General features: G+C 38.5%; 5 protein-coding genes across 15 annotated transcripts in view; 3 read left to right on the top strand and 2 right to left on the bottom strand.

Annotated features, from left to right (window-relative positions):
• npy2r (neuropeptide Y receptor Y2) overlaps positions 1 to 4,195 on the top strand; it is a 5,342-nt gene extending 1,147 nt beyond the window's left edge. For all 3 annotated transcript variants that reach the window (XM_044115291.1, XM_044115293.1, XM_044115294.1), the window contains 2 exons: positions 716 to 964; positions 2,528 to 4,195. In XM_044115291.1, coding sequence (XP_043971226.1) covers positions 2,542 to 3,627 — 1,086 coding nt within the window. In that variant the 5' untranslated portion in view covers positions 716 to 964; positions 2,528 to 2,541 and the 3' untranslated portion in view covers positions 3,628 to 4,195. The remainder of the gene's footprint in view (positions 1 to 715; positions 965 to 2,527) is intronic.
• A 5,951-nt stretch (positions 4,196 to 10,146) lies between these two features.
• Positions 10,147 to 21,956, bottom strand: LOC122829083 (PDZ and LIM domain protein 3-like). The gene is made up of 7 exons (XM_044113326.1): positions 21,441 to 21,956; positions 16,056 to 16,207; positions 14,719 to 14,803; positions 14,461 to 14,648; positions 12,507 to 12,634; positions 11,625 to 11,736; positions 10,147 to 10,699 (listed from the first exon to the last, which is right to left on the bottom strand). The coding sequence occupies exons 1-7, from the start codon at positions 21,531 to 21,533 to the stop codon at positions 10,510 to 10,512; spliced, it is 948 nt and encodes a 315-aa protein (XP_043969261.1). The 5' UTR covers positions 21,534 to 21,956; the 3' UTR covers positions 10,147 to 10,509.
• Positions 21,957 to 25,113: 3,157 nt separating this feature from the next.
• sorbs2a (sorbin and SH3 domain containing 2a) lies at positions 25,114 to 81,188 on the bottom strand. 9 transcript variants are annotated; one of them, XM_044113315.1, is made up of 29 exons: positions 80,572 to 81,188; positions 74,615 to 74,764; positions 63,771 to 63,826; positions 62,685 to 62,774; positions 60,871 to 60,897; positions 59,501 to 59,625; positions 58,581 to 59,234; positions 56,853 to 57,281; positions 53,824 to 53,959; positions 52,445 to 52,620; positions 50,284 to 50,350; positions 49,309 to 49,359; positions 48,970 to 49,174; positions 48,152 to 48,266; positions 44,254 to 44,325; positions 41,967 to 42,023; positions 40,596 to 40,645; positions 38,974 to 39,149; positions 35,019 to 35,098; positions 33,887 to 33,933; positions 33,385 to 33,499; positions 33,158 to 33,286; positions 32,860 to 33,048; positions 30,727 to 31,731; positions 29,806 to 30,270; positions 28,712 to 28,792; positions 28,423 to 28,460; positions 28,026 to 28,132; positions 25,114 to 26,521 (listed from the first exon to the last, which is right to left on the bottom strand). In XM_044113315.1, exons 3-29 carry the CDS (start codon positions 63,778 to 63,780, stop codon positions 26,460 to 26,462), a joined length of 4,758 nt encoding a protein of 1,585 aa, XP_043969250.1. In that variant the 5' UTR covers positions 63,781 to 63,826; positions 74,615 to 74,764; positions 80,572 to 81,188; the 3' UTR covers positions 25,114 to 26,459. The 9 variants fall into 9 exon arrangements, with proteins under 9 accessions (XP_043969250.1, XP_043969251.1, XP_043969254.1 ...); XM_044113316.1 differs by lacking the exon at positions 62,685 to 62,774 and having other exon boundaries at positions 33,887 to 33,984; XM_044113319.1 differs by lacking the exons at positions 56,853 to 57,281; positions 62,685 to 62,774 and having other exon boundaries at positions 33,887 to 33,984.
• A 15,665-nt stretch (positions 81,189 to 96,853) lies between these two features.
• On the top strand, positions 96,854 to 103,635 carry tlr3 (toll-like receptor 3). Its single transcript, XM_044115065.1, has 5 exons — positions 96,854 to 97,181; positions 98,336 to 98,806; positions 99,275 to 99,469; positions 99,632 to 101,487; positions 102,518 to 103,635. The coding sequence occupies exons 2-5, from the start codon at positions 98,348 to 98,350 to the stop codon at positions 102,747 to 102,749; spliced, it is 2,742 nt and encodes a 913-aa protein (XP_043971000.1). The 5' UTR covers positions 96,854 to 97,181; positions 98,336 to 98,347; the 3' UTR covers positions 102,750 to 103,635.
• Positions 103,636 to 105,523: 1,888 nt separating this feature from the next.
• On the top strand, positions 105,524 to 113,349 carry LOC122829941 (cytochrome P450 4V2). Its single transcript, XM_044114871.1, has 11 exons — positions 105,524 to 105,985; positions 106,066 to 106,178; positions 107,539 to 107,624; positions 107,900 to 108,090; positions 110,149 to 110,218; positions 110,313 to 110,439; positions 110,513 to 110,686; positions 110,782 to 110,884; positions 111,702 to 111,836; positions 112,790 to 112,969; positions 113,068 to 113,349. The coding sequence occupies exons 1-11, from the start codon at positions 105,793 to 105,795 to the stop codon at positions 113,238 to 113,240; spliced, it is 1,545 nt and encodes a 514-aa protein (XP_043970806.1). The 5' UTR covers positions 105,524 to 105,792; the 3' UTR covers positions 113,241 to 113,349.
• The last annotated feature ends 542 nt before the right edge of the window (positions 113,350 to 113,891 follow it).

Raw genomic sequence — 113,891 nt, 5'->3', positions numbered from 1 at the left:
CTTTTGAAACTTCCTGGGAAACAACAGGAGGTTTTTCAGCAGGTGTGGCCTGGTAATAAACCAGTTTCTTGTTCTGAGGAACTTGTAAATATCATATTTCCATTATATGATATTTTCAAGTTATTATATGCTACAACACTCCGATAATATAAAATAATTTTTAATACAGTTTTGGAGGTTTGTGAGGAACAATAACTTTGCCCTCTCTGAAATGGAACTAAACATTAGACAGATATTAAACCTTTGGGTTCAGGGGAATGATGGACAGCAAATGAAGAATAAATAGTTTTTTTTTAACCAAGTCTCCATTCGAGACACTCTTGAAACTTTTCAGTCTTAAACTGGGATTCAATATTTCTCATTCAATTTAAAAAATGGCACAATCAAGCATTTTGTTTCAAACGTTGGGATCTTCAAATCTTGAATAAAACATCATTGCTTTTTAAAATAAACTTTACCACCACACAGCCAGGCTGACATATTTTCAATTATATCTCGCTGCAGCATTAAAATGTCATATTCTGCATTCATTGTCATGTTCTCAACCTAGTGAGGTTTTACAGCACTTTGCATCAGTTTTCCCTTCAGAGTTTTTATATTGCAACCTTGCACGAAGGGGAGCGCATAGAAAACGACCCTTTGTGATGCAAAGAACTATCATTTCTCCATTCGTTCCCACTTTGTAATTCAGACATCCTCATCTTTTTCCTCTCAGCGACAAAAGGCAGGCAAGGCATTGTCAATGCCAACCGGACCGCAGTGCGCACAGGGGAGACGCTGCGCGCCGCGTCGCTGCGCCGCTGCGCGCACCATGACCACCCTTGGAAGACGGATGCGGCTCGGTTGCTGTTCAATCAGGCTTATAATGTTTTCTTCGCGTCTTTATCAGCTGTGGAATTAAGACAAAAGTTTACAAGAAGCGCAAACAATGGCCCGAATCTAAATAGACCTCCGCTTCTCTGAGGTAAGTTCATTTATTTATTCATTGTAACAAATGACCACATGACTCATGTACTAGTTTACGGCGAAAACCTTTTGTTATGCTGGTAAGTTCCAGTATTTAAACTTGGGTTTACTGTAACTTTATTGGGCAAAATGATATTTTCTTTGCAAATTCTGTGCGACTGTGAAGCTGAATCAATTGTCTCGATTCAGGATATAAACTGCCCTGACTTAATTGTTGACGGGCTAATCATAATATGACCATATCATTAAAGATTATATCATTTATTAAAGGACTCGGTGTGAGAACTTAATTGATTTTAAAGTATATTCTCCTATCAGCCTGTGATTTAGACCTAATTGAGTTTAAATCACAACCTAGAAACTGTCGTTGCTGTCCAGTACGATGTTGAACAGGCAATTCTGGGTTTTTAAATCGTTTTAACGATTCTTAATTTTGTGCAAGAATTTTTCTTCCTATGAAATGTGAGATCATTAATAGACAATTATACCCAATCACGCTTAAAGATCCCTAACAGCTCATTTTTGCTCTTTTAACAAAAAAAAGATCATCATGATAACAGTTCTCTATCTGATAGAATTTAGAGTAAATCACTGTTGAGTGGTTTTCACACTAAATGCTGCCTTAATGTCAGCAGCTTTATGTGATAATATACCTTAAAATGGGTTTATATTTTACCATTCATCCCCCACAAGTAAAAACAAAACAAAACAAAAAAAACACCCAATTAGTAATTTTGAAAAAAATACTCTGCTGTTTTTTGGCTAAAGCGCAGCAAGATATACTTGATTGTCATTGCTCAGTTATATGAGCTAAAACAAAAATGTTTGTACTAAATGCCCTTTGGTGCCCAACCGAACTGTAACATGTACTGCAGTCATAATGTAGATCAGTTCATACTAGAGATGCTCAGATCCAGGATTTTTCAAGTTCTGATCCAATCCTGATATCAGGTCACCAATATTTTCTCAAGAAAATCACTTTCACCAAAGTATTTGGTGTTGTTTTTAACATCGAGCTGTAAGTGAACATATAAGAATACAAAATGTCACATGCAAATTCTGTCTGACTAATAAGCAGTGAAAAAAACATATGTTGGTAACATCATTAAGCTGTTTTTAACAACCACTATTAAAACAGATAGCATACAGATAGCTAATCACAGCAGTCTACGTATAACTTATTGTGTATAAATATTTATACATTTTTATTAAAGTCTGCCATAAGGTGGCCAAGAGGTTACCAGAAAAAATTTCCACTGATCCAAATGTTTTACAATAAATGTTTATCTTGTATTTTTCCCATTTGGCCAAAAAATGTCCGATCATCATGTCAGGACATAGTGACAGATTTAAAAAATATGTAAAAACTGATTTTTGAAAAATTGCATACTGTAGCTTTATTATCTTTTATTTAGGCATGAATACATCTGGTGAGTTACTGTTATACTAACTTCCAAATTTTCAGGTTTGCAGTGAATTTGACTTTTGCCTCTATGTTCTTTAAAAACAAAGGATTGAAATCTTTACTGGTCCGACTAATGATCCAATATTTATTCTGCAGGCTGGCTGTTAGCCATGAACGAGGATGAGCTAAACATGACTCAAAAGGAGCATTTTCCATTTGAAGATGAACATTTCGACTGCTGTATTGAGGAGAACCTCTGGACACTGAATGACAGCACAAAGCTGGTTGGAGTTCAAGTTGTCCTCATCCTCTCTTACAGCACAATCATCTTATTTGGAGTCACTGGAAACTCCTTGGTGATTTATGTCGTCTATAAATTCAAAAACCTACGCACGGTGACCAACTTCTTCATAGTGAACTTAGCTGTGGCTGACCTGCTGGTGAACACGCTGTGTTTGCCTTTCACTCTTGTCTACCTGCTCTATGATGATTGGATGTTCGGCCAGGTGTTATGCTTCTTGCTGCCTTTCGCTCAAGGCATGGCTGTACACGTCTCCACCATCACTCTGAACATCATCGCTCTGGACCGCCACAGGAGCATCGTCCACCACATGGAGACCAAGATGTCCAGAGACATGTGTGCCGTGGTCATCGTCCTCACGTGGGCGCTCAGCGCCTTACTGGCTAGCCCGCTTGCCATTTTCAGGGAGTTTGGGTCCTTTAACATTTCCACAGAAGAGACCCTGCAGGTGTGCACAGAGAAGTGGCCGGACAGCAGCATGAATGGAAAAATCTACAGCTTCTCCATGCTGGTGGTCCAGGTCGTCATACCGCTGCTCATCAATTCTGTTGCGTACATCCGCATATGGAACAAACTCAAGAAGCACATGATATGCGGCCGCAATGACAACCAGCGAAGGAAGAAGACCACCAAGATGATGCTGACCATGGTGGTGGTCTTTGCTGTGAGCTGGCTGCCCTTCCACGCTTTCCAACTGGCTATAGACATTGACAACAGTGTGCTGAATATGAAAGACTTTAAGCTGGTTTTCACCGTGTTCCACATCATGGCCATGTGCTCGACCTGCGTCAATCCCATCCTGTACGGGTGGATGAACAACAACTACAGGACGGCCTTCTTGTCTGTGGTCAAATGTTACCGGGCCCTCGGTGTCAGATATAGATCCTCCAAAAACAGAGAGCAAGAGAAAGATGACGACAGGGACTGCACTGACTTCAGGTCAACAAACCTCTGAGAACAGGGGGAGTATTTATTTGCTGACTCAAAACGTAATAGTCCCTCATAACGTTTTTTTTCCCCCCAACTTTTACACATTTGTCATGCTACAGTCAGAAGCTTCTGTGTTTTTATTTGGGATAGATCAAGGCAAAGAGATGCCCAATAAGGAAGGAAAAAGTCACATTTCTTACAAATCACAATCTGTAAAGTGTGCTTTTGTACTGAGCCTCCAAAATTCTGAGGCCTCTAAAAAAAATCCAGTGGAGCCAAAGGGTAACAGGAGTGGTGGTGTTGGTTTATTTCAGCGTAAATAGAGCTGCATCTCACAGAGCACTATTCATCCTATAATGAGCAAAAATATGGCACAGCTGCACACTTTCCAAAACATCATAATCCACCTAATCAGAGGCTGGGCAAGGAAACAAGGATTCAGAGACGCAGCAAAGAGGTCCATGGTATCTCTGGAGGAGCTGCAGAGATCCACGTCTCACTTTGGAGTATATGTTGCTAAGGCAACAATTAGTTGCGCATTTCAAAGATGTGGCTGTAGTGGACCTGTGGCAAGAAAATAGTGTCAAAAGAAAGACAAGGTGGAAAAAGCTGCTGTGGTCAAAATAAGAGCAAACTGTGAATTTTGTGGCCAACAAACTGTATAACCGATACTGAACATCATCTTAAATACATAGTGATACATGATGGTGGCACCGTCATCCTGTCCGGAGAGGGGATAGAACTGATTCAACTGGAAAACTAATGAACAGCGTGAAAATTCTGTATCACTTTCCTTCCGTAAAATTATGATATTTGACGTGACATGAAATTCTGTAAGTTTGTGGTTGTAACATGACAAACTGTGGAGACGTTCAAAGGGTGTGAAAACATTCAGGGCACTGTAAGTGTGTCATATATGTAACAATGAAAACTGGTTTAAAATGCTTTTAATGTTTAAGATGAAACTTTGCATGAATTTCTCACAACTATTATTGATAGGACAAAATGAGTCTTTTGTTTTTAGGTAAAACTCTATTTATGTGGAGCGTCTGCAGTTATGTGTGGATGCAAATTGTAGGATTGTTGATGCTGTTTGAGGTTTTCTTGTAGGTATTAGGCAGAGTTCACACATCTGGAAAATGCAGCCAAAATCTACCTTTCTTCCTGCAGTCTGAATTTGGATCTTTTCACCCAAAAAATAAAAATCCCATTGGTGCCTCTTCCATATGTGGCACGAAAATTTACACGGATCCAACTGTTTTCAAAGCGTCTGCAGTCTGAATGGTCATGCTGCATTTTAACCCACTTTCATGCCATTGATGTGAAACATGTCCCATATACAGTAATGGCTGAACATGATAATTATGAAATTATTAAGGAAGTCTGGAAGTGAAGCACATCGTCCCAATCCCACCACTCCTGGTTCTGACAGTGAATCAGACTCCTCTACAGAAAACTCTCCTCTGAAGGCCGTTCTTACCGGTTCTGCTTTCTTTTTATCATCTTCCTTTGTCTTGAGTGATCTGACGGTGATACTGCTGCCTCTCCTTGCTCTCATAGTGGTAGCATTCAGTTGAAAAGAAAAAACAAAATCAGATTTCAGCAGAAAAATTAGAATTGAATATCGAGACCGACTGTGTGAACATAACCTTATTGTGAAAATATTATATTTGTGTTTTTCTTTTAAGAAGGATTTTGAGTTTGTAATTTTTCAAAGTGATGTGGACTGCAGGCGTTTTAAGCTGCAGTTTAAAATGACTCCAGTTTTAAACAGAAGAATATCTTTTTGGAGAACTCTGTAAAGAAGATGAGTAAAAACTGCCTTTTTACTCATCAGACCCCTTGATCATGTAAGGAGAACGTTTAGAATTCATAAGTCATTCAGGCTTGCTGTGTTATCAGCACTTTGTCATAAAGACAGAATTTGTGACTAAATTCTTCAGTATAGTGGATGGGCTCCTGAAGGACGATCTTTCAGTCTGTACCGATGCTATTTTTTAAAGATTTGACCTCCTGTTCATGTGCTGTTGATAGATTGTCGAGCCTGACATGTTCCTTCGAGTACAAATTGCAGAGCATAATTTCATCAGGTTCAAGCATTCGACAGAAAAGAAAAGCTGCAAGGTAAAAAAAAACTGGAAAAAGTTGTTGGACAATGACCCTTTGGCTCCTTTATGGGCAAAGCTTTCTCATACAAAGAGCTTGTGACTCAAGTTTTCTCAGTTAGAAACTTTTCTTATTTGGTCTGGATTTTTTAAGAATTGCTTTTCATTAAATTAAAATGTTAAATATGTCACAAACTAAGGAGAAAGAAGCTTAAATGTTAGCCTTTTGCAACTTCCACTGCCAAAAGATACTACACAAAACAACAACACAAAAACAAATGCACTATGAAACTGTTCATCATAGGCTGATCTTGCACATAAGTTATCAGCAAATTATCATATTTCCCTTGTAAGATCACAGACATTTCCAGGCTTTATCTTGAGTTAGCAAAAATAAAAGTTTGCTTTGAATCCCATAATTTCATGCACATTGATAATGCAGTTTGCTTTGAGTGGTCTGTAATAAATGTAGCTTTTTAACAATTGGGTGTCCTATTTGGATTTCCTTTGAATGCATGTTGTTGCTCCACGTCACCTTCCTTAAATAATAAGTCATTATTTTAGGAGTCGCCATCTGTTTTTTTTTCCCCAAATGATGTTTTAAGTAAAAAAAAAAAAAAAAAAAAACGGTAAAAAATTACTAATGAAGGTGGTGCTTCTTGTTCTGTTTGATTGCAAATTGGGGAAAAAAAGTCATTTTTTGTTTGTTTTTTTAAATAATGCATCTATAAACTGCATACTGCTCAGACAATTAGAGGACATAATCAGTAGCCCTTTTATTTAGGAACACCTGTAGAACTGCTTGTTAGATCCAAAAGCAACTCAACAAACCGTATTGCGTCAACTGGATGGATTAAGGTGTCTAGAGTTAGAACTGAGCGTTAGAATCACTCCGTTCTAAAGAACGAGTGGCTTGTAATGTTTGACTGGAAAAAGGTGGAGAGAGAAAGGAAAGACAGGAATCGAACTCAGGACTTGAACTTAAAATACCTTTTGATGTCGCAGTCAGAAGAAAATGTGCAGACTGGTTAGAGATGACAGAAAAGCATCAGTAGCTCAAATAATGACTTGTTACAGTTAAGGTATGTTAAATATTATAACAGCATCTCTGCTGTCTCGGTCATCTGAAGGGTATTTGAAGCAGCTGAATGGTTGCTCCAATCAACACTCAATGTTTATTCCAGTTAAACTAGCAGTAGGAATCACAGTGTGTGTTTCATTTACTACTTTAGAAATGCAACTATGTTAAATTCATTTTTCTGAAGATTGCGAAACGTTTTCTACATGTCCCTTAAACTTGCTTTGTTGTTTCATCCTAGTACCTGATTTCTGGATTCAGAGATTTACAAATGTGGAAGGTTTGAAGTTGTTGTTGTTTTTTTGTTTTTTTAAATTGTATTCCTGTCATTGTAGCCGAATTTGCTTATTTATAATGAATGTGCTTCGGGGTCTACACTGTGTAACAATTAATGTGAATAAAAATAATAAAACTTCAGTCTTTTGATATCTAAAGCCATGAGTAATAATATTTCCGGTTCATCTTGTCGATCATTTTAACTGAGCTTGTACAAAATTTAATTGCATGTTTTTTTTCAATGCTTGAGGAGTAAATTATTTATATGCTTGTATTATTTTGCATATAATCCAGTGAAGTATGGATTTTAATCTGAAAATTCACATTGTAATTTTTATCATGGCTTCTTTTGTTCCATTAGATTAACACAAAAGCTCAAATGAAAGAAGATTTATCTGACAAAGAACCAATTTAGCATAAAAATGTGTAAACACTTCTCCCATTTATTTCATGATTGTGGATAAATTACCCAATACCAATCATTTACTAAGCAACTTAATGCAACAATATGAAGCTCATCAATAGTTTCAGATGATAAAAATGTCAATAAGCAATATTTAGAGGTATTGTAAAAAAATCTCTTTATTTTTTCTAAAACGTGGTAGAAGAAAGGAACAATAACAAGGTGCTGGGCAGCCGTGGTTCCCTGAGGGAGTGAAGAATAACTGGTGGAGTTTAATCCGACAGATGATCTACTGAACCTCAACCTGCTGTAGAAGATTAATTTCAGTTCTGATAGACATCCTGTTGTCCATCTGCAGGATGTGAGGGACTAACAAAGGGAAGTCCAATCCTTCCCAGAATTCTGCTAGAGTTAAAGGATTTGCTGCTGTGTTTGCTGTTGACGCCACAGAACATTTTCAGGGTTTGGCTCGTTTGGCTTAATGGGTCAGACAGTTTTGGGGGCAGGTGGGTGGGCCTAATGCCAGGTTAGACAACTTTTCACTTAAATACCTCACAGTAACACCACGTACCTGAGGCCAGGTGTGTGAACGGAGTGAAGTCCTCCACTATGCAACGACATGACATCCAGATCCACATAGGCTCAATAAATGTATTTGCATTGATGAAACTCTTCAACGTTGTCAGGTCTGTCTTTCACTGCCCTTACTGTGTACACAGTAAGGGCAGTGTCCGTCTTATGTTTCAGCCAATCAGTATCTGCCTGTTCATTGGGCCCAGTGATGCGGTGCAGGATTGGAAGGTCATGTTAAGTAGAGAACTTGTAAGAGGCTTTCTAGGAAAACCGAGGAACGCAGCCCCTCCTCTATCCTGCCCTCTTTGTTTGAGCGTTGTAATGGCTTTTACAGTGATTACTCCGGTCTTCAGGTTTTGTAGAGCTCTTCCTGTTGACCACGTCCTCACTGATTAACTTTGCATGTACGTGAGGACCTGAGGGATTGAGACATTAGATGCCCAGGTCTCCATTTTTAGAACGCTATTGATAGTGCATTCAGCGTCAAGTCAATAATTGTTTCTTTAGCTGTCCGACATTATTGAACAGCTGCCACTGACACCAAGCTAACCCTCAGGATGGGAGCAGTCCACTCACTGCTCGAGTAAAATCAACAAAAGGTTAGAAAGTAAAGTAAATTTACCCTTCTTTACTAATTGTCTTGTCTGTTGGCTTTTAAAGATCGATTGAAGTCGTCCTCCAAAAACTCCCCTGACTTTCAGCCCCATAAGTGGCAGCATCTAATTCACCTCCTTTTGACAGTAATTAGATGGAGTCAGATGCAGAATAGAGGCATATTGATTTGAGATAGAGAAGCAGCAGAAGGATAGGAGGAAGAAGACAGAGACTGATGAACTCCTAATATGCAATAATGAAGTCCATATTGATTTGTAGGGATTTAGAATATTTAGACTTTTCTTCCATCCATCCTTCCATCCATCCATCTTCTTCCGCTTATCCGGGGTCGGGTCGCGGGGGTAGCAGCTTCAGGAGGGAGGCCCAGACTTCCATCTTCCCAGCCACTTCTTCCAGCTCCTCCGGGGGAATCCCAAGGCGTTCCCAGGCTAGACTTTTCTTAGTTCAGTGAACATCATGTAGAGTACCACCCTGTTCCTCTACAACATCCTTTGCTGCAGAAATAATGGAGCTCATTGAGATTGGTTTGTTGGCTGCATGAACCTGGAACAGTCCACACATCCACATCCTCGGTTCTGCTGACGTCCAGCTGGAATGTGTTTGGGATCCATTTTCCAGCAATGTCCACGTTTCAGCTAGCTACCTTCTAATTTTAGTTGCAGTCAAATTTAGCTGTCGTCCCTCTTCTTCGTGCAACGGTCCGGAAGTGCTGCCGTTTACAGAGCCCCCCAGCATGACGCTGCCACCATCGTGCTTTACAGCTGGTGCAGTGCTCTTAGCTTTGAAAGCTAAATGTTTCATCCTATCATGTGATTGTGGCCAAATAGATCAAACTTTCGCTCATCCCTCCATATAATGTGGCGTTAGATGATGTTTGGGCTCTCCATGCAATTAGTTGCAAATTTAAATTGAAAGTGTTGATTTTCAAGCAGGGGATGCTTTCTCTTTAAGCACACACACACACTGTCCATGTTGGTGTTATATTTGCTTCATTAAGGAGTCACTACGTCTCTCTCAGTCGAGCATGTCCCTTTAAGATACATGCAAAGTCAGTTTGTTGTTTCATTAAGGAAGTGAAAGCTTCAGGGATGAGGACACACTCCATTGTTTTCCCTTCTGCTCAACGAGTTTTGAGTTGTGTGGGCAGCAAGAACACTTGAGTTGAATCAATCAATGAGGGGAATCCAATCAGCAACAACAACAACAGAATTCACCTGTGGGCCGAGAAAACATTTTGAGACCTCACAGGTATGAGGAGGAGGTGATTTATATATTTCATATACCTTCATGAAGACTCTTTTATGCATAAGAGGTGTTATGTCATGTTTATGATAGTGTCATGTCACACTTATGCACACCCCTTCAGATAAAGTGTTACCGTTCATTTTTGCATTTAGTTCCTTACTTTAATTGTTCTCTGTGCCTTTGGATTTATTTCCTGCATTTAGTCTTCTCACTGTAAAAATGTGTAAAAATGCACAATCACTTTAAATATAATTTTAAATGTTTTTATTGTTTCTTTTTTAGTTTACAGTTTAGTTTGGCAGCTTTAAAACCTGGCTGAATTGCATTATTCTTTGCTTTGTTTCTAAATGTGTCAACATGGACACTATGAGACACAGATTCCCTCCATAGAACAAACAAAACTCTTTACCAGAAGATTGAAAAAAAGGGTTTATAGTGGGATTTACAGTGATGATCACCACACAGTGTTCAGTTGTCAGCTGAGAAATCTGATTTACTGATCAAAAGGTTTCACAACAGCTCCGGTTGTTTTTTGCACAAACATAAACAAAGTGCAGAAGAAAACTGAAACCGATGTAGGACCTGAGAGGAGACGTTTGTGAGAGGAGGGATCTAGGAAGAGGGGAATGTGGTGACCAGATCGTGGCCCTCTGGTGGTCTCATTCTGGCCCGAGCGTGAATCTCACAGTACAGCTGGCTCTCAACGAAGAAATAGCCCTTCTGTTTCAGGTTGACGTCACAGTCAGCACACACGAAGCAGCCAGGGTGGCGATACTTGTCTCTGGCTTTGACCACTGTCCCCCTGCAGCATCAAAAACAGAGAAGAAAAAGTTATGAAAATATATAACAGCTTCACAGAAGTTTGAATTTTGATGCTTGCACTTTAAAACCCTTCAACTGACTAATTCATTAATTACATTTACTTAGCAATAAGAGAATACAAACCACGTAAAATAACATTTCACATTACACAGATGAGATTTCAAGAGGATGAAAAGGTTTTATTAAACCAAAATAAGAGCTTGTCTCTTCTGCTGTGCAAACATCATTCAAGAATTATTCTGCTCCTGATATTCCTCTCTCTGGGCAAGAGAGCTGATGTACTTAAGTGGTCAAAGAAATGAAAATATTTTATTATTTTACTTGTTTAAAATATTCAGAATAACTGAGACAGATGAGGCACCCAATAAAGGAAAAAAAAAGAAGAAAAGAAGAATTTGCAGCAAATTTTTCAGAAAGCCAGCAGTGAAGGAAATCCTCCCACCCCCCAGCCCATCCTTTTGTTTTTCATTTCATGTGCCAACAATAAATTCAGCTTTCAGCAGATGCTATTTTTTCCAGACGACTGGCTGGAGGTGCACAAATATGGGCAGATTTCCCTGGAAATACATTCCTGATTCCTCGCTACTGAAACTGGTAGAACATCCATTTCGTTTTCTCATTGTTAATGTTTAATGTTCATGTTTATTTAGATGCTTATTTCTCCATGGGTCTTTCTGTGTACGTCCTGAACAAGTAGCATATTTTGACAATAAACTTGACTTTGTTGATCAAATACGTGTTAAATTTAAAACAATTCCTCAAAGTGCAGCAATAACCCCATTAAAAGTGTGTGTAAGCTCCTCTCTGTCCCAGCAGGGTGGACGTTCAGCCGATTCTTTTTGCTCTTGTTGTTGTCATTCGGATCTTAATGAGAACCACAGATGATCTGCTCTCTTTGTACTCACACAATGCCATTCCCACACTTGTCACAGACAGGCAGCTTCTGCAGGTTTCCTGAAGGCGCAGCGGGTTTAGTCATGGGGGCTTTCACTGTGCGAGTCACAATGGGTCGAGTGCCTGGATGCATGACACAGAATCCTCTCAATAAAACAAGCTCTCGTGATCCAATCACATGAATTAAAACAGAAACACTTAAAGCACACACTGCGGGACTCACAACGACACCCAGCCAAGGAAACGTGCAGGAAAGTGCTTTTGTATTGACGAAATATCCAAGTTTAAGAGCAAAGCACTTGATTAATAACAGGAGCACATTAGAGTGTGTCTTGGTGACGGATTGTTGGGCTGTTCTGGGGTGGATGTGGTTCAGACGGTTGTTGTTCTGGGTAGCAAAGCCCAGAGCTACTGCTTCCAAAAGTTGTTAATGAAGCTGTTTATCACATGTACATTGGTTTCCACAGACATCCAACAAATTGATCAAAAGTCAAAAATAGGTCTGGCATATTTTAAAGCTCTCACAGTGTTTATAATACGAATCAGTCCACTTCCTCTCAGCTGTGGTGTCTGACAGCATGGTGGTGTGGCGGTCACACATAATTATCACAAAAAATGACTTCTTAATTTGCCTCTTGTATATATTTACTGTATATATAAATGTTTGTATTGGGAGTGAAGTGGAGCTGAAGTCATAATCTTTGTCTGTGTGCACCAAGTTGGTGAATAAAGCTGATCCTGGTTCTGATCTTGTAAAGCAAACTAATAAATAATAAGCAATAAATTGAATAAAACACATTGAAGAAACCTATTGCATGCCACAATGAGAGGCAGTAAAGCTTCCAAATGAAAAAGAAATGTTGCTGATGTCTGAAGGAAATGCATCGTCTCACCGTCGCTGTCAATGAACTCCTGCAGGGCTTTAAATGATCCGGACTGCCGAGGCTCCGCGGGGTCGTCCTGGTCTCTCTGCAGCATCCGGTACACATCAGATTCCTCGATGTTGGTCAGAGTCCTGGGACTGAGCAGGACATTCAGGGACATTAGAGACATTCAGGGACATCAGAGACGTTCAGGGACAGAGATTTAGGCACCAACATAAAGTCTTCAATCAAATACGGAGGATGTGTTAAAGTGGACACATAGAACATTATTTAGTCAGTTAATACATGTTTGATTGGCTGTATCTGACAGAGCAGATTTAAAATATTATATTACATCTTTGATTGTTTTTCTTTCTGATCAATTCCTCTAATAAGCTTCTAGTACAAAGGAATGCACTGCTATCCATACTTAGTGCTAGAGGTAGAGGGGATGGATGGATGGATGGATGGATGGATGGATGGATGGATGGATGGATGGATGGCTGGCTGGATGGATGGATTATGAAACAAAACAACAAACTATAAACTGGGTTTAAAAATTATTTTTCTTTGTTTTATTCAAGTTATGGGAATGCAAAGTTTGTCCTCTAGGTGGCACCAAAGCAAAGAAGTTTTAACGCTGAAACAAAAGACAATAACTCAGTTCTACACAGCTTTTAATAACCTGTGGCTTAACTTCAAAGAATTCATTTTATGAGTTTCTAAAGATATAGTCTAAACTGAAGCCCAGCCTGCAGTTATGTCTACATTTTTACAAATGAGCTATTTTCACGCTGGCTCATTTGTTTGCTTATTAATTATTATTAAAATGAGAAAGCAAAAGTTCTTCTCTTTTAAAACTCTAAAATGTAGAGTTTTAAAGGGTGATGGAGGATGAACTCAGCACTGGACTTTGAGGTCTGAAACAGGAATGAACTTTGGATTCTTTTCAACAGCAACACTGTTTCCAAAATCTTACAAGTTGAGGTTGAAACAGTTTCGGTAACCTCAGACATGCAATTAAAAATATAATGTGATAACATGCTAATGTAATTTCTTCTTAGAGTATCATGAATCTAAGCTCCCAGGATGTGAAAAAAAAGAGGATTCAGTTGCAGCTAAACTCCATGGTGAAGGTTTGTCTCTTTTTTAATGTATTACCTTCAAACATCTTCAACCATAGGACCCAGACCTGCTACTGATAGAGAAAAACAAACTGGAATTTAACAAAATGTATACTGACACACTCCAAAGTTCCTGGAACAATGTCATGTAAGTCGATGAGACAAAACCACAGCATTTTGGTCTCTCACGTCAGCTCCATTTTTTTCCCTTTGCAGAAGAGAGGACAAGTTTTTGTTTTGATTTGAAGTTTTTGTTTTGGTTCTGCTTTGCTGCATCTGGGATGGAAAAACGTGGATCTGTTCGAGGCTGACTGATGTCCAAAGACTACAAACATATCCTGGACTAAAAAATACTTCCCACTGTCAGAAAGCTCAGCCTCAGTGGCAGGTCAAGGGTCAACCAAAAAAATAATGACCAGAAATGTGGAGCTAAAAACACCCAAGAATGAAGAATGTTTTAAGTGATCCTGGATGACAAGAGCATCATGCAGACGCTTCACTTCTAACCTGAGACAGATTGAGATGAGAGGATCAGACTCCCACATGGCACGTTAGAATCCTAAATGTTCTGCCACAACATCTTGAACTGTGGGCTCCATCTTTACTGTTATGAAACTTTATTTTGTTGTTGGTTAATTAAATAATATGTTCACCTAAATCAACAATTTAAAGTAGTTTTTAGTCTGTGGAAAATGAATGAAATAAATATAATAGATTTTGGTGGAACTACTCCAGCTTTTTAAAAAAATTATTATTATTATTATTATTATTATTATTATTATTATTATTATTATTATTATTATTATTATTATTATTGTTTTTACTGTCTTCAATGGCTGTTGAAAATGATTTGTGAGAACCTCTCAGGCTTGGGAAGCACCAGGCCTCGGATCTGGCCCTGCATGGCGTCCTGGATGTTGCCGGAGGAGTACAGGCCGATTGGAGTGTTGTAGGACGTGCTGACCACCTGCCGCTTGTCGTCGATGTTTGCTGCTGCCACAAACGGCTGAGCTTTCCGGTTATGAGCAGTTCCGATCGGCTTGTATTCCTGCAGGAAGGAAAACTGTTTAAATCCGGACTTTTCCTTTTGTTGCACTGAAATAATGTTACTCACACACCTGCTGTTCTGATTCCAGGTTGAGTTTAAACGGATGAGCTCTTCCATCCTCCACCACCCGCGGGGACCACAGCTTTGATTCATTCCTGGTAACACACACAGATCTCTTTAGAGTACACACATTTTAAAAGGGCAGTTGTCTGTTTTCCAGGCACATATACCATTTTATAGCATAATTAAGTAACTATGCTACATTCCATTGTTTTAAAAATACATTATATATCTAATATGACTTAAAAGAAATTTGACTTTGTAATTTCCATCCATCCATCCATTTTCTAACATCCTTGTCCCTACTGGGACTGCCGGTGTCTATCTCAAGCGAACGTTTTGGACGAGCGGTTGTCCCCCTGGACAGGTCATCAGTATGTCGCAGGGCAGTGACTTTGTAATTTAACACCTTGAAATTGTGCCTCTGTCTCTTTAAGAACTCCTGCTCTTTCTGAAACTCCGCCTTCAGGAAGTCATCACAACATGGCTCCTCTGTTAACCCTTTAGCAACATTTTTACCTGTGTTGATGTGAGAAGTAGCTCCTATAGTAGCAGATGTTTGAGGTCATTATACAAACTAGACTGAAGGAGCTGAGTGGGGGCAGGGGGAGGAGCTGTGTCTCAAAGGCGGAGCTTGTTCCACCCAGGAGTTTTACACAGCTGAATGGTTGCCATGGAGATTAAAAGATTTCTCAAACATGCATGAAAGAATTAAAGCAACTCCCCAGGCATGTTTTTGTCAAGTTTTAATAAACTGTCAGAGCCCAACGTCTTTGGACCTTTAAAACTCAGTTTAAACATGTTCTGTTGGCAGCTGAACATTTTTACACTTTAATGAAGAATTGTAGAAGACATTACCACAAACTATAAATAAATTCTTATGGAACATGGAACTTTTGCTGCAGCAACAGCTGATAAATCCATTACATCAAATTCAACTTAGAGAGTTTCAGTATAACTACTGGATGTAGTTAACATCCTGGACAGATTCCTAGTAAACAACAATATGAATATTGTTGTTCCTAGTAAACAACTAGGAACAGTTGTTTACTAGTTGTTTACTAGTAAACAACTAGTAAACAACTAGTTTACTAGTTGTTTACTAGTAAACTTTTTACTAGTAAACAACTAGTAAACAGGCCATAAACTTTTTATGAGGCCATAAAAAGTTTATGGCCTCATAAACTTTTTATGAGGCCATAAAAAGTTTATTTTTATGGCCTCAACAACAAAAGTCATTTTTGGGGCTCATGCAAAGTCAGTAAAGACAAACTGTTAGTGTGTGTGTGTCTGAGTGTGGGTAGGTGTGTGTGTGTGTGTGTGTGTGTGTGTGCTCATGTCCCTCACCTTTCCACAGTGAGGCAGAGCTGGTTGAAACACTCCTTAATCTTGCTCTGGGCCTCACAGTGCAGCATGTCTGCAGCCGGGGCCCCCTCGATGGCCAGGATGATGTCCCCAGCACATAACTTGGCCCCGGAAGCTTTACTGCCAGGAGTGATCTGGATGTGAAGAAGAAAAAGAAGAAAAAAAAAAACAGGAAGAATTTATATTTCACCTTATTTTTCATTCATTGTGTAATGCAGATGTACGGTTATGGCTTTATCATTAGTGGCCCTGTCAGAATTTGATTTAAATGAATGAATTCAAACAGGAAGATTGTTTCTGACAGGAAATCAGATTAAAAAACAATGTAAAAGAAGTTTCCATTAGGACAATAAATCTGCTGTTGTTAATGTTTTACATAAAAAATGTCAGGTCAAAGGTTATAACTCTTCTAAATAATCAGTTGAAAAATTATTCATTAACATTACAGAATCAAACCCTTATAATCATGGGACAACTTTTTGTATGTTAGTTTGACCATTTTGTGGATTTATCTTTAGTGATTACCTCATTACCATCATGCTAACCTTTAGCTCCTTCTAGAAGATAGAAGTCAGGTTTCTGAAAAATTAATATTGCTTCTAGTCTGAAGAAACATGTTTATAAGATTCAAATATTACTTTAAGTCTTAGACTCCTAAGAGAGAGAACACAGCGTACACACACTCATACACTATGAGTATGTGTGTGTGTGGGCGTGTGTGTGTGGGCGTGTGTGTGTGGTTTGGCTTATTTATTTATTTCTATTATTTATAAGAATCGGACAAAATAAAAATAATCAAGGATCACTTCAGCATATAGAGCAGATATTCTGGGTGTAGGGTTACATTTTTTAAAAGCTACATAACCTTCTCATGCTTTACAAAATATGACCAATGCAGATTTTATGAAAATTTGCTTCATTTCTGCACTTTATTTCAGATTTTTCTAATGTATTAGAGACACAGAAAGTCAGTGTAGACATTGTATGTTAAACGTGACTGTATGTACCTCTACCTGTCTGTGTTAAAGTGGAATATAAATGAGTCAGAAAACACTTTGCTGAGCTGAACTAAACTCTGAATCCTGGATCTTTACTGGTTAGATCAGCAGAATTAACATTTTATAAATAAACATTTCTTTCAAACTATTCTGCAGAACAAATCATTCAAGTCACTCAGGAAATGCAGATTTAACAATAAATATAGTTATTTATTGTAAATTATTAAGTCAGTGAGTTTGATTTCGTCTCCATATTGCAGCAGCTCAGATCTGAATGTCCAACCTCCTGATTATGTTGTTCTTCACATATATTGTTCTTTATAAATTCCTTCAAGATGGAGGAGATCTTTTGTCTGTTCTTCATCAGTTTCCTATCATCTCTTTTTCCTGTTGTTGATGGCTGGGGCTCCTCGTTCCCTTCTGGGAGAACGAGTTTCACCTGGCCTAAATATGTCTCTAAAATACAAAAACCAGACTCCACCACAAAGCCAAACTATTCAGACGAATAACAGCAAAGACAATTTATTCATGACCTCAATCTGCAGTTCAGTTCAGTCAGCAAGGCGGAGGCGTCTCACCAGGATGCTGCAGAGGGAGCGGCCCCGTTTCTGAACTCCACTGCCCTGCTGGGGTTTCACGTGTGGAACCAGAGGAACTCGTCACGGCAACAACAAACGCATTCGCTGTGACAGCACTCAGATGGAACATGTAATCTGATAACCAGGAAGTGATGAAGATGAGAAACTATTTCCAGAGCAGCATCAAAGAAGATCTCAGCCAAGCGTTCCCACGGGGACGACCCGGAGCATGACCCCGCTCTCTGTCGTAATGCGTTACTGAACGTAGCAAGTTGAGCTACACTCAACTAAGACTTGGTCATCTGACTATAAATAACCGTGGATGAAAGTGCAGAGAGGCTCTGTTGAAGGCCTGCTGTCAGACCCCTTCACTGATTTATTACCTGCAAACTTTATTTCTGTTCAGATATGATTTTTTTTACAACTTAGTTCTGTGAAACATCTTTTTAATAAAAAATACAACCCAGCTGGCGTGTCTTCATTTTGTGGTAGTAACGTTTTCCCTCGGTTTTCTTGGTTCAGCCGTCCAGATTTAGGTTTTCACTGTTATAAAGTTAGAAACTTAAATAAAAAAACAAATCCATCAGAAAACTAGCAATGAAAAACATCATGTGCTTTACAGATTGTATTCAATGAGAGGAAGGCTGATCATGACATCATCAGATCTACACTACTGGGTGTGGGCGTGTGTGTGTGTGCGTGTTGGGGTGTGTGGGCGTGTGTATGTGTGTGTTACAGGGATGGAGTGAGTTATAACATCCTCAGGTGTTTTTTAAACACTGCTAAAATACTGGATATGAATCCAGACTATAGACACACACTGCTTGTGGCTGTTCATTCATAACTCCAAACATCCCCAATACACACACACACACACACACAGCTTCTTTTTCACCATCATGGGTTAAAAACACACAGATGGACAGTCACTACAATGACCTGTTGACTGGTTATAATCAGTTTGTGTTCACATCTCAATAATTCCAATTTTAAACTTCAAACATGAACATGTTTTTTTTTTTTTTATTAAACCTGTTAATTTATTTTTAGTCATAGTTCCTAATGTAGATTAGTCTACTAGTTTAACTCAACTTATTGTTAACTTATTGATTTATCTGTTCTGATTAAAATGAATCATTTCCTTCTTCATGTCATTATTTCATTGTTATACAGATAATATCCAGAGTAGATACCATAATGAGTCTGTGTACAAATCAAGAGCTGCAATGCATTAAAATGTAGAACAGGTCAAAAAATCAGACCAGCAGAAAGAAGAATTTAATGTCATCAGGTTTTAATAATCCACTGGCACACTGTCCCCATATAATTTCCTTTAGATTAATTGTTTTAATATCAATGTTCATTTACATTAAAATAGTTGTAATTTTTTTTTTACCTTTTAAATTTATTGTTTTCTTCCTGGTATTGTTCCCAGGAAGGAGCTTTAGAGTTCCTGCGGTAAAGTTAAAAGTGCTGTTTTACAAATAACAACTTCATTATTACTAATTGAGTTATTGATGTGTGACATCAGCCTGCTAGAACTCCCAGCAACCTTTTCTCTGAGACACATTTCAAATGTTCCTGTACCCATCCTCTGTCGACCCTCTTATCCTCGCCGTGTCTCCTAGTTGGGAAAAGCTATCCAGCGTTTGTAGTGAATGAGATCTGTGTGTGTGGGGGGGGGGGGGCGTGTGTGTATGTGTGTGTTCTGATGTTGCAGTTAGCTGGGAAAAAAAAAGAAGATCCTTATCGCCTTGTGTTTACTTTCCACCAGCAACTGGGAGGCCCTCAGAGCAGGATGTTCCTGACCAAACATGGCAGCGAGGGAAGACGTTGCATTCAGTCCTGTTTGACTGAATGCAGTTCGCTGCAGGAAGAATCCCTTCACTTCACGATTTTAAATCAGCCGCTTTCAGATTCTACGAGATGTTTCAGTTCTAACGTGTCGTCTGACCTCTGTGCTTTCCTCTCTGTCATTTGTTAACCTCTCATTCCTCCCTCATCACTGAGCTCTGAGTGTCCACTGACACAACAGGTGTGAGGTCACTGGGTCCAGCCAGCCATAGAACTACACTTTTATTTAGTTCCTGAGGTCTTTCCCTAAATATAGAAGAACACTAACCCTGACAGAGCCTGGGATTACTCATCTCTTCTTATGTTAGCCTCCATAACTCTGGGGAATTAGCCTCGCAAATTAATCCAAACACAAGAGGAGATGGTGCTGTTCTGCCTGTGTGATCCGCAGATGTGGAAAAATGTTGAATATGCCGGTGAAGATTGTCCCGTAACCATGCTCAAGGTTCGCTCTAGAAGATGAAGCATTTCTTAGATTTTTCTAAAATGTTTTTGGAACTTGTCAGAAGGTCTGCATCTTGTTTCCTCTGTTGTAAAATTAACAGCATTTCAGAGAAATGATCATAGAGACATTCAAACACGGTCATTAAAAAGTTTTTGTGCTAAGATGAGGAGATTTTAAAGCTGTATTCAAATTAGTATATTTCTCTAAACTGCAGTGGAAACACTTTTTTCACTTCACACAAAGCACATGATCAACAACTGGATGTTGTCATTTGTGAAAAAGACAACAGGAAGAAGGAGGAGAAGGTTTTTGAAAGACTTATCGGGTGAACAAACTTATCAACACGTGACTTTAATTACGTTTCTTATTTAATGAATATGTGTTTCCAACACTGAAGTTGCAAAATCAACAAAGTCTTGTGCAAGTTTGTAATGGAAGCTCAGCGACTGCATTTGATTAAATTCTGTTGTCCACCAAATAAATCCTAAAGGAGAAAACTTAAACATTTCTTTGTAACCTTAAGCAAACCTCAAGTCCACCTCTCTTGGATGGGTCTAGTCAAAGTCTGGATTTAAATGCAGTTGAGATAATTCCATCAGGACTTTATGACAGCCATGGATGTGACTGAATGGATCTGAAGAGCCAACGTTCCTCGGCAGTGATGTAAACGACTTGTGTCCCGTTGCTGCGGATGCGTGACGGCAGCTGCCGCCGCCAGACATCAGCAGTTAACAGGTGTTAGACGGCAATTATTTTTTAACACAGGATTGTTTTTTTTATTTTTTATTAATAAATAGTTACACAACTTAAAAACTGCTTTTTCCCATTTACTTTGGTTTTATTTCTCTTATTTGAAAATCTGTTTGGTGAGTTGAAACATTAAAAAAAGCAAAACCGTGTAAATCTTTTTCAAAGTTACAGTTTTCTGTAAAGAATTGATTTTCTAATTTGTCAGTGAATTTTCATCTAAGATGACAGTAAGCTGCTCAATAGTGTTGGTATAACTAACATAACAAAACACTTTGCTGTCATTCCATCTAACTATTAACCTTAATATTTCTGTCCTTCCTCAGTTCCCAGTATGGCCAGGAACGCTGCGTGTTGAGAATTCAACATTTTTCTGTTTTCCATCAGGCTGTCACTGTTTTTGAAGACCAGAGTTTATTTCCACAAATATCTTCCACACTTTTAAAGAGACCCTGACATGCGGACGGGCCAGGCGGTGACGTCGGCTGCTATTTGTATCTAAACCACATGCAGCCACTGTGGCACAGGTGCAAGCTGCAAGCCACTCAGGAATGTTTCTGGAATGAACCGTCCCAGAAAGAGAATGCTGACAGTAAACCAACCTGGGATCCCTCTGGAACGACCCCCACCTCATGTCCCGCCCCCCAAAGAGGAAACACAGGTTTAGATGGACAACTTCTCCGATCACACACCATCTGATGTTTACCTCCTAACATGAACATTCTGATCACATCCCATCACTCACCCTGGAGATGGTCAGTGGCTGGTTGAAGTCCTTTCCTCCTGTCAGCCGAAACCCCCAGGGAGGGGGTCCATCCAGGACGACGTTGAGTGGCATGGCCCTTTAAAATCTGCCAGCTGTTGGGACAGCAGCACGCTGCTGCGGTCACGCTTCCACAGTGAAGATGTTTCAAAGTGATGGAGATTATGAACCCTGCTGAGGGGAGACTCAGAGGGAGGGGAGTGGACAGAGCCCACCCCCACAGTGAGGTCATCGGTCAGATTTTAGGAACACAGTCTTAGTCTGCAACAAGTCAGGCTCGCCTACAGACTTTTAATTCTCCTTTAGTTTTAGCAGCCTCTTCACTCCCAACAGAAGCCAGAGTTTTACCTGACTAAAGACAGTTTTACCTCACTAAAGACAGTTTTACCTCACTAAAGACAGTTGTCTGATTATTTATGGTTCTGAACCGAGTCTCTTCCCCTCCAGGATGACTTGTAAACACAGTGCAGACGTATCCCAGGCTCGATCAGAAGCTCGGCAGCTGCCAGCGTTTACATCCACAGATGCAGGAGGTCTGGCAGGACGGCTGCTGCTCTGAAGGCTCCAGCTCCTCCAGTCCTTATTTGGTTTTGAAGGCAAAGCTCTCTGAGGTCCTGGAGGGCTCTCAGGAACATTCCACTCACTTTGGATCTGGATGGGACTGAAGACTCTCAGCCTGCGTCATTAATAACAAACCACTTTTATGTGGGTTTTTCCCTGACAGTTATTTTCATTGCTTTCTTTTTTCCTCTGTTATCAGATCATGTTGTTTTATGTTGACTCAAGTTTTCAAAAAATGCCTCCTGGAGTATTCAATAACCCGTTCTAGAACCATCTTACATGAATTTGTTTATGTTTTTATCATTAATGAAATCCCTAATGCTTTTGTGCATAAAGTTTTCCTGTAAACAAACAATAATCCATCTCAGGAGGGTGCTGGATTTGGAAACATTGCCAGCAATTTGGAAATGTCAGAGTTAAAATAAGGATCTGCATTCTACAGGGAATAAACATGGATATTAATGTTTAAACACCAATATGAACAGGATGAAAATGTCCATCTATCATGTTCAGTGACATAATGGGTCAGCTTCTGTGTCCAACAGACAAAACTAAAATATTATTGTTCAACTGCTCTTCTGTACTACTTCCCAGTAAAACGCTCGTAAGAAAGGTTAATGGAGATACGTTGTTGTCATGACTACTGAAGGGGGCGTGTCGGACAGAGCGGGAGACTGAGGCCCAATTTCAAGGTGTTAATATGCAGTCAATTTTTTTTAGGTCACATTTGATACATTTTTCTAACAACTGAAGGTAACATAGTTACCCGATCGTGCTATAGAATGGCACTACGTTTCTTGAAAATAGATAGTACTGCCTCTTTAAAGCATGTGCACAGATAAAAAATGACTGTAAAGAGATCAGATCAATACTTTGCATTACTGAACGTTTGTACCTGAAAATAACTCAATTCAACTCAAATTAGGCCTTGAAAAATGTCGTTTTATTCATTCGGGGATAAATATCACTAGCCAGCTTAATCTCCACGTCTAATAGACCAAGATACAGCACACTACTGTGTGAAGATAACACCAGTTTTAGATGCAAAGTAACAAAACAAAGGTAATTTCCACCATAAAAATGCAACACATCACCTAGCAACGGCACTAGGCTTTTAAAACTTGCTTACCAAAAAAGCTTCCTCTTTCGTTTACTGGTAAACACAACCTTTAGATATGCAAAACTGTATTAAATTGAGCAAGTGTTTATCAGATCATGTTTTGTGTCTATAAGGGTCAGCTTTTATAAATCAGTACTCATTAAATACTCTGCTTTCTTTTCAGTCAGTCAGTCATAAAGCTTATCTTTCAAGCTAACCGCTGAAAATTGTGTCATTTATTATCTGGACTTTACCAGCAATACAGCTCAAAAGATTATCCAGATGTGCTACAATATTGTAGAAATACTTAAATTAAGCATAATTTACAATTTAATATTTTATTACATCTGAAAACACCAGAAATTAATGTGTTTGGAGCGGAAAGTTGTCCTGCTCTTATGAAAGGTAAACAGGAGGCCTAAACACTGAAGACTGTATCTTCTCAGCACGCTATCATATTTCTACGTTTTCTACACTACATACGCATAAATAATTTTTTGCATCACAGAAGAGGTTTACATGTACATGGCTATTAAAGTAGTGAGTCATAAATAAGGCAGCAATCCCCACCTTAACGTAACCTACAGGAACTTGATCAAAACCCCCTTGACTCTATTTAAATACATCTGTTTAAAACTGTTTTGGATTTGCCTCAGAAGTCAGGTCTGTGAACGATGACATACTGGAGTCGAACACATCCTCCTCAGAAAACACTTCTTTGCTTATTCTTATGGTGCTAGCTACTAGCAACACAAGCTAATGATTTTCTTGCAGCTGTATGGACTCAAACATTAAAGGAACAGGCTAACAAATGCCAATGGTGCGTGTTGACTCAGTTTGAGTTTGTCCACCCTCGAGTGCTGATCAGTCGGACATCATGCAATATAGATAACTGTTAACAGGTTGCAGGAATAAAAGTCTTGCAGTTGTTACAGCTGAATGAACACCAAAAACTAGGCATTCTTAGTCTCAGAGACATGTTTGAACATCCTAAACATTAAACTGTAACGTCTAAGATAGCCAGGTATGCTTCAGTTTATTCAAAAAGCTTTACATTGTCTGCTGACAACAAAAAGGCTGAACTAGTTACAACCAATTGGATTCAGAATTATTGGGATATATTGAAAATCTCAGAATTACGGTTCAGGTGTGTATTCTATCAATGTTTGTAGCTAGAAGAATTGCTAACTACAGCTTAAAATACAGTCACCAAATTATGTTGTCACGGTTTCCGATGTCTGTGACAGCAAGCGCTCCGTCACAGGCAATTTATATTATGAATACATATTCATAATGAACTATGATATTCATTCGTTCATGACAAAGATTTTACAGTACTTTGGTGCTTCTGGTTTAATGCAAGACTTCTAATCTAAAACCAATCAAATTTAGAGCCACAGATCCACTTCAAATCCCTGATCTACAACCAGAAATGTCTCTGAACTAAAAACAGCAATCAGTCTGCTTTTGTTTTATTTGATTGTGTGTGTATTATTCTATGGGTTGAATCACTAAGTCATATACCCAAAAGATGAACAAGTCAGTCTAAAAAATAGGCTGTGATGTTGGGAATCAAAGATAAAAGACATTGTCCACTAATAAGTTAATGTCACGAGCCCTTAATGGTTTAGAAATTTTTATATTGTTCAGATGCTGGAATAAGGAACAAAATCTGGAAAAGCAAAAATATTTTTCCATATTTAATATGCATAGTTTTGTTTCCAGATTTATGGAGATTTGAAAAATTCTTAAACCCCTTTAATGAGGCACAAACTATTGCAAGTGAACTTTTTATTCCTACAACTCTGATTATGTTTTATAAACCTGTCCTGAAAATCATGAGAATTTTGACCACAGTAGAAAATCTGTTCAATTTTTCCGACTACGACTTTAGGGAAATTCTGACTTCTGAGTACAAATCGAACAAACCATACGCATCACACCTACAGGTGAAAGACAAAAAAATGAGAAAAAAAGAGAAGGAACCAAACGTGATGGTGGGTGAAAAACAGCTGAGTTTATAAAGCATGTGGATGCTGGCTGGAGTGCAGCTCTCATACAAAAGGCTTACAAAAAACACAACACACAAACACAAAGCGTTCTCACACTGGCTGGAGAAGTGAATTGGAAGGAGTGACGTGAAGGACGATGATGAAGAACACATCTTAAGGTGCTTTAACAATGGTTTTTGTTGTCAGTGTCCATCTTTGTGAAATGATAAATGAGGAATAAGAAAAAAGACAAAAACAAACAAGCGGTGTTCACTTCGTGTGACAGCTTAGCTAAGATGAAAAATAGCAAATATTCCATATAATATGCACACATGAACAGGGATACTACTACTCACTCTGACAGCAACACATACGTGATCTCATCCTGCATCTTCAAATAAAATCCATGTTAGAAATGTGATAATTCATTATATTCCATCAAGCATCAACAATCCAACAGCACAATGGTTCTTGAAAATGAAAGAACCAGGCTTTAAACATCCGATGTTATAAAATGTCTTCTACAAAAAAAAAGAAAACAATATCACGTTCATCACCTCCTGACACAATTTGATCAACAGTTCATCTTCTAATAAATACCTAAAAAGGTAAACAACCTTCCTGCCAACATTTTCCAGACGACTGCCTCCTGAAGTGCTGCAGTCTGAGGAACCGCTGTCATAAATCTGAAGGGGGAAATGAAAGGAAGCACACAAGCTTGTGTGGAGATAAAGTTAAAGTGCATCAACGCTAAAGTGGAAAATGTTTAAAACAAAAACCAACAACTTGAAAATGTTTTATGATTTATGCTGGGAGTCTCGGCAATAAACTAAACCCCTACATACCTGATAGTGTGGTATTTGCACAGCCTATGTTTGTTAAAATCCCCAAAAATACAAGTCTAACACAATACTGCTTTCTTAACACTTTCTGCACTTCATTTTCTCAGGGATTCCTGTGAGTGAACACTGAAATAAACTACCGAAGAGTTGAACATTTCAGTAACTGCGGAGCTGATCCTAGTACTCTGACTGCCCTGAAAACAGCTCAAATAGAAAGGAACGTGTTGCTGCGGTCCTTTGACATCCTTCCTCCCGTCGTCAAACATTAAAGGAGCACAAATTTCGAGGGTCCATAATAGAAAAATAAGCGTAAAAAGAGAAGATTAAAAAAACAGCATTATCTTGTAGAAGTCTTTCATTAAAGATGGCTAGTTGAAGCTAAGATTCTGTCTGCAAAGTGTGCTGCAGCCTCAGGTATCTGCTGACATCCTGTGGCGGGGCTGTGCTGCTGACGGCCATGAACGTGTCACAGAAGTGGGCGGGGCTACAGTGGAGTCTGGAATCATCATTATAGCAGCTTCACGTAGTTTCCCGGGAAGGTTCCGAACAGCTTGCTCCTTCGAGACGTCCCTTTATAAAGAAAGCAATAAAAGGAGGCGTTCAGATTGAAACCGGTGGCTGCAGCAGGAACAGAGGGGACATCATAAAATATCTCCTCATGTGACACTTTCCTATCAGCTAAGCATAAGTGGCGAACATTAGACGCAGCAGCATCCGTTTGGAGAAGCAGGGAGGATTTCTGACAAAAAGCAGTTTATCAAAAAGAAGGAACTAAAGGAACTCAGTGTTCAAAAGTGTCACAGAGGTGATATACAGTAAATCCTACTGTATTACCCAAACCCATCACTTTCTTTTTTAAGTAGAAAATGTAACTGGAAGTCTTTCCCCACATTCAGTGCCATAAATATTTTGCATAATTGATTTACAATTATATATAATTATAATGTAGAAAAATATCTTAGTTGTATAAGTGTGCATGACCTTAAATATTTTGTTAAACAAATTTTGATTCATTTTTACTCGAGTTTTCAGAGATGCACATTTTTTACTTGCGATCCTCAGATCTATATCTGAGGTTTCCAATACGGAGAAACAGTGCTGAACTGACTTAAACATGCTTCTTTTTTTCAGAAATGTACTGAATTACAAATTTATATAATTTTGCACCAGTACAGTTCATTTAAATAAACCAATATCTTTGAAACATGGTCAAACATGTTAAAACGGTGTTACAACTTTTAATTGTTCTGTCAGTCCAATTAGGAGTAGAACAGCCAATGTAAAATAAATAATAAAGAAACGGACAAAAACAACAGGTTGACTACGTTGGTCAAACAAGTAAAAATAAACTGCAACAAACCGTCTTTCATATTGTTCAGGAAGTGTGATTAGGAATTCAAATTATAAAGTAAAATAAGTAATAAAGCAGTCATGTCCTTGTAGTGTGAAGCAGCTGGACAGAGCCCACACAACCACAGGGACATACATGTACACTGCATGTAGAGACAGTCTGGAATGGGATTTGAATCCAGGACCTTCATTTTACAAAGCAACAGTGCCACCAACTGGCCAATCCATCCATACAAAACTCTAAGATGACTTGGGGAATATTAGCAAATAATGAAGGTCACGCATGCAAATGAGTTCTGGTGTTGTATATTACAATAAGTTAAAGTATACATCTGGACAAAACAGACAAGGTCCTAACCTCCTTCTTCCACTTTCGTAATTAAATGTATAAAGTTATTTCATATCCTCTGACAGATTTTGTACATAAAAAGAAGACTCTGTTGCATTGAAAAAAAAATCTCCACATATCTGTCTAATAATTCAGCTATCTTTCTTTTATGAATTTTCCTAATGATCAGCTTGTCTTTCACCTCTCAGATGTTCTGAGAGACTCACTGTGTATTTATCTCCAGGACAAAAGACGAAAGGGACACATTAGTGGCCATATTAAGAAACTACACCTTTTGTTACCGCCTTTGATTTATTTTATTGTTTTTTACAAACTGATGAAACTCCTAAGAACATAGGTGCAGCTGCAGTTTTGATAGACGATACTGAAACCTACCAACAAACCAGCCGTCGTCACATTTCTCCATGACGTCCACGACGTCTCCCTCCTTCAGCTCCAGCTCGTCCTCGTTGCGAGGCGTGTAGTTGTACAGAGCCTGGTACCTGTGTTTAAGCACATCAGAAACACAGTACATGACGCATCGTGAAGCTCACTGCTATAGATGTGTGTTAAGACAGCTTCATTCTTTGGCACATATTATTATGATTCTCTATCTCTATCTTTGGCAATACTCGGTGTTTGTCTATCACATAAAATCCTAATAAAATAAATTCAAGTCTGTTTCTGTTAAATACCTTTCCAATGCAACAAGAGTTTTAACGGATGGCAGAAATGATTAATTTAAAAATGGGATAATTTATTTACAGTAGTGATAACACCAAGTAGTACTTACGGGTCTCCTCCACCGTGGAGTGCATCCTGTACCAACCGCTGTGTTAGAGGGAGAAAGAAAGGAAGACATAATTAAATTCAAATATGGTTTCATGTGCATCCTTTGAGTTTTCAGCCATGAAACAAGCATTTTATACACAGGCACTAAAAGCTGGAGTCTTAACATAGAACATGACGCTGAATTTAACTAAACAGCAACAAACTCAGTCTTAATCAGCCATAAATAAGGAGGTGATTATGTTGCTTTCCTGCACAGAAACAAGAGTGCAGTGGGTTTACAGTCCCCCTACCCTTCGACCTCTAACTGGTGACAGATAGGACCTCCTGGACAAGATGGGGCTACGAGGGGGTTTACCGCCAACAACTGGATCCTGCTTAATGGGCAGAAAGACCAGAGGCAACACACCTATAAACTCCAACACAGAGAAGGTCAGCAACCTTGACGATGAGCTGAGCAAGCAGGGTGAAAATCTTAACGACATGCTGATGTCCACAAAAACCGGTCTAATCAAAGCCACTTTCAAAGACCCACGCAGGAACATTATAGCATTCTGTCTTCTATTTTGGGTTAATGCATCAGGCAAGTTAGTATTTACAGCTCAATTGAGGAAAATCGAAAAATTGTAGAGAATCTCGTAATTAAAACCAACAGCCCAAAACTAACACACTCAATTCAAAGCTGCAGTGTGTAACTTTTATGAGAAATATATATTTTTAACACATTTGTTGAAACTGTCACTATGTCATGACAGCTTGGTATGAGAATCTGTGAACAAAATTGAGTTCTTACGTCTTCTCCCACTAGAAGTAACCAATCAGAGCCAGGAGGCAGGTCTTAACGCTGTCAATCACAAACGTGTGTGCTGTCTGTTACGCAGCTAGCAGAGCCCGTTGTGAGTGCTAAGGCTAGCTAGCATGGCGACCGATGACAGTGGTTAAACAGTTTCTCAGCCATTAGCACATTTAGCAGCGAGTACATGAGTGTGATTGACAGCACCAAGACCCTCCTCCTGGCACTGACTGATTGCTTTCTGTTGAGAGCGGTGCATTTCCTCAGACAGTGATTGTACGTCAGAGAGGAGATCAATGTTTTCATAGATGTCTTATACTGTCACAACATGGTGACAGTTTCAACAAATATGCAAAAAAAAAATATATATATATCTTTTATAAAAGTTACATGTTACAGCTTTAAGTAATAAATTACACAACAACAAACAAAATGTAATATTTTTGAACATTTTTCCCAAAACTGTTGGAGTCCATATCCAACCAGAGAGAAAAATGTGCTTTACTCAAACCAAAAAACTACAGCTAAGCAAAGATTCAGTTAGATGAGGGATGAGGTTGCTTCATAATCTTCATCTCCACATTCCAGCGTTACCTTCACTTTGGGGGACCTACGGCCTGCGTGCGATACAACGGGGGCAGTGTTGGGGGAGTGGGGACTAGAGAGAGGAGGAGAGGCAGTTTTAGGGGGAGACGGGGTTGGGGGAGGGAAAACTGACTCTGAGACAGGGCAGGACGTAACTGGGCTGGGTGGACAGGGAGAAGTGGAGGGCTGGGAGACAGGAACAACTGCAGAGGGATCCGAAAGGTGAGAGGGAGGGGGGGATATAGACGGGCAGTGAGAGACTGCAGGAAGTTCACAGGTTGTCAGGTGAGGGAGGCATGGGGGGGAGTGAGGAAGGACAGGGGAAAAGGAGGAGTCATGTTGTTGGGATTGGGAAGACGTGGAGGAGGAAGAAATTACAGAAGGAGGGAGAGTGGATGCTGGGGGGGACGGGATGATGAAGGGAAGGCGGTCAGAGTGAGGTAACTGTGATGAGGAGGAGGAAGAGACTTCAGCCTATGGGAACAAAAACACAGGTAAAGATACTAGAGCCACCAGAAATCAGCCTTTCAGATACTTTAATAAACCCCAGAAAGAACATGGAAGGAAGGAAGATGAGCACATGAATGTCCCAAATCTGACCAATTAAATGTTAAATGTTGAATTTCTTTTCAAACCTTTTGGTTTTTCTGGCAGCAGCTGTTCATTACAGGGATCCAATCTGGATTCAATCATGTCTGATGTTTGAAAAATGGAATTAAAACAAAATTTGGGCCTCTGTTTCTTTAAGAAACTCTAGCTCTTTCTGAAACTCTGCTTTCAGGAAGTCATTACAACATGGCTCCTCTACTAACACTTTAACAACATTGTCCTATCCTCATTTGGAAGTTTCTGTGGAGGTAGAATTTTTTTCACTTCAATGTTTCTTCTGGGAGCCTAGCGAACCTGCAGACTGCTCACACCATGCTCTACCTGTGGACTTATTCGCCCATTTGACTCTCTAATATTCTCCTCTTTGTCTGTCATGTCTTCGTCTTCTTCCTCTATGAATAACTCCGTGTATATGTGTCCTTGTTCTGACGGTGGCCTGTGAGGATCAACCAGCTCCTCATTTACTGATACTGGCTGCTCTTCAATGAAAACAGAAAGCGGCTTCAAGCTTAACGGTTCATGAAACTGCAGTTTTAGATGAACCCTGCCAGGTGAGTCACTAGCTGCTGCCAGAGGACTGAGTTGTTTGACATTGTTCTGAAACCATCTGCTCTGAGATTCACCATTCAGCTTGGCACATATGAACTCTACTGAAGGCTTTTTTGAAATGTCAGTATCATCTACACTGAACTCATCTGGAGCCGCTGACAGCTGCTCATCATAAGGGTCTCTAACATGCAGCTCGATGTCGGGCAGTGTGCCGCTTTCGTGTGCAAGAGGAGACAGTTGCTGCTCTGGGAGATGCAAGGGAAATTTTCCTGTCACTGACTTGGTGCAGGTCAAAGGTTGAGGCCTAGTAAAGCTTAAAGCGTTGTCTGCCTCAGAAATCTGTAGCCGATTCCCAATGTGCGTCAATAAACTATCCGGCAGCGTGGAGGTGAATGAGGAAGAGACAGGAGGAGGAAGAGGAGGAGGCAGTGGCGGGGAGGGCTGGGAGAGAGGAAGGGCAGCTGGGGTGTGACCTGAACCCGCTCTCCTGTCAGAGGAAACAGGACTTCTGGAAGATGGCCGGTGTGAAAAGGAGAAACCTTTATGTGATGCAGCAGGTGAGGCTGAGGTCGGCTCCTGTGCCGTCAGGAGGGGGGCGAGGTCGGCGGGGAGAGGGGGTGGTGTAGGAGGTAAAGGAGTGGCTGTGAATGAAGGGGTGGAGGTGGGGGCTGATGGGTCCAGCGTGAGCGAGAGCCACTCGCTGGTGATGGCCTGCAGGTCGAGTGTTCTCTCAGAGGGTTGAGGGGAAGGAAGAGATGGAGGGAGGAGATAGAAGGACTCCATGAAGGTAAAAGTGAGAAAGAAAAGGATAGAGGTGAATATTACTAGTAGAAAACATGGCGTCAACTGTTCAGGGAAAAAAAAGGACTTAATGGGAGGAAAGAAGCCAGATGTAAACTAGCACACAGTGCCTTGCTAAAATGTTCATACTCTGAGGTTTTCCCTCATTTTGCATCAACATGAACACAAATTTAAATGTATTTTCTTGAGATTGCCCATGTCCAGACAAACACAAAGTAGTCAATAACTCTTAAATTTAAGAACTATTACACATTTCCACTTTTTAACAAGTAAAAGTCTAATCGGCTTTTCATTTATAACAAGGTGGAGAGCGGTCTATATCTTTTAGACCTTTACACATTCCAAAACCAACATTTCTAACAATTAACCTTTGACCTTTGAAGTAACGTTTCTGGTGTTACTGTCTCTAGAAGGTCATAAGGGAAGGTTTCTCCTCCAACAGGTTTTCTTCAAAGATGCCCTTCATTTTAGTTCTATCCCTATTTCCACCAACATTAGCCAGTGTCTCCATCACCTGGCAAGGATGGAACCTTATGGAGGGCAGTTTTAGCCTCCTTTGTGTGATTTCTAATGTCCTCTAACCCAGTGGTCCCCAACCACTGGGCCGCGGACCGGTACCGGTCCATGGACCAATTGGTACCGGGCCACGCAAGAAATAATTAAATATGTCCGTTCTATGTATTGAGTCTGGAGGAACTTCTATTTTGAAAATCCTAAACCGGATGCTGTCGGTTACGTCTTGCGCGCCAACATGCAGCAGAATGAGTAAGAATCAACGGCATTGGTCTCGATCCATATAATGCGCGCACCTCAACAACTCTATTTACTGACTAGATAACTTGTCTAGTTAAGATTTTCCTTCAGGATACAAAGAAGAACGATAAAAAAATTACTTTAAATAAGGAAAAAGTGTGAAAACTATGTATCATTTTCCTGTGCCATTTTATGTCAGTCTATCACATAAATCTGAAAGTAATACATTCAAATTTGTGTTTAAAATAAAATATGAAAATGTTCAAGGGGTATGAATACTTTTGCAATGCATTGTTTTATGAAAGAACTCAAAATGTTTCAGAAGGCATGGTGCATCCCTCACGTTCTTACCTTGATGGGGGTGGAGCTTGGTGTCCTGCTGTAAGCATGTGGATCTACATGATGGGCGGAGCTCTTGGATGGAGAGTGCTTGACAATTTCAACATAGGAAACCGGAAAGATGCCTTGCTTGGTTGTTCCTGGAATCTTCCCCTCATACCAGTTCTGGTCCACCTGCCTGACGACTATAACTCTCTCCCCCTGCACAAACGCAACACATTCAAAACATGACCGTTAATATATAACATATCAAAACATGAGTTGTGAAATTTTGCAAATCTCTAATCTGATCATATCACAGCAGAACAACCTTTCTTAGTGACAGCTCCACGTTAGTGTCAGCGTTGAAGTTATAGCGTGCCACAGCCTCGCCGATCTCCCTGACCTGAGCTGGAGGAGGAGGACGGATTGGCTGGTGCTTCTCTGACGACGGCGTCTTCTACACGAGTGGAAAAATTTGTGCAAACAAGGAAGAGAAGCATGACTGAAGTAATCGTGACAACATGAGAGAGGTACACACAACAGATGCAGATTTACCTCAACGTATGCGATGGGGAAGATGCCCACACGGCCTCTGTGCTCGCCTTCGTACCAGTTGTTATCTATTTGCCTGATGATGTTGACCGAGTCGCCCTTTTTAAATGTCAACTCCCTGTAACACAGATGTCTCAGTGAAGTGTTGCTGCATGCACATCGAATCAAGCGGAAAGAGATGAATGCAAAAGGAAATTTAAAAAAATGTAGGACTTTTTTTGCATAGTCAGAAATGCACAATGAAGTAAAAGTGAGACGTGAACACATCAGGTTTATTCGCACATGCATTTAAAACATGTAGAATATTAATCTAAAGCCATCCAGATGTGGTTAGTTGTGATGACAGTAATTAAACTGGAAATCAGCAGATAATGTAAGCAAGAATCGAGCGAATAAAAAAAAAAAATGTACTGGAGGAGTTTTGTAGGTGGCAGGAAATGGGGATGCAGCTGAAAACAAATGAGTCGGCCTCTTTACGCCCACATGCTAAATGTATGATACTTACTTTGCTGTTTGTGCCTTAAAATCATAAATTGCTCTTGCAGGCTGTTTCTGATGGAGGAGAGAGAACAGAATAAGTTGTGTCATCTGTTTATGGGAGACCTGGAAGAGCAGTGAGAGAAAGAGAGGCAACAGCCATCACCAGGTTTAACATGACACCCGTCTTACATTTACAGTGCGAAAAAGCGTGAATACTCATTGAGCTTCTTCACGTGTTTTGTCACATCACAGCAAGGAACCTCAATGTTTTCAAATCTGAAAAGTGTGGGGCACATTTTCACTGTGGAATATTTATGAACCAATATTTATAAACACCAAGGAATATTGACAGGTTAGGCATTAAAGTTTTAAACCGTACACCAAACTTTGAATCCCTCACAGAGAACGGTTCACTCCATCATGTTAAAAGGCAAAGAATATTTAGCAACTGCAAACATATTTAAATGTAATTGTCTATCTAAATTAAGAGCGTATCAGAAAAGCCAAATGATAAATGGAGGAGCTGCAAAGATCTACAACAAGACTATACTACTGTTAGTCCTGCACTCTGAACACCAGATCTTTCTGGAAGAGTTGATAGGAAATGGATGATAAATTTTCATTTCCAGTTTGTGAAAAGCCAGTAAGGAGACACAAAAAACATGGGAAAAAAGCTTCACACCTCTGCAGCAGAGGTAAGAAAGCCTATGGTAAATGAATTGAAACACAGGCCAATTCTAGGAGAAAACCTGTCAGGAGCTGCTAAAGACATGAGATTCAGACAGAGGTTTACCTTACTACTGGTCAACAATGACAAACAAACAGTAAGAGATCCATGAAACAAGTGAGATCAAAACTCACCAAAACTGACTGAGGTTTTTCAAAAATAAATGGACAATCTCTTTTTTTTTTCTGAATGTGTAAAATGTGACAAAATGTAGAGAAGTTCAAGTGTATGAAAACTTTTCCACAAGACTGTATATTGCATATCTATTCTATACTGACATCTAAACACAGGGTTTTATTTAGCTTTTCAGTCAGTGACTCTACCCTGGAATATAAAATACACAACTAGTTTTAATGTATTCCCCTCCTAACTGAATACAGCTTCGTCATTTGTGTAATAATTATACAAAAAACTGGTTTCAATGTTGTACCTCTTTGTCAGGAGTTGCTCTTCCTCTCTGCGGCGTGTGTCGATCATCCATGGTGGAATAACTCCTCGATACATCCTGGTCTGTGATGAAAAGAAACATCAATGTTCGAGAATTACAGCAGCAATCACTTCCATGTAACCTGAGTTTATTTCTAGTGGGATCTGGAAAAAACATTGAACAACACAGAATGATGCCATTCCGATGGGCAACACAGGGATTGACAGCTTTGGTCAATAACAGGTGTATTTTATTTCCATCACACACAGGGAAGAAAACAAAGTGAGAGAAATTAAACACAACATGGCACAAATGAGACACATGCAATCCTACAAACACAAGATGAAACCAGGGGAAATACAGGCCAGCAGAAACATGAGCAAATCAAAAATAAACATACAAGCAAATGGCTTAAAGAAAGACAATGATTTGCAATAAAATCATAAAATAATTATGAATAACAACATGGCTACCAAATAAGAATCTGTCCAAAAAACAAATAAAGAAAATGTTTGTTTACATTAATACACAAACCTATTTACCAAAAACTGACACAGCAGACATGAAAACCTGCTAAAAATTGATCTTGCCATTCAGAAAATGTCAATTTATTGTAAAAACAAATCTGGAGTGATCTAACAATATATTAAGACAAATTTTGAATTATTAATATTGTTAAATAAAAGTTGGTCATAAAGACTTTGGGATTTTGGGAAACAGAGTTGCATTGAGACTGATATACAGTAAATTCTCAAATATTTGCTGTTCAGCATTGTAAATAAGATAATAAAGTCAATTTTCTGCAGTGGAACCACCTTTTGGATTCTAACAACATTCTGTTCTCACTTTAACTACATACCAAGCAGAGTTTTACAACTCTCAAACTTGTTCTTTAACTTTACCAGCATAACTTCAATTTGAAACGTTTGCAAAAATATTTAGGTTTTTGAACAACTGAAATGTACCAAGAGTGAATAAGAAATATGTATCTTGATAATTCACAGCAAAAATGTATACATCTGAAGTATACAGAAAATTTAAGTATTGGACATGGCTGTGGACCAACGAGGTGACAAAATCTTCAAGTTGAAGCACAACTGAATGAGACATGGCTGGGAGAATAGACATGGGCTGGTTTCAGGACGAAAGTACAGCAAGGTTTTAAAAGTCCTGGTTTCAAAATTTACAAAAATCTTTCTTCACAGTGAGAGTTCACAATTTAAAGTTCCATTAATGGGATAGTAGGGAAAATACTGGAGCAACTTTTCTCTAGCTGTTTGATTCCGAGATGAGCATATCTATTACAGCACAGCTGGCTGAAATAACTGCATGTCCTCAGTGCATACAAGAAAGAGAAATATTATTATTGATGTAAAAACATTGTAAGGAAGCTAAACCAGTGGTACCCATCATTATCATTAGAATACTGCTGTTTTCAAGCTACAGTTGGGCAGCTGTAGCAGCAGGACTGTTATCAGCTACAGGCTGACCATCAGAGAAGATACCCCTAATAACTAGCAAGCCAATATAAAACTCTTCTAGTTGTGTTGGAGTATAAAGGAAAAACAACCATAACATTTTGCAGATTACACCTCAAAAGCACAACTAAACTCAGCTATAGGTTTTATTTTTATTTTATGATGTTTTGCTTTAGTGTATTTACCAAATAGTCAAACTGACAATAGATAAATGGTATAACTAACATTTATATTTCTCATGCCATCTTTGTAGATAGTGCTTATATCTAATGACGGTATACAGTGCTGAACACTACATATTTGAAGTAGTATGGATTTGATCTCCACCTGAATAACAAAGACCATTTCCGTTGCCTTGCTCTTCCCCATATACATTATTGTTTGAGGTCTCCAAATGTCGTCCATAGCAGGCACTGATTGGCGACTGTAACCTCGGTGACTGTAGGCTTGGTGTGGATGGTTCTCCTCTGTGTGAAGCATACCCAGTTGGGCTTCCATCTGGGTAAACAGATGTAGAGGAGTGACCCCCATGCCAGCAACCCCTTCGCCCTCGCAAAGAGGAGCTTCTTTCAGGCACACTTGGCAACAGTTCAGCCAGAATTCTTCTCAAAATACTGTCATCAGGTGGCCTAGAGCTTCTGTGGCCTCTCTCTGCTTGAATGTGCTCATAAATGTCTCTCAAGGCTGCATCAAGTGCTTCATAAATGGCCTGTTTGGACTTGGGTCTGCTACCTCGTCCTCCTCCACCACCGCTTCTTCTAGCGGCAGGTGGTGAGCCCTTTTTTCTGCGGAAAGGCACTGGGCTGACCAAGAAGGCCAGCTTGGACATTGCTTGCTGAGACTGCGAGCCCTGAATTTGGAAATGGCTGTTGCGGCTCTGCTGTCTCTGGTTCTCTTGTCGTGCTCTCTCTCTCTCATGCCGAAGCATGGTTGTAAAACGAGTGTATGAAGCTGGGCAGCGGCCCTTGCAAGTGCTGATGAGGTGGCGGTGTTGGTAGCCCTGGCTCTGGCCTAGACTTTGGTGACCTTGATGATGATGGTGGTGATGGTGGTGGTGACGAAGGTGGTGGTGGTGGTGGAGGGTGGACGATCCATACAAGCTTTCAGAGGAAGTTAGAGAACAATGGTCAAAATCACTCTCACTGCAAAATGAGGAACCCTCCACCTGGATGAAGTCACTGAGGTCAGATGCAATAGCATCTTGTTCACTATCAGAATAATCAGGATTTGCTTGCGGGCTTTGAGGAACAGGAGGAGCCAAAAATGTTTGCCCACGTCCGGGCTCGGGTCCAACACGAGGTTGCCCCTCCGGTGGGCTACGAGGTATGTGATCCATGTTGTGACGTACAGTCCTATTGTTGCTATTGGGATCTTCCTCTAGTAATGACTCAATGGAAAAACGGCGTTTTGGAAAACTGGGAGTCATGCCACCCCCGCTGCTAGCACGAGATGATGAACCACCCGGTGTTGTTGTGCCCGAAGGGACCTCACCGTCACCCAAGTTAGGCATGGATTTGGACTTCTGAATTAGACGCTCGTATTCAGAAATGCGGTTTGGCACCATGTCCCTTGGCACTTCCACACCCCAGGAGGGTGTCCAAGGAGAAAGCCGATGGCGATGCAGATGAGGCTGGCGTTCTAGTTCCAGAATGCGAGCACGGACAGAACGGATTACTTCAGATGGGATGAGCTGAGCTCGGTCAATCTGGTGCATTTTACGATAGAGCTGGAGGAAACCTGGAGAATCGTGCGCACGTCGCCGATGGAGAGGGGGCAGTGAATGAGTAGAGGATGATACCGTAGGAATGTTCCCATCACACACCAGTGACCCAGCGCTTTCTGAGCGAGTGGCATTTTGGCCACCAGAACCAGAATGTCCGTCGTTAAGCAAGTCATCGCAACTGCGGGATTTGAGCTTGCCAGAGGAGGGTGGTGCTTCCCCTGAACTGCTCCATGTTTTATCGTCCTGGCTGTTTGGCTGCCAGTTGTTTGTGCAGAAGACAGACTGTTTTGAGGAAGAGCTGCCTTCCTGGCTGGCATCCTCATGGGAATGATCAGAGTCAGAAAGGAGAGGAGGGAGAGAGGTACTCTCATAAGGACCTGGGGTGCTTATACTGTTTGAAAACATGTTGCATGCGTCCCCACCTTTTAGATGTCCCATCAGAGCAGCATGGTAAAAGAGAAGAATGAGGAAAGACGGTTAAGCAGGAATAGCCAGAAACAGGGAGAAAGCTCAGGCGAAAACGGAATAAATAAGGAAGAAAAGGTGGAAAAGATTTTTTTAGATTCATTTTTCTTATTCAGCTTTCCAGCAGATAAACTCACAATAGTACCAGAAAAAACTCATTGGGAAAACACAAGAAAATGTTTCTGTAATTTGAAATATTAATCATGTGTACATGAAAGAAAAAATAAGAAAGACACCAAGAGAGAAAACAAAATTGTAAGGCAAAACATGATGCTTCAGTGAAAAGGAATACCTTTGGCTCTGGAGGGTGAGGAAGGTGAGGAACGAATGACAGGTTTCTTTAGGCTGCTGCTGGATCTGTAGGCATCCACTGGTCTAGGGGAAGTTGCAGCTCTGCTCTGGGACTGGGCATTCACTTGTGAACTTGATGGTTCAGACTTCCTTCTTTTCCTGTAGTCGCTGGCAGCACTGCAACACAAACATCGACGGCTACTTTCAGAACACTGCATCTCCAGGAATGCCGGGTGGAAGTGGAGACGGAATTTTTCATCTATGAAGATCCTGTTTTTTATCAATATCAGCAGCTACAATCGTTAAACACTTACAGTCAAAACACAAATAAAAATACAATTTAAATTAAATTCAAATATTATGTAAATATTAATTAGCAGGGTTTGCGCACTTAAATAAATCAGGTGTCAGTGACCGGTTTGGTCCATTATTAAAATAAAAATACAAAGGTTCAAATTCATTGGTAGATTCCATTTCTTACTAGCTTCTAAACATATTGCATTAGTTGTGCTATCCCTTGTCCACTTCTGATTGGTTGATCAACACCTAGTGAAATCTCTTTCTCCAGAAGCCAACAGTCTGTGTTTTGACTCAGTTAAAAGAAGTAGAGCCAACAAGAAGTCTCGCCAACCCAGTAATCTAGAATTGATTGTAATAAACGGCTTTGTTTCCATCACATGTTTTGTTCTGTTTGTCTAATTTTGTATAAATACAGTTGATTCAGTTTTTTCTCCACACCTCTGATTAATGCTATGTAACATACATGTGTATCTATTACATTTATGTTATTATTTATTTATTTCATTATCTTTAATTGAAAAAAATCTTAATCTCAGAACTATACAGAATCTGCTTGTTCTTTAAATTTCAAATAAAGATTGTTCACAGGTAAGTAAAATAAGTAATCCTTTATAATACATTATGCATGATAAATTTAGACAGTTTTCTTTTTCTTTCCATAGTCATACATTCTTTTACAATATATAGTATACTGATGCTAATAAAGTACTATTTTGTTCCAACTTTAGGTGATATCCTTCTATATCCTCCACTGAAAGTCTATTGCATTTTGTAGATTCAGAGAGTTTGTTATTGGTGTGAATATAGTTAAAGTTTATCACAGCAAAAATACCCACTTCAGACAGATTTTGTTTAGCAACTTCTTATGTCAAACTGGCTTAGAAAAGAAAGAAACCCAAGGCTCTTTCTTTCTTTTGAGAGAGAACACACTTAATGTCACTGACATGAATAGACTATTCATTACATCCCTAGTCTGCCCTTTCTGTTCAGCCTGCAGAATGCGACTGAATAACCAGGCTGGTGTTGAAAGGAAGCAGGAGAAGAGGGGGGTGAAGGAGGGACAGAAGGTGAATAGCAAAATCAATAGGTTTGCAGAGTTAATTTATTCAGTCTCAGTTGAAGCATCCTAAAACATCATTAACTAAATCACATTAAGAATGCTGCTAATCTGAGCAGATGATCATTAAAGAAAGACACCACATATTACCGGCAGAGTCAGAGTTTTCACACTGCGCTGAATCACAACAAGGGGGGCTGCTGGTGAGAGGATGGGGGAGGGGGCCATGGGGGTGATGCGGAGGAAAAGAAAGAAACAGCGTTTACCTTGCAGGTCTCTCTGAAGCCTTGTCAGCCGGGGCGATGTGGAGGGTCGTCTGAAATAGGCGCAGGACAAAAGAGAAAAGTCAGCTCTGCACAAACAAAGACTTCAGGCAGGGCAGCTTACAAAGCACAGCCTCCATGCAGCTGAAGCTGTGCCACAGTCAAAACAGTCCCCTAACCAAAGGTGCGACAGATGCTGGTTCCACATGGCACCCCTGGCCAAGAGAAGCCTGTCAGGTGCACCAAGTCAAAGATGAATTTCTGATCCCTTTTCTCCACTGCTCTGAAGAATGATGGCAAAGGTGATATTGCAAAGGATGTTATGAGCTCAGCTCAGGGCTGTGGGGGGCAAATGATTTACTGCAAAATCTGGTATGGATCAACTGGAATGGATCTTCAAGGTAGTCTTTAGAATGATGCCAGTAAAAGCACCCATTCTGAGCAACAAAAAATTGGAATATTTACAGTTTGAACAGAAAAAACAATATATATCCCTTCAACCAAACGCAAACAAACAGCATTTTAGTAGGCCTGTAGCAATAAGAAATAAATCAATTAATAAATCAATTAAAATGAGCTCAGTAATTTCAGCTTACATGTTTTAGAATATTTCTTTTTCTCTCTCTCTTTCTACAAAAAACTGGATGAGAAAATTCTTCAGTCTGGTGCTATCTGGTGCAGTCTGGCCCTTTTTTGAAGGATGGAGACGTCATGACTCATTTTACCTGTTATTTCTGTTATATTGTCCATTTTTGTTAGACATTTAAAATGTCTTCCAGTTCCAGTGTAAAAAGGTTCATTTAAAGTTTATTGATCAGTGAGAATGTGTTTTTGTGTTGTTATACCATTACCATTGTATTACTTAATGATAGTCTCAAAACAAGATCATCATTTATCACAATAACGGGTGGGACAATTTATCATCCAGCAGAATTTGTTAGTGTGACAGGCCTACAATTCAGGTGACAAAATGTTTCTCATTTGTCAGAAAATGGCTGCAGTGATATTATGTAGGAGAAAGGCTGTAACTCTTCGATAAATCCAGCCAAGCAGCAGTATTTCTAAAAGTGATCCAGTCACACGCTGTCCTACAAAAATTCCATGTTACAACTGCAAATTTGTATATTCTTTTATATCCTGTTTAAATGAAAACCGTGTTTGTTTCGACTTCCATCTTATATTTATCAATACTCCATGTTGCTCTGTCACCTGATATCTCAAAACACACTGAAATGGATCTTTGCTTGGATGCATTTCACATCCAAGCATTCAAACAATGCATGTAACACAGAAATGGTAAAAATAAATAAATAAATAGAAAATAAAAAGAAAAAAAAGAAACAACTCTTGGACAAATGATGAATTGGAGATTACCTCAATGCGCTGGCGGGTGGAGATGTCTGGATTATAATCCAGCCGTTTTTTAGGAGGCTTCAGCCCCAAACAGCAGCAGCAGTAAGCAGGTAGGGGAAGACAGCAGGAGGAGGAAGAGTAGGAGGTGAAGATGAGGTGAAGGAAGAGAAGCGGCGGTGACATCATGGGGAGAAATCAAAAACACAGGAGACATGTGAAGAGGGTAAAACCTGTTAGAGAGTCTGAGGAACCAGAGACAAGCCAGTTAAAACTGGAGCAAATGACCGACTGGGCGCCAATGCACACACACTAACACACACCTACTGTACACACAGTCAAACACTAACACATCTACACGCAGGAAGCCCTATGCAAGTTCTCCCATTGCACCAGCAAAACTTACTGGCACCGCTGCTAAAGACGTGTAAGAACCCTAAAATAAATCCATCTTTAACTGCAGCAGCATCACCTAAAACTGAAATACTTTGAATTTCTGAATTAAATTTACTACAGCAGAGACTGTTATTAGGTGTACAAGAACTAGAAATCTCTTTAAAATATATTTAACTGAAAATAAGAATCACTAATAAAGAACTGCAACTTAACCATAGCAACCTGTCTATTTGCCAACATGTTATTTGAGAATTATGTCATATAAAAATACATAAATACAAAAGAATTTTTGCTTCAGTGCTGCAGGTCTAAGCCTTTCAGCACCTAAAACTGCAGGTAGAATTAGCAGGAAACCATGGAAACATTTGCTGAAATGCGTTTCATGCCCACTGCTAGCAGTGCATGCAGTGGAGGATCTATGATGCTGTGGGCCTACTTCTGCTCTAAGACCCTGGTGTCACAAAAAATTACTTTTGTCAGAAAAACTGATGTAGTGTGATATTGTGTTAAATAAAAATCTACAACCAAGCAAACACTTCACCAGACAGAATCTGATCGTGTCTGAGTCCATGCTTTGACAACTGACTTGGTTAAGTTAAGGTTATGTTGACTTTTTACTGTATGCCAGAATTCACAAAAAATACCTAACTACAAACAAAAATGAATATTACAAATGTTAAAACAATTTTTTAGGTAGATGAGTCCATTTCTGTAGTCTCTCTCTATTTATATATATGTCCCTGCATCCTAAAATATTAAGCAAACAGGATGAACACTGCTCTATTGGCAGCAGTTAACAGCAGACATGGCCACAGCTCACATTAATATGTGGATTGCCCACAACTACATTTTTGTAGTGGAATTACAGCTTGGATTTTTGGAGATGATGCTACTGGTATAAAATAAATTTATGTTCAGGCTTTTTACACATCTTTACCAGAAATACCAAAAAGTTCTGTATTTGTGCCATTTTTCTGCACCTAACAAAAGCACAAATGCAAGCCTGTCTATCATTATTTTTCACAAACACACAGAAGTGTCACACACATGCAGAGTGAAGATTGTGTGCAGTAAGCAAATAAAAACACAAGCCGCAGTGTTTATCTCAGAAGGCAGTGGACTGTGCAATCAAACGTGATTTTAGTGTATCTTAGCAAGCGTCCAGCTGGCGCGATCAGAAACCTTCCATTCTGACGACTTATTAGATCACAAAGAAACTTTCAAAATTACAGAAAGAAATCTCAATATACAGATGAAATTACCGCCTGAACATTAAAAAAACGAAAGACCCTGAAAGTGGACAACTGATGTCATGCGCTGAAATCGTATCAGATAGAGGCATGTCCTCATCAAATAATAAAAATCAGTGAGCTAACAATAATGTGATCTCAGATAAACATCAGTCATGTAAACACCACGGACGTACAGCAGGGGCCACTAAAGAGCTTAGCTCATAGACAACCAGAGCGTTTGCAGCTACTGCTAAATAAAACAAAACTACAAGCAGGTAGGAATAAATACATTCTTGAATAAGCTAAAGTAACATTTATGGCAAGAAATATATGCATGTTACCTCACATCAGGTGTTTATAACAAGGAATGTTTCTTTCTTTAAGCTAACAAAGTGAATCAAAAGAAGTATTTTCCAAACCTGCTCATAGCCAGAAAAACTCATGAATAAACTACTACATGGATTTAAAACAGGATAACAGACATATCACTGTCACATTTTCGTGTTTGTGTGTGTGTGAAGGGAGGGGTCACTGCACCAAACAAATACCACATGCCCATACAACTCGCCCCACCCAGGCAGATGGTGGAACCAGAACAACAGTGTCCTGGGAGAGGGAGGAGATGGAGGGTGTACGTCTATCAGTAGAGTTGTGGTTGCGGGAGCCATCAAGCTCCAACTTACCGGCCGCCCAAACTCCAGCTCGGAAAAGAACTTATACCAAGGCTCGTTCTCTAAATCTATGTCATCATAGGTCTGAGAGAGCATGACAGGGAGGAGAAATAGAAGAGAGACAGAAGGAAAGAGGCGTGGAGGGGAATCACACATAAAGAGAGACATGGACCCCATGGTTAGGAGGATGCAAGCAAAAATGATCACAGGATGAAGATGTGGAATAGAAGTGGTGATGGAGAAAACCATCTCTGGCTTTTTTTTTCCAAAACTATAGTGAAAGCATGGTTTCAGAGTCCAACTGCTAAGTTTATCCTGTTTAAATCTGAAGTCAACATTTAGAAGACAGTTCTATAGCGCCTTGTAAAAATGTTCCTACCCCTGGTACCGTTCAACATTTTGCACACTCCAACCCCACGCTTCAACCTATTCTCATGATAAACCAGGGATGGCTGGAGTCCTTCATGGTGTATTGTCCTTGCTCCAACAACATAGCTGAATTAATGGCTGAATTAACTCCTAAACAAGGCCAGGTTATCAACCATTCATTTACTCTGTGTTGGGTCAGAGGAACACCTAAAACATGCAGGACAACAGCTGTAGAGGACTGGAGTGGCTCACACAAAGAACAGCTAAAATATACGTGAAATTAATTCATTTCCAGGTCTTACCATAGCTTCTCTTTTGGATTTAGGTGTGGGCTTTGACTTGGCCACTCTAACACGTGGTTACTTTAACCATTTCATCACAGTTTTGGTTGTATGTTTAGAGTTGTTGTAAAACTGTAAGGTAAACTTTGGCTTCCCTGTTAAAGCTAAAGGTTCTCCCACAGCATGCTGCTCCTAGCACCAGAGTAGCTTCATTTACATGTTTGATGTGCCTCCATCATCAGGTAGTGGCTAACTGACAACAGCCCTCCCCCCCCAATATTTTTCTCTGCAAAGAAATACACAGATATCTGGAATATTGAATAATGAATAGTTTTGCATTGTTTCTGTTCCCATATATCTGGTTAGGAGAAATGTTCTAAACAAAGTAAACAATAGTAAATTATCTATAATGCAAAAGTGGACTCAGATACTGGAAGTAAAAATTTGAAGGGTATTTTTTTTATGTTCAATCATACTGTACAAATAAAAAAAACCTGGCTGTCCAACAGCTCTGTCTGCTCTTTCTAACCTTACTCCCACATAACAACAGGAGTTTTGCTGCCAAATGAAACATGGCCAAGAGACGCTTCAAAGCTGCTGTAGTTGGAGTTACAGCTCTCTTTCTCAATACAGTTGTTTTTTTTTTTCAGAAATATGACTAATCTATTAAAAAAAGCCTTTTGTACAGAATGTCAGGGCACACTCACACAACCATTAACAACAAAAATCTTAACGAGTACTGTTTTGTCTTTGGCCCATTGCCTAGAAATATCTTTCATGTCTGTTTTTCCCTTGTATAATGGAGAGCAGAGGCAGTGAACAGACAGCAGATCCAGTCAGTGTGGGCAGCGTCTGCAGCTTTCGCCTTTTATTGCTGCTATCAGGAGCTGACTCATACATCATTGCCCCAGGAGTGCTTTCTGCAGACATCACATTAAATGTCAGACCCTTTCTAAAACCTCTTTTCTTCTACCATATTTCTTTGAAAAGCCTCTGTGCATCTATTACATTTCTCATTATGGTGTTCAAATCTCAAACACCGTTATAATTATTTTTAACTCAGCTGTATCTACAATTATCATTTCTGTCTGCCCTGACATTCACAACAGAACACCTGACAGCATGCTGAGTGTTGCTAGGAGAAAATTGAATAGAAACCTTGAATTTAGATGCCCATATTCGCTCTTACTGACCAGGTGAAATACAACACAGCGTAAACAGCCCTAAGTTAAACTCATCTATTTATTACTGTAACTTAATCTTAATGACCAAAATTGATAAGTTTTAAGCATTGAAATGAATTTAAAAACAATCACAGAGAAGAATAAATTTCAAATTAATTATTTCCTTTACAAACATCAGTGGTACCCCTGTTGCACCCCTACTAAAGATTTGTTCAGCTAAGACATTTTACATTCTGAAGAGTGCCTACAAACTTTTCTTTTGAAACAATGAACTTCTGTCAAGATAGCAAGGAGTCAAATACAATCCAACAGGTTGTTTGGGAGGCTAAAAGTTATTTCTGTCCATTCTTCACAAACAAATGCATTCAAAGTTTCCTTCAAAGAACAAGGACTTTCACTGGAACAGTGTACTTTGGTAAAGCCTGATAAACATTGTGTGATTTCAAAAATAGATCAGAGCTGGTATGTGCCCAGCTGTGTAAGCTTGTGATGATAAACTTGTAACTGAGCGAATCCTGTTACACAATTGGCACGGCAATACAATCACTTAAAATAGTCAAAACTAAGGTTAATTAAACTTAGAAATAAAGATAAAAAATGTTTTAAATCCCTTTGACTTTGTTTTAATATGTAGACAGTACTAAACATAAGTTACAAAGCCACTGTACTGCCTGGTGTGTGGTCACATGTCTGCTGCTGATATTTTAGGATGAGCTCTAGGCAGCTGGGTTTTCTCTTCAGCCTAGTTTTCTTCATCTAGTCACGTTTACATCTGCCTTCATGTTGTTTCAGGTAAGTAAAATTACCTATTAATCTGGTTAATGTAAAAAAATTAACCATAGATCTTTGGTTTGGTCCACCTTTCTTTCTCCATTGTCACTTTAGCTAAAAGAGGATCTATGGTGTTGCTTAATGGCACATAGTGATAACACCTAGAGTTCCTGTTGTGGATTTTTTGGTACAGCTTTAAGTCTGGACACAAACATTCTTCAGTCAAATACAGAACATCATTGTGTAAAATAATACTGTAAAGGTTTAAATTACAGTACTCAGATTAGGCCTGAAGTAAAAGATTCAGGTCTCTTACTGTACCACACTGAAAGGATTGAACAGAACTCTTTGGTACAAACACATACTATTACCTTTGATAAATTAGGTTTAAAGTAATGTTTCAATTTTACCAACACATTTCTTCTGACTAGAAGTAATATTAACATTTTGTTGCAGTCAAAAGTGCTGATAATCTAAAGGTTTGTGCCAAAAAACTTTTTTTAATTAGTTTATTTGGTAGGGACAGACATACAGTGACATAGACAAACTGAAAGAAAACAGCAGTCCCATGTTTACGTCACAGTGCAATAGCAAAAGCTAATTTGCAGCACTTGTTCCTAGACGAGCTTTTAAAAAATACCTCTAAAAGTAATAATCAAACAAACAGAACATAAAATGCATCATCACTTTTGAGAAGATAATAATCCAAAATATATGGCCACGTCAAGACAGAAATTATTCACCCAACAAAATCAACCTCCATCTCAGTCTCCAAAGCTGAACCCAAAAGAAACAATGTGGTCTAAGGTGAACAACAGAGACGGAAGAGAGTTTGTGCAAATAGGAATGATCAAATATTTAAACCTCACATGTCACAGAAACAAAAGAGCTGTGCTGTTGACAAAATATACAGTAGAACTGCAGATTTTTTCAATAATTTGGAATGATTTATTTAAAAAATTCTGTTATTGCTTAAAGTGAGATTTATCACATAAGGTATAAATGTGTTTCAATTTAATGGTGGATATTTTGGTGTCAAATTATTGAATGTTTTTACCAGGAGTGTCAACATGTGTGGAGGGAGAAAAATGACATAATCATGTCTATTAAACCATTGAGAAAGAAATAAACAATTGTTGTTGATGAGTTTGTTGGAATGTTGGTTGTACTGCATTTGTAGCTTAAGTTGCTTCCTGTGATCAACTCAATCTTCTACATACCAAGATCACAGTACATGTCATATTTCTGGAATGCTGGCAAAAGATATTTTAGAGAAATATTTGAGACATTAGAAAAATGACTCACTGGTCTTTCATGCTCCAGAATTGATGACTTGCCAGGCTCATACTCAAAAATACTCTTGGGCTCTGCGCGGTACTTTCGTGTGTCCACTTTCCTGTCTGGAGGACCCCATTCATTCCTGGTGTAAAGAAAAGAGAAATATGTCTCTCAGGAAACAGCCTTAGACTTCACTAAAGACAAAGATCAAAAGAAAATGGGTTTGGGGTTGATGCCATACATCAGAAGTATAAAAGACATTCTCGTTTTGGGCCACATCAAGATAATGAATGTTCTTAAAGTGCCTGTTATTCCAGAATTTATTGATAAAACCCATTAATAAACTGTTAAAATATTAATAAAAAGTTGTGTCTTCATTCGATAAGTATTTCTTAAGATTAAATGATGTTGAATACTTTTTTACACTCTTCAGTCACTCCAGGTTTTCATGATTGTTTTTGTGAATTTTTCCACTAAATATCACTGATTTGATGAAGCTAATTTAGATTGAAATGAGATGAAACTACGCTAGTCCATCAAATTTACTGCAGAGCAAGCAATGCAGGTGTGCACTCATCAGATTATGAAAAAGTGACCACTGCTTCTAGCTGGTTTCTCCACATAGAACCAGGACTCAGATACCAACCATACATATTGTAGTGGATTTGCAATGCCATGGCAGGAGATAATGCACTGCATGTCAAAGTCTAGCATGCAGTAACAGAAAGGATATTTTGCAACAATAAGCTTAAGACTGTGACTCAGACAATTTCACACTGCTGCAATAAATCCAACCCAGTTTCTCAGTAACACCCAGGTGTTTAGTAAGAGGACTTTTCTCTTACATGTCTGTTGAATCTTTGTCCCGGTCGCTGTCTCTGGCCCTAAGCTGCAGGAGGGAGGGCATTGGTGGAGGTGGTGGGGGTACTGGGGAAGGTGAGGGCTCCCGAGGAACCCGCTGCCCACCGTTGTCTGAGGGGCTTTTGGACAGAGGTCTATATGTGTGTGTCCGAGGAGGTGGGTGGGCCATGGTGGTGCTGTAGTCATCGGCTAAGGACAGAATGGAGGAGACAGTGGAGGGAGAGGTAAGGAGGGCGGTAAGGCATAAAGGAGGAGACATGCAGGTTGGGAAGAAACGATAAGAGTATGAAACAGTTTTTTGTTCCTTGGAGAACAAGTCTCACCATTGTTTATGAAAGCATATGTTGCATTGTATGTGCCACAGTAGTCATCATCTGGAGCAGAAAAGGTAAAAAGACAGATTGAGATACATGCAAACACATATTATAAAGCATAAACTCTAAGAGTAACTAGCAGGCTTCACAATGACAGTAACACAATGAGGTCTAGTATTTGTGTTTTGCAGAACAAGAGTGAACACTGGTGTACCAATTTAAACATGATTTACACCATGTCTGTCCATGGGGAGGATGAACAGACATCCTCATCATATTCATCTTTATGAATATGCCTGCCTTCCCCAATCACTCAATATTTTACTGGTTGACACATGAGTTCCAGTAAAATATATGTTCTAACTAGGGATTTGCATAAATGTATTTAAAAGAATGACTGGGATTTTCTATAATTTTCTGTGAGATGATGCTACTGCGACAGAAGAGTGAATTCATTATTTTCCTGTCTTCTAAGTTGCATCTTTTCCAGGGGTGGCAGGAACTGTGAAGTGGCAGAGATCTTTCAAGTGGCAGAAGAAATGTATTATGAAACTGTAGAGGATACTTAGAAGTGAATGGCATGGCTTCACTGGAATACAGTGGGAATGTGTGCGTTTTCTATGTGCTGTGATAAAAGAAGCCTGAGCAGCTCAGAACAATTGAGCCTTGTGCTGACTGTCTTTCTGCCAGACCCAAAAAATTAGAGCAGATTTCCCAGGACAGCTCTGAGTCTATTAGAGGGCTCTCGCTATCCCATCTCCGTTCAAGAGTTTCCTGCTCATATCTAATGAGTTCTGGCTCTGAGATTGTTTAGGTCTTTGGTTTTAACATGAACTGACAGACAAAGATGCACAAAGATGCACAAGCCCACACACACATCTACAAACTAAATGCATACATGATCAACTCCTGTTCAAGTAGGCAAATCATCTGATCAAGGCACATAATGGGGACATCTTTCAGGCTGCTCTGGTTTGGACATACCTGCTTTGTGAACTTTGTGAATCTGTTTGAACATAGTTTTGTACCAATCTTTTGGCCTGTCAACTGTCTGTGGAGAAAAACATCAAAAAACATTGTAAACAACTTGCTATTAAATGAAAAAAACAAAAAAACAAAAAAAAAACAAACAACAAATGTTAACTTTAAGTAAGCAACACACAAAGTTATTCCCAACAGAGTTGAAACACTTATTATGAGGTCAGTCTGCAGGCTGATTATTTTCAGGCAGTTGAATCCCAGGAAAAAACTTAAATTATAAATTATTCAGAAAAGCTAAATTATGCCAATGTGGGGCTTATGAAAATGCTGCACTTGCTTGGTGGAATATCTAATGACTTTAAAAATAAAGCATTTGAGGACTACAACTGACATTTTCCACAATTTAAAAAATGTTTCCTTTTCATTCCAATTCATTTTTTTTTTTACTTTATCCTTGCAGAACCATGTTGTGTCATCTTATGGATTAAAAAAACATCAAGATAAATTAACATTTCTCCTTCTCTTGAATTATATATACAAATCTGACTATTGACATGGATGTCAATGATATTATGGTATTTAAGTATATAAACCCTTATCTTTGTCTTTCTATAAATTGATACTGTGGCATGTAGAATAGGAACCTCTCAGGAACCAGAATGTAACCATTATTTTAGAAATGCTGAAAAATACTATGACGTGAGAATCAGAACTTTTTCCTTCTGTTCAAACTTTTAAGCAATATTAAACAGTTTTTTATTATCTGACCAAAAACATCAGAGTAGTTACCAAACGTGGTTTTCAAAGAGTCATTAATTTATAAAAGGTTGAAATATATCCAAACCAATCTGGAACAATGTAGAAATTTAATTGCCCCTTATTAAATCATGAATTAGCAGTGAAGAAATTACTTAAATAGACAAAGTCTGACAAAGGAAGTGGGCAAAAGATCACAAAAGCAACACAATATTCTCTGATCTAAAAAAAATGTATAACAGACAATAAACAAAGTGACGTCAATCAATCTGGTAAAGGACTCCAGTGGACCACAACACTGGTATTAGCCACAAGTCAAGAACACAAAGAATAGTTTCAAACTTTAAATGACTGGTTTGGCCACACAAATTGCTTCAAGACACAAAACGATGCAGAACAACGTCTATAGGAAAACTTAAAACAAAAAGAACAACTGCTGATAAATAAAATCAGCAGTTGAAAATCTGAAACATTTAACTAAAAAAAGATAAACTGTTTTTTTATTTCTCAAATATTCAAGTCAGTTAATAAGAGTAATTTGATAAAAGCTGATAAACTGTACAAATAAATACAGATGAGATATAAACAATGCCTCTTGACACTTGCAGGATGGCCAATAGTTTTCTAGAAATGCAATAAATCTGAGTGAGCAGGTTTAGTTTTACACAACAGAGTAAAACCTCAGAAGGTGTTGATACAAAAGCAAAGAATGGGCTCCCGGTGCTGTGTGGGGACTCAGCAGGAGAAATGCTTGTCTTTGTGTAAACACTATAGATCCAACAGCCTCTTCAAATAAGAGCTATCAAATGGCAGAAGGGCTTAATCCTTTCGTTATTCAGTAGCACTGAGCCCTGGTTCTGGATTCTGGAGGCGGCACATGTAGCATTGGCAAGGATAAGAAACAGACCAATTATGGCTTCATTCTCCACGGTTACCGAACAGAGTGGCCACAAAAATGTCTGCTTGCTCACAAGGAGCATCTGTTTTTTTTTTTTTTCCTTTTTCTGGCCAACTTCTTTTCCTCATCTCTGTTCCACTCTCCATTCTGTACCTCTGTGGTGCAGCATGTCAGCGGTCAATGCTTCTTCTCAAGAAGCTGACAACTGACGTGAAGTGTTAATACATGAAAACCCGAATGGAGAGGACACTCTTTCACAAGTAAAGAGCAACAGAGTAAGTTCATCTTCATAACTAGCACACAGAGAAAGAGTAAGAGATACTTCAACAGAGATAGCTGGACTCAGATGAGGCCTTTGATAAAGGGTCAGCAGTTCCAGACAGCTGAGAGTAATCCTCTCTGTTTTAGATGATCACATGAAGACAGCCCAAAATGGGTCAGAAGAAACTAAGGTTATGTCTCTGGACCTGATTAAAATAGTCTTTAGGCTCTTTGGTCATTTGACCTCACCGTGCGAATGGCAATAGGGATGCCAGACTCATCCACAGGTCCAATGCCTTCGTAATGCGGGGCTTTAACGATGGACACCTTCTTTTCTTCTTCTGAGAAGCGAGCGAGGGGCACTGTGCTGCTGATGCTGGTGTGACCTGAAACCACAGACTCCCTGGTGACCGACTCGCTGCCCTCTGGTTACAAAAATGGAAAGGAGACAGACACGTAAATTAGTCTTTGTTATTGTGAAGAAAAGTTTTGCGTTTTGGTTAGGGGTGCACCAATAGCAGTTTTTTGGCTGATCTCCGATTACCGATCTTCAAAAAGCCTGACCTGCCAATACCATCTATTTTGTCTGAAATGTTGCAAAGAATAGCAAGAAAGTCGCTGGATGGGTAACAGTGGGGTAACTATTGTTAACTGCAACTGCGCAGACACGACCTGGTGGGCCGGTCTATCAAACCTCTCTCACGGGAAAGATTGGTGGATACGATTGGCTTCATATATATGTATCGGCCAACCACCGATCTCCCAAAATTGAGGAAATCGGCACCAATAAATCAACTGGCCAATAAATTGGTGCACCCGTAGGTTTAATCTTCTGCTACCAAATATATTTACTTTCCATGCGCTCATCAGGAACATAATGTGGTTATCCTCTAACCAACCCAGGTACAAACAGAGGCTTACTTTCAATAAATGTGGCAAAATGTTATACAATGTCTTCAATTGACAGAATCAAAACCTGGTTCCTTTTCCTGAGTGATAGACTGTAGCTGCCAGTTTCTCTCTGCTGGCTTAAAAAGGACTCAATAGACTGATGAACCAAAAAGGGGAGACTTCTCCAAAACATACTCATTTTAGATCCAAATGCTTTCAAGAGAAAGATTTAATGGTCAACTTAGACTGAGCTATCTGGCCTCAACAATAACAGGTACGTTTTGAGGAGTAAATATCAGTATCTCAAGTCAATCTTATGTTTTAAGTATAGTAGCAGCAACATCAGGCAGTGGGACTGCTTTGCTAACGGTGGTACTGGTGGATAAAACAACAGCAGACGATCTCCACATTCATCAATTTCACTTCCAACCACTCGGTAGACAGCAGAATAAATAAAGAATTGGGGCCAAGAAACCAAACACAGCCTAAAGATGGTACCAGGTCAACATAAAGCTTATGGAATGGGCTTCCTGATGTCCTAGTCAAAAATAAATTCAAATGATTAATTATTTATTTAGATCCAGATCATTATTTAGGCCTAATTGCAACTCCGCTGATGGAAGTGTTAAGCTGCAGTCACTGATTTAGGCCTGACAGAAGGAATTTAGGTGAATCAATTTACATTTAAGAGAACTGACTAAACATAAAAAGAAGCTGACCAAAGAACAGTGACTCACCTGAGCTCCTGCTGTGTCTCTGGAGGCCTGTGTGGAGTGATGGAGGAGGAGGTGGAGGAGGAGGATATGACGGTGGAGACATGGGCCTCTGTGAATAGCTGGTACTTCCATTCACTGCATGAGAAAGAACTTGACCCTACGAGTGACCCACAAGCCAGAAAAAGAAGCAACAACATATTAAAAAACATTCTCAGCAATGTAAAACATCTGATTAAATGTGTAAACACATAGAATAAGAGTAAAACACACAAAGATAACCTCTAAAGGAAAAAATCATGTTACACAAGTACAGTTGGACAAGTAACAACAGAAGAAATTAGAACTAAAGTTATTTACACAAATAACTAATTCAGTAAATCTCCATTGTTAGACAGGGAAGTCATATTTATTGGAATTTTATGACAAGAAATATAAAAACACCAACAGTAAACAAAGACAACTCATTCACAAACATCTCTATTATAAATGAGTTAATGAAAGCAGGACAGCAGACATAAATAAAAGTGCTACCCCACTGAAATAAAATATTTAATCTGGCAAAGATAGAGCAGTTAAAGTTACAGCGATGGGGTTTCAAACCAACCGAGCCTTGTTCAGTTCTATGTCTTTTGTTCATCCAGATCTTTGTGGAAGGCAATCTAAATGTGTTAGCACTGTGGATATTTCTCACTTCATTAACCTGATGGATGCTGCAAGTAGGAGACTCAGAATTACAAGTGATAGCACAATGCAACTGTGACCTCACACAATAGATGCAAACCTAATAGTTCGGGAAATGTCAGATGAAGTAATGAAGCTAAATTCAAAATGACTGTTGAGTTTCGATAACTGCCTTTTGCCTTTTGTTGTAGGACTGTAAAATAAACGGACTGTTTTATGTTACGTACAGAGCTCTGCACATTTATTGGCACCTCTAATTAAAGTCAACGGAATTAAATTTATCTGTTTTTGGAAGTAGCTTTATGTCACACTGAAGGACTCATGCAATGGCAGTACTACACTGCTCCACTGCTGCCTCGGCTTTACTTGATGTTATAGCCTGAGATCCAGAGGTGGTCCGCTCATTGTGTGAGGTGAGACGCCCCCCCACAAGTTGCCGCGCTTGTCAGCATCAAAAACCATCCCAGCTCTGATTGATATAAAATCGAGCTATTTTGGGTTCTTTAATTACTACAATTTTTTTTATCAGTTTGCGTGTATTTTCTCTTATTTCCTCAATATGTAGATTTTGGAAGGGATTAAAGGAAGAAAAACATAGCAAAATATTGCAAATTTATGACCAGAATACTGAAGCCAATAAATGTGAGAATATTGGCTAGAATGTTTTAATGTGAGGAAAGTGAGTTGAGTTTGTGACTAACTCTGTGCATGTGACATTGAAATAAAAATCCTATCAACAATCTGCTGGTAACAGCTTAAAATAAAGTGCTTTAATCTGCTTGACTGGAAAGGTCAATGTAGCACATTCATAACAAGAGGCTCTTAAATTAACATTCTTGTTGAGATTTATTAAACAATCTTTTAGGAAACAAACTATGAGGACAGAAAATGACTTCTGCTATTTGAATAATAGTGTGACAAAATGTTTCATCTTCAGTTTCAACAGCTGTAATGTGATCCTGTAGTGGAGTTTTTATTTATTGCATTTAACACAATGTAATACAATGCTCTTTTGTTTGGCTTAGTCTTTTGCTGGATTCAAAACATTATGTTTCCCCAGACAAACAGTAATTACTAACTAAGGGTAACTGTTTTGCTTGGTGAATTATCACCATGTTGGGCAACTTGCCAGCTGACATCACCACAGAGATAATTGTCACATCAGTCATCTGCTGTGTTTACAAGCTGGGACGAACTCTGGAGAAAAGCAGTTGTTAAATACCACTGTGGCTCATCTAGGTCATTATGAGGAATATAATAGTTCATGACAGTATCGTGGTAGGCCATACATAAGTCAAGGTTCGTCAAAGTTCATCAGGAAACTCCTTGTATTCCTTACTGATAATTTTTTTCATCCTCACTCTTGCAGAGTGAAACCCTTTTAACTAGTTTGCCATTGGATGATCAATAGAATCATGCAATAAATGGCAAATAAAGAACATTATTTCAGTAATCAGGACAGATGGCATGAGAGGACAGAAATCTCTGCTAAGTTTAGGAAAGTGACTCAGCCACCCAGGAAGACAATACATCCGTTGTATGCTAGGTCTCCGTCTTGATGTTTTACAAGTCACAGGATCTAAAACACAAGTTAGAAAATAACACCTGAAATATATATTATCTGCGATAGACTGGCAACCTGTCCAGGGTGAACCCCGCCTCTTGCCCGGGACGCAGCTGGAGATAGGCACCAGCAACCCTCCCGACCCCATTAGGGATGAAGGGTGTATAGAAAATGGATGGATGGATGGATGGATGAAATATGTTATTATTTTTTCCTCTGTCAGTGGGGGACGTCCATTTGATCCATCATCTAACTTTTTTTGAAGCTGCTTGGCAAGGGATATGTTGTACTTCATACGCACGTTTTACAATTTCAGCTTTGAATATTCACATTAATAGCACTGATGTCCATGTCATATTTTTCCCTGTAAAAACATATTTAAATTTTAACCCCACTTGGATATTTTTTGTCATAAAGCTTGCTGTGGCAGTGCTCTTGCACACCAAATGTGCATGCAAGTTTGGTGTGCATACGCTTTGGCAAATAAAATGTAATCGAAAAAATAGAGCTAAATTTATTCTGATGTACGACGAAAGAAAAAAGGAAAAGGAAGCAGAAGCTGACATTAACCTAAAGCTGACATGAATACATTCACAAAAGCATAAAGAAACAACACTGAATTGAATTTTGACATCTGATAGGTAAGGAGCAGTTAATGGTTAGTGGAAGTAAAATAAAAATGAAAAAAGAAATGTAGCAATCACACACATTTTTCTGTCTAGTCATTCAAATGATTAGGTGGGAGAGATGGGACACTTTTTTAATGTAATGAAATGTTACAGAGGTGGCTTGTTCAGATAATTACATTAGTGACAGTAGCTGCTGCAGCAGTAGAGCCCACAGAGGTTGTTAGCACATCATCAGGCCCAGCAGTGGATATGTAGGTAGAGACATGGCTGAGCGTGGGCGAAGGTGTGGGTGAGGCGCCAGGTGAGTCCAGGCTACAGATCTGAAGCTCATCAAGCAGACCCGTCGTGGATGACGAGTAGTGGCTGAGTGCCGAGACTGTCACGGGGGAAGTCGCCGGTGACACACAGCTACCAATGCTCATGTTGCTGAAGGCGGCAACACTCTGCCCACTGATTGCTCCAGTTTTCATAACAGCTCTACTAGGAACATACGGGGTGGGTGACGATAAGGCCTTGGGCATTAAGCTGGATGGGTAGTCGAGTGATTCGGAGCTCTGGCAGCGACCGGGGTAGTGCCGTGCTGAAGGGTCAGGGGAAGGAGGCCCCTGGTGTTGGAGTAAGAACAAATTGGTGGGGAAAGGAGGAAAGGAGGCAGGTGCTTAGTTACATCACTTATTAGCCAGCGAGTCAAAAGGCTTAGGGTGGTGTGACAAAACAATTCACGGTAGGCTGATGGTAAATTCAAGCTGCAGCAACGTCTTTCAAAACATAAAAAAAACGATGTAAATTAAAGACGCATCATTAGTACAAGTTTAGTGATGAACAGCAAGTGATTCTTCCTGTCAATGAGATAAATATCTACTGAAAGAAACATTTGGTTTATGTCACACATACAGTAAATATGATTACATATCATAGTTTTGTTGGCCAAATGGAAGCATCAAGACTAGACAACTAAAGCACAGCAGACAAGTTGTATACAAAACCCATCAAAGTACATTCCACTTATTTATAAAGAATGTCAAAAGAAAGAAGGTGACTTTTTACCTAGTGATCGGAGCTCAAGTACTGGATCAGGATCCCAATCTAGGCATGTTCAACTGACTGGTATTGAGAGTCCTTGACAGAGTTAAACTGTCAAGGACAGGTAACCTTGTTACATGTTGCTACAATCTCTTTGAAGGTATGTCTGCTTTTATGATGTTCAAAGGGCTAATTTTTTTCAACTTTGTTTAAAGGCAAAATACTAACAAGTCAAATTAAAACAGAGCTATATGTTAAGATTAGCTCAGTGATTCAACAAACGGGTCTATATGAAAATGTCCTCAGCAGGAAAAATTGGTGTACTTCTTGAGTCTTTAGAAAAATAACGGTAACACGTTTCTTGTCATGTTTTGTCAGATCTCGATCAGCTTACTTAGCCATGCTAACCCGTGTTGGAGAAGCACATTAAGGCTGTTAAATGTAGAATCTAAAAGGATATGGTGTTGTTCAGAATATCACATCACTGATGAGTCAATGGGTATAATACTGATAAAATATCAGTATTGATATATTACTGATAAATAATTTAACGCAATTTTGACATTGACTGTATTATTTTTTAATGGGGTATTTGGGGCTCTGGTTTTGGCAAAAGGCAAATCGTAAATGACTTGGACCACGATAAGTGACAATAATACTTGATCAGGATATCTCTACTTTTATCACATAGGCTCAAAATTTGGCATTTGACAAATGATACCTTGACCACATGTTTTGTGTAAAATCATCTAACACAAACAAATGTGTAGCCATTTAGTCACTCTTGATGCTACCAACGTCCAAACACTCGTGTTTGACTGCAAAGACTAAGTAGTCATTGAGGATCTTGCTGTAATTACACTGCATAGTCAGGTATGTACCAACAGTTGTGCAGGCGAAGGTCTTGGTGGAATAGTAGGAGGAGGCATTGTCATCTTCACTTGCGTTGGGGCTGGTGTTGAGGTCTGATCTGGATCTTGATCTGGGACCTTCACCTCCATTCTTGGATTTGAAGCCAAAGCTGCTGGATTTTTTAGATTTTCTGCATTTAAGTGGACATACACTGAAGCTGTCTGTGATGGGGTTTGGGGTGTGTTTGAAACCATTTGTGGAGGTGGAGAAGATGGTAAGAGTGAGCCTGAGGTCAAGATCTTGGAATGGGTTTCAAATTGAGGAGTAACGTGATCAGGGGGGTCAGGGATAGTGACAGGGGTTAGCTTAAGTGAAGAAACTTTACGTTTCTGTGTGCTGGTAGTGGCAGAGGCACTGAGGTTGCTCATATTATTTGCAGCTGTGGACTGATTAACCTGCTGGACTGAATTTCCACTGGTCTCAGAGTAAGAGTAAGAGGATGTGCTGCTAACCGTGCAGGATTCTTTTAATACAGCTCTGTCGTTCTTTGTGAATGTTAGTCTTCTAGAACTTAAGTCATTAGCCAGATCAGTGATTGAGTTGAATTCCGGTGGATTGGTGCCAATGGACAAGAGGTTAAAGCTCTCTCTCCTGGGGGGTGGCTGTGGCAAGGGACTGACATCCTTGTTAGCCAATCAGAAGCAGAAGCCGGCGTAAGTTCAAACAACAAGAATAGGAAAAATAATCAGCACAATTAAATCCATTATGACGTTGTTTCAAGAATGTGCTTACAAATCCAAAAATGATTTTGCAGGATTTACTATTTTCAACTGTAATGGATTTTTACCATCCAAGAACATTAAGAGTCCAAGACAATACAAAACATTTTCCTACAAACCGTAGTAAGCTAAAATAATTCTAAAGCCAACCTAGAGTATGAGCAGATTACCTGTGTGGGAGACTTTTTGTCCTGTAGGTTGGGTCTGACACTCCGAAATCCTTTGGCAGCAAGAGATGAACTGCTGGCATCTCCATTTTTCAAACCATCAGTAACGCTGCGGGACCGCCAAGAATCTGCAGATTATAATAACATGGTCTGGGGGGTGCTTTACTTTATATCTGTTTAGTTAGATTAGAGATATTTAATAGTTTCTTTGATCATGTTTAGATCTGCACAATATATTAGGAATATGTTATCATCGTAATAGTAGTGTGTGCGATATTCAGGACTGTTTGAAGCCAACTGGACAGAGTCTAACAGCAGCAGAAGTTCACCCTGGACACTAACAATTTTGCCTAAAATGCTAAAGGTCACAGACTCATGGAAGCATAGATGCGAACAAGAGGAAAGAAGAAAGCAGGCGTTATGGCCAAGTTAGTGGCTAGATATGGGTCTGTATGAAATTATGACAATATGATGATAATCTTAGGTAAAAATGTCATGGTTTTGCAGTATCATGCTTTTATGATTACAGCTCTAAAATATATTATTTTGCTTTTTTTTTATAGCTTGCTTTGATGTAAATGCATAGATGATTTGATTCTTAAATATCTGCTCAATTGTGGGCTGATCTTCAGCTTCTGACATAACGTGTTGTTGCCAGAACTACCAATGTTCTAAAAGAACAATAGAACAGACGTGAATTTAACTGTAATTTCATATTAGCCTATTACACAACTAAGCTATATCGAGCTAACTTCTACTAGGATAACAGCGTTTTCATTGCTTTGACAGATAAGACAAATTAAGTTACACTGCTCAACAACAGTTGTCTTTATATTGGCGTAATGTATCAGGTTGTGAGTTCTGTGGGAAACACTCATGAATTGTCTGAATGAAGAAATTTGTCACTGTAAATGTAGGGAATTGCTACACTTGACAATAAAATTTCAACCATTTGTGGACAATCACAGAATGCACACTGTACCCCTGAGTATGTTGGAGCAGGTTTTTGTTTTGCCACCCACCCTCATAAATGCCTCATAAATGCCTAAATAAAAAAAGAACAGGGTAGATTGAAAGGAGAAAATGAATGCAACAGCAAAAGAAGAAATTGTGAATAAGAGAAGAAAAATCACATCAGTTTGGTAGTATTTTGATAATTAAAACAAAAAATAATCAATATTAAGCAATATTGACTATGAAATGCTTATAAGTTTTTCAACCTATCAGCCAGCCCTAATTCAAGTTATCTCTTGAAAATTTCTGCATATATTCCAGAGGGAAAGAAAAAAACTACAAAATTTTTTTCCAGTATTGTGCAGCCCTACTCATGTTTGTTGATTAGATTGTTTTTACCAGACAGTCCAGTCACTTACCAAACTCTGTTGAGTGAGAATCATTAGCTGGGAAACAGAGAAGAGTAAACATAATAAGTAATGTCTCTATGAGTGACTGGGTTGTATTACGTCCCTAAAACAGTGGATGAATGAAATATAATGACATGTAAAGAAGCAATCAGCTCACAAACTACAAGAATGTTGAGTGCTTCATAGACACACACTGTGGTGAACAAAGACATGTAATATCAGAACATACCACAGACAACAGAAAATCAATTCATTTTATATTACACTAATTTTACTATTGTGATACAGTTGACTATATGACAGTATTGGAAATAAAATCCATATTAAAATTTGGAAAACATACTTAATAATAATGTTATTGTCCACATGTGAAAATCAGCCTTTGGTTTTTTATGCTGGTTAAAAACACAATATATGATAAATAAAATGTCAAAAAAATTGACACCAAATACTTTATTTAATAATTGCTCTTTGCTTTAAATCTCTGTGGAACAAGAAACCACAGAACCCAAACTCAATGTTTTGGACTCAATCACAAAGTTGCAATAACTTGAGAAGATTAGTTCATGTGAATATCATTTAAGCAAAACCTCATCTGCTACAGACAACCACCAAGAAAAAACTTGGTTAAATCCTTTTTCTGTTTTTTAAATTCATAAATTACAAAAGATACAATGCAATGACATTTCCACAGAGTCTTTTCACATGAGGATGAAGACCACAACACGATACAAGAAATAAAGTAGAATGTGGATGGTCTTTAGAGCAGCCTATATCCAGCCCTTTAATGTTAGCAACCAAACCGCAAAAAAATGGTTAAACTAACACAAATTAAGTGTTAATTGTGGATGCAAATCCATCCACAATACTGTTATTGCTAATATTACTTCATTTATTATGGAGAAAATATAATTAATTTCCTGATTTCAGTAAACAGTCTCATTGTTCTACAGCTGTGCAGCCCTGTTAGACTCTACCGCAAAGTTTAAAAAAAAATTATTCAGAAAGAATTTTCTGAAGTCAAAGTTAAGATGATGTACTATGTTTATGGAAAACAAATGGACTTGTCAGGAAGCACAGTTATTATTTACAGTTTTAGACTAAACATACAGTAAAATAATAAAGACCTTACTCATATTTGATAAGTGTTTTTCAATTATTTAATTTCATGGTTAAGGAGCAATATATACCAGTACCAGAAAAAGCTAACAGTTATATTTAGTGTTTATTATTACATTTAGGATTAGATCTCATCATGTGGCTGCAATAAACAATCCAGACTCTCCAACCCAGTACTAAGCTCAAACAACAAAAGAAGTAGGTCTATAATAATAATGGTGTTTCTGATTCAAAAAAAGGCACAAACTGATTGTGGAAGTGCAGAAACTGTGATTTTTAAAATGTATTATTATTTTCTATGATTCAACCATGTCTGAAAAGCTATGGTGAGGTTGTAAAGTGCTTCAAATATTAGAACTCCCACCGGCCACAACTATTAGAAGTCTAGCATATAATTACATTTAGCTCATTTCTGTTTAAACTGCACAATGTGTTTTATAAATAGATGGAACACGGCACTAGCAAGACATGTAGATCCAGGTGACCATTTTGGTCAACTTTAAAAAATGTGTTATAAAAGTTTGAATTACAGTTTATTTAGAAAGCCAAGCATGCCAATAAAAAACATAAAGGCAAACTACCATGCAATATCTTAGACATAATTTTGCTGACAACAACCCCTTGAATAAGCTATAGTTTTATAGTGCAGAAAAAACGTATCTCACTCAAAATTTAAACAACTGTGTGTTTGCGAGTGTTGGTACCTGTGGCCAAATTTGGTGAGCTCTGGACCCTCTTCATTGGAGAGAGTATGAGTGACAAGGCCACGCTTTTTCGCATAATTCCTCCGCTATCTGAGAATTCCCAGCCAGGCCCGTGATCAATGAGCCAGAAGCAGAAGCACACATGCACATGCACGGTCACAAAAACAACACACCAAAACACAAATATGCACACACACAAAAAAAAATTGCAGTTAGAGCAAAGCACATGCATTTGAAGTGCTTATTTTATTACAATGCATGCCAGCTATTTGGTTCTGCTGTAAGTATTTCTTGCAAGAATTAACATCCGTCAGTTTGTTTTGAGTTATTAGGTTTTGCTTACTTGCCAGGACATAAATTCAAGAACATGATTGGTTTATATGCAGGGATCCCAGATCCTTCTAAATTAGGTCAGCAATATTCAATGAGTGCTGAGAAAAAAAAATCTTGATCTTAATAATACTAATACAGTTCTCAAACAGTTACTGTATGTAAACAGAAATATATTAATCTTTACATGCTAAAACATACAAGGTTACTTTTTAATCTTTTGCTAATTGCATTTCTGTTAAACAGCCTCACGTCCTAAACATAAAGATGGATATTGTAAATTTTTCTCAGCAAAATCTTTATGTGCAAAGCTATTTTACTGTTACCCTTTACAGTACTGACAGCGGTCCATTAATAAACAGAGTCAGGGGCCCCAGGTAGACAGACACAGGTACATATTGTGTTGAGATGTGTAGTCAATAGATCACCGATTAGTGGCTGACAGAGCGTTGAACAACTATTATACAATGAAAACATAACTTTTCACTAGTGTCAGACTGCCTTTACAAAAGCTGCACAAAATGTAATGCACAAAAAAGTACACTTTTTTATATTCATACATATATATATATATATATATATATTACATATATATATATATATATATATATAGACAACAATATTTATGCTTGTAAATTAAACCAAAAAACATCTCACAATAAAAACAAATATTGATCCAACTTTGTCAAGCAGCAGTAGGTTGATTCCACAGCCTTTAAAACTATTTGCATGTCATGTCTGTTTTTGTGTTCATACCTGTATTCATACTGAAGAGCACTTCTTACTGATCTACTGCAGGGGGACACACTGTCCTGCAAAACAAACAAGACTGTTAAGGGAAAAAGTCCCAAGACAAATAATTTTGTAGCATTAAAACGTTGGTCTGATCAACTCCATCATATTATAATTTAATAATTTGGTAAGCCAAAGAATTTTATGGTTATATACTTTACCAAGAAAAAGAAAACATGCTTCAACCCCTAAACACTGATAAATATTCTCCAAGGTACAGCCTTCTGGGTTCTTCTTTTTACAGCTGGATTTTGGCAAGACACAATCAACCAGAAATACTGTGCATTACTCCTGTCATAACATTGTTTTAATAAGAGTTACATACTACTGCTTTCAATGTATGGATTTATTTAGGAAATAAGTGGTAGATCTACAACATTTACTACAACCCGTTAGGGTTTCAAAGTTACAAATTCCTGAAAATATGAATGATGAGGGCTGTTTTTTACAGAGTGGCGTATTCACAGCCAAATGCCGATTTGTATGTAAAAAGTGGAAACAATGTTGCATGATTTACATGATTTAAACAATTTTCTGTACTTTCTAAATCTCAATCAAGACAGACATAATTCACATACAACATTAACGTCTGCCCTAAATACAGGTGTGAATGCTCTGCTAATGCACCAATGACTGTTTCCCTCTGGCCACCTTCAGAGATGGCCATGGACATTAGTTTGTATTTTTGTTTCATAGTTTGAATTCAATAAATTCAATAAATCCTAAAACAAGCAGCAGAGTCATTACAGAGAAAAATAAAAAATAAAAACTTTTGCTACCAGCATTGAGCTGGTCTCAGATAGTCTAAAACAATTAAACAGACATCTGTAATCCTCAAAAGATAAGGTTTATTTTTCAGTTACCTTTTTCTTTTACTTGCTGAATCACCCCATTAATCTATTTATTTTTAAACCAGATACTGTTTGGGTGAGCAATTTTTCTATGTACTATGCAACATATTATTTATAAAAGAAAAAATATGTGGAAAAGCCCAAAACATTTATTCATTGTGTAGGATATTTGCCATCAGAAGGATTAGGAGTTAAAATCTTTCATCTTTAGTCAAGTCAAGATTTTTTGAATAACACATTTCAAAATATGATACATACATAATACAGTAATCAATTATGAAACAGTCAAACATTATATTTTAGTGACTAAGTGCTCAAACTAGGATGTTTAAAGTCCCTATCTTTCATACTCTTTCTCATACTGCATTTGTTTACCCATACAACTAAGCTTATCATGTTTTGCTGGTAAAATAACTCCACAAAAATACCACATCTGAATTAGTCAGAACATTTGCCAGTGTCTGACCTGAACCGGGTTAAAGAGAGAAATAATCCTAATTCAAGGTCTTGAATACTGAATGGTAAATCAGAGGTGAACCAGCAACCCACCAGTTGCAGGATGAATCCAAACCTCCTGAGCCACAACCACCACTTAGTGTGAAAATCACTGCAAAGCGTTTAAAGAACAACCAATACACATATAACCTAACTGGGAGTAGTATTGATATAGATTACTAGGTTGGGTCTCGCTTCACAAAGCTATTTTCTTTGAACTGTACCTGAAAGGCACATGATTAATGTATGCAGGGTATACTTCAAAAGCTAAAGGCCAGAACACACATTGCATTGCTGACTGAGTACATAATACATAATGTCATCATGGGACTCTGGGTTTGGGGCACAAACAAGCAGCATCAACTCTATCAGCTGCCAAGAGGCATGTATTTCTGTATATAACATGGAGTGATTATTAACATTGCATTACCCTGACACAATAACACAATTGTTGATGTAATGTTTGTGCATGATCATATGAAGGAATTTCTAGTGTTAACATGTATAACTTCCGGTTCTCCAAAACATTATTTGCCGCTGTAATGTTGGACCTTTAAAAAAATACATTGTGGAGCAGAGAGGTTTTTTTTTATGTTGTGCTTGAGCTTGCACACTTTAAAGAACAACTGATACACGATTGTTTAAACTGTCATCACGTATTTTCTTTCCATTAGTCAATACGGAGACATGATGTGCATGAAAATAATAGTGATGTTACACTACAAATTACCTCCATGCCAATAAATAGAAGCAGCAGGGATTTTCTGTAATGATGACAGAATGTACTCAGCACACACTCTATGACAAAGAATGACAAGTATTTCCAGACATTTGCTCCAACACTATGACACCCTGGGGCCTAATTTCACTTTGACAAGTAAAGTGCTAATAACCATGCTTGTCATTGGTGTTTATTTTGGAGCAGGTATGTAAACGTATCATGACATGAATGTATTGACCCCCAGTATTAGGCTGCAGCAATGAGTGGCACTGGATGGATAGCAAACCATTCTCATTTATTTGATCAGCATGACAACTTTCCAGACTGTCATCAATTAGACACAGGGGACATTTCTGAGATACAACTTCTATTCTTCTAGCTCAGAAGGATTTTAGTTTAAATTGTACATTTCCTTACTTTACATTACTTCATATACTTTTCATACTTTCACACAGGGAGTGTTTGCAAGCTTCACTCTCATATCTGGTTTCAAAAAGTGCCAGTGTAAGACACACTGATCATTGGAAACGTGCAAACGAGCAGCTGGATCACAAGCATGTGGGCACTAAATGGTTCAGTTGGTAGAACATCCACAGCATGAGCAGAGAAGAGGTGAAACATTACCAAAACTCACATTATGAGACATGATACTAACGTCACGTGAATAAGACAGGATGACATTTTAATATTACTTTGTCAAATCAATATAAACTCAAAAAAGTGAGGTCTTTCTTTTTTACTTTTGTCCCCCTTTCTTGAGACCTTAGGTCAATGATTCAACTATGCCTGATTTGCAGTGTAACATTTACTGCTTCCCAGTTGCTGTTGATGGAATGTGCTGTTATAGTGATGTAGCTCAATGTAGTCCTAAGATGGTCAGTAATGCTTCTACATCTCTCACCATCTGAACAACGTGCAGTGCTAACATGTTATTTGTGTCTTTCACTCTCTTGCTATTTATCGTTCCTCCTGGAAGCCCAAAATGCAGCCAAACTGAAGATTTAAGAGTAATTCTGTTACAACTTCACCAGGCAAAGTCATGCCGATCATAACTGGCGGGTGCTCGCAACATCAAAGTCACCTCAACAAGAAACCCTGAGAAGTTCCAATATTGTAAGCTGTTGCATGACAAGTTCTTGTTAGACTAGAGGCTGTAGTCTTTGAATCCATTATTATCCTGGTCCAATTTCTGGCCTGTGGCAGTTTGCTGCATGAATCATTTTCTCTTTCCTCCTTTTTACCTGTGCAGTTGCTGCTAAATGAAGGCCACATGTGTCTAAAAAATCTTCCGGAAAAAACCAAGTTGCCTTTAGAGTACAATTACTATTTTCCTCACCATGTGACAGCTTCAAGATGCAATCAACGCCCAAGTGAATGATGCTACTTCCTGAAAAATTTTAGATCTATCTATCTATCTATCTATCTATCTATCTATCTATCTATCTATCTATCTATCTATCTATCTATCTATCTATCTATCTATCTATCTATCTATCAGAAACAACAGAATATTCTCAGCCCAGTCAACCCCACAATAATAATAAAAAAACAATATGGAAGAAACAAACTGCATATATGTGCATGCACATAAACACAACCCCAACCATTACTAGAACATGCCAAACCCTATAACTGACCTGAATTCAATTCACACCTTCATCCTAAAACTTACTAATGCTAAAACAGCACTTCTTTTTTCAGGGCCTGGACTTTGGGATTCATAAGGAACAGCATAATGTAGTATTTGCTGGAAAAAGTGGGTTTACAAGTTCACAAATGCTAAAACATTCAAACACACATATAGTCTATTTACTTTAAGCGATATTATACTACCTTTTATTCATCACCTCAACAAGTACTCTAAGCTTAGCCACTTGTCAAACCCAATCCCTCACACTAATCTTACCTTCAAAACTTGAACGATTTACATTTTACTTCTGACCAAAAAATTGGAGATATGTCTCCGTAACATGGCTGTAACTGATTTAGGTCCCCACATGAGCAACCCTCAGCCACACACACCCACATACACTCACACGGTCACGCACACAAGAGTAAATCATGGCTCTGGCGTCGCAGGCTGTCTGCATCCAAATGATGGTCAGATTATGAGCAGCATCATGTTTCTTTGAGACAGATCTACGGCGACACAGCAGCTGCGACCATGGTGTAACGTTCGGGCAGCACACTTGAAGGAACCGGTCCAGCTTTAGAGAGCTTCTCTTTTGTCCATACAGACTTTTTGAAAGTCTTTCAAGAAAATCTGCGCAACCCTTTAGAGTCGGTGGAACATGTTTTTTGTAGTGCAAAACAATTTATTTTGCTTATCAGTGAGTGGGATAAATGTTTCATTATTATGCAGCTGACAAATTGCCAACATGTTCATGGTATAATTTATAAGAAAAAAAGGAGGCACGAGTGTTGAGAGCAAAATTAAACTCTACCACTTTCAGTTTAAGACACATAAAATGTACTTTCTAATGAGAAACTCATTCCTTCTAGTTTGCTGCTTCAAATCCATTTGGAATTGCAAAGGTCAAAGCATTTGGTAGGTCCACTTCCATGTCTGAAAGTTATTTTTTATTTTCTTACTTGGTTTATCCAATGTCTATAATTTAGACATTGGTGGGCCACTCTGGAGACTTGCGTGGATATAATTACTGACTGTAATAGCAGAGGGGTTTGCAGATACACAAGTAGGAGCTTTAAGCCAAAGAAATCTGTTAAGTGTAACCTCAAACCATCAAGATCCATTAATCTGCTGAGACCTGACTGTGTATGTCTGTACTAAAAAGCTTAACTTCCAGTATCAGACCTCTTAGTAACTACACAGGAGAAAAAAAACATATTTTAGTGCCTAGTCACCACAATCTAATACCTGAGGTTTTCCTGCTACAGAGATGTGGTTATTTTTTTAAAAAACCATTGGAGTTTTTGTTTTTGATTTCAACTAATCTCACGATGCACATTACATGATCTGTAGCATTAGAGATGGTATAAGCATATCTAATAATAGAACAAATTTCTGTATTTAGCCATCTCACAAAACTAGACGAGATGCTAAAACAAATGATGAATCACAATAAACGAGGTTCAAAACATTCATGATGGGTAACCTCTCAGATTGAATCACAAACTCTTTTTGTCAGGATGTTAGAAAGTGTTCAGACTAAAGATGGTATCAGTTTTCTGACCCTTTCGTCTAAGAATGATGGTATCTGTCCTTGTGTTCTTAGTTTTTTGGGTTTTTTTAGTGATCATGAAATGATCAGTAGTAAAAGGGATCATGTAATGATCAGTAGTAAAAGTGATCATTTCCACTAGTGATCATCAGGATGATCATGATCCTCATCATCATCAGGATGATGATCGCTAGTGGAAATAATTTATGGTGATATGCATCTTTTATCTTGGATCTTCCTGTTTTGAATAGTGCATGAGAACTGGGCTCAAGGGTGTGGAATTTATACTATTCAGCTATGTCACAATAATAAAGATGTCATGCTAGCGCTGAGAAAATAATGCATGTTATGTTAGTTGTCACGCTGTGTCACGATATTAGCAAATATCAGCTGACTAATTAGCCAGGCTAATTAGGGTAATTTGATCAAGCTCCATCTTGTACTTGGTTCCCTAACAGTTATGCTGCTTATACATTATTAAAAAAGCAATCTCTTTATAATGTATATATTGTTGCAAAAACATGATTTGTGCGCCTCTCTTCAGTCAACTTGTGGACTGTTAAAAGCCAAAAGTAGGAGAGGAAAGTGGCATTTGATGTGCACCTGGTTAGTGGGAATTCAAAAAACTAATCAACTTAAAATTAATTGTCAATTAATGGTTTGTCAAGATTAAACAGTTGGTACAGAAATAGGTGGCAAAGATATCCCAGAACAGGAAAAACGAAGTTCAGTGTGGGGTTCAAAATTCATTCTATATGGTTCTGCTTTAAAACATAAAAACTCAACAAGCTCGCTAACTTTCGCCTTCACGGTGCTCATTCAGCAAAGCTGCATGACGGAGCGGAGTCAACTTCTCAACTAGAAATTATTGATGTGCTAGGAAGGCGAAGAAGTGATGACAGAAACAACTCAAACTCAAAAAAACTGTTAAATATAACATCATACTTCATTTTTTAAAGTTAGCATGTTATAGAAAAGGTTGCCATTCAAGCTGTGGAAGGGCAACATTTGATACAAAACAAAACGTAAGCAGTTTTGAAACTGTAATAAAACCTTACCTGAAACAGCATAAAGATGTGAAATAAAGTTGTTGGACTCATCACATGATATTATGTTTACTTTTGTGAATAAATAGATCAATCATGTATACTGATACAGAATTCTGAATTTCTTCAAGATGGGAGCTGTGAATTACAGGTTTCCCTAACTGACCGTCTAACTATAAAAATTAATTCGTAGAAATTTTACAAGAAAATTAATAAAAGAAAATAAATTGTGGCAGCTCCTTGAAAGACAAAAAATAAGTTGATTCAATCATAAAATGAAGAGATTGCAACATAATCTCTGTATCTGCATCACAGCATAAATGGGATTAATCCTCAGAGAACGCAGATAATTTTGTGAAAAATGTTTTCAAAATATCCATCAGAGCCAATCAAGGAAAAAATAGACAACTTATTGATGCATCAATACTTTCAGAATTGCACCAATAAGCTTAGTTTACATAAAACAATGTTCGCTTTAAATGCTGTATTTAAAAAATGTTCTAACTTCTAATAGTGTTTTAGTAAATATTTAACTACTTTTCAAAACATCCCTTTTTGGTGAGTATTTCTAACACAACAGAAGATAGGAAGTGCTTATTAGAGATAGCAGTCAAGGACCCTGGCCCTGAGTGGTCACTATGGCAATGACAGATACTTACACCATGTCAGCAGATTAAGCTCCTTAGAAAATCTATTTTAAGACCTAAAAGACTTTAAAGTCATCACACAGACATGTTCTCATCATCCCTTCCTGTACAGAACAAGAAGAGCCTCAAAACAAATCGACAGGCATTAATGAACATATTTTCTGTTGTGATGGCACAGCAGAAAACATGCACAGATTCAGGAACTCCATTCCAGGGAGCAAAGTAACACCATTTATAATCTCTAACTGCTGAGATGTGGGAAGAAATTTCCCTTTAACAGAAAAAAGCTTCCCAGGAGATCCTACATAAATCTCAGTCCAGACATTTAGTTTGAAATGGACGGATGGATAGAAGCAAGCCCAAAAGAAGGCAGAATGTAGAACTGCTGCATTCTTTATTCGCTGAACTGGAGCCAAGTTATTTTAGTGGTACATTTTTGTGGTAAAATGAGGAGGGTAAAGGGTTGCTGTGGGAATAAAACCCCAGAGGGAATGAGAAAAGGTCTGTCTAGATGAATTTACTGTATTTAATCTGAAAAGCTAGATTTATTTCAACAACAAAGGTACAGATGCAGATAAACTGCCTGGTGACCAAACTGATTAGAACCTAACAAATGAAAAGTCTGACGTTCAATAAATGCACCACACCTAAACATTCCCAGCTTGGGAAAAAACACTCTTTGGTGGATGAAGTCAAGAATACTTAAATTTAGCTATTTTCAGTAACAGTGAGATGTTCAAAAAAGCACAGAAATTACAGAAACTGTTAAAAAGGAACTGTCCACTTTCTACAGTATGTATAGGAGGATTCCTGTTTTTAAAATACTAAGTGTTCAAAGCAGTAAGAGAAGCTAAAGTCACATTACAAAGTCAATTATGTTATTACTCCATCTTTGTTTTGAAATAATAATAATAAAGTGACTCTTCATCCTCAGCTTGAGATCACCTCTACTCCCAGTACAATAACAAATGATCATTCATGGTAGAAAGGCTAAATAAACATATTTTCATTCCTTGTCCTTCACTTCTTTTATATTATATATCAAAGCTTTACAAAAACAGATATTGCTACATATTAATGTGTTACCTGTATTTCTGTCAAACATGTTTTTTCTAGGTTTGCTTAGTGCTCTGGAAAAATCTGTTACATTATGAGTCACTAAGTGTTTAAACATAAAATAAAAGCTTATTTTGGGAAGGCAATATCAATATCTAATCCACATAATTCTATACACAAGAATGTAGATGCAAGAATCTTTTGAGCATTGAACTGAATCTGAAACCTAGTCACATTTCATGATTATTTTAGAGATTTTCTACCAAGTTTAACAAGTAAATGTTTGGCTTCAAAAGGGTCACTAACTATCTCTGTTACATAACGCTATAAACTCCTGGCCTGGAATTAAATTTTAAGCTGTTTCACACTTGAATAAGTACAAAATATGTTAAGAATTCAGTTGAATCAAAGTAAAAGCTGTAATTACTTTAATGCACCAACAGACACAAACATATCACAAGAGTTTATCCCAAACATTCATGCTCTCTCTCTCTCTCTCTCTGACACACACAAGCACAAAGCTGCTTGTTGTGGGGATGCAGGACGCTTTACAAGGAATGCTTTATGAGAGCATTGTAACTGTTCAACCAGCGCATTACTGCCACTAGTTGAACAACAGCCACCTCCAACCACGTCTCCGTTATCAGCCTTGTTTGTTCAACCTTGCCACTCATTAGCGGACCCCCCTCTGGCTGTATGAATGGACACGGGGGGTCAAACGCTGACCCTGCATGCCCACTCACTCCCCATACTGCAAATAACAGAGGGCCGTGTGTTCTGCAGATTGCATCACAACTGCACTAACGAGCAGAGCCATCAGCCTGAGAGCACTAATGTAATTATATAACACAATTCCTCTTGCTCGAAGTCAGGGCAGCGGGTAGGGTGAATGAATAGGATGTGACAATTTGAGGGTTTATCATGTTACCATTCCAATATAGGACCAAGAATGTTGTTAGTTTATGTGATTTTGATGTTAATGGAGAGGTAGACAAAAGAAAGCGTGTAAAAGAAATAGAAAAATTAAGTGAAAATACAAAACATGAGGTAGAAAACAATGGGAGAGCAATCAAAGATGGAGAAACTCTTATCCACTTGTTTTCTTATAATCTATCTGGAGTACACAGCATCACAAGCAGACTCCTCGTAGACTACGCACTGTGTCATGTCAAACATGGGCAAACACAGTCCTGTAAAATAACTCAAAGTGAATAAAATATAATTACAAGGTTTTTAAGACAACAAACTTTTATAGAGACAACCATAAGGAGGCAGTACTTAATTCTGAAATGTGAAGATGCAACACAGAGCTGAACATCTAAACTGCAAAGGTAAACTAAAGTGAGGTTTTTATTGACATGATGATCCTGAGCTCCTGGTTTACCTTTATTCTAATTGTAGAGAGAAAAAAAGCAGCTGCTCCTCAACAAGAAATGTTAAAAAAAATACTTAGCTGCAGTGAAGTTCAACCGTATTTCTATACATCTTGTTATAAACAATGACATGCATACATTTTATTCCATTTAAGTGGAGAGTGGAGCTCCAGGTGACGTTTCCAGAGCAGAAAGGGTTTATCAAACTGAGGCACACAGGTGAGTTCATGCTCTGAAGCGAGGCTGAGAACCACCCCTCACTGTGTTCCCTGGGGTCAAGGTGACATTCCACAACACCTCTGAGACTGGTCTAATGGAGGGATCGCTGCATGGCTTTTGTTAAATAAAAAATAAGAGAGTATGAAAAAAAGAAGATGTGCAAAAAATAGACTGAAGTATGTCAAAGTGGCAGGATTAAAATGAGACGACATGGAACAACTATGAGCAGGTAGGAAGACAGGAAACATGCTGAAATATGCTTGCTTTTTATCATCTTTACAAATTCATTACTTTTCAGATTTATTTTTGACAAACAACCATGTGCAGATATACACAGGTGATGTACAATATTTACTGAAATACAGTCCTTAATATGTAAAGGTATTTATTTTCCTTGCTGATGTCCACACCTACCTAAGCTAATATTAAAGCTTTGGTCTTTAATATGATTGCTCTTTTCCTTCCTGTTGTCATATTTTATTTCTTGTGAAAGTCTATTCTTGTTGCCCTCTATAGTAGTGTGGACTGCTTTACAACAAATCCATGCTTATTCTTAAATTTAACGCTAAATTGTGCCGGCTCACCAAACCTTTGATTGTTTGCCGCTTTCCAAAGTAAAGTTATTGTCCGATGCTATTCCTGAGGTGGCTGTGGAAGGAAGAACTATTTTTATTCAGCACTGTTTTTCCTCGTCAACTGTCAGAAACAACAAAAACTCTAAGGCATGCTATGTAATTGTGGCTTTGAAATGAGGAGATAAATACAATTCCCTTCTGGTTTATAGATTGTAAAATCTATTCAGATCGCCTAATTTGTATTCTGTTACAGACTTCATATGATTTTCAACAAGTAAATATAAAAGCTGGTAAGGAGAATTGTTATTATGAGAATATATATATATATATATATATATATATATATATATATATATATATATATATATATATATATATATATATATATATAATGTGTGTGTGTGTGTATGGGGGTGGGGGGCGTGCCGTGTACATGTGTTTTTTAAGAGGGAAATTGAAGCAGATATAATTAAAAATGTTTATATGAATTAAGTATGTTAACTTACTTGCAAAAGTAGAAAAAATTTTGGGGTTTTCTGGCATGAAAATATACAATAGTGCAAAAAAAAAATAAGTAGACATTTTTTATATCAGCAGAGCTCAGGTGTAAACATCCACCAAGCAAAGAAAATGTCACTCTTACCGTCATAAAACCAGGAGACTGGGAACTATCACAAGTCAGATAAGGATGACTGGTGAGATGTAATTCCTTCCTCCACTGTTTTTCCCCTCTCAGGCTAAGTGTCTCCTTCTGGTGTCCGTCTTTATTCCCTGACTGTATCCCGTTTAATGCCTGGGAAGCACATAGACAACAGAGAAGGAGAAAGTTGGAGGGAGACAGCCAAAGAGAAGGAGGGAGTGACAGAGTAAAAAAGAAAAAAAAAAAAAAGAGTTCCCCATTCGGGCGAAGCAGTGATCAGATACGGCTATTTTCAGACTTAGGCATGCTTGTCTACGAGGCTGGAAAATCACCCCCAATGCTCCCCCTCAGTGTATACAGATGCAGGGGGATGGCTAAGTGACAGGGCTGACTATCTCTATTTTACCACTGACATATATATTATTGTGAACATCTCACCGTATGTACATATGTGTTCACATACAGTCCGATCAGACTCAAACACATAACCGGGTTATTCATTGGTACAGACCCAATCAGGTCCGGGTGCCTCTGAAAAGTTAAAATCGAACCAGCAGGAATCACGGGATGTGTCCTGGAGTGCTTTCACATTTGAGTCCTCTTGTGGGATTTTAAATGGGATTTTAAGTGCCTGGCTATAAGGTGGCCTTTTCCACTCAAAATCCCTGCTGGGAATGTCAAACTGTTCCCACACGGCTCCTTCTCTCAGGTCTTTGCTAGCAGATTTACTGCCAGTGACTGAAGAATTTACCTGGACAAATATATACATGATCTTAGATCACATGTAGTACATGTCACACTAGAAACATGTGTGATATGCATTTTTTCCTCTTTCTAATCAAAACAACAAGGCAAAATAAATAAATAATTACAAAGCAGTAAACATTATTACGTGTCAACTAAAGCGAGTCAGTTCTAATCCTCCCGCTGTGTAATCCATACAGGTATGTATATTTGGAAATGACCACACACAGGCTCAATATACACAGGAGAGAGGTCAGCCAGAAGCACCTCTAGACCACAGACTCCCTGCTATTCCCAGAATGATGATGTAACTACTGCTATTAGCATCTCATACTGAGTTCGAGCCTGGATACCTAAAACCAGTGAGACAGCTACTGTGCAACATGCTATTTTGCCCCTTCAAAGTAGGCATGGGTTAATACGAGATTCTCACGACTGGATATCAGCGAGTCAAAGTAACATATTTTCATGGCATCATGTAATTCACACAAAAAATATAAAAGAAAACTGTGAACTGACTGTTTTCATTTAAACAGAAAAATTATCCATATTTCTATTAAAATAACATGTTTGCAATTTTCTAATTTAATTTGATCTATTATGTTACTGAATATAGCTTGATTTGTTGTGAGGATAAAGTCTGACCGACAGTAATTGTAATACGGAAAATTTTGCTGATCCTAAATTTATTGCCAAGATTTATTTTTGAATAAACCATGAAAAATGTTTTAAAATCCCTCAGCAGTCACCCTGAAAACACTTGCATGTTATCCAACGAGTCCATGAGGACACTGGTGTCATCATGACAGTTAATGGGTGAAGATAGAAAAAAAATTAAAAATACAAAACTATGAGTCAGTCTTGATTTTTGTGATTCTGGTTTTTAATTCATGACTGATGATTGACCAGAAAACTGCAGCCAGTGCAGTTTTCTCTAAAACAAAGATAAATTGTTTTGGAGGTTATTCCAAAAAATTATTTTGTTGTTTTGGGGCTATCTTCAAGTAATGTTTTCATAATAATGCAGCTTCAGCCTTCCAAAGATCAATAAACTTTCATTTTAAAATAAATAATTAATACTTGAACTGTTATATATTTAAATATCCAAAATAAAACACAACATCCAAAAACAGCAAATGAAACAGAAATTAAAAAAAAAACGCTCAACTGAAACTGTGTACAAAATGGATTATGATGTTTTTGTAAACAACACTGCCTTTCAAAACATATTAATCAGAATGGAAATTATCCAGCTCACTTTAATTGATCATGCAATTAATTGATTAGTTTCTCATTGTCACAGGCTTACATTTGAGTTCTAACTGTTCCTTGAAGGCCCACCTTATTGTATTTATATAATGAGTTTGGACAGGAACTAACTGCAGCCATACGCTGATTTGAGCAGTGACAGAAATCTTAAAATCAAACTGCAGAATGTTGTCAGAAAACTTTTCAGTTACTGTACGACATCAGGAACAATAATCACAACACTACTGCTGATAACTGAGATGACTCAGTATGATTAATCCACATTTCCATGACTCTCTTCTGTCTTTACAAATTCATGATACATTGTGACTGTTCACTGTGAGCTTTAGTATCTGACCCACTAAAAACATACATCAGGTGTGGACGTTAACAGCAGTCTATTCAACTTGCCCAAAATGCTAAACATATACAGGATATTCGTGAATCATGCTTGCAGTGGGGATGCACAGTGGCGCAGTTGGTAGCACTGTTGCCTTGCAGCAAGAAGGTCCTGGGTTTGATTCCCGGCCCAGGGTCTTTCTGCATGGAGTTTGCAGGTTCTCCCTGTGGATGTGTGGGTTCTCTCTGGGTGCTTTTGGCTTCCTTCCACGGTCCAAAACCATGACTGTTTGGTTAATTGGTCCCTAAGTTCTCCCTAGGTGTGAGTGTGTTAGAAAATGGATGGATGCTTGCTATGCTCTTTTTAATATTAACTCTAATTATTCCTTTTCCAATTGTGATTTTGCACACAGTGATACTGTGATGGTGATAGAGAGCTAATATATTGTACAGCTCTGCCTCCCTCATTCGCAGGTGACCTTTCCTTTGTGGTATATAGTAGTATAAGTAAGAAAAAAATTAATTGATATAAATACACAGGAATCTGGCTAGAGTAAGCTTCATAGCTTAGCTTCTTCCATACAGTCAGAGAAACCGCCTGTTACTCTGGCAGTTTAAAACTACTAATCCTTAGAATCCCTTCATGCATTTAAACTCAGATTCAATCAAGAAACTAAAGACAGAAATCAGAGAGCCATAAATATGTTCAGGGAGAACACAAAACCTTCAGAAACCATTAAACAAATATCAAATGTATATCTACTTTCCACATCAAAAGTAGGAGGAAAAAATAACTTGCACTGTGACTTACCAAACAAAAGCAAATTATTAATTATATTTTCTGACTTGAGATGTTTCTGTTTTAATGAATTCTGGATCAACTCTGTCTGGGTCTGCTTTCTCTTTGCCCCTGAGGGCGTGATAATGTTAAAATCACTTTGACATGTTCATGAATGAGACTTAAGCAACACTTAACACCAAAGCTTAAGACATACTTAGCTAGCTTGCATCTGACAAACCAGCATATGACTCCATCAAACTTCCGGTCATGTGCCGTGGATCACTGAGGTATGGTGAAAAGCTGAAAACTGACAGGTGCTAATGACTGAACCCTGGAGCCGAACAGATCAGCGCTGCGTCAGGGGACCAATAAAGTCCCGTGCTGAAGTCTTGACCTAAAACCCCATCAACAACCCCGCTCTTTATCATCTCACATCAGTGTTGCTTTACAACTACCAATAAGTGAGGCTCTACATACATTTCTCTATCACATCTACATTAACGTTGCAAATTTAGCCTTAGAGAAGAATACCTGCTTTTGCTTGTAGACTGACTATTGACGATAAATAAACAAATTTAAGAATCTGAAAACATTCCAGAGCAGATTATTTTTGCAGTGACTGACACAAACTTAAAAGCAGTGACACTTTGACCTATGAGCCACTCCAGAGTACAGTATCTGCGTCGACGTGGTCTCACCAAACAGTTTCAACACCCAATTCATTATCAGCTTCTCCAAGGCCTTGCCATTCCAGCTAAGTAAGTGGCAGGATATAAAAAGCAGACAAAATATGCGTCACTCAAAAATACTTAGACCTTGGAGAAAATCAAAATAGGGAACTGGATCTGTCAAATAAAGACGATGCAATGGATTGTGAACCAAGATGATAAATAAGTAATTTCAAAGCAAAATGGATATATTTTTTTTATTCCAAGTTAGCCTACACTGATCAGCTTTCTTCCCATCACTCTCTCCCTCTCCCACATGAACAATACACTTTCTCTCTTTATGTAACCCTAAACTGACAGATGTGAGTTAAAGCTGACGGACACTTCCCCTCGCTGACCATTAATCACGTCAAAGTGCTATGATCCCACAGTGGGAGTGTGTATTTAGGCCTCTGAGAGGTTTATTGGTTCTGCAGCCCTTTCTGAGACAGACAACTGCCAACTGTTGCTCATGCTGCATCTTGCTGTGTTGCTTCTTCTCTGCCAGACCATGTGGTCACAAACGGGTATAAACTACGACTTTGAAAACAGTACAGAGCAAAGAGAAAAGCATGCAGTCACACAGGTAGGCCTCACCGGGAGCAGTGAGGTTCCCGGAGTGATAGTGTTACACATTGTGCACCCTGGGCACCTCCCCACTCTACCTAGTAACACAGCATTCAAATGGATCCTGCAGATACCAGCTTCTACCGCTGGCCTTTCCAATCTTTTCCTCATGACATCATCCGTTCATACCAGGTAAAAGAAGGAAACTGGAACATTTTTTTTTTTACATCTGTTTGACTCAAGAGACAAAGGACAAAAGGGGAAAGTTAAAGTATTTTGAAGTCTTTGCATTTTTTCAAGATTTATTTTAAGTTGTTTTAATGCTTTATAAAATCCTCAACAGTCTTAGTCCTACATAATTATGACATTTTGCTTTCATCGTCGTATGATTACCTCCAGCGTGTCTTATACTAATGCATTCTATAAGGTTTATTTTTTAATTTTCATTTTCGTACTCTAGAAAAAAACATAGAATAAAACTCCTTGCTAAATTTTGCAGTTTTGAAGTGCTAAATGTGCAGAAAGTATCTTTAAGAGTATAAGCTTGAAAACTGTAGTTGCCACACCATGACTTTTCATATTTTTTTAAGATCAAACATATTTCCACACAACTAGCAAGGAGAAAATGTGGCTGCCTTCTTTCAGCCATGTGGAATTTTATTAAAATGACTTTAAACACTGACAGTTTTTCCTTATTTTTTGCAAATTTGAAAACACTAACTTTATTTTTAAAAATGGCCTACTTTTATACACATTGGTATGGTTTAAAATACTTGTGTTGCCCTCATTTTATATGAAAGATGTTCATTTCTTTATGATAAATTGATGCTGCTTCTATAAAGACCTAACATTCTCTTGTAAGGTTTGAGCAAAAATATACTGAAATTAGGCCTAATTTGTGGAAAAACTGCATTGTTGGTTTTAGAATTGTAACGTGTTTATCTTCCTTATTTACCTTCCAAAATAATATTAGTTTTGTTTTCGGTCTTTCCTTTTCAGTTAAGAAAAAGCACAAGACAACCTTGCACAAAACTGCATACTTGCAATGTACATGTAAGAAAGTGAGATTAGAGTCCAGCTCTGCTGTCCATGCCACACTAATAGCCTGCACCATTGTGTGAATCCAAGCTAACATTAAAGATTCCCCTCAGGTCTCTGGGGTGTGGGTAAAAGGGGAATATTTCAGTTCATGTTTACAATCACCGGACTTGTTCAGTTCACGCCCGTCTCTCATTCTTTTACATTTTAAACTCAGTAATTATCTGCCCACATGCCTAGAAGCCTGTGCTTGCAGCTTTCACCATCTTCCTGACCGCATCTTCCCTTGATGAACAGGCAGCAGCAGCAATCCACCGGAATGCACGTTTATGGAAACAGCCAACCAACCGCATCCCGACTGAGCTGAGTCCCTCGGATCGGGTCTATAATAGGGCAGTATTGTACTCAGTAACGCCTTTAAGGACCCAAAGTGTCCCGTTTAAGCCGTTTACCAACTGTACAGCTCAGCCTCCATTGAGGCTGGTCCGTTGCCCATTTGAGCGTTAACAACATAGTTGAAAACTGTGCTCACCTACCTTAAAACGACTGCCTCGCAGTCCTTAGATATGAGCAGGAAACCAGCCCCCTCAACATACGAGGTAATTAAAAGTTCTCACTTCGGCAGCGGCGGAGAGGCGACACGCGCGAGCCGGTGCTGCATCCGTGCGATGAAACCATACACCTGTTTTTCAACGCTACTCGGTTTCGATCAGCTCAGCTAACTAAAAGGTAGTTCTTTCTCCACCGCTTCCTCTCTCATTCCTTCTCTCTCTCGTGGGGGGTCAACAGGCCCAGGGAAGTGAGGCGGGGAAACCTGTCCTAGTCCGTTTTCTCACCAGCCAAACGCAACAGCAGCCGGAGTGGCGACACTATTGCACCGAATGCCTCCTCCTCCTCCTCTCTTTCTTCTCGACAGGCGCGCCGTCGCACCGCGGTGCTGATAAACTCTGCCGAACCACCTACATCCAGAAATGGTCAGAATCTTCCGTTTCCGTTTGGCTATTAAGTGAATGATGCCGCGGCTTCGTGCGCAAAATGGCCACTGTTTTCATTCAGCAGCTGACAACCGCGAGCCTCTCATTGGGCCACCGTGTAGCCATGGCAACGGCCGCGGTTCAATCAGTGCTGGCAAAGGACACAGGCCTGTGTGCGGCTCCCTGACAGGAAAGTAACACTTCGCTTTGTATTCTCACAAAGGAGAAACAACAGCTGACCTCATACTTGCATGAGGTTATGTAGAGGTTAACAAAATATTATCATCAGTACAATGTTGGGGGTTGCTATGAGTAAACAAATGCTTTGAAACAATTCTGCTATCATTTCTGATCTTGTCATATTTCAAAGGAAGTGTAAAAATATAGTTTTTACACTTCCTCTGATACACATTGGTCTACCAATATTCTCTTGGAGAATTGCTGAGTCTTTTTTTATTGAAAGGCATGCCAGGATTCCTGCTGGGTTTGTATGTCAGTGAACTGTGTTCACCTTACAGCTAGGAAGATTCAAAAGTTATTCAAATCCCAACAGCCAGGAAACATCTCAGTTAACTTATTAAACACATCCATCTGTGAGTAATGCAGCAGTGTTCATGTAATACCCTGGAAAATATTTTACATTTTGTCACATTACAACCAGAACTTTGATGCATTTGTGTTTGATGGAACAACACAAAGTAGTGTTGGTCTGTCACATGGAACAAACAGGTCTTGCTTTGCAGAATATCCTTCTGCTGAAGCAACTGCTCTTTTGGGATAAATTTCTACAACTTTTGAACATATAGATAGATAGATAGATAGATACAAGGGTGTGGGCTCCTGGGCTGGGGGCAGTTTTGATGCTCTGTCCACTAAAACATTTTTTTTTATTAATGCAAATTACAGTACATTAATAGCCTTTGATCCATAACAATTCATTGATAAAAGTTATGGATTTATGTTAAGATACTTTGTTTTCTACAACTTGCTATAAATCACAACTGTGATGCAAGCTAAATGCAAAGTTAAATGCTAAGTTAAATTAGGAGTTATATGTTTGATTGCGAACCAGAGGATACTGCATTTTTTTTTATCACCCAACTGGACCACAATTAAATGTTAAATAACTTGATTATAAAGTAATAATCCTTTGAACCTGTCAGTCTGCTCACATTCACCAGCCTGTTAAAATATTTAGACTGGATCCAGGAGTGTAGAGAATGCTAGATATCCTACTGGTATGACAGCAAATGTAACCTTTGCACTACAAAGACATTGCACTTTTAGTTTTTATATCTATAATATTGTGTGACCAGTCTATATACTATGTTTCTCTCTCTCTCTTTTCCAGCTTATGACAAACTCAGTGTGATGGTAGAGACAAAATGACTCAAACTGTATGCAAAGTGTTTCTAAGAAAGCCTGTTTCTAAAATAGAAAATATATGTCAGAAATTGTCAATTAAGTCAAGGAAGAAATATTCTGATCTACAGGATATGATTCAACATTTGTAAATATTTGATGAATGCAATAATTGTCAGTGCTGTGTACCAATACTTAAAAGTTCTCAATTGTTTTGGTGATTATTTGTACATAGTGTCGCAGTCGCACATCAACATATATCTTGGTCTCCAATTATTATTAATATATATTTTTTTGTTAAATTGTAGTTCATTCAGTTTAATGATATATTAAGTATCAAATCCAAGTAAAAGTACTTCAATTCATTGTCCTGTCATTTTATATTCATAATAATTTGACTGACATCAATTCTAAAAAAAAAAAAAATCATAAAAGAAAACTTGTGGGTAAGCAGAAGGGACCAATATTAACTTGACTAGCTTGTTGAACTATCAGATAATTTATTTATTACTAAGTACCAAGTAGAGGTCTTGCTAGCAAGAAAATTAAACTGTTTTCATTGTCAATGAGATTTTTTAAAAATTAGGAAAAAGTACAAAAGATTTCAGAAGGCATTTAAAAGAAAACATATATGGGGCCATAAAAGTTGTTCATTCATTATTCCTTCGCCATTTTGTACATTTTTTGTTTTGATTAATTCCATTATTCATACCTTATTATTTTTTGAGTACAGAATGGGAGGTCTGCCACAAGAAGTTGATTCTGTCCTGCCTTAGGGAAGTTTTACTGAACAGGCAAAGGGCAGAATTGATCCAGAATCGTCCAAATTTAAATGACGGCTATCTTACAGGGTAGGTCCGTTTTAAGCCTCTGAGTTTCCAAATGCTATCATATAAATGCTAGATTTAGGAAGGATGGCAGCCTTTTGAAAATCACACAGTATAACTGATGACCCCTGTTTTAGAAAATACACACAGAGATTGATATTTATTCTTAATGCTAACTCTGGTAAGGGCAGATACATGATGCTAGCATGGGCATTGTCTTCCTTTGCAATTCTGCTTAATTCTCATCTCCCTTCTGTTCACCGTCGGATTTGTCTCATTGACCTCGATTTCAACTGGGCAGAAGGTTCATGATTAAGCCGGTGTATTACATACGTCACAGCCTAACAATAGCAATTGGGTAAAATTTAAAACTTCAACAGAGTCAACCCCTCCAGAAAGCAACCGTTTCTCAGTACCCAAGGCTCCAGACCTTCCACACGAAGCAAACGTAAAAGAAAGGGTATCTTACTACTAGGCTAGTAAGACGCTTAAGTTAGTTTTAAAAAGTTTTATTTAAACCTTGTTTTATAGCTTCTGCTCTCTAACACACAGAGTGTGTTGTCACTTATGCTCTTATATCAAGTACTGAAGCCTAGCCATGATAGTAAGGATAGAAACAAATATTTGTCGGATGTTGTGAATTACATTTTTTAAAGAAAACTTGTATTGAATAAAATCAGTGTTGAGAGGTCAAAATTCTACAAAACCAGGAAATCAGAATTTGCCAAAAAAAAAAGTCTGACCAGTTGAAACTTTTACTAACTACATATATCTGTTTAAACCTAATCATGTGCAGAAGCAATTATATCCATAAAGAAACCTTTTCTCTGTCATCTTTAAAGGTGCACAAATTTAGAACGTTATTGATAGCTGACCTTTTGCATTGTGTCACCAAGACCACATCTGCGTGCTCGGGCGTGCGTGTGCGTGTGTGTGTGTGTGTGTGTGTATAAGGGTGCACACATGTTTTTCTGAATGTCCATGTACACATGCCTGCATGCGTTTGGCCTTTCATCGCCGACTCTTATGAGCAGAATATATGGTCTTTACTGAAACTTGTCAAAGGGATTTCTTTTACAGCTGGTATGCTATCTGTAGACATGCTATCAGCATTGCATTTTCAGGACCTGAGTATATGATGATGACACATTATGTCTGGTATGCAGAGATCTGCGGGTGATTGAGGTGTAGACATACAGAGAGCAGAGCAGAAGACCATACACATGTACATTATTTGAAAAGTAGTCAGGTTAGCTTGGCCACCTCACAGGAATATCTTTCTACAGACAAGAAAGGAACGGAGGGCTCACTGTCATGCGTCATTCATTTAGGGAAGTCCAGTGTTGACACCAAAATCTGACCTTGGATACAAGATATCCAACCATGGATGTGACACTAAAACTTAATAGTTCACCCAGAGTATCTGTATCTGAGCAAAGCCTTAATTCAGCTACAAGACCCTTTGGTAGGATCCACTTCATGCCTGCAATTATCTAATGTTCAACCCTATCAAAGCACACTCCAAGAATAGCGCTAGAATTAAGGACTGTGGTCTGGCACATAGAGCTTGTGAGAAAATAACTTATTTATCTTAGCAGTGGCACTCTCACATCTTTCCACTGATGCCTTCCAAAGTGAACTGCATTTGGAACAGCTGATACCAAGGCCCACTCGTCTGGTCAATGTTGAAGAAGCACTTCTGTGCTGAATGTGTGGCTGGCATGTGACTACAGGAGGACATTGTCAGGCAATGACATCATGGTGCTCCCACTTCCATTCCAGGCATGCTTTGATCTCTTAGGGCCGTCCAGGTGAAATGTGTAAGCAGATCTGAGAGAGGAGACTGATGCTTGATCCTACAGCACCTCTATGTTTAGCACTGCCACAAGGTATTTAATTTAACACTTTTAATTTTAATTTTAACACTTTTTTGCTGTTATGTTTGACATTCTGTTGTCCTCAGTTCTACATGTTCATCTCAGTACGTTAGAATATAACAATAATAAATTAATTTTTGTAAAATTTCAACTCTAACTGATATATTTCATGCATTTATTTATTTTCATCCCCAAATTCTGAGTTTTGAAATCCTCAGTTCAGACTCTCACAAAATTAAGATGTTTCCAATACAGAACTCATGAAATAATTTGAAGGTATTGTATAATATTTGTACTCAGTACTCAATCTGGGCTGGTTTTGCTTGGATTTCTACAGTTCTGCCACATATTTATCTTCAATTGAATTCTAATAATATTGGATGCAGCACATTGAACAACAGGCTTATTTGGCAATAATCCTTCTAGCTTACTTCCCATGAGGAGAGTGTCAATAGCTGCATTTCCATTCCATATAATTGCGAAATTGGACATTTCAAAAAATAATTTTGACCCACCATTTTCTTGAAAAAAAAATCTTGTTTTTAGATTAAAAGTTTTGGCGAAAGGATGAGGTGCTTTTTGGGCCATATTGAAATTGGAAACACTTTTTCCACATTATGTGAGTCACATGATCAATAGCCAGACGTTGCCACTGGTACAATAAGTGAAGAATACAACAGGAAGTAGTTGGGGGATCATGGCGCAGCATGTTTTTAATGACTTATAGTGTGAATAAACTCATTTATATGTTTTCTCTTATATAATGGAAATACCACAATTACAATTTTATTTTTTCTTTCACATTAGCAAAGTATTTATGAAGTTTTATGCACATTTGTAATGGAAACACAACTGAGGTAACTGCCCAGAGGAATGAAGAATAAATTAATCCGCACATATGTATATATATATATATATATATATATATATATATATATATATATATATATATATATATATATATATATATATATATATATATATATATATATATTACAGACCAAAAGTTTGGACACACCTTCTCTGTACTGTAAATAAACAATATATAAATAAAAAAACAAAGTTTCACATTTTCGATTTAAATGCTGAAATTAACTTAACAGATACGGTAGAGTTCCGATTGATTTATCCTCAACCACACATTCTTTGATATCTATCTTAATTTCCTTTTGGATTTGCTTTACTTGGTCTGATCAGACAAGTGTTGTCCAGCAGCTGTCACTCATTCCCAAAGTTGCAGCTCACTTTAAAATCCCAGCACTGTGGCCCTTGCTGCCCTTCCACATGAATCAAATGAGTCGACACTGCCCTGTAAAAATGCCGGTGTCAGCCATGACTCAGTTTATGAAAAGCTGGTGCAGCAGTGTTATGACACATGGCTATGAAATGATGACACAAGAGACAAATGACCAAAGAATGCAGGGTGAAATAAATTGAAGGGCAATAGAGTCAAAAAAGTCAAAAACAAGATAAAACAAAAAGTGAGACACATTGACAAGGTTTTTGTTATCCAAATATCAACATTATGATGTCTTTCTAACTTGAGTATGTTTTTTTTTAATAGAAAGTAGTGCCAACAAGTCTCCTGTTTTAGACACAGAAAATCTAAAAATCTTTAAAGTATAATGCATATATTACAGTAAGTCTCGCCATTGTTTTTGAAAGCAAGAAGACAATAATCAATGGTTCACATAATGTTGGAATTACTCACTCAGTATTGGACTAACAGCTATTCAGTTCAGAAAATCATTCTCTAGTGAGATGATTTTGCTGATTATACTTTTTGCATTGGCAATAAACGAAACATCGCAAAACCATCAATCATTTCAACATCAACCAATGACAAAAATAATTCAATCTCCCTAAAATAATTGCAGAATTTTTTTCTATCACCAGTTGTTCTTGGTGTAAAAGTGGAAATATTAAAACCTACTCGCTATCTAAGATGACTGATCAATTTCACATCTGCAAGAGTAATTATGTGCCTATAATACTTTGCAAAGAGAATGAATGTATAGTATTTAGATGTGCAATGAATTTTTGAGGCTGTCCTTCTTCAGCCATCTCAGTATTGAGACCTAAAACATGATTTGTTGTTACCCTTCTCTGAATGTAAAGGACTTAATCTGACTCTGAATATCTCTCCTTATCAGGAAATGAAAGAAAAATAGATTGAATTGGGTTTCCTGCAATGTGGTTAGCCTTTCATGTTTCAAGTATAATGGAATTTATTTCTAATATTACTTTGCGCTTCATACTCCTCAGTGCCCTTCGCTGTGGGTGCACCAGCCCGCCTCTACGTGAGTGACTGCTCTCCATACCGAGCCCTCACTCACATAGAGTGAGTGTTGTGACTGAAGAAATGTTGCACGACCTGCTGCTGATGCATTATCTGCCAAGACGCTTCTCAATAAAGCAGTGGGGCTTCTCTTGCTGACTTGTGAAACACCAATGTGTGGAGCTGTCCTCAAACCTAAAGCTAGTTTATATCTGAGCAAGTTTTAAAAATGTCCATGAAGGCTCACTGTTTGGAGAGCTAGAAAGTTGACTCTTTGTAATAATCTGTCATTGTAGACTTGTCATTTATTTGAGGAAAGAATTCATCTTCTCTAGACTAAAACTCTAGTGAGTGTGATAACTCTGGAGGAGCTGCAGAGATCCCCAACACTGATGGACAAAGGTGTGAAGGAAAACTAACACTGAACATCATCCTGAATCCACCATCCCCCTGGTCAGACATCATGATGCAGTCATTATGCATTAAGGGTGCTTATTGCACCATAGACCAGACATTAATTCAGTTGACAATGTGTGGCAAGAATTGAAAATATCTGTCAATTTGGAATGGATGTACTTGACTTGCATGATTGGTTTGAAAGAACCTTTCTAAAAATGTCTTATGGCAGCATTTCAGAGATTTTCAGCCTGTGTGTATTTTAAAGATCTCAACTGGGATTTCTGGTCTTCATTTTAGTCCCACAGCCTGAGATTACCCTTCTTAATATTAAAACAGGGTAATTACTTCACTTTAATTATTTAGGTTACTCTAATAAATGTATAGTTACAAGTGATAACTGTGCTTGCACTAAAAGCTGAAATGAAAGTGCTTCTTTTACTTTAGCTCAAAATCTAAACTTAACCTAATGGCTCTGAGCTTTAAATATGCATAATCTAAACTTAATCAATCAATAGATCAAACAATTAAGTTTACCATTATAGTACTTTTCAGCAACAAGACAGTTCAATACGCTTTACGTCATAAAAACACAGAAATACAAAAACATAGAAGACATCATGCAGTAAACCCTCAATGTTGGTCAATGTTTCATTTATTAAGAATGCTGCTTTCCGTCATTGGTTCTGGTTCTGATTCAGAGCCGAACCAGAACCAGAAGACCTGAGAGGTCTGGAAGTTTGATACAACAACAGCAGGTGTTTAATGTATTGTGGTATGAAGCTGTTGAGTGATTTATAAACTAACAGTATTTTAAAGTCTATTTTCTCAGTGGAATGACTGTAGAACTGGGTGATGTACTCTGTCTTCCTGGTTTTAGTCAGAATGCCAGCAGCAGCCTTCTGGATGAGCTGCAGCTGGAAGATTGATGTTTTAGGCAGACCTGTGACTCTGAGCATTAAGCATGCATAATACCAAAATAATAAAATCATGCCAAAAATAATGATAACACAATTATTGTGATGTTCTATAACTTGGCATTGGCATCATCAATAAATTCACCAAGATACTAACAAGCCTGAACATGGAAAGCATCTGTGAAGATAAATATGTACCTTAGAATTCTGTTTATTACACTTATGGGCTGTAAATCCAGTCATAGATTTCATTTCAGATTCTTCTCGGGGCCTCTAATTAAGTAATGGCTCAATAAATCCCTGAACTCCCTGGAGAGAGAGCCAGGACATTTACCAGAAGCAAAACAGGAAGAGATTAATACAGATCGAACACACAGCAGTGGTGACACAGAATGGCATTCACATTTAGAAAAACTATGCACATATAAACACACTAAGTCACTGTGGGAGGATTTAAAGAGCAATAAAAATGTCAAAAGGTCCAGCTGTTTGTGTCAAAAAAGAAAATGCTGAAAGGATTTCAAGCAGTTTGGAAAATGGTTTGGAAAATTTCACTCCTATCAAACTCTAAATGTTCCTTTTTTCCTCGGTTTGAGCGTTCTCTGCCTGTCCTCCCTCTGTTCTCTTAGGGCCAGACAAATCAGTTCCATTTTTTCCCTCTATATGGAATGTAGCATAGCTCCGTAAATCCTTATTCCTTCTTTGGATAACAGCTTGGCACTGCTACGTCAAAACAATTTGATTTACTAAATCAGTTTGACCCAGATAAATATTTGTGCATTTGGCTAAAGAAGATGTATATTTTAATTCAAAACAACTAACAAGTAAAATAAATTGAAAAATAGATAGTAATAATGTAAATTCAATACTAGTGACAATGATAAATAGTAATTTATGTCACAATGTATAATCAAATACTTAAGGAAAGTTCTTTATTTTTATGATGCATTATTTGGCAACATCAATTGCTTTATCAAGCCATTTATTATTTTTGAACTGGTCTTAGTCTGTCTTGGACAAGCTGTATCCCAACTGCCAGCTCCATTCAAACACACAAACACACGCACACACACGCACACGCACACACACACACACCCAAAGATGAGAATAAAGTATCACACCCACACATCCGATCTGTAATTTCAGATAAACACACCAACTTGAGAGCAAGTTGCAGTTTGTTGCAAAGCTGCAAGGCCACAGTGCCAACCACACCACAGCTCCTAAGTTCTAATGATCATCAAAGGAATCCTGACAAAAAAAAAACCAAAAAAACATCAGTAAGTATTTAAAAAGTTCTGAAGTTTGGTTTTCTTTGCTCCTTTCCGATGCTCAGATCCGTAGATAACTGAGCTTAATGTGCAGCTTTAGTGAAATAAAGAAAGTGGTCCAGTTGAGTAACTCTTGCAGCTCTTATGTCCACAAGAAGTTGAAGAATGAATTAACTCACATGATTCTACATGTTACAGCTGCTGTGTTTTACAGTGCTGGGCCTGTTTACTGGTACCACCAGTAAAGCAGCAGGATGATCCCATTGTGAAAGATGGAATTTCTTACTTTACTCTTCAACCTAAATTTTTTAAAGTGAAGTGTCCTTTTTCTCAAATTTTCACTGCAATTAATATAATAAAAAATTCCTTTATTTGAAAGTTTTTACATAAAACACAATGTGCCCAAACTTATATTTGGTCACCTCGCTAGATAGAAGCTGAAGCCTCTGAGTATAATTCATTTATTTAAGTAGCTTTAGCCTAAAACTAAAGCTACAGACAGGTTTCTCTTCACATCCCATCATTTCACTGCAGTAATTCCTGCAACATGTTTTTACGCTGCGGTGCCTGAGTCGCTCCCCTAATGAGGTCAACACTGGATCCGGCACATTCAGAGCCCCGTACGCCCTTACCCACTACATTTCTCACTCCTTGCGTTTCACTGAGCTGCACCGCAGAGAGCGAACAGAACCATAGTAGATCCATGCTGCTGATTCCACTTGACTATTGATGTCCTGTCAGCCCCCAGAGGCCACTTATAGTGAGAGGAGACCGGAGTCAGCACTTACCGAGCCTGCAGGCGTTGACGAAAAGCACACAACATGTAGAAATAAAAAAAGGGGATTCAGGAAAACAAAAAATTTATCATTGTTGCACCGCTGTTGTAGCTCATTTTAATTTCATGGAATGATTTTCTTATTTGCACTCTATGGGGATCTTCAACACCTCGAACGTCAGCTAGTCATTTTGGTGGATGTGAGAAAATTTCACTTCCTGCCGTCTACAGATGCTGCTGCATCCCCTCAAATGTCCAAATGCAATAATAATAATAATAATAATAATAATAATAATAATAATAATAATAATAATAATAATAATAATAATAAATAAATGTTCAGATGTTTCACTTATTAACATCATCCTCCCCTTCCCTTCCCTTTACACTCTGAAGTGTAACAGGCACTTTGTTCCCAAACATGTGAGGCAGCAGCTCACACTAGTGGCAGATCAGGGATTCTGACCTCCAAACATCATTGGTTGGCATAGTGAGGAGGGGGAGAGATACTGCAGTGGGCTTTTTTTTTCTGCAGAGGACTGAGGGAACATGCTACATATCTCTGGTATCCATGTGCATTTGCACTCGGATCATCTCCGCTTGTTCTGCTTCACCAGCCAGGACGATCGTCTGACAAGACCGAGCTAATAAAGGTTTTAATCTGCTTTTTCACGTTTTCTGATTTCTTATTAGATCTTGTGCATTTGTTTGTCTCCCAGAACTCATTAAAATCAAGAAATCGCAACTTCATGCATTAGATTTAATGTTAGGGTGAAAACAAACAAATCTAAAAATAATTTTAAAAAACACTCATCAGAAGTACTTTCATTGCTCACCTGTGTGCAATACTCCCCAGGATGCAGTGAGGATGATAATAATGTTTCTATCTGAGTTGATGTGCTTGCTTATATAATCTAGGTTCACACACGTCTTTATGTAACTGGAAGGGTAAACTCACTGTTTGTGTCGAGGCATCCCAACACTCTGGAGATCCACTCTGCAAATGAGGGAGAGGAGCTTTACTCGGTCCAGGAGGATGAAGAATGTGGCATCCGCACTCCTGTTGACGAGGCTGCTGCCTCCTTCCATTTATCCATTTTGCATGAGTGCATTCAGTCACAGGCAGGCAGGCAGGCAGGACACATCGGCTACAGTAGGTGAAATGTGTAGATCAGAGCCACCTACTTGATCCACTTCCATCCAAATTCAAAGTTATTCTGTAGAGAGTCTCGCCTCGTCCTGCTTGCTGTCATCCTCCATGCTTCAGTTCTCCCCCTTCTGTCTCTGAGAGCACCGTATGATTCAGCTGGACGGGTTCTGTCACACCAGCTCTCTCTGCATCATTTCCTGATTGTGATTTATATCTCAGTTCATTTCACTATCATTGTCTGCCCTATAGAGTTTGCATATACAACCACAGCCACAACGCTGACAGTAGAAGTTAGCCCTGCCTTTAAGAGGACTTGTGTAGTTCAGTCTTTGGCACAAAGCCTTGTAATGTAAGCTGGTTCAGCTTAGCGGCAGCATAAACCAATCAGGTGGCCTAAGAGCTGCCTCAACAACAACCTGCTGATTATCAGAGGGAGGAATGAAGGGAGAAAACAGGAGGTAGGAAGGTGTTAATGTAGCTTAGTGTGGTGGAAGTGTGTGGAAGGCACTTCCTAATTATTGTAAATCTACATGCATAATTTTGCTACTGAAAGATTATATGACAATAAACACAAACATTACCTTTAAAAAATCTTAAAGGGGCAGTATTGTGTATTTTCCAGGCACACAGTGCCATTTTATAGCACAGACAACTAACTGTTACCTTCAGCTTTAATTAAAATGCTGCATATATTAAATAGGACTTAAAAAAAAGTTTGACCTTGTAATTTGACTTGAAACTGGACCTCTGTCTTTAAAAACCCCTGCTCTTTCTGAACACCACTTTCAGGAAGTCATCACAACATGGCTCCTCTATTAACCCTTTAACAACTTATTCATCAGCGATGAACTAGTAGAAGCTCTCCTATAAGGTGCTTGCTAATTGCTGTTGGCTAGTCTGTAGGAGCTGACTGGAGGAGTCATGGTGGAGGGCAGCTTGGAGACTGCAGCTCCAAGAAGGAGTTGTGTTCTCACAGGCACTGCTAAAGCCACTCGGGCTTTTTGCACAGCTGAATGGTTTCTACAGCAGATTAAAAGATTTTTCACACATGCATGCATGAAAGAATTAAAGCAACATTGCAGGTATTTTATTTATTTATGAATTTTTTTGATGAGGGAATAAAATTATAACAGAATATAATGCTGAAAAATGTTAGTTTTACATAAAACTATCCATTTAATTAATTCAGCAGACATAACGTGCTGTTAGGGGGCTGCACATTGGCACAGTTGGTAGAGCTGTTGCCTTGCAGCAAGAAGGTCCTGGGTTCGATTCCCGGCCCAGGGTCTTTCTGCATGGAGTTTGCATGTTCTCCCTGTGCATGGTGGGTTCTCTCCGGGTTCTCAGGCTTCCTCCCACAGTCCAAAAACATAACTGTCAGGTTAATTGGTCTCTCTAAATTCTCCCTAGGTGTGAGTGTGTGTGTGAATGTTTGTTTGTCCTGTATGTCTCTGTGTTGCCCTGCGACAGACTGGCGACTGTCCAGGGTGACCCCGCCTCTCGCCCGGAAAGTTAGCTGGAGATAGGCACCAGCAACCCTCCTGACCCCATTAGGGACAAGGGTGACCAGAAAATGGATGGATGGATGAAGTGCTGTTAGATGGTCACACAGGGTCGTTAATCTGTTAGTGGATGGAAACTTTAGAAAAAGTCAATAAGATGTGTCACAGGGGAATTAGGGATAGAATACACTCACAAAAACTGGTTTGAACTTGTTCTTGTTAGATACACACAGAACACTACTGGATAACATGCTGAGCAAAAGTATATCCCCTCAAAGATTTCTTCTATTTTTGCCACTCAGAAGATTTCAGAACATCTCTTCAACCTTATTTGTTCTCCCTTAGCATTAGCAACAACCACAAACTTGGGTCTTCTAAGTTGCGGTATAGGAAGTTTCCCCAACTTTTTTTTAATTTTATGATTCTTTGAAATCAGACACATTGGAGAGGGATCAACAATCTCCTTTACTCGGTGCCTATAATACTTTGCACCCTAGCATCTGAATAGAATTTAAGGGCTTGGAGTAGGCCATGAACTCATCTTTTCAGAGATGGCATTTCTTCCAGGTCCTGAATCAGTAAAGCAGCCCAGATCATCACACAACCATCCATAAGATGTTTGTTTCCTGAAATGTTTTCAGTTTTATGTCAGATCTAACACTGAATTGAACTGAAGTGAATATTAACATAGTTTCATCACAGAACAAAAAAAAAAAAAATAAAAATAAAAAATTCCCACAAATTTAAAACGAACACAAAGCTCTCAAACCAACAACACTGGAAGGAGACAGATAAAACTAAAGAAAAAGTGGGGAATATAAATAACAAAAAAGATGCTACACAGAAGGTACATAAAAATGGATTATAAATCATATTAAAATACTGAGGCAAAATTACACATTTAGTATTCTTCTTAGAAGCACTTTACTCTCAAGTTATGTCCTTGTTCAGGGGTGTTATATCTTTTTTTTGTTTTGTTTAGTTTTTTTTTGTATTTTTAACATCTATTTCATTTTGCTGTTGATGTATCTTATTTTGTTGCATTTATGTATCGTGTTGCATCAGTGCGCTTTGTTCAACACAAACAGAAACACCTTGACCAGTGTTGATGTTGCTAATCTTAATCCAGGTTCATGACTGTTTGAAAAGGCATTGGCATAATTCTTGTGATAATTTTTTTATATAGAGAAATCAGAATAAAACAAAGTAAAAACATACTAACATTGGGATTGTTGAATAAATGCTAAGTTTCATTCAGACTTTGAGATTTTACAACTTTAACCCTTGGAGGATCTGGTTTGATTGATGACACTCTGGAAATATGGAATATCCACTCAGCAGCATTACAGCTGATATTCTTAGCTACCTTGCTGTGATTTAAACTGCCTTTTGGACAGCTAATTAAAATGACTTATCATTTCTGGTGAACAATCTCATCAATCCAGGAAGCTAATGGTGATAAACCAGAACAGAATGGTTGTGTTGATCCATGGTGGCTAAACATTACTGGGACGCCTTCAGCACCAGCAGCAGATCATTTCTGCTGTTCCATCAGTGCTGACCTTACAAAATGGACTTGCTAATTCCATTATGTTCAGATTTATTACTAATTTAAATGTCAACACTAATGCACTTACTTACAGCCTAAAACTGCAAGGACAACATGCAGAGAAGACTAAATCTACTTCATCACATTTACTCACAACCTTTATTAGGCTATGCGATACATCACTGTAAAAATGTTTTCTGATAAATTATGACCTTGGCCAATGAATCATTGCACACAAAGGAGATTAAAATTAAAGTTAGCATGTCAATAATGTACTGCTAAATACACAGAATTGTGTATTTTTGTAATATTTAATTTGACATTTTTATTATAAAAAATAATGCGGAGCCTTGAATAAAGTAATGGTTGTGATGGACTAAAAACCCATTAGGTGTCCTTATAAGTGAAAGTTTATTTTAGAGCAAGCTAACATGGTCTCTGTGGAAAAGCAGCAGGAAGAAAGCTGACGTCCCATTTAAAGTTTGCTCAAGCAATTTAAGGGACACAGCACACATGTGGAAGTCGGTACTCTGGCCAAATGAGTTCAGGTTAAACTTTCATCATTTTAACTTTGTGGTTGAAAACGAACACTGAACTTCAGCTGAACTTCAGCTGAATACGTTATCCTCCACAGTGAAACACGCTGTGGCAGCAACATGCTACGTTCTTCAGTGAAACTGTTCAGCTTCCAGGACAACAACAATCCTCAACATTCAGGCAGAGTTATAAGAGAACAGATCAAAGCATAATCACATTTTGCAACAGTCCTAGTCAAAGTCCAGAGCTAAATGCAAGTGGAAATTTGAGGCAAGGCCTGAAAGTTGATGCTTTTAGACATATCATTCTGACTTACCCTGAGCAATTCTGAAAAATAAAAAGAATGGGTAAAAGTTTCAGTCCATAAATATGAAAATTTGACAGACATACAGCTTTATCTTTAAAATGTCTTCTGTTTGTCACATAACATCCAAATGAAGGTTTTTGTTTCTGATGGCTCCTTTGTAGGAAACAAAAATGTTGAAAAATTTGACCAACTGCAAAATTAAGAAAATAGTGCAACATTCTCTTTACTGAGAGTTATTTGTGTCACCACACCACAAAAAACATTCAACAGAGATGGTTACATACAGATGCTGAACAAAGTTTCTCATTCAAACTGAAGAATTATGTATGGTACTAAAGAAGTACTTTGCCGCCCTCTAGTGGTTGCTCTAATGCAATCTCGACCTTTAATGTCAACATTTTAAGTCATTTACGACAATGCGGCTTATAACAAAATGAACAGAAAACAAAAGATGAATTTATTGGTAAATATTGCATTTAAAGAAAGAAAAAAAACCAAGGAAACAAAGAAAGAATAAAAGAAACAAAGAGACAAAGGCAGAAAGGTGCGGCAGATCTGGGTGCGTCCAAACCCGGCCACACAGGACAACATTTCTCTGCCATGAAAGAACTGAGATGATTGTGAGCAGCAGCTATTCTAAAGAGTAAATGAAAACTGTACCTTTACGTTCACTTCAGTGGACAAATTTAAGCTCTTAGTTATATTCATTCACAGAGTGAATGAATATAAAGAAGATTTTAAAAAAATAAAATAAATACATTTCTGAATTAAAGTACTTATGCTTCTAAGCAGAATTCCCAAAAACTGTAGTGAGGTGCGAATATCATGACTACAATATATTTGTACTCAAGTAAAAGTACAAATAAAATAAGAGTGGGAATGCTTTACAAATAATATTCATTGACTAAAAATAAATAAAAAAAAATGGTGCAGCAAAATTACTCCTAAAAGTACTTTCTTTTTCTTTTTGAAAAGGGTATTTGAGATTTATATTATATTTTAAATTGCAAACCGGGGCAGAAAAAAGGTAGATTAGAGTCGCGAAATGCTGCGGAATGGCCCTTTATTATTCCAATCGGAAACGGATCCTAAAACCAGAGCCACGTTCAGCCTTCTCTCTCAGGACGTCCCACTCTGACCTACCGCTGAACACCGGCTGTACCGGCTGTGGCAGTAACTAAGCTGACCAAATACGAGGACATTTAGAACGCAAAACACCCTGCGGGGCCCGGACCAGCCATATCTCGGACTTTATGATACGAAATAGTTAAAACATCAGACAAGCATGGAAGTGAAACTGAAATCGGACATTTTCCATTTCCTTATTTTCAGGCATTGCCGCGGCTCACATCCAGCGTACATTCGTGGCGACGATGTGAGGAAGGAAGCAGTCTGAAGTCACAAACCGAGACTAACACAAACCGGTAAGGATCTGCAGGCGGCTATTGATTAAAACTATGAATCGTTCTGACAATGTGAACAGTTAATGGTTTAAATTTGGTGAGATCGCTTTTGAAATCACATAGGTGGAGCCAGAACAATGACTCAAGCTGTGTTAGTTTTAGTAAACAGGAAAGTTCAGCTGAAGACTACAGAAGTTTTAGATGTTTCATAAAGATCTCATAACTTTACAATTAGAATTGTTGTTATCTTGTGTTGTTATAAGCAGAACTGATCTGCAGCGAAATGGATTCTGTGTATCTGCATATGAAGTGAACCCAGGGCTGTTCACAGTCTTTTGTTTTGTGGTGCCCCCTTCTCCTCTGCCAAAACAAGAAATGTTGTATTTTTCTTTGAATTTTTAGGCCCCTTGTGGGTTGAAATATTCAAAATTTCCAATCTGTTTTTTTTTTCCTAGAAAATGACTGAAATTAACTTAAAAATTGAGCTTTTTCTAGGAAATTTTGGATTCTTCAAACTCAGAAATATCCAAGTTGTTTTTTTCTTTTTTCTTGAAAATCTTTGGTGAAAATGCTTTTTCCCCCTCTAACTTTAATGACCCTAATGAGCTGCTGTACATTTCTCCTTATTTGGTGGTGGAAATTTAATGCTCACGAAGACAAAAGATTTCAACAGGATTAAAACAAGGAAACAAATAAAGTACAATGAACTAAATGTAACAAGATGCAGTATGATGCAGAACCAGCATTTATACTATAAACTGTTGTTAGAGCAAGGCTTGCCATTTTCCCATGCTGTACTTGGTTAATACAACACCCTAAAAACATCAAAAAGGTCTGACCTTATAAATGCTACTGACCTATCTAATCATGACAGGTTTTTATTTTCCGGAGGGTGATTAAAACCAGAAAATCCTGCAGAACTTCTTCCACATTTAGTTAAATAATTATCTGAGCTTGGAAAAGTTTCATCTTTTTCTGGAGGAAATGTGTTATCTTTGTGTAGCAAATGTCTATGAACATGCATTGAGATGGCATTTGTATAATGTTGCACCATACAAAAACGAAAAAAGAAACACTACTCTATACAGATTTTTAATTTATCAATGGGATTTCATGTTCTCAATCACCTTCTGGACCTTTCTCACATTGTTCTCTGCCTTGTTCTGTCTTATCAGAATTTCTTTGAAATGCTGCATGCAGCTCCATCCTGCATCCCGACATGGGTCATCCTTGTTTGCACCATCACTGTGAGTCCGTATTACTGCGCCGCCTCCTTACAGAAGGTTACCTGCAGCGTGCAAGACGGCAGAGCAGACTGCAGCCACCTCAGCCTGAGCTTGGTCCCTCAGGATCTTCCCGTCGACATCACCGCCCTGGATTTGTCTCACAACAGAATGACTGCGGCTCCCCCAGACTCATTCAATAGATACACAGGACTTTTGCACCTCAACATCAGCTACAACAGCATCAAAACCCTGGATGAGGGCCTGTGCAGGAACCTCCGTCTGCTGCAGACCCTGAACTTGATGCATAATGAAGTGTATTTACTCCAAAAGGAGAATTTCAAATACTGCAGCAAACTAACATGGCTGAATATGGCCAGCAACCGGTTAAAGCTGCAAGGAGAACCCTTCTCCCTGCTTCAGGTACATTGGATTTAGGCTGGATTAGTAATAGTTGATGGTAAAAACAAAATGGGAGGTTAATAGAACTTATACAGTTAAATACAGGTCCATGGAAATAACTCAAATTTACTTCCAGTCAGTTTATTTTAGTTGAAACAAAGAAAGTTATACACAGACTCATGACAAACAATTAGACATTTCTAGTGCTTATTTCAGGTAATTCTCTCCATTCCACTGACTAATGTTCAAAAATATAATCAATTCAGTCAGGAGATCAGATCGCTCTAAATCCAATTACAATAAAAACCTGGCCTGATTTAGAAAAATGGATGCCATTTTGGATTCTGCAGTGGAAAATAATCCTAATTCAGTCTTAGGTTTTCTTAGGTCCAGGCTAAAATACACCAACGTTATAAAAAAACATCAGTTTTAATTTTTTTTCTAAGGTTTCATGATGTACTGTTTCTCTTCTCCTTTGCTGACAAACAGAACCTGAAATATCTTGACGTCTCCATGAACAACCTGAAGTCACCCAGGCTTGGTTCACAGCCTCAGCTGCTCAGCTTGGAAACCTTAGAACTCAAACACAATAACTTCAACACTCTGAAAAGTGATGATTTTTCCTTCCTGAAGGATTCACCCCTCCATGTCATCAACCTGATGTCATCTGTGTCCCTACAAAAAGTAAGTTGTTTACCCAGAAATGGGAACTGAAATACTGTTGTCAAATTTGGAACTGGTCGTTGTGTAGTGTAGTAGCACTCAAATTTCAGTTGTCTCTTTTGTTTCCCCATTCCTGTCTCATTGTACATGGTGTGTGAGTGTTTCTTTGTTTGTCTCTTGCAGTTGGAGCCTGGTTGCTTTAAGCCTATTCCAGGCCTGCGTATGTTATCCCTCGATGGCAGCAGAAAGGGCTTCATGTTCATATCTGACCTCTGTTCAGAGCTGTCTGAAACAGCGATGAGTGCCATGTCTCTGAGGAACATCGGGCTGAAGAATCTGACAAACAAAACCTTCTCCGGTTTGAAGAAAACAAACCTGACCCTTCTGGATCTGTCTGACAACAGCATTGAGATAATTGAAGATGGCACCTTTTACTGGCTGTCTGAACTTCAGATTCTTAACTTGACTAGCAACAGCATTAAGCACCTGACACAAGACACTTTTAAAGGCTTAAAAATGTTGAAAAACCTGCAGCTGACTAAAGCGCTGGTGAAAAGTCAGAAACCCTCTCCCCCTGTTATAGAGGATTTCACATTTAAACCACTAAGCAACCTTGAAACCCTGGTGTTACAAAACACTCCGTTTGTCAACATCACAGAGAATACCTTCAAAGGTCTGATGAGTCTCACAGATCTTGACTTGAGCTGGAGCAATTCTATATTCACAAGCAAAAAACTCTCCAGTAAGTTCTTCATCTCTCTTGCCGATTCACCCCTCAGAAAGTTAAACCTAGAAGGAAATGCTTTGGTGGGAATTGAACCCGGGAGCTTCTCTTGTCTGAAAAATCTTTCCATTCTTCTTCTTGATCGCAATTATATTCGTCAAACATTCAGCGGCAAAGAATTGGAAGGTCTCACTCAGTTACAAGAGCTTCGCATAAGCAATAACGTCCAGCAAATTAATCTGACTGCGGAGACATTCACCAGTGTGACTGATCTGAGAGTGCTGATGCTGGGAAAGAGTCTGCAAGCCGAAACCTTGAACCAGGATTCCTCTCCGTTTCGGCCTTTGTCCAACCTCACTGTGTTGGATCTCAGCAACAACAACATTGCAAACATCAGAGAAAATTTGTTAGAGGGGATTGAGAACCTCCGGGTCCTGAAGCTCCAACATAACAACTTAGTCAGGTTGTGGAAGATGGCAAACCCTGGTGGGCCTGTCCTGTTTCTCAAACACACACCCAGGCTGGTAAGCCTTGAGATGGATTTCAATGGAATTGATGAGATTCCAAGAGAAGCTTTCAGGAATTTGAATCAACTCAGGGAGCTTAGCTTTAGCAACAATCTTTTGAACAATTTACGGGACTCGGTGTTAGACGACCTTACGTCCCTTAAGGTTTTACGTCTGGAGAAGAATTTTATCACCTCTGTCAGGCCAGAGGTGTTCAGAACTCCCATGAGCAACCTCAGTGTCCTTGTCATGGGAAAAAACCCATTTGACTGTACCTGCGAGAGCATCCTTTGGTTTGTCACGTGGTTGAACAAAACTAACGCTAGCTTGCCAGGTCTCAGAGACCAGTACATGTGCAACACCCCAATACTTTACTTCAATCACTCCATCATGGACTTTGACCAATTTTCTTGCAAAGACATGGCCCCATTCCAGGCCTTTTATGTGCTGAACAGCACAGCCGTTTTAATTCTGATTGTCACTGCCCTTATTTATCGATTCCACGGCTGGAGGATCCTGTTCTACTGGAACATATTGATCAATCGCACATTAGGATTTAGTGACGCCAAAGTGGAGGAAGGCAGAGAGTTTGAGTATGACGCTTATGTCATACACGCTGAGGAAGACACCCGCTGGGTGGAGAAACAACTGGTTCCTTTGGAGAACGAAAACTGCAGGTTTTGCTTGGACGATCGAGATTCTGTCATCGGCATGTTCCAGGCCGACTCCATCGTGAATAATATAAGAAAATCTAGAAAAATCTTGTTTGTGGTTACCGAGCGTCTTCTCAACGATCCCTGGTGTAGACAGTAAGTCAAACACACATTGCTCATTTTTATTTATGCCGGCAACTGGGGCAACTGGGGCAACTTCAAATGTTGTTACCTAGCTAAAGATTCTAAAGCTTTGCTATTTAAAGTAACTTCATCTTCTAACTTTGATGTGAAGAAGAATTTAAATGGGCAGTATCACATAAAATTGACTTTTTGAGCTTTATATCATGTTATAATGTTATTTCTAGAGTGTTCCTATGATTCTTTCATGCCTGTTTAAGAAATATTTTAATCTCTCGTGGCAACCAGTCAGCTGTGCAAAACTCCCAGGTTGGACTCTTCATTGGAGCTGCAGTGTCCCAGTTTCTGCCTCACAGTGTGGGCCTCCCTCATTACTCTCCCAATCTTCTCCTTCAGACTAGCCAGCAGCAATTAGCAAACACCTGGTGGAACTTCACATCTGCTAAGTCATTATAGGAGCTACTTCTCTGTGCAGCACTGGTAAAGAGTTGCTAAAGGGTTAATAGGAGCCATGTTGTGATGACCCCCTGAAGGCAGAGTTTCAGAAAGAGAGAGTTTTGAAAGAGACGAAGGGGTTAGATGTGAAAGTCAAATTTATTTTAAGTCATATTTTATATATACAGTATTTCTAGAACAACTGAAGTTAACATAGTTACTTGATTGTTCTATAAAATGGCACTATGTGCCTGCAAAACCCATAATACTACCCCTTTAAAAATATTTTAAAAAAAGTAGTGTAGGGAAGTCACACATGACAACAGTTTTCTGTAGCAACATTAGAGACTCTTATCAATTTACCTTTTTTGTTCACCTCATGTAAGCTGACTCCACTATGTTGGCTTGATGCCAAATCCTGCAGGACTTCTCTAACGCTCATTAAAACTAGGCCTTTGTCACTGGTGTGTGTGTTTAAGCACAGACTAAATTTAGAAGAACTTTTACACCTACCTCATAGTACTGTTTGAAGAAAATAAGTATGAACCGCTTTCTTGATTTCATAACGTATCTTTTTCACCACTTGATTTTTTTTCTTGTCCTTATTCAGATTTAAAGCCCACCATGCACTTCAACAGGTCATCGAAGCCAGCAGAGACGCGGTTGTCTTGATTTTTCTGCAGGACGTGCACGACTACAAGTTGTCTCGCTCACTTTTCCTCCGCAGAGGCATGCTGCGTCAAAGCTGCGTCCTCAACTGGCCTCCGCAGAAGGAGAGGATCCCAGCCTTCAACCAGAAGCTTCTCATTGCTCTGGGAATGACTAATCGACTGCAGGAGTGACTGTTTCCCAGGTGTTGACAGGGCATAGATGCGATTATGGTTACCTTTATGCACCATTTTCTGCTTTCTGCCTAGATATTCTGCTTGCACAAGACCTGCTCAACCAAAGAGTAGAATCTGTGTTGTACTTGAACAGTGATGTAGAACTTGACATCACTGATGTCACAGAATGATGTCACAGAATGTGACATCATTCGAGCGAGGAGCATAATTATGGCAATGCATGGGGGAATGTTAAAATGCATCAGTGGTTACAACTACAGTGTTAATCCAAATTATGCTCAATTATGTTGCCCAAAAATTTGATACATATCCAAAAATTTGCTACAAGGTGTGTCCAAACTTTTGGTCTGTACTGTACATAGTGACCTACTTGCAGTTGTTAGCAGCTTTTCCCATATCATTCAGTTTCTACGTTTTTGGAGACAAATTACAGTGGCCTACCAAAAGGAAGACATGGCTTCTATTACTGACAGGGCAAGAAAAGTTTGGGATTTTACTTAAGTATTTGGGATCAGTATTGGATAAATGTTTTTAACAAATTGCCTAGAATCTAGCCCACTCGCTCTAGGCTAAGTGCTTGCCTTATATGTAAAAAAAAAAGAAAAAAAAAAGCAATACTTCATTAATCCTATAGGAGAAATTATAGAGACTGACCTGATAGTAAATAATCAGACAGGATGAAAACTTAGAGTAATGTTAAAGCAAGAAAATCAGTCCCATTTTATCCTGGACTACTGTAATCATTGTCTCTGTTCTAAACCCACAATGTAATAATAACATGTGAATACTTGAAGTTTACTTGTATGTCTCTTTCTCTCTGCTTTTCACAGCTTGCAACCACACAAATGCATAACTTTGCAATAAAAACAAAGTACACACCCTGGTAGCTCATCTTCAGAAGTATTTTCTGGTTATTGTTCTGTAACTCCTCCTGACTGGTGGAGTTAGCTGATGCACTTCTGGACCAACCATTTGAGGTGTTGAACCAGGGACACATGTAGACACCCCCCTCCCCCCCTCAAGGCCTGGAGTTCAAGACCTCTGGTATAGATAGTAATATTAATTTTTTTTGTCCATTGTTTTGTAATAAAACTTTCTCAGAAACAACATTTTGGGCTAGCAAGCTAAAATCATCCAAATGAACTGAAGTAAATGCTTGAAATATAACACTGTGTGTAATGTAAAAATGTATTAAAAACATATTATTATTATTATTATTATTATTATTATTATTATTATTATTATTATTATTATTATTATTATTATTATTATTATTATTATTATATTTTTTAAAGTTAATAAGTGAATTAGTAAGATGATATAATGTATTGAGATGCACTATACAGCCCAGCATCAGCTGTGTGGTTCTGACATCTTGTGGTTACTGGACATTATTGCAGCATTTAGTGGTTTTATGACACAAAGCATCTGTTTTCAACATGATTGTTTTGATGCCTTATAAGCATGTTTGATTATGAAATATTAGCTTTATCAAGTGTCATATATAGTGACATTTTTGGTTAAGAAATAATATATCTCTGGATAATTTGTTAAACAGCATAGCACAATGGAGTGCTATTATAAGATATGAATATTTTTCTGCACAATGAATGCAAACATAGCCAAACAAAGTCTTTTTGAACTTAGTGCATGTTTTCTAAAAAACTAAAGTTCCACAAATATGAAAGTAAACATCAGAGATGGGCAGAGGGTACCAAAATATCAAGTTGATATTAGTATGGGATCAATAGTAGCATAAAATAGATATTTTAGTACCAGATTCTCTCTCAAAATGTTACTGTTTGTCATGTTAATGTGTTGTTAAACTATTTTGTAGATACCTATAAACTTTGTACAAATGCTATCCTATGTATGAACAAATTCATTCAAAGAGAAAACAGAAAAACAAACTTAAATTAAAAAAAAATGGTACCAGTATCAGTATTGGAGATCCTGGCCATTTGTATCAATCGGTACTAAAACATGCAGTATGGCACCTCTCTAGTAAACATCCTTAAATCTGTGGCATTCTAATGCATACAAATACATACAACATTCAGCTTAAAGGAAGAAAATAAAGTCTGAATATTATTCTGCAGAAGCAGTGAGAGGTTAGCTTATCTGTCCAGATGGTACTTTGTCCATGCTTGCCCCTGTTATCATTTCTCTTTTATTGATAATAATTCACCTGAGTGAAGCTACGCCCACCACCTCCACCTTCTTCAAATCTCAAACATTTGTTCTAGTTTGTGCAGCAATATTTTTTGTTTGTGCCGTTTTAAAATCATAGTGACACAAATGAAAATTTTTGTTGCACAAACCAGCACAAACATTTGACATAAATCTTGATTGATTTTCTAAAAGTGGGGAGACTGGTTGACCTTTTGACCCTTAAACATTCATTAATATCTTCAAAGCCAAAGCAGCACAAAGCAAATATTTTTGCTGCACAAACCAGCACAAATGTAGCTGAGTTGGTTGACAGCAATTTTATATGATTTAAAGAAGGAGAGCGTGGCTGGTTGACCTTTCATAACCACAAAACAACAACATATTCATAAAAGATTAATGACACAGATACCTCTGCTGCATATTAACCAGTCAGGTTTGACATTGTGCAAAATGTTGATGTTCCTGCTATTCAGGGAGATAATGAGCCGAACAAAGTTCATAATCTGGGCCAGCCAGCTCTGGTACAATATGAATGATTAACACTTTTATTGCATCATCTCTGCAAATAAAACACACCATATTTAATAGTTTTACATCAGTGTAAATCTGTCCAGTGTTGTGAATGAGCAGTATATTTTAAGGTATTAATGAAAAAACTAGAAGAAAAAAAAAAAACAGGTTACCTGAAGGCAAACAAATCTAGTATAAAGTCAACCTTTACCCAGTAAGCTATGGGCAGATTGGCCAAAGAGGGAAGGAGCAGTGAGGGAAGTGCCTTTGTCTCTTCCTATTAATATTCAGAACCCATAAGGACAGGTTGGTGCTCATTTCTAGGCATTCAAACAATTTGGACAGACGGGATAAAAACATGGCGGTTTTACTTGGAAGCTACAGTTTGCCATTTCTCGGAGCCAGCATCTTCATCGCAGCTCTGACCTACATCACCTACAAGCTGCTGAGCGGTTACCTCCATAAGTGGTTCAGAATGAAATCCATTCCAGGAACGGGTTATTCGTTCCTCTTCATTGGAGACGCACTGCTGTTCAAACCCAAAGCAGGAGGTAAGAAATGTGCCGGAGGACCGTAATGTGAAGTACATTTTCCTTCTGAGAAAACTGTTTGTGTCTGTGCCTTCTTACAGATTTCTTCAATCAGATTATAGCTTTTACACAGGAGTTCAGAGACGCACCACTGTTTAAAATCTGGGTTGGACCAATTCCCTTTGTTGTTCTTTTTCATGCTGAAAATGTTGAGGTAAAGCAGCAACACAACATACCGACACTTCACAATGAGTACAGTTACACTGAAAGGTTCAAAACATAAATCATATACTACATGAAAAAATTTTACACATATAGCAATATGTATCAAGTACGTACTTCTTTTTTATTTTGACTCTTCTTTTTAAAACAGAAATAGCAAGCTTTCGGAACATGTGTCCCTTGTTGTACAAAACATGGACTTAATACTTGGTTGCAAATCTTTTTGCAAAAATGATTGCATCAGTGCAGCGTGGAATGAAGTGATCAGCTTCCTCCAGATTGCTGCATTGCTGTCTCTGGTGTTTTTCATCTTCCGTCCAAACAGCGATGTGGTTTAAGTCGGGTAACATAAGATGTCATTCAGTTACAGCGATATCTTGGCAATCACACCAGTTGGTTGTGTTTCTCTAAACATGGGCATGTGCAACGTCCTGCCCCGAATGAAATTGTTATCACAGTCCTCGCAAAGGTGGGTTCATCCCACTGGCTTGTGAACATATAGCTACCACGGTTTTTCCTTCCACTTAACCTTCCAGTGATATGCCTGAACTAACTTTTTTAACAGTGAGCTTTAACAATGAGTGAATTAGTGCTTGTGTTGCTGTCGAATCAGCAGTTTGTCACCGCAGCTGTTTGGCTATGAAAACACATTTCTATCTAAAAATCCTGTTAGAAATTATCTTAGAAACCGATTTCGGTTAACGGCAAAATGAACAGAAACAAACACCTGAAGCGAATAACTCTGTGTGTAAGAAGTTGCACAAGTTTCACTCAGAACTGAATTGCTCCCACAAATGTGCTCTTCAACATTTTCATCTACTGAGTTGATAAATAAAGTGCAAGTCTCACCAAATGAAAACAAGAGAAAATGTTGGATTTGTTTTTAGAAATATTTAGTAACTTTAACAAAGCTAAATAAAATATTTATATAAAAAAATCAACCCATATTTGTAATGAGGTGGAAGCTGCACTGACCCCTCCAGACTGCACTAGGGACAAGGGATGGATGGATGGACGGACAGACGGAGGGGAAGCTGCACTGAGATCTAACCAAGTGTTTGAGATGCATTTAATCTTTTATCCAGGTTCCCATTGATGATGATGCATTTTATTGTCACCCTGTTATGAATCAAACAGTGTAACAGAGTCTCAGTAATGACCTCAATGGTCATTGAGGTCATTTGGTTTGAACTAGGTTTGGTCTAGTTCAAACCTGCTCCTGCAGCCAGGTTTGAAGCATGTGTTAGGCTGAACTCTGAGATGATCTTCACAAAGTCATTTCTAATAACTGTGGTTGAAATGTGCTACCTTTGTGATTGACCAATTCTTATCACCTACACTGTCTTTTGTAGAAGATTCTGGGTAATCCTGTTCACCTCACCAAGTCTTTTGCTTACAAATTTCTCCATCCTTGGCTTGGAACCGGCCTTTTGACCAGGTACAGATGTTACATTCACACAAGCAAAAAAAAAGTCCATTACATAGTCCCTACTATGTAATGGTCCTTATCAAACATATCATAGTTTGATAGGGCTGATGTTACTAAAAAATCCCCAAAAAAACAAAACCACTCTGTCAGTCTGACATGAGATGCACATTGGCATTGCTAAAACACAACAACTACCGTTATAAATTAAACTTTTAACATTAAATGAAATTCTTTTGACCAACGTAGTCGTGGCATAGATGGAAAAAAGTTTGTCTCTTTTCTAGCACTGGATCAAAGTGGCGACAGAGAAGAAAGATTCTGACTCCAACCTTCCACTTCTCCATCCTCACCGACTTTCTGCAAGTGATGAATGAACAGACGGAGATTCTGGTGGAGAAGCTGGAGAAAAAGGCGGGGAAAGGTTCTTTCAACTGCTTCAACGACGTCACCCTCTGTGCACTGGATATAATCTGCGGTGAGAAGATGCTACATTTTTTTTTTCAATGAAAAGACAATATTCTGACGGAGTCTCATAATAAGGTCAAAATCAAATAACGTGAATGCAGGAAAAAAGTAAGAAAAACAAAACAAAACAAAAAAGAGAAATAGAGCAGAGATTTATTTAACATTAAATACTAAAAATTGAAGACAACCAGTTCAGCAGAAAGTAAAAAGAGCTTTGCTGCGTTTATCATTTGCTGTCAGAGAACAAGTCTGGGTTCTTTAGGTTTCTGATGCTCTGATTTTATATATAATTGCAGATGTTTTGCCAGAGCTAACAGAAATACTGCCCATGTAGTTCATACTGCGGCCACTCAAACAGCATCAGTTCTTCTACACCATAATGAGACATTACATGTACAATTAATGAAAGAATCTGCTCAAATGCCGTAGAAAAAATAAAAATATGTCATATTCTCAAACACTGGTGGTGTTTGTGACACGCTACATGCTTCATGTTCATTACTATTCTCCTGAACATGTCTGTATTGAATATGCAATGGAGAGAGGATATGAAAGGGGTGGTATTATGTATTTTCCAGGCACAAAGGACTATTTTATAGCACAGTCAAATAACTATGTTACCTTCCGTTGTTATAAAAATGTTGTAAATCTCAAATGAATGAAATCGGGCCTCTGTCTCTTTAAAACCTCCTGCTCTTTCTGAAACTTCGCCTTCAGGAAGTTGTCACAACATGGCTCCTCTATTAATCCTTTGACAACATTTTGCCAGTGTTGCTATGAGAAGTAGCTCCTATAATGAGCTCAGCAGATGCTCAGTTCCACTAGGTGTTTGCTAATTACTGCTGGCTAGTCTGAAGGAGCTGAGTGTTTTGCACAGCTGAATTGTTGCCACGGGAGATTAAAGGACTCCTCAAACATGCATGAAAGAATCATAGCAACGCTCCAGGTATGCTTTTGATGACGGAACAACGTAAAGCTGTAAAATGTCCATTTTACATAGTATTGCCCCTTTAAGTTCATCTAATCATTAGATATGCGAAACTGGGATGAAAAAGCAAAAAAAAAAGGTATATATGGTGGAAAGCTGGTTGGAGTCGTTGAAATGGGCAAACCAAGCCTGGCTTCCAACATTTTTGTTCATGTTAGAGTTTGGTGGATTTATGGGCTTCAATTTTAGAAATCTAATTTTAGAAATTAGATTTTAAAAAAAGGCCAATCTTATACAGCCATAAAATAGATGTTTATAGAGATATCACAGACAATAAACTGCCAAAAAACAAACAAACCAAACACAAACTAAACCTGCTGGCCAGAAATGCAATAATAAAGTACATCCTATCTACTTTTCCAAGATTCTGGCAAAAGAAATTCTACAATGTTTTTGCTATTGTTTGTATTTCCATTCCACACATTGTCATCTCAAAACATCCAAACTGAAAATGCTTCTATCCAGATGCTGAAGATGTCGTTTATATTCATACATGTTGAAACGCTTTTGTTACACAAAGGTGTTTCAGTGATTTAAGGGGGATTACATTTAATAATAGATAAAACTTTACTTACCAACATTACAGTAGGGAAAACAATCGCTGTCTTTCTCAAACATATGACTAAAATTAAATTAATAAATTATGATATTACTGAAGCTGGAGCTCACTTATGCTTTGGGGAATAATAATAATAAAAAACCCCAAAGTAAATGTATTTCAGAAAGATTTCAGAGGTTTTGCTTATTTCAGTAAGATAATACTGCAGCACATTCATCTGAGTGACTGTTGAATTATTTGGTTCCAACTCTCTGTATTATTTAAACTTTCACTTTTCAATACACTTGAAGTCTTTGTAGTAATTTCAAGTAAATTTTACCTGAATAGTTTTGCAGAACATATTTTCCTTTTTTATGACATGTTTTACTTTGGTTTCGAAACTGTCCGCAAAGTACAGAAGTGCAACTTAATATACATCCATTTCTTATTAAATAATAGACTAAAAATGTGTTTGTATGTGTTTGTGCCATGATGTAGGAACAAATATCTTGATATGCAAAACTTCTTTGCTCTCTGTTCAGAAACTGCAATGGGAAGGAAAATTTATGCACAGAGCGATTCAGAGTCAGAGTATGTCAAGTGTGTATACAGGTATGCTTTTTAGCTTCCTCACAAACAAATGTGAAACATCAGATCTTTGAAATAGAATCTGCTGATAAAGCTCAGCAACCTGTGCTGCCTTCAGGATGAGCGACATCGTCAGCCACAGACAGAGGATGCCTTGGCTTTGGCCCGACTTCATCTACTACTACTTCGGTGAGGGGAAGAACCACGACAAGACGCTGAAGATCCTCCATTCCTTCACCCATAAGGTGAGTTACTGAGCCAGGGGCTGAGCAGACAGCTCAACAGCTTAATGTCGTTCTTAACAACGTCTGTGTGCAGGTGATAAAGGAAAGGTCTGAAAACTTCTCCTACATTGAATCAGACGGCAACTCTGACCACAGCAAGAGGAAGCGACAGGCTTTTCTGGATATGCTCCTGAAAACCACGGATGAAGACGGCAACAGGCTGAGCCATCAGGACATCCAAGAGGAAGTGGACACTTTCATGTTTGAGGTTGGTGGTGAGACCAGTAGGTGAGACCAGTAGGTTATTTTAAAAAGGAAAAAAAATAAAAAATAACAACTGCAAACGCATGTTTTCTTTTCCAGGGTCATGACACCACGGCTGCCTCCATGAACTGGGCCCTGCACCTGCTGGGAACCCACCCTGAGGTGCAACGAAAAGTTCAACAAGAGCTGCACGAAGTGTTTGGTAACATTAATGCGGCCCGTCGTTTTCTTCTTCACTTATTAACTTGGTTAATATTCCAGCCCAAAGGATTTTGAGTCGTCTTTATTCACACTCATTGTTCTCTCGTGAATTTAACAACCATGTCCACCTTTTGTTAACATATGACTCCCCTCTTTAAAAACTATTGTCTCTGCAGTGTGGAATAATGTACAACGCTACCATGCAGTTCTCTGCACTTTGAGGAAGAAGGCCTTTGAGCTGCAGTAAATGCTAATTTTGTAGCAGCTGAAGGAACTAAAGATGCCCCGAAGTGCAGGAGCGTTAATTAAGCCATAATTAAGTCTTGTACTGAAAAGCTCAATTTCCTCTTTATACCCAGAGGAAAAAAAAAACATCCTTATCCAGCATACAGAGCCTGGCACCAGGACCTGCTTCACTTTGTCTCATTTTGTCATGTTACAGCTGCAGACAAAAATGTATTTTAATGGGATTTTATGAGAAATACCAACAGAACTTAAAACACAGTTATAAAGTAAAAGGGAAAAGGATCCATCCTCCATCAACTCACCTGTCTGTCCATCCAAAGGTCACCAGACCATCACAAGCCAACACAGAAACAACCACAGAACACTCTGGCCTGCGTTTGGTGGAAAATTAATACAATTCTGAAAACGCTATCCACACCTTGAATCACGGCGGTGGCAGCTTCATGCTGTGGAGATGGTTTTCTTCAGCAGGGACATGGAGCCTGTTCAGAGATTCAGAGCTGATGGGTAGAAACATGGAGTTTTTACACCTGCATTTGTTTAGTTGACTTTGTCTTGGTTGCTGTGTGAAGGTACGTCGGGCCGACCCGTTAACACAGAGGACCTGAAGAAGCTCAGGTACCTGGAGTGTGTGATCAAGGAGGCTCTGCGGCTGTTTCCCTCGGTGCCTTTCTTTGCTCGAAGCCTCTGTGAAGACTGCAATCTGAGTGAGTCACATACGACAAGAACACCTCGGATTAACACATCAATACTGTTCAACAACACGTTTAAATTACATTTTAAATTCATGTAATGTAAATTAAATCAAGAGAAGCTGTGCATGCATCATGATGGTGTTTCTGTTTCATATCTTATTGTTCTTATGGAAACCAGGTCAGTTCACCCTTCATCACTTTATATCATCACTCGGTACCTGTGCCTTACAAAAAGCCACAAGTAATCAGAATTAAGTTCAAATTTTACTTATAATTTGATCCAAATGTACATTGTTTTATACGGATATTACATAATCCTAATAAAAGGATTATATTGTATGTCCTTTTGTATCTTATTTCCAATGATACTAGCTCTCAGCTGATGTCTGGAAATATGGAAATTTGCATGATCTAACTGGTTTCTCAAGGCCACAATTCCCTAAAGAAGACTGGGTAATTTAAAAAAAAATTCTTTATATTATCTTTTGTCAAAATGTGTATAAAGTGGTCACTGAGAAACGTTGGCTGTCAATTCCTACCACATCATTTCTCACAAATTTCTCAATTAAAACAAATTGAGAAACAGAAGCACTTTAGCTTAGTTCTTCCTCTGAGCACATGGCAAATGTTTACAGTGGGGTGCACCAATCTATTGGTCAGCCAATTTATTGGCACCAGTCTTTTTGGTTTTGGGAGATCAGCAATCCACCAATACTTACATGTGAAGCCGATCATATCTACTTCAGAAAAGGTCTAAAACTGAAATGAAAAAGTCATCACGTGCTTAAAAATATTTTTCTAGAGTGAATTTTCAGAGTTCCAGCTTCTGTGAAAATAAAATTTGACAGAAGCTGGCAAATTTTACTTCAACCTGGAATAGTCTGTAGGTAATTGTTGTTTGATCTTACACATGTAGGAATTAGTAAAAAAAGACTAATTAAATTGGTATTTACTTCCACTTTCAGATGGTTTCAAAGTCCCCAAAGGAGCGAATGCGATCGTCATCACCTACGCTCTTCACCGTGATCCGCGGTACTTCCCAGAACCTGAGGAGTTCCGGCCGGAGCGGTTTTTTCCCGAGAATTCAGCTGGAAGGCCTCCGTATGCGTATGTCCCGTTCTCCGCCGGACTCCGCAACTGCATAGGTGAGACAAGGACTTTCTGGGTTTTGGTCTTTTCACACAGGCTTTGTTTTAGAGTGCCATGTCTCATGCTGCTATTCGTGCGGTGTTCTGATGTTCAGGTCAACGTTTTGCGCTGATGGAGGAGAAGGTGATCCTGGCGTCCATTCTGCGTAACTTCAACGTGGAGGCCTGTCAGAAACGTGATGAGCTTCGTCCGTTAGGGGAGCTCATCCTGCGGCCAGAGAACGGCATTTGGATCAAACTGGAGAAGAGGGAGCCGCTAGCTTCATAACTCAGATTCTTGTCATCCATTCATTCAATTATTCATGATGTTAATTTTGTAACTTTTGCAAATTGAAAGTTGTTGAAACTGATTTGTGATCTAAATGAATACAAAAATGTAAAGTTTCTAGGGTATTTTATTATTCTTCTATCGCCTTTGTAGCATAAAAAACTTAAAGGGGTGGTATTATGTAAAATCAACTTTTTTGAGCTTTTAAATCATGTTGTAATGTCATTCGCTCATCAAAAACATTACTGGTGTGATGGCTTGATTCTTTCAATCGTGTTTGAGAAGTTCTTTAATATCCCGTCCTTTAATCTCACCAGTGCACAGCTCCTGGGTGGACCTAGCGCCGCCATGGAGACGCAGCTCCCCCTCAGAACTGCAGTTTCTAAGCTACCGATTTTCCATGTCACAGAACACCCACTGCTGTGACTCCCTCACTCAGCTCCTTCAGACTACCCAACAGCAATTAGCAAACATCTGGTGGAACTGTGGAGGTTTTCTTTTTACCATTTGTGCAAGGCAAACACATAAAAAGTCAAAACCTGAATCATTCTGAAAACATTTCCTGGCTTTAGTTGCAGCATCAGAATAACAGGGGCTGCATGGTGGGACAGTGTTAGCACTGTTCCTGCTGTTTCTAGGGGTTTCTACATG

The sequence above is a fragment of the Gambusia affinis genome, linkage group LG04, assembly GCF_019740435.1.
Source record: "Gambusia affinis linkage group LG04, SWU_Gaff_1.0, whole genome shotgun sequence".
NCBI lineage: Eukaryota > Metazoa > Chordata > Actinopteri > Cyprinodontiformes > Poeciliidae > Gambusia > Gambusia affinis.
This window is presented reverse-complemented; position numbering and strand designations above follow the sequence as displayed.

Excerpts from the sequence above, each read along its gene's own strand:
- sorbs2a (XM_044113315.1), bottom strand. Across the intron at positions 40,646-41,966 it reads CCACCCGCCAGCGCATTGAG|ACGACCCTCCACATCGCCCC; the intron begins GTAATCTCCAAT and ends CGCCTATTTCAG. Across the intron at positions 33,934-35,018 it reads GAGCAACTCCTGACAAAGAG|AAACAGCCTGCAAGAGCAAT; the intron begins GTACAACATTGA and ends CTCCTCCATCAG.
- LOC122829941 (XM_044114871.1), top strand. The coding sequence starts at position 105,793 with ATGGCGGTTTTACTTGGAAGCTACAGTTTGCCATTTCTCGGAGCCAGC. Across the intron at positions 105,986-106,065 it reads GTTCAAACCCAAAGCAGGAG|ATTTCTTCAATCAGATTATA; the intron begins GTAAGAAATGTG and ends GCCTTCTTACAG. Across the intron at positions 111,837-112,789 it reads CTGTGAAGACTGCAATCTGA|ATGGTTTCAAAGTCCCCAAA; the intron begins GTGAGTCACATA and ends TTCCACTTTCAG.
- LOC122829083 (XM_044113326.1), bottom strand. The coding sequence starts at position 21,533 with ATGCCACTCAACGTCGTCCTGGATGGACCCCCTCCCTGGGGGTTTCGG. Across the intron at positions 14,804-16,055 it reads CTCTGCCTCACTGTGGAAAG|GAATGAATCAAAGCTGTGGT; the intron begins GTGAGGGACATG and ends GTGTGTTACCAG. Across the intron at positions 14,649-14,718 it reads ACCTGGAATCAGAACAGCAG|GAATACAAGCCGATCGGAAC; the intron begins GTGTGTGAGTAA and ends TCCTTCCTGCAG.
- tlr3 (XM_044115065.1), top strand. The coding sequence starts at position 98,348 with ATGCTGCATGCAGCTCCATCCTGCATCCCGACATGGGTCATCCTTGTT. Across the intron at positions 98,807-99,274 it reads AACCCTTCTCCCTGCTTCAG|AACCTGAAATATCTTGACGT; the intron begins GTACATTGGATT and ends GCTGACAAACAG. Across the intron at positions 99,470-99,631 it reads CATCTGTGTCCCTACAAAAA|TTGGAGCCTGGTTGCTTTAA; the intron begins GTAAGTTGTTTA and ends TGTCTCTTGCAG.